Source organism: Ceratosolen solmsi, unplaced genomic scaffold, assembly GCF_000503995.2.
Source record: "Ceratosolen solmsi marchali unplaced genomic scaffold, CerSol_1.0 scaffold57, whole genome shotgun sequence".
Classification (NCBI taxonomy): Eukaryota; Metazoa; Arthropoda; class Insecta; order Hymenoptera; family Agaonidae; genus Ceratosolen; species Ceratosolen solmsi.
The window spans coordinates 1,394,946-1,521,500 of NW_011948427.1; the positions used below are offsets into that span (position 1 = coordinate 1,394,946).

The 126,555-nt window shown below is 22.2% G+C and overlaps 6 protein-coding genes across 9 annotated transcripts; 1 reads left to right on the plus strand and 5 right to left on the minus strand.

Moving 5' to 3' along the window:
• Window positions 1-1,376: 1,376 nt before the first annotated feature.
• Window positions 1,377-2,538, minus strand: LOC105363403 (protein mab-21-like). Its single transcript, XM_011501080.1, has one exon. The coding sequence runs from the start codon at window positions 2,507-2,509 to the stop codon at window positions 1,412-1,414; it is 1,098 nt and encodes a 365-aa protein (XP_011499382.1). The 5' UTR covers window positions 2,510-2,538; the 3' UTR covers window positions 1,377-1,411.
• An 11,656-nt stretch (window positions 2,539-14,194) lies between these two features.
• Window positions 14,195-41,025, plus strand: LOC105363404 (neurobeachin-like). The gene is made up of 16 exons (XM_011501081.1): window positions 14,195-14,308; window positions 16,651-16,753; window positions 20,232-20,347; window positions 32,480-32,592; window positions 32,729-32,869; window positions 34,637-34,756; window positions 34,840-34,992; window positions 35,147-35,219; window positions 37,240-37,424; window positions 37,632-37,809; window positions 37,894-37,974; window positions 38,166-38,333; window positions 38,971-39,234; window positions 40,179-40,375; window positions 40,497-40,648; window positions 40,899-41,025. Exons 3-16 carry the CDS (start codon window positions 20,242-20,244, stop codon window positions 40,987-40,989), a joined length of 2,022 nt encoding a protein of 673 aa, XP_011499383.1. The 5' UTR covers window positions 14,195-14,308; window positions 16,651-16,753; window positions 20,232-20,241; the 3' UTR covers window positions 40,990-41,025.
• Window positions 41,026-41,439: 414 nt separating this feature from the next.
• On the minus strand, window positions 41,440-51,251 carry LOC105363529 (uncharacterized). Its single transcript, XM_011501260.1, has 4 exons — window positions 50,899-51,251; window positions 50,488-50,751; window positions 49,428-49,503; window positions 41,440-41,450 (listed from the first exon to the last, which is right to left on the minus strand). Exons 1-4 carry the CDS (start codon window positions 50,980-50,982, stop codon window positions 41,440-41,442), a joined length of 435 nt encoding a protein of 144 aa, XP_011499562.1. The 5' UTR covers window positions 50,983-51,251.
• A 1,998-nt stretch (window positions 51,252-53,249) lies between these two features.
• On the minus strand, window positions 53,250-69,404 carry LOC105363405 (regucalcin). Of its 3 annotated transcripts, none has more exons than XM_011501082.1 (7): window positions 69,245-69,404; window positions 66,805-66,913; window positions 65,062-65,255; window positions 63,030-63,239; window positions 55,141-55,353; window positions 53,598-53,710; window positions 53,250-53,524 (listed from the first exon to the last, which is right to left on the minus strand). In XM_011501082.1, exons 2-7 carry the CDS (start codon window positions 66,882-66,884, stop codon window positions 53,279-53,281), a joined length of 1,056 nt encoding a protein of 351 aa, XP_011499384.1. In that variant the 5' UTR covers window positions 66,885-66,913; window positions 69,245-69,404; the 3' UTR covers window positions 53,250-53,278. The 3 variants fall into 3 exon arrangements, with proteins under 3 accessions (XP_011499384.1, XP_011499385.1, XP_011499386.1); XM_011501083.1 differs by having other exon boundaries at window positions 66,805-66,856; window positions 69,245-69,403; XM_011501084.1 differs by lacking the exon at window positions 63,030-63,239.
• A 3,359-nt stretch (window positions 69,405-72,763) lies between these two features.
• LOC105363406 (synaptotagmin-10) lies at window positions 72,764-93,603 on the minus strand. Of its 2 annotated transcripts, XM_011501086.1 has the most exons (11): window positions 86,407-86,478; window positions 84,975-85,127; window positions 82,454-82,719; window positions 80,796-80,942; window positions 77,858-77,989; window positions 75,340-75,494; window positions 75,089-75,257; window positions 74,680-74,800; window positions 74,381-74,552; window positions 72,863-73,057; window positions 72,764-72,781 (listed from the first exon to the last, which is right to left on the minus strand). In XM_011501086.1, exons 3-11 carry the CDS (start codon window positions 82,658-82,660, stop codon window positions 72,778-72,780), a joined length of 1,302 nt encoding a protein of 433 aa, XP_011499388.1. In that variant the 5' UTR covers window positions 82,661-82,719; window positions 84,975-85,127; window positions 86,407-86,478; the 3' UTR covers window positions 72,764-72,777. The 2 variants fall into 2 exon arrangements, with proteins under 2 accessions (XP_011499388.1, XP_011499387.1); XM_011501085.1 differs by lacking the exons at window positions 84,975-85,127; window positions 86,407-86,478 and adding an exon at window positions 93,443-93,603.
• Window positions 93,604-97,936: 4,333 nt separating this feature from the next.
• LOC105363530 (hybrid signal transduction histidine kinase M) lies at window positions 97,937-121,393 on the minus strand. The gene is made up of 4 exons (XM_011501262.1): window positions 119,579-121,393; window positions 101,730-101,963; window positions 99,013-99,078; window positions 97,937-98,345 (listed from the first exon to the last, which is right to left on the minus strand). The coding sequence occupies exons 1-4, from the start codon at window positions 121,391-121,393 to the stop codon at window positions 98,172-98,174; spliced, it is 2,289 nt and encodes a 762-aa protein (XP_011499564.1). The 3' UTR covers window positions 97,937-98,171.
• Between the last annotated feature and the right edge of the window lie 5,162 nt (window positions 121,394-126,555).

The following is a 126,555-nucleotide window of genomic DNA, read 5'->3' on the forward strand; positions in this document are numbered from 1 at the left end:
ATTTCCTGCAATTACGAAATACAATAACAAGACCTACGAAATGTATATAAGTACAATATTTTAATACGTAAACTTTATAATACATTACATTTAACTATTGATCATTTTGGTTTTATACTTATTTTATGCATATATAAACAAAAAATATATGTTAATAAATAATCACTTTTTAGTACCCATAAAATATAACTAAATTTCATTGAATAATTCTCAATTTTTCTTGAAGATTTTGCTTACTCTTTATCTTAAATCAATTAGATAATTAAGTTTTAATTGATACATCCTTAATAAGTATAAAACAAAGTATTTTATTATTATTTATTTTATTATTTATTATATATTAATATATAATAAATATGAAAAAATATTATATAGTTAAAATAACAACATTGAATAAACTGTAGTGTACAATCTTTTAAATGAATAATACAGTACAGTTTAGACTTACTCTGGATGATTAACTATCTTAAAAATAATTTACAATGAGATACTGTATGTTCACATATAATTGTTTTGTTTTTTTTTATAGAAAAAATATTATGTAAACAAAAATTTTGTAGATAACTATTTAAAACATAGATTTGTGACTAATCAAATATTCAATTATAATATTTAATAAATGTGTTTATTTTTATATACAATATAAATCTTAATGAAGAATTTAATGACATATAAATATAAATATATAATTTAAATAAAAATATAACAACGCTATGTATTTAAAATAATTAATAAATCAAAATAAAGATGAGAAGGCATATCTTCTTAAATAAGAAATAATGCAAATTGATTTAATAATAACAAATATTTATAATATGTAAATAATATAATCATCACAACTTCTATTATGTAATTAACATGTATAAATGAATAACAATTAATATTATTTATTCATAATTCATAAATTAATTATAAAGAGTTCATTTCATAACGTTTATGAACAAAAATAAATAAATGACCTTTATAAAATTCAAGTAATATATTTTTACGAAATTATGACCTCAAGATTTTTACAACAAATTATTTTTTGTATAAATTTAATGAAACTGAAATTCATAAGAACATGCTATTTTCTATTATTTTTATTGTATGCTACTTTGAATTTGAAAAAATATATGAAATTATTTCATTGTATAATGTATTGCAAATAATTTTCTAAAATTTAAAACGAAAAAAAAAATATATCGCGATTTCATTTATTTAGATTTAGTATTTTATTTATAGTTTTGAGTATATTTTTTTAATTATCAGTATTTATTTTTTAATTTCGGCTTTTTCAGTTTTTAAAAATTATTTCGGGTAACTATAAAATATAATGAAAATCAATCTATTTTAATAATAAAAATTTTCATTTTAAACTTGAAAAGACGAACGATTCAAATTCAATTCAAATAATTCAAATCGTGTAATGCTAAAGTTTCTCAAGAGCTCGACTATTCATTAATAGCTCCCTTGTCAATCTCCATACTTCTTTAGCCGCATTTTCTAATCCATTGGATGATTTCCCTTTGAATAAATCTAAATTAGGTATGAAATAATGTGGACATCTCCGACACTGTAAGCACGAAATGAGCTGTAAGAATATCCCATTAATACGATCACCCAAACTCGAGTCGTCCCATTCCACCTCTAATGGATGTTTTTCACATTCATAGAGTAACAATGTTTTCATGTGATAACTGGTAACTGGATTGCCTGGCAAGTCAAGATGTCGATCCCTTAATGTCTTTAAAATACTCAGACATCGTCTACGACAGCCTCCTTGAAGCAGCCTCGTTTCTGCCTCCGTAAATGACAATACCCACGCATCTCCTTCCATAGCTGATTGTTTACCTTGCATCGCTATACTCTCTTTTGATAACAAATCAAAACCTTCGGTCTTTACTTCGGCTACGAGATTTGGATACGGCCAGGGTATTTGAGGAATTGGCCAATGTGCAGCCGATCTTGGCCAAACGCCTGTGCATTTAAAAGCTGGCGTAATTTGAACAACATAACGTTCACGAATCCTTAGCTTTACTTCTGACGTATCTACAATCATTTTCACTGAATCTCTATAGGGACACTTATCACAAGCTTGAGCCACTAACGTTTGAAACCGAGAACGAATCTTACGGGCTGATAAATATCCCGAAGCCGTGATGAATTCAACCCAAAGGGACATCGACCTTTTACGACCATCGCTCAACTTAAGAACGGCACAGCCTGGCAGGGTTCCATCATCGACAAAATTGAAAACACCCATTTGGTTAAGGTAAAGTACTACCTCGAATTCGCATGGCGAAATTACTTCGAGTCCTTCAAACCGTCCGTTGCACTCAGTTAAAGAGGATATAAATCGAGGCTCTTGAATCTCTACCTCTTTGAGGACGTCCTGCACCACTTTACAGACTTCACGAATTGTCTTATGAATTTGATTCATGCGTACCTGTACCTTTTCTCCGTAGTATTTATTTATTTGATACAGCATCTTTGATTGTGCCATTGCAGATGGAGGCACGAGTAACATGTTTTAATTAAAGCTTAAAAAACACGACTTTCCAAATTATAAAAATCTGGAAATGAACATTATTAAACATTTGCTTATGAATATCAAAATATTATATATATATATAGAAGCTAAATATTGTATTTATTATAATCATCGTAGTTCCAATTTTTCTTGGATAAATGATTGCACTATAAGCAAATGCAACGTGTATGTATGAGGTTGAAATGTGCAACATTCGTTCTTGTCGAAAGGGAAAATCAGACTTGCGCAAGGTATAGAACATACAGTCACGTACTCGGTGTTTTCTCCAGTCGTGTCGCGCCACGACAGAGTTCTGCTGAGTGTAAGCACTGAGAGACGACCGGGTACACCGCTGCTGTTTCAACGGCTGTTAACGCTCTCTCTGTGTGTGTGTGTGTGTGTGTGTGTGTGTGTCTCTCTCTCTCTCTCTCTCTCTCTCTCTTGCTCTCTATGCGGTTCTAGTACTTTGATCAAGATGCCAAGTCCCGCCTTACTGAGCTTGTATATTTAGATTCATCTGCGCTTGCGCACGTTGACCACGCCCAGCTCGTAGTAGGTAAGAGAGGGAAACTAAGTCGAATATAGTGTCCACCTATATTAAGTTGTGATCATAGGGATAGATTATCTTTCCTATGTCCTATTCCTTTGTATAGGAAAATGTTTTTTTCTTCATAATATTTAAGCAACATATATTTAATTTGAGATATATATATTATAGTTGATAAAATATTACGTGTCTCGAAGCGAATTATTACAAAAATATTTATATTTTAATAAAAATTATATATGATACATTATATTAGGTCCAGAAGTATTGTAAATTTGATTGATATACAAGAATCGGCTAATTGAAGAACATATTCAATTAAATAAAGAATAAAACATGCTGCAGAAATATACAATTCATTTTCAAATAAATAGTTAAATATAGAATTTTTTTTTTATTCAGATAATAATTTTAAGTAATTGTAAATATATATTTTATCGTTTAATTGTATATAATAGGTTTCAAATCTTAAATACTAATAATATTTTATATTTAATAAATGTGATAATAATATTGTAAATTTCTCTTATTCTACGAATATCAAGCTTAACATACATTAATTGTTTGCATTTTTACATTTGAATAGTTTTATTCAGATTAATAAATTGAATATAGAACACATGTCTAAATTATAAATATACTTTATATTATTACAAATATTAATAAAGATTTATGCAATATTGTTTATCAAAAATGATTATCAGCTTATTATAGATATTAACTTCAGTATTGTTTTTATATATATTTAAACTATAATGCGTTAAATTTGTAAATCTTATTTGGAATTGATAAATCATTGAAAATATATTTTCTATTTCACATCTGTAATACATCGATCTTATAAATCTATTAATATCATTACTTTTTCACATTTAGCATATCCTGAATATTTATTAGTTCAAAGTTGTTTAATTTTGAATGATTAAATACGATGAAAATTTTAAGAATTGATTTCTTGTCTAAAAAACATGTTGATAATTATGGCATTGATAAATATTCTAATAATTTATTTATAATTTCGAAAATTAAATGGAAATGATAACCTTTTATATTAAATTTAAAATGATACTGTTTAAATTATTAAATATATGTATTACTAAAGTTATAAAATATTGCTTCTAATGAAATATATATATTATTTAAAATAATTGATATGATCATTATTATTACATTTTTATTAATATCATAATAATTAATTAGTCACTACGATTACATTAATTTTAGTAATAAATAATATTAAAATATTCTACAAAATTGCATTCTAAAAAGAATGCATAGCCCTATTTGTGATAATTTTTTTGTGATAATTTGTGATAATTAGTTTTTTTAAATGATAAAACCAAGATACAATTAAGATAATAAAATAAGTAAATTTTTATTTTTATTTTAATATTTGTATATTACATACCCGAAGTTTTATAATACAAAATAATTTACAGTTTTCCCTTACAAAGTATAAATTTTTATCACAACATTCATTTATTAAAGGACTTTTTGTTCATGGGTAATTGAATAAAGCTTGAAAATCCAATCTACTCGAAGTTCCAGCAGAAGATTGGTGCCCGAGCTTCCCCTTCTATTCCACTTTCCTTCCATCCTTTTGGCTATCTATGCTTTTACTATGTAATTTATATTTTTGTCTCATTCCCTCGTTCTAACTAATGTGACTTGATTCATGAGAGTAACACCCGTTACACTCGACGAGCTCTCCAAGGGGTCAAACACTGTGCTGCCGCGTCTACATTTCCATCCCTCTATTGGGATAAAGTAACGCCAGGACGCATTTTCTACGTTCCCAGCCCTAAACGTGCCTTTCATCATCCCATTTTGATGTAATTTGGTTAGCCCCTGAATTATTTGTACACTATCCCAACTACCAGGGAAAAGACTGCAAACTCACGTTGATTAGATAATAACATGTCGGCCTAGTCAAATTGAAAATTTATTTGATCTATATTATATTATAAAATATGTAATATTTTTTGTTTAGATTATAAAAAATTATTCTGGTATTATTAATGCAAGACATTTACTTTTATGTTCAATTTATTCAATTATATATCAAGTTAATGATCTATTATGAAATTAGTCATTGATTTATTGATTTTATTGATTTATGTATTTTTAAAATTACAATAAATAAATATAATGGATTTATTTATAAATGTTATTGAATACATTAAAATAAATTAAATATTATAGATATTTTATATTAACAATACTACGTAGTGGTTTTATGAAAGTTTGTCCTTAATATTTAGAGTTAAAAGATTTTAATCGCTTATATAATATTATTAGCTTTATTGATAATTAATTTTTGTTTAACAAACAGTTTATAACTATCATTAGTTCAAATTTTACGTGACAAGAAAGGCTTTCATATAAACTATTTATAAAACTGATTAATTTTTACTTTGTATAATTAAATAGATATAAACAAAATGGATAAATCAAAATTAGTAAATGTTTCATGTTGAACACATTTATATAGTAGGTAGTGACAAATCTTCCATTAAAATAGTTCAAATTTGATAAGAACACGACTACTCAGTTCTACTAATTTTATATTTTCATTTTTTAGCTTGATCGTTTCATTAATTTAAATTTATCATTAACCATTTGCATGGCTTTAAAGATTTTTTTACCTCTCCCACTTTCTTTTATTTTTATTCTCTCTTCACCTCCAGCGACTGATAACATCAGTAAACTTGTATGCACGGTTACGCGTGCGTGTTTTCACCGCTATTTCGTGGAACCGAAAGAAGATAGAGACTTCATGATACTCAGCAGGATGAACACCATTTCTTGGTACTCAAAATACTTTCAAGATTCGCATCATTTAATCTATGAAACATGAAAACTCATACGTCATTAATTGATTTCATAATCCTTTTGTTCTTGGCACAAGATATTAAAAACTTTGATAATATAATTCAAATAGCGTCAATAAAGTACTTAAAATGATTTTTGTAAAGATTTGAAATAATTTTTAACAGTAAACATTGAAATTATTATTATTACAGATTATATTGTATTATAACGATATTTACCATGAGTTATAAATTACGATTTTTAAATAATTAAGATAACATTTTATATTATATAATTATTTATTATATTAAACTATTGTATGAAATCTTATCTGACAGTAACATTCTTACATATTTAAAATGTGTGGAACATTTTTTTTTTAAGTGGCCACGAAATGAAATAATAAAAATGATAGGCCAATAGAATAAACAAATTGTTATTTTTAATTATTATATTATATAGTTATTTATTGTATTATATGAAATATTGAAAATCTTTTAATATTATATTAATTTTTGTAAAAGATTGTTTACTATTTATAAGTATAAATTTTAGTAATTACCTATTATAGATGTAAAATTTAAAAGAAACTAATTTAAAAGATGAAAAGATAACAAAATTTAAATTATTTTATGTTTTATTTTTATTTCTGATTAATGAATATAGTTATGAATTATGGTCATAAAGTAGAAAATTTAATATCAAAGTATTCGTAACTAATTAATAATTAATTTATCATCATTAATATTTTTATTATGCTTACTAAATATTAAAAATTGTATTTGTAAAGTTTCAATTGGTATAATTTGAAAAGCTTTATTAAAACGTAGACCTAATCAACAAAATTAGATGAGTACATATTGAAACATTTTCTATCTTAAAATATTATCTAGAACTTTTTGTAGCAAATAATATAATATTCTACCGAATTATTTATATTTATTATTTATTACTAATATTTAGTATCACGTAAAGTCATTGATCATTAACTAGTTTATTCATTGATAAACACTCATATTTATATCTTAAATTCAAAACGTTTCGGTAAAGAGGCTCCTTCTCTCTCTCCTTCTATTTCTCATGCTTTTTCACTATCTATCCTTGTATTATGTAAAGGGCCAAATGAACGACTGCACACAGACTCAGACTCAACAAGCACAGGCTTCTTCAAAAAGAGATGAGGGAACAGAAAAATGGAGCAATCCAGCTTTGTAAATCAAGCCCGCCGGAGCGTCGCCTAGGGTAATTCCCGGATAATCCGCATAGGGAGAATTTGGTTGCAGCCGGCGGAAAGGTTGCCGGTCTATTTCATGCACACACGCAAATGCTAGATCTGTCGAATTTAGTAAGTCGAGCGAACATGCGTCGAGTGAAAAAAAAATCGGAGCTAAAAAATATCGTCTTGATTTTAGGATAGCTAAAACTTTTATATTCTATTGTGTTATGCCGTTGTTACATTCATGTAATATTAGTGAAATGAAAAATCTTTTCTTGTTTCTTTTTAGGATCTTATACATGATCATACAAGCATTAACTAAACTATTCATCTATACTGTTCATCCGTTATGCATTTGTGTCTATGCGTGCGTGCGTGCGTGCGTTTAAATTAAAATATAATCTTTACGGTCATTAACATGAATGAAATCTGTTATATTCACCTAACATTTAACACACTGGTAATATGTAATAATTAGCTAATTTAACATGTATATTACATATATGGATGCGCGCGCGCGAGTGTGAGTTTGCATGTGTTTGTATGTGTATTTAATACATAGTACGTTAATTATATGGTCAATCATTAGTAAATTGTATGTATCATTACATAGAACCTTGTAATCAATGACTTTTAATTAAGAATTTTTAATAACTTATTTAATTCTTAATATTGTGATAATATTAAATATATAAATGACGATACATATTATATGATATTTGAATCGAGAAGGACAAATTATTTTAAATTAATTAAAATGTATTCTAATGTAAATAAGATAAATGTTATCAAAAGAAATTTGATGAATTTAAGTTATTCATAGACGATTCTAGCATCAAATCTATCTTCGTACAATACGCGTATATTCAGGCACTTTTTCTATTATATATGTTTGTAATATAGCAGTTCATTCAAGTAATAATATTACGTTGTAATAAGTGCACGTGGCGCACATAATTCATTTATTTCATGGTTGCATGTTTTCTCTTGCGTGCGCGTGTATTTATCATCTAGCAATGAGATTAATCGTTTCAATCTAGCATATAAGTGTAAATCGTACCTTTACAACAGTAAATGTTTTACTTATTAACTTATACGCCTTATACGTACACTCTGGTAAATGTGTACAATTATACAAAGAAGTCTAGGGAAATACAAGGGAAATTTTTCATAATAACAATTTGCAATTGATAAATTTATGTCTCTTTTTGAATATAAAAACTTATATTTCATATAGGAATTATGGTTAGTTATTTTTAATATTGTTAAAAATTTCTTTTCAATATATATATATAGAAACGATTTTAATTTAAAAATTTTTATTTAAAATTAAATATTTAAAATGTAAATAAATTAAACTTCAGTTTCAAACAAAATTTGATTACATTTATTTATTATTTATTCTTACAAAATAATTTTAAGTAAATCAATATTTAATAAAAAAATATGCCTACCAGTACATTGTTTCATTATCAAAAATATATATTTTTATTATGCTAATTATATTTGTATAATATAATCAGTAAAGATGTAGATGTAGATTTGTATAATATAATCGGTAATAATTGAAATGTTATATAAAATTTTTATCAATATAAACTTTAAAAATAAAAAAGAAATAGAGGATTACGATGTTATATGATACTAATAACTATCTAAAATTTATTCTGAAATTTAAAACAAATCCTAAAATAATCATCGACTGCCCCGTATTAGTGTTATATAAAAGCCCTTGTAACAAAAGAAATGCAGCGCTGTTCACTTTATATAAAAAAGGAACGTTGACAAACAACAAAAGGAGCAGTGTCATCGTTGCATCTACACCGGGGTGCATTGTCAAGGGACGAAACCCTGCTGTGCATTATGCATTGTGCTCCATTGCCTAATCTGCTGTCGTGATAGCTGTATATGTACAGCAGCCGCTAAGTGGTTTCTTTTGACACGCTCGAACTCTCACGGATATATAAGAGCTTTGAGTCCTATGTTGTAATAATGACAAGTGTAACACATGTTGTTTCATCACGTCGACTTGTTGATGTTCTTTAAACTGTACAGGGGGAATAATAATGCTATAAATTAACATCGAGGAATCTATTTTTAATTATTTAAAACAATTCGTATTTCGATAACTGAGCATTTACAAAATATATACTTATGCATTATAAAGTTATGCATCGAAAGTCAATTTTAATATCTAAATTTATATAATATTTATCGATTTTTTGTCAATTTTAATTTTCGTCCATATTTTTCATCTATGCTGATATATGCGTATATATATATATATATAGCCCATTAAAAATCTTGCTAATTTCTTTCATTTTATTATTGATAAAATTAACATGCTTTAATATTTAATATATTTATTTATTTGTATTTGAAATCAAATTATTTATTATAATTCTAAATATTTATAATTTATTACGAATTAAAAATTATTATAATTTATTTATGGTACAGAATATACAATATAATTGTTTATTATTTTATCATTTTACATACTTTCTTATATATTAAATATATTAAATAATTTTTTTCCTCATACTATTTAAACTTTAATGTCTTTAATTTCTTGAGTATATCTTTTTGATTAAATATCATTAAGAATGGAAGTCTCTTACAGTGCACATACTATTAATTTATTATTTAATGTTTTGTTGGCCTTGTTTGGAGTTATAAGTTGTTTTCATTAGAAAAACTTAGTTTCGAACTACTTATTTTCTTATTTTACATCTTCTAATGAAGTATAGCTAAACTAATGATTCATGGTATTTTCAATATGTCTTTTCCATTTAACTTTAATTTCTCTTTATTACTTAAATAATAACATAACTTGCTATTAACTTTAAATTATAAAATTCTTATAATTTTAGAACATTAAATTATAAAGTATTATAAAGTAAAAACACAAATTGATGTCAATTTCTCATTTATATCTGTAACTCTAATTTCTATATAGTTTGAGAATAAAATTCGATTAGCCAAGTATACGTGGTGTATCGCAATGATAAAACCACATGTGTGTACAATAGTCCACATTATCCTAACAAATGATTCAGTAGCACGACCTGTATATCTTATCACACCGATGGCGATATTTACTATTGTCAGACATACGCACAGGATTTTGGGGTTGATTTTTAAATTATCACCCATTTTTTTTCTCCACAAGTTGTGAACTTATGCAATAAGTTTTCATATAAATTAAATTTGAATCATATTATTAAATTATCCTTGATATTCAGTTGATATTTGTTTTTAAAAAAATGGCTGTTTCACGTACTAAATATATAGTAAAAAAATTAATTAATCTGTAAATATATGTATTATTACATATATATATATATATATATAAACTAAATATTATGAAATATGTAATTATTAATGTAGTATTTTTAATTATTAATACAAGCATATCGCTATACAATTTCCAATTATTAAAAAAAAACTATTTTGTTAAAAATTTCAAGTTAATTTAAGGATTACTAAGAATCTTACTAATTCTTACTATAGGTCTATTTTAAGAATATAAGAATATAATACTTGTGGATTAATAATCTGTGAACAATAGATAATTATAACATGCGACAATATTAATATATTAACAGTAATGCTTATTTTCTTAAATAATCATATTCACCATTTTAATATATTTTGCATTATAATAAGAGGACAAAAATCGTTGTATCAATAAAATAAAACATACAATCTCTTTCATACATTTCTATACAGAAAACATATTAATAAATAAAAGAAAGTTGTAATTACAGAATATTTTGTGAAAACCCTTGATTATAAAATATAATAGGTTTAGTAGATACATAACAATAATAGAATATAAAGCATAACCTTTAAGTAAAAGTAGTTTTTAGCTTAATGTATTCATGATAAATGAAAGTCTAGTACATTATAATTTTCAATCAGCAGCGCTTATTAATGGATTATTATAATACAGTGAAACTTACATCAGAAACATATTTAATCGATTTCAACATTTTGTCAACACATGTATGTCCAAATCAATAAAATAAATATCTTTTCAATATGTCAACGCTACTATACATAATATCTCATATGGTATTGTTTTCCGTAAAAATCATATTAAAATAATTTTATTATGATTTAAAAAAAAACATTTTTTTTTATAATTGCAAAACCATTTAAAATAATAGTAAACTAAGTTATAAATAAAAAACTTTATGTACATTTATTACATATACCATATGTCATATCAATATCTATGCTACTGGTAAACAATTATACTATATTTTGTGTAATTATACTTATTACACATACATTTAGTTAAACAGTTTATTAAAATAATAAAATTAAACAAATAGTTGTTACTGAAAATATGATTTAAAAGTAATTTTTATCGTATACATAGATTGTAAATTATTATATACATTTATTACCATGTATACATTTTAGCTTATACTCTTTTATATGAAATGATTAGTATTTTATTCATTTATTATTATAATCTTAATATTACATTTGTAACTTTATTGAAATTTTTTATATATAATTAATATTAGATACTAGTATAATTACTTTACAATATAATTTCAAAATAATATTGCGATGATATATTGAGTTTATATTATATACGTTTGATAATATTATAATTTGCTTTTTGTTTTTTAATTTTTTGTTACAATCATCTAAATATTTGTATCACACCAGCAGATTTTAGTAATTAATAATATCAATTGTACTAAAATTCAGAATTTAGAATTCAGCTGAAAATATTACCTATTAAATAAGAAAACTCATTAACAATTATTATTTTAATATATCATATGTTTAAGGTATTATGATATTAAGCTAAATATTATCATTGATAATAAGGTATTTAAAATATATTTTAATCTGTGAATATATTGTGAAATTAATATTCAATTTGGTTTAGTAAGTAACCAATATTTTAATTGTAAAAATGTTGTATTTGTTTTCTTATATTCTTATATTTTTATATTTTTAAATATAGATATAGATAAATGAAACGTACATCCAAATTATAGTCTTATTTAAAAAATCCATTTAAGTATATATATTTTATGTTATACCAAATAATATTTTTATTAAAAAATTGTATATATTGTTGGAATAAGAACATGTATCTATAGATTTGCAATATTTAGATAATTTTCAATATAATAATACTTGACTCATGCACATGATATAAGATCAATGTATAGAAATGGCACTGTATTTTAATGTTTTTATAAAATTTTAAATAAGAATTCCAATATATTAAATAGAACATTATATTCATAATTAATTATTTGAATAAGTATAGATTTTATAATAATAAAAAGATACATCAGACTTTATCAATCCAATAATTTAAAAGCATTTAACGTTAATCATTATTAATAACATAGATTATATAAAAAAAGTTCATTCTTCAGTCCAGTAGTAATTTCTTTATATATTTTATAATTTTTTCATATATTTCCATTATATATTTAAAAAAATTTATAGTTTTTTATAACGTTCTGAAAAATTTAAATGTATTTTATTATAATATATAATAATAACATGTAAACATGGTTGATTTGTTCGAACAAATTTCATAATTTTTTTACATAAATTTTCTTTACATATATCCTTCATTTTCTTGACATTAATATGTGATCATAGCCTATAATATATAGCCTATAATATATATGATTTTCATAGTACCATGGAAATTTGAAATAATTAGAGATGTTATGAATATATAAAAATAAACAAAAATTTTTTGTGTTTTCTATTTTTTTTTGCGTATAAAAAGGGTAAATACGATTAAAGAAAAAGAGAGGTACAAAAGCGCAAGTCCACAATATCCTCAGGATCGATTCTAGACACAGCAGGGAGGCTCCTCCCACCCGGTCGGCCATCTTGCTACCGGCCCTCAGGCTCACTATATCACATCACACTTGGTTGCATTCGAGATTCTTTCGTTTGTCTCCAAGGGTCTAAAACAAGCCTTAAGATTAGCAAATATCGAGATTCTCCAATCTGTTTTTTTTTTCTATATTATGCAGAAATAAAAACTATAAAAATTTGCTAATTTAATGAACTGCAATCTATACTTTTGAAATTAATAAACTCTTGATTTTTATATTATAAGTTAAACAAAATAAGTCAGGCCATTATAAAATACAATAGAATCAATTTTTTATTTTCATATATAATAACTTTAAGAATATATGGTTAATATATTATTGATTTTTTAAATTCCTCTCTAAAATAGTTAAAGAATAATTCAAATTCAGCTTAAATTGATCTTTCAAAAATAAATGAACATTTTATTTTGACTTCATATAGGTTAATCTAGTTTATGAATTATGTTGTAAAGAATTGCAATTTTAATTTAATGAATAAGAAATATCAAAATGCACATATAAAAAAATATACAATTTTAAATTGACAATAATGCGGATAATTAATATTATTGAATACTTCATATGGAACGAATTAATATTATAATAGAAGAGTAAATAGTATCTAAAGATTAATTAAATTGTGATATATTTCGTTACCGTTTAGTCTATGCTAGTTCTTTATAAAGATTGTATATTTATTTAAAATTAATATTCTTATAGAATTTAAGGAAAAAATACTAATGTAATTATAAATATCTAGGAACATTCGAATATTTAGTCATGTATCATTTGAAAATTTTCCTTGGATTGGTGATATTTTCAATAAAATAAGATTGATTACATAAAGGTTATCGATTAAAACTATATAATAAAAAATATTTTTTAATGGAATAAAATAGAATTTTTTAAAATGTTCTTTATTTTATATAATATTTTTTACAAATTGTATAATTTAAATGATAAATTATAAGATTAGACATTTAAACTTTTTTAGAAATTTTTAATAATTTGGTAAATAGAACTAGTGTATTTAAAAAGATAATTATTTAAATAATTAAAATATATTGTATATTATATATATATTATATATATATTATATATAATATTATATATATTATATATGTATATAACATATTGTATATATATTGTATATATATTTCATTATCTTTATGTGCATAAATTTTCAATTCTTATGTAAACAGTATTCAAAAGATTTTTACTTTGATTTCAGATTTTAAAGTATTGCGATCATCTGCACGGAAAATGGTATTTTTCGGAAATTCGAGCAATTTTTTCACGCCGATATTTGTTGCAGAATATTGCAATCGAAATTTTTTTAGCAAGTCGAAGTAAGTATTATTAAAATTTGTATTTTTTACAGAAATAATAAAATAATTGAAATAAATAAGAGTTATAGAATTTTAAAAACTTGTTTTAAAAAATTTCTTAGCAATCCGAAAACATTATCTTGTTTTAAATCTTGTTTTAAATCGTCTTACAAAACCCAAAGCTTATAATTAAATTGTGTATCTTCGTTATTATTTTTTTAACGATAAGTATTTGTATAACATGCAATCGGTTATTCTGAGGATTCCATAAATATTCACTTTAATTTAGAAATGATTATAATTCCATATTTCTATAATGTTTTAATTTAATACGAATGATTAAAAATATTTAATTATTTCAAACAAATTTAACCTTTAATAATAGTTAAAGCTATAAACAAATTTCGTTTTTATTTTGCGAATTAATTATTTAGTGAAAAGTCATATTATTTTGAATGGAGAATTCAGATAAAAATGTCTTAGACATTGTTAAATACTTACTATAATTATTGCATAATATTATTCTATTATAATTAATAGTACAACTTAAATAAGAACAGATAATTGCTATTTATTTGTTGCAATCGAATAAATAATAAATATAATTAATATCTTAAAATTCATATATTTAATGTGGAATACATGAAAAATTATAAATATTTTTAAGTTACATTAAACATTTAGTATACTATGTTTTTTTTTATACAATATTTTTTTTTAATAAAATTAATATTTTGCATTTAATATCTGTTAAAAGTTGCTACGTCATAATGAAAATCGATTAAAGATAATTTTATGATGACTAAATTAAAGCCATGAATTACCTACAAAAGATGTTTCAAGTGTAGTTTCAACTTCCTTCCATGTAAATTAGGTATATACCTGATCGACTCGTAAATTTCAGTTGATTTTAAAGATTCTAATCTATTTGGCTATGCAATAACTTCAAATATTGTTTGTTTGTTTGTTTGTTGTGTAGCTGGTGCGCGTGTGTGCATGCGGGTTGTGTAGGCTCATATAAGCATGTGTAAGATTTCGAGTTAGCGACAGTTTCACGACGCGTGGATATCATCAAGGGATCTCAATTTATTCTATTATACAATCTGTAATATTTTATTTTATACTACTAAAATTTAAAAAATCATTGTTTATATAATGTAATTTTTCTCAAGATTTAGTAAATAAAAATATATATTTTACCATTTATAATTTAGTTCTTTTTTGATGTTTTATTATGGTTTGATGAATATCACTCGAAATGAATGGATCAGATCGAACACTTGAATTAAAATTTAATTTTATGGGGGGAAGTTATCATAAACTGCTTTTGCACATGCAATCGACTAGTGCTTCAATTTTGTAAAAAAAATTGCTGTCTCTAATGCAGTTTGTTATATTTAAATAGTATTGCTTATACATTTATTTCTAAAACAAATATATTTAAAAAAATTAAATAATCATTTAATAATCAAAAGAACTATTTTGGTTTTTATGTCAATATAATTTTATTAATAAAAAAAATTTAATTAAATTGATGATGGTATGAAACTTGTCACCTTACTTATTCTAAGAATAAAATATAATATTTTATAATTATATTATCATTATAGTGATAAAATAATTTTAAATTTTAATTTTAATTTTAATTTTAATTTGTCAAAAGTAATTATAACATTATAATTTTATAAAATAAATAAGTGTAACATTTATGCAGCCATAATTTAATATATATATATGTATATATAATATTCAAAATATTTGATTTTGTAATTTATACTTATAAAGATATTTTTTTTTATAACTGAAGTGTTTGGTATTATTGGATTTAAAGTATAAATTTGAATTATTGGTAGGATTTGTATAATGATTTTTCATTATGAAATTTTATATTTGTAAATATTTTTTATATTTAAAAGTAAATTTTTTTTCAAATAAATTTGCTTAAATATGTTATTCATACGAATAGATAATAATAATTTTTAACTAAAAATTAAACTTGATTAAGTTTGTTTAATTGCTTGCAATTTTTAATAAATTGAAGTGAATATTAGAATTTTTTTAATAATAAATAATAAATACGGTACATAGCCATCTTCTAATATACATAATATACATTGTTTTTTATTTTTAGCTATGATCGATCATTATTCCTACATAAATATTTTGATTGTCCCTTAATTAAATAACGTATGTCTTTAATTTTTCTTTAGAAAAATTTACATTTAAAAGATATTTGTAAAATTGAAAAGAATACAATTATACTGTTTACTTTATTATTATTTTTTAAAGAACTAAAATTATGGTATCTCGTACACTCATTAGTTTAAATGTCTAATTTTATTAGCTGCTTTTTTATTTTTAAGCGTCGATCTTCTTCGTCTTTCCGGATCAGCCAACGGTGAAGAAGGTGATCAAGGCATTACCGCGAGTCGGCGTCGGCATCAAATACGGAATCCCACAGACAAGGTAGGTCCGCCAAGGAGAATTTACATTCGCTGAACTAAGGTGACTGCGATTGCCTTACTAACGCAGAAACCCTTGGCTCGTGAATCCGGTCTACTTTTAAAAATTCAAAGGGAAACGTGCTCCATACATTCCAACACTGCCCTGTTCTCTTTGTCCCTTTCCACTGGTTGGACAGACATAATCGTATGCTTTCTTCTTACTATTCCGCTCTAGCTGATTCTTATCTCTATTCTTACTTACCGCCTGCAAAATGAACCTTTTTGCCAAATTTTATTTAAAATTTTTCTTAGATTAGTTTTAGTTCCAATATTATTATTCATAACATTTGAATATTAATAAAAATATATTTACATTTAGAAATATTAATAATATGGAATAATACTCATTGCTCATAAACAATTTTTAATTAATATACTGTATATCTATATTTATATGGTTATATATAGTTGTTTAATTAAATTGAATGCCAGAATTTTTTACATAAAAATCTATCATTAATGTTGAGTACGATAATGATCGTAATTTATATTTTTATATTTTCGATAATTTCAATCAAATGTCATAAAATAGACAATCTTACAGATGTATTATGTATATAAATCTTTTTTTTTTTAATGAAAGTTATGCTTATATATTTTACATTTATTTACATTTAGTGATAATTGCCTTAATTTCATTAAACAATGCATAAATAACATATATTAATATTTTTATAGATAGATAAAAGAAGAAATAAGAAAAAACAAATTTTGTACATTTTTGGTAGAGAAGCATATATAAATTCCTTATCTTTATTAATATTATTTGAATCTTCATGAAAAGCATATATAAGTAATAAACATGCACAGTTTTTGATTTTCTTTTGCCCCTCCTCACATCGTTCGTCAACTTTTATCTACTTTAGATCTTTCTTATATTCATTTTCTTCCACCCCTTCTTGGTTCTCTCTCCCCCTTTTTATCTCTCTCTTCTTTCTGTTCCATCCTTTCCTACTTCTCAAGAAATATTCTGAGGAGAAGCGGCAAGAACAGACGCCCTGCGATTTCGCGTTACTCCTTTAGACCATCCATTAAATGCACGTGATGAGGGAGAGAAAGAGAGTGAACAAGATAAAGATAGAGGCAAACACAGATAGAGAAAGAGGGGGAGAGAGAGAGAGAGAGAGAGAGAGAAAGAGAGCAAACGAGCAAGAGAAAGTTCGCGAAAGATACGACGACCATAAATATGCGACCGCCAAGCTCGACATCTCTCGTCGCAGGGAGATTCCTAACCGACGAAAATAATAAAATATTATTTTTTTCATTTGTTTTTTCTTGGAAGGGGTGATTTTATGTTTGACTTTTTGTCTTGGTGTATTTTAAATTCTATGACGAAAGTCTCATAGTTTTATTATAATATTTTTTCACAAAGAATTTTGATTGATACTGAATATATAATTTATACCATAGTTAGATTTTAATAAGCATATTTTTATATATTTATAGCTTTATACTTGAGATTTCTATAAACGAATTATAAAAAAATATATAATAATTCAAAAATCCTTCGAATTACTTGTCTTAATATATTTTTATAAAACAGTACATTTTTATTTAAGTATTCACAACTTTCACTTTTATTAATTATTTTAAATCATTTTTAATAAAATTTTGTATTTTATAAATTAAATATAAAAACTATATACATTACAAAAAACAAATTGGTTCTATCTAATTAGAATAAACACTTTACTCTAAAATGTGATTTGTCAATATATATATATATATATATATATATATATTACTTTTAAATTTAACTCGTAAAGCGAATTATAAAAATAATATATATATATATAAAATTTACCTAGTGAAAATAAGCTATTAAAGCTAGAAAGAATGTTAAATATATCACAGTTTCTTAATCAGGTTATTGACACTACATGAAATTCGTCATAAGCCTATTGAAATCTACAGATCTACGAAACATAGCTGACATACTGTTATGAGAATGGATAATTCCGAAACAATTAGTGCATATTTGTTATACATCTTTATAAAATAATGTAAATACACATATTTCGTTTGTTTTTATATGAATTATATATGTCGCCATTAAAAGACGCACTTATAAATTCTAAATCGAAAATTTTATTTGCTCAAAGTTCATAAACCCATAACGCGAAAATTTATGGCGTTGAAGCTCTCTTCCTCCCTTTTCTCAAATGCTTTTTTTTAATAATTGAATCAGGAAAATAAGTATCAAATTATGTAAGTGTGTTTAATCAATTGCGATTTAATCAATCGTAATTTAACGATTAATTTAAAGACCCGTTTTCTCGATTAAAGAGAAATAATTATATTAATAGATATTTGACTTTATAAATTAGAAAAATTGACAATTATTAATTAGATAATTAGATAAATAGATAATTATTTTAATAATCATATAGATAGATAATACTTTTTCATTTTCGCAAGTAAGCAATGTAATACAAAAAATCAAATTTTGTCATTATAGTACGATATAATGTAATATAATGTAATAAAAAATTTTATTAAGCTATAGCTATAAATAAGTATACAGGTACATAAAAATAAAATAATTTCTTTTTTATCGATACATTTTTCAAGACAGAAAAGACAGAGGAAACATTATGAAAATTGATTATACAATAAAATTAAATAAATCGTCTTCTTTATAGATAACTAATTTATTAATATTCATATTAATATTAATTTAAGAACAGTCTCGCGTGAAAATTTAATGATATCATGAAGCATTTAAAGAGCTGTAATTTAAAACAACAGGTATTACCATAATCGTAATTATTGTACTATAGAGATGCTTAATTTTTTGTTTGTTAAAATTTACTTCATTTTTATTTATATAGTTAAATGCTATGAAAATATTATTGTACGTTATAACAATTATATATAAATGTTTTTATATATAAAAAAGTAATGAATAAAAATTATTTTAAGAATAGATTTAAAATGAACAATTAATTAAAAATAAAATTTTTAAAAAATTTAAATTAAATTAAAATGAAAATTTAAAATTGTACAATAAATCACTTTTATAAATAAATATTATTTTATTGTGAAATTTTGTATTTGAAGTATAAGGATTTCTTATTGCATAAGAAATTAAATATATCAGAAATGTAAAAATTTCTGCAATTATTTTATATACAAAATATAATTTTTACATTATATTAAAGTAATAATATTTTTATTCATATATAATATGGAAATACATACACATACGCGCGCGCCCACATACACACACACACATACATTTTTTTTAAGAAAGGATAATTTTAATTTTAATTCAAATATTATTTTGCATAAATAATAAATAATTACATTTTTAAATTCACTTGATAAAGCAAAAATATTTTTCCTAAAATTAATTTTTTCAATTTCTAAAAAGAACTTCAATTTATATATAATACATTTATAAATATGTTTATAAATATTTATCAATAATACATTTATAGACGAGCATCTATGATGTCACCTCGCCAATTGATGAGAAATTCAAATATGACGCAAAAATGGCAGCGTCGAGAGATCAACAATTTCGAATATATTATGTTCCTGAATACAATCGCCGGTAAGATTTTAATATATTTACATTATTATAACTCACATTTTCAATATTCATAATATTTATAAGCTAATTCAATAAATCTCTTATAATTTTAATTAATCTACACTAATGTGCATTAATTAATTGCAGTATTTAAATATAAGTGACGTTTAAAACCATCGATTTTGATTAAATTAAAATATAATTTATAATAAATTATTAAGCAATTATTACAATATATAATAACAGTTAGGTTTTTATATTTTATGGATTTATAAATTCAAATCTATTTGTAAAAATAAAAAAATTTAATTATTTTTGATAAATCTGTAGTAAATATTGGTATCATTTTTTAATTGTAAGCATTCATTGTATGTATTAAATAAGATCTTTGTAAGATAAATTTTTAAATATTTTCTAATAATCTAGTAACAAAATATATCTATTTTATAAAAAGTATTATTAAATATCATTAAATACTATACAATATATTAAAATAATAAATATTATTTCAAGAACACAGTATAGTTATAAAAAATATTAATTTAACGAAATAATTTTGTATGGATTTTTAAGGATATTAAGAAACAGAGTTGTATAATCATTTATATATATATACTACAAATAATTTAATTACGAGAGTAGAATATCAATAGCTTTTAATGGTTGTGTAAGTATAAAAAATAATTTACTCCTGTAGTTTAATATTCATAATGGATTAAAAATTATGTAAGGTACTATATTTTCGGAATTTAGTTTTTATTTATAAAATGTATATATAAGAATTTCAAAAAAGTTTTTAATAAATCAAGAAAATGCTAAAGAATCAAAGAAATCAAAGAAAGATCGAACAATCAAAGAAAGATATTTGATTAAATAAAATTTAACTAAAGTTTGGATAATGGAAATATAATTACCATTAAATAAGCCGAATGTAAATCGAACGTCATATAGTTCTTATATTAAATTAAACATTTTTTTTGGCAAATAGGTTAATATTATATTTTAATCAACAATTATCTATTAGCAATAACAAAAAATTAACTATTAAAAAACAAAAGAGATTAGGCTTAATATTTAAAACTATTGTACTAAATATATATATATATACATAAGCACATCTCGTTTCACGTTGAAAATAATGCGGGAGGCGACATTGGGCTTTTTGTAATGATGTGCAGTATGGTGCACGCGCGGATGGAGTCTGTCATGACGCATTAGGGATGTTCTCAATCAGACAGTGCTCTTACTCTCGTATCTTAACCGTTGCTTGATGTAGAATCGACCCCTAGTAATCCGTAGTATATAACCCGACTGGATCTATTCTCAATCCGCTCTGCCAGTAATCTTCTATCCCGTATGTCTCATCCCCTTACGTTCATTCCTCGACTTCTTTGTCTCTCCAATATTCGCTCTAATACGAGAGCTTCTACTTTCGTTCCTCTTTTATACGTAATGAAGTATTTTCAGTATAGTTCTTTTTTCTTGAGAACTCATCAAATAGTATAAATGGAAAAAATAGGGAGAAAAATAGATGAGAAACGAATGGTAAGAGGTCCAATCAGACTGTCTAATTACCCTTATTGTGTTACATTATCAGACGATGGAAATGTTACTAATATTATGATTATGAAAAATGACTAAATTTAAAATCAAATGCAAGATAAATCATTAATTTATCTTGAATTCCAAAATAATAATTATAGTTTTCATAAATTTAATATGGTAATGTGTACATTTTGTAGAATAATCGATAAATTCATGTTTATATATGAATATCCAGCTGCTTAATATATTAATTTGTAATTGTATTTTATATGGTTTTTTTTATTTAATATGTTTTATTATTATCAAACAGATTTTAATATGTTTTAATTTTTGCAATAATTTAAAAATAAATTAAATAACATTGAATGAAAACTATATTTATAGTACTTGAACTTCATTTTGAAACAGAATTACAATGCTATATATAATTTTTACTCTTTTATGTCAATGAAAACTTCAATTAATTTTCTTATCTATTTACTTTTACATCAATATCGTAAGTTTTAAAAATTATTATAAAAATGACTATAGAATAAAGTATTTAAAAATATACTACTATGATTTAACTTCATATTTTAGTACTTAAAAAGATTTTCAAATGTTTTCAAAATTTACATTTTAATAAATAAAGATTATAAACAAAATTAATAACATAAATATTATTCATTACATTGTATTTTAATTAATTAATTAATTAACAAGATACTAAAAATTTTATTTAATATATGTTAAGATGATTATATTAGAAATATTAAATTTGTACTTTTAGAAATATTTGTTCAATAAAAATTTCATACCTTTTATAAACAATAATTCTTCGATATTGCACTTTCTAATGTTGCTAATGTTGTCCAATGTAATGTTTATGTTTTACTCTTCTAAGATTCCATTTCATAAAAACATAATAACGCTAATGGGAAATTAGAAAGCAGAAAATTAGATTTTGTTAATTAATATATCCGAGGGTATTCTATTAAGCTAGATTTACAAATTGACGCTTTAAAGTTTTAATTTTACACTGAATGACTTAAACAAAGAACTAACAAAATTTTTTAAACTAACTTTTAATTACTTTGTGTTACTTAAATTATTTTTAAAAACTCACGACTTTGTTTAAACAAAGTTGTTTAGAATTTACATATTTATTTTTTATAAATATTCCTCTATATTTGTTGATGTGATTGACAAAAAATTTAAATATCTGAAAATTAAGCCCATAATAAGTATGCAGGTAATAAAAACTAATTTATAATAATCAATAAAGATAGTTTTAACACAACAGTGTATTCGTACATAATGATAATATTAATTATAGAAATGAAAAACATTATTGTAATAAATATAATATTTAAATATAAAATTTAAGCAAATCATGGTTCTAAATATTTTATATTATATTTTAATATATTTTAATCAACCAGTATACAAATAAGTTTATGATTCGTTATGAGGCTCATAAATTGACTAATTGAGTAAAGTAAAATCAATCGAAATAAAATAATATACTCGATTTTCGTCACAGAATTTGTCAACAAATATAATAAATTACAGTGCAGTAACATAGATTATCGTTATCAATTCGTATGTACACACTTAATAAATAATATATATATATATATATATATATATAACATAAACATTTAATAACAATAATAATTGTTTTTACAAAAATTTATTTCTCATATATAATTATACTACATTATTATGAAAATTTATAAGTTGCGAACTAAAAAATTAAAAATTATTTTGAAAAGGGCGGTTGATTTTTAATTATATATTTGTAAATTCTTATGCTTTAATTTCTGTTTGAATAGTATATCTCAAATATTTAAATTTATATCAATTTCAAAATAAATATTAATAGTATGATTTCTATTATTATTCGTAGTTTGAATGTTTTGAGTGTTTATTCTATATTGTTTTAAAAAGCGTTTAATAAATATTTTGAAACTTCGATAAATAAGTAAAAACATCAGACAAATATATCTTTAATATGTTTCTGTAATATTTTATACTTTAACTAATTTGCATTTTTGATTATATATTTCTGTACTTATTTTATACACAGAGGATACCCATACTAAAGTTTAAAATAATGAATATTTTTAATATACGTTCAAAGATTAAAAATGTAATGAAGTAGTATAGGGACAATGGGATCATTAAACATAAAAGAGGGTAAAAATATAAGAGCAAATACATAAGTTCTGATTTCCTGACAACTTACGAAGCACTTGCGTAAAAGACGTTAATGAGGCAATTGAAAGGAGATGTGTAATTACATAAATTTCAGTATGGGGCTACGATGTTGTGTAGTCATATATCTACACTGTAGTCCGGCATTTATTTTATTTATGAGCGTTATATATTAATTGCTGAAATAAATAGTGTACAGCAAGCAATTCGCAGATGAGCTCGGGTTTGCCAAATATACTGACATTCATCTAAATGAGCAAAGCAACAAGACGCTGTACGCCAACATTCATGAACCTGCGAATCATGGAAGAAAAGGATGAACTAACCGCAGGACTAACCGGTCTAATATTTTTTCAATCTTTTTTGAAACTCAATTTTGTTCTCAGTTCTAACTTTCAATTCAATATGATGTATTTAAATATTTTTACTCTTATTTCTTATTTTTTTTGGTCAAGTATAAAACACTGTATACATCTTTTTATTCGTAATTAGTATCTTCTATTTATTGAAACTTTAACAGTTTCAACGTGTGTTTATCGTAATTTCAAAATTATTAGTTTTTTAAAGTTAAGTTTATAACAATTAAGTTTTGTAAACAATTCATTATGTATATTTTCTATGATTTTTTAATTATTATTCATTATTATAATGTATGAATATTTATATTCATACATATTATTAAATACATCTATTCCAAATAATTTATGTCCTATATAAACATAAACTATTTAATGAGAATTTAATATTTATATAGCGTGTGCCTTTTCATTGATATCTTTATTGTAACAAGAAAAACTTATAACTAACATACCTATATTCTTCAAGTGTTTACACACATATAATTATAATTTAGTATATTTATGCGCACAGTACCATAAAATTATACAATATATATATATATATATATATATATATATATAAATAAATACATATACGTTCCATATATTTAGTATATATTTCATTTTTACATTATATTAGATTTAGTCAAATAAATAACAGGGGGAAAATATTTCAGAATTATTGGTGAAATTTTATTTTAAATATATAATATTGATGGATATTCTTCACTATATATTAAATCTGGATAGTTCTAATATTAATTTTTTATGTTTTATTAATTCTACAATGAAATAAAGTAAAATAAGAATAGTTGAACTTCGTTTAAAAAATCGAAAATATTACGAAAATTAATAACCGTGTTACTTTAATATTATTCATTAATTTCCACAATAAATATTAATAAAAATATTTGCTTTTACCGCACATACACTTAAGTGTAAAAATGACAATTGCACTTGATATAAAAGTTCAAAGTACATTATCTAACTGTAAAATAATAAAATCGTAATAATTCTAAACTATTAAGAGAATGACTGATTTATAATATAATATAGTCATAATAAGTATTTGGTATATTTTTTGTTTTTTTTTTTTAATTTATCAAAAAGCATTGTTAATAATTATATTTAAAAATAATTGTACATATATTTACAATTTGACTTACAATTATTTTTTATAAATTATAATTTGTATCTGTCAATTTTTATACATTTAATAAGAAAATATAACATTAAATTTACTATCAATTTTAAAGGTTAACAGTGTTAAACTGACTGCTCATTAGGCATATAATATCATTAAAGAGTATCAAATATCCCTATCTATTTTTTTAAATATATCTAGTATGTTGCATTATGATCTGTCATTACTTTAAGACAATTTGACTAAAGTTTGATATATAATAAAATATAAAATACAAATTTTGGAGATCAATATTAATTCATTTAAAGATAAATAAATATAAATAATATAATAAAAAAATAATTTTAATTCATATAAAATTAATGCATACTTGTAAATGATATTGTTACAAAATGTATTTAAATGTAATATAATTTAAATGCGTATTTCGAAAAAATTACGGAAATCCGAGTTTTCTTTATAAAAATGTAAACCTCATAATATTTATATATAATATTGAATAATGAATACTTCTATTATAAATAAATTTTATTATTTCTCATATAATATTTTTCCTTCGGATTTAAACGTTTTTATTTAATCGTTCATTTAATTTAATGATCTTTGCTATTTTCGCAACTATTTTACAGCAATTTTCGTTTATGTAGACATTGAGAGTAAAGAAACTATAGAGCCGTTTGCTAAATCTCCCCTTAATTTAAAGATGAATATAAGCATACAATTTATATTTGCCTCGCAGTATCGTTTTATTAAAAATTAATGACGGTAAATCCTATGTAAAATGATAGCCACCACAGCTGCCTTGTCGAGCTTTGCTCTGCCACAGCGCCAGAATGAAGAGCTACCAAGATAATGTGCATGGTATACATGTTTCTTTCTTTCTTCCCTTTATTCTGTATCTCATTCTTTCTTTTTCTTCTTGTCATTCTTACTCTTATTATCTTTTTTCTTCTTGTTGATGAAACGATTTACGTGTTCGTGAATAATAACAATAGATGTATTCTATACAGTGATTTTTTAAGTAATAGGTATTACTATGTTATGACTTTATTATAATAATTTGTGAATTCTCTTACTTTATAATATTTACTTTATGTATTATTAATGTATTAATAATTCATTTACTTTATAATATTTTAATTAATTAATTTGACTTTTAAAACTAATACAGTTAAATATTACACATATTTTGTACATTAAACATTTTAATGTTAGTTTAAATAAAAACGGTGAAAAATAAATAAAAATAAATAGTTTTGATAATCTAGAGATTTATTTAATAGTTTATCATTTTTATTTACTGTATCGACATTATTTTACAATCATTATAACGCTATTCTTAATTTTTTCTTTAATTTATGTTTTTGCCAATGTATACTAGAAGAATTATCTTGCAGTGAAAAAGTAATTATCTTTATAGTATCTTAATTCTCTCTTAGAACATCACATGCAAACGTGATTGATAAAAAATTTTTAAAAGACTAAAAGCATAAAATAAATTTAAAAATACGTCAGACTACTTATGATTTTTTGTTTTTTTTTTTCTATTACAAATTCTTTTAATTTGACATATTTTCCTATAATCCTTATATGAAATACGAATTCATAGTAATTCCTTTTTCGTAACACAGTTGATGAAAGTAATTATTAAATCAATTATCATTTATAAATTTAGAGAGATTCAATATATATTTTGAAATAATTAATTTTATGTTTTTATCTTATATTAACTATACAATTGATTCAACGATATATTTAACAATAATACGTAGTTATATATACACAAATGTTGCAATTTTACTAAATATCTTTTTTTAAATTTGCTTCGTAATAAAATTTTTTCATTGTAATTTTAAAAAAATAATAAGTATCATTAAACAAAAATAAAATATATACAATAAAATGTCATTAATATCACTATTATAATTTTGTTGTATCATTTTAATAAATGTTTTAATGTATGAGTTATTTCAAAAATTTTAAATTATTGTGTTCTTATATTTACAATGATATTCACCAATACTTAGAAACTTTATTGCATAGTAACTTTTTCTTGGTGTTTTGATTTAGATAATACAAAAATTGTTATTTTACGAACAAAGAATAGATTTGTAAACATAATTTCTGACATTATATTTAGAATATTTTTCGATTTCCTTATTAGAATAATTTTTATACTTTTTTATTTAAATTTAGACAGTCAATATTATCTATGATTATAAATATATATAATATCTTTTATATATATAATATTGAAAGATAGAAGTATGATAACGTAAGAATTATAATAGTGCTTCTAGCTTTCCAAGCACTACACTTTAAATATTAAAAAGAATAGCCATTATATTTTTATTTAAAACATAAATATACCAATAATTGAATTCATATAATAATTGCCAAGTCATTATTTAACACATTATATTAGTGTTTCATTAAAATTTTTTTACTCGATCAATTCCATAGGTAATGAAGCAACAGAAATTTTTCAAAGAAATTGATAGTTATGTATGACTTAAAGTAAAGATTAATTAATTATCAATTATTAATTGTTACGATCTTTTAAAATAGATTTAGAATTATTCAGATAAGTTGATTTATGATGCAAATGCTATTTTATTATGTAAATATTAAATATAAGTTATTTTTATAAAATTTATTAATTATTCATTTATTTTAGTATTGCTATTTTGATATGTAACTTGTATTTTTTTCCTAATATTGTCTATATAAATAATAAACGTGTTTTTCTATTACAAGAATATAAATTAATTCTAAATTTATTTTTATTTTAAAAATCAATATTTACAGTACTAGAGTATTTTAATATAATTATAATTTTTTATGTTTATGAGACATAATAGCACATTAATTTTAATCTTAAATTCATTAAATTCAGTACTATGGAATATATGTCATAATTTTAAAGTATTGCGTATTACATTCAATATTTTGAATTAAAAACATTACATTAATTATAAAAGATATTACGAATTTTCGACAACTGACTCTATAAAATATAAATGACAAATGATTCTATAAAAAATATTTTTAAATAAGATTTTATTTAAAGAATATATTCCTTTTTTCATTGATTGCATTATTAATTACTTAATTGATGTAATCCGGCAAACTATAAAAGAGTAAAATTATTTTTCCAGTCTATTTCAATTATTTCAAATTTCTAAATATTTTCAATTAATTTAATTACAATATTAGATATTTTATATATTTTATTATATGTATATATATTTTACAATATTGAATTATTTTTGTTTGTTATGAGATTAAATATTTAAAACATTTTTTACAGATGATCTAATGTAAATAAATGAATATTTTTATGAAAATTTTCACTACACCAACTGATTATTCATATTTTAATATATGTATATATATATAATATCGATAAGTTTTCAATCGTCGATTCTGTTGTTATGAATGTGTAAGCCAAACTAAGTATATACTTAAATATGGCTGTTGATAAAATCTAGAAGTTTACCAAGAGTCCGAAATGATTCGAGATTTTCAATAGAGGACATATATGCGTTCTTCGAAAAAAGGTTCCGCGGACAACAAGCGAACTCGGCACCTCATCCTTCTCTCGCGGATCCTTTCTCGTGCGCGCGTGGTCGCAAATCTCATAATGTGCAGCAGACGCAGCTGCCAACAGGTCCTTGTATTCATCTTCGATCGTATCAACGCCGGTGAATTATTATTCGGAACCTTATGCGTGATAGTAAAAGATAAAGCTCTCATGACGTCGTATCCGCAACAAACATGGATACTGGTTCCATTTTACTTAAGATACACACTCGCGGTCATCGCCTGTCCTCCACCAAATAATCTGGGCGTTCAGCTTTCCATGCTCGGATATGCAAGCTTGAGAAAATTTCGAATACTGATTTCTAAATATATAGCCTTAATCTTTATATTTTATTTACTTATATTTATTTTTCAGTTTATGTATATATCAGATATTCTATATTTATAATTTGTATATGGAATGTATTTAAATGAAAACATTTTAAATGTAAATTAAATTTCGGTACACTATCCAAAGATCTGTTTAACACTTCAAATATGTATAAATTAATTCCAAATTTAATAAAAACATATAATTATATTCTTTGTCTCATATTAGTTGAATATTATAAGTGGAAAATATTATAAGTTGCAAAATAAGTGAAGAGAAAGTAAGTACATCGCTAAAAAGGCAGGTATTTGCCCAATTAATTCTTAAATTTAAAAAATCTGACACTTAGTTAATAAGATCAAAACATTTAAGAAAACTTAAAGCAAAACCTTTTTTACTTTTTCTTATGCGCCAATTGAAACCGTGCGTTGCGCCGTGTCAGAAGGAGAGAGAGGACCACCGCGGCGAGAAATTATTAACAGTGAGGAAGAAGCAATTCCTCGTATATTCTCTTGTGCATGGATCATCTACAATTCTGTCTGCCTGTCTCTCTCTCTCTCTCTCTCTCTCGCTCTCTCCCTCCCTCTCTCTAATTCTAACTCACTCTTCCATTCCATACTCCTCCTGGATGTCTACTATTTAGTGTGAAATCATGCGTATGAACAAGTCAAACTTTTCTCCGACTCCCTTGATACGAAAAAAATTAACAATCGAATTGAAAATGAGCATGTAATTCTTATAGATGGTTATGCTCAAATTACAAAAGTCTATTCAGCTTATATATAATACGGATAATATAGATAATGCGTAAAAAATAAAACTAATTTGGGGAGGGGAGGGGGGAGAAGCAAGTGATGGATATTTGAATTGTATATGATTGCATGGCTACATATAAACATGTATGTATAGAAATATGCTGTCAGAATTCGTTGACCGAACTCTCCCTCACCGTAGAACTACCATTAATTATCGCTTTGATGCGCAACCGACCTTTTACTCTTGCCCATCTCAATTCACTCTCTCTTTTCTCTCTTTGTATTTGTTTCTCATCTATTATTTATAGTCAATGTTTCCATCTACAGCTGTTTAAGCTCCTTTGATTTAGCAATCCATTGTTGCTTTCATGCTTGAGTGAGATTTGTAAAAAATATTAGAATATATAACGATAAACAAATGCATTATCAATATATAGTATATAATTTGATTAAATTTTTGTTAAATAAACAATTTCAAAATAAATTTGCTATTATATTATAATACACATGTTATATACCATAATCTTTAGCGAAATAGCGTATTAAGAATTTTGTATTAAAAATTAAAAAGTCAGCAGGATTTATATTAAAAAAAATATTTTATAGTCTTTCGATAATACAACAGTTTTTAATTCTACTAAATGATTCTTTAATTACATTTATAGTCAAGAGAGTTGAAAAAAATTGATGGAATAATTTCTTGGATATAAGAAATTTACTATTCGCAATGATTATATTTTAAGAATAAGATAGATTTATTTTATAGGAATTTCTCATATTCAATATAAAATATAATATAAAATTTAAAAGAATTTTTCAATTTATTTTAAGTTAGAAATATTTATTCAAATATTATTTTAGTATATTCATCTACAAAAGTTTTGCATCAAAATACGTTGAAAAGTTAATATTTAATTTTATATAAGAAAAGAAAATACCCTGCAAATTTCAAGCTTATTAAATATTAGATAAGTAATAATAATTGTGAAAATTTATCTTTAAAACTAATACTTAAAATATATAAGGTAATTGAAATGTATTTTGTTTTCTATAACGAAGAATTTGTTATAAAATTAAATTATACTAAAACTAATTAGAAATTAAATCGAATACTTTTATTTTAATCTTAATATTATGAAAAGCAATAAGTACATTGAAATAAATGTACTAAAAATGTTTACACAATATATATTTATCATTCAGAAAGGTTTAATGATTCATAATAAAAAATCTTGTTAATAAAAATTTTTATCATTTTTTGAAGAAGTGAAAAAATTGAACGAAATTTAAATATAAATTATCGCAAAAATAATTACATTCATAGTTATTGGCTCAGCCAATGTATTATGAGTGAGAATTATAGATTATCACTAAATGAATAAATATATAGTTTATTTAATTTTAAGTTTATTCAATTTAAAAGTTGATTAATTATTAGAACCCAAAATTATATAGTGATCAGATAAATTACTAAACCATCGATGAAATACTAATTGAAAGAATTTATTTTAAACAGCATTAGCTGTTTGATCAAAATAGTTTCTAATATATGTTAAATTTAAATACTACATAACAAGTTTTCATTTCATTCAGTCATTTAAAAAAATTTCAAATTTTTTAATCATTCGATTTTAATGTTTAGAGCTAAAAATATAACGATAAATTACCAAAAGTTAGTATCAATGCCAATATAAACACCAAATTTACAAGAGTTTGAAATTATTTTAATACACAAAATATAATTTCAGGTCAGTTCCTTTATAAAATTAAAATTATTATATAACAGTATTTACTTTATTTTGTCATTCTTATAATCAAATTTGATGATAATGAATAAGTAAAAAATGTATTCGACCCGAGTAATATAGAGTATTACATTTCATAATTGAATATTACAATCTATTTAATATAAGTATATTTAATTGTATTGATAAGATATAGTATAAAAATTAATAAATATAATATAAAAATTAACAAAAATAGTATAAAAAATGTTTTGAAGTATGATATTGATGATTTAGATACAAAAATGTTAGGTCTGAAATTAAATAGCCTTGGTCCAATATCTATAATTTTAAACATTTTAAAAATAATATATTAGAATTATGCAAAGATAAATTAAATTTTATAAAAGTTTTTATTTTATTTTACAGAATATTAACAACAATAATGATAACAACAACAACAACAATATTAATAATAATAATAATAATAAAACTGCCTTTTTACTCATTATTTTATGTATTTATAATTATTGTTTAGGACGAACTTACAATGATCTTAATCAGTATCCCGTATTCCCATGGGTTTTAACCAATTATGAAACGAAAGAACTAGATTTGAGTTTACCAAGTAACTATCGTGATTTGTCAAAGGTAATATTATTTATATAAAAAATTGTTAGCATGATTATGTTGTATTATAATCACTATATAGTGGGTTAGATAAATATAATTTTACTGCATTTATACGAGAAAATTTTTATAATATAAGTATCAAATATATTTACAGCCTATAGGGGCCTTAAATCCAAGTAGAAGAGCTTATTTCGAAGAACGATTCCAGGGTTGGGAACATGACAGTATCGCGCCATTTCATTTTGGAACGCATTACTCTACTGCTGCATTCGTTCTAAATTGGCTTATTCGAGTGGTGAGTAGTAATAAATTGTTTAAAAATACTAAATCATACCTAGTAGTGCATTGTACTTTTGAATTCAGCAATTTTATACAACCTTAATATTTCATCAAGAGTACTATAAACAATCAACGTTATTAAAAATTTTTTTAGACACAATCAAAATATAAATAATATTATATCGTTTAAGAATTTTCTAAATTATAATTTTATCTAATGCTTAGAACATTTATTATGTATGAAAATATGAATACATTCTTCATAAAAAAAGTGCGTACAGTTTTTGATTAGGTCATTTATTACAAATTTCATTAATGGATGTACTTATATGTTAGCTTATCTTTAAATCATCAATTTATTGAAGTATTCACACTATTATTATTATTTTATCTAGAATAAACAAAACTTTTTTATTAAAAAAAATAGTTACAATAATATAATACAAAATTAGTTAGTCCTTTTATTTAAGTTATGTTTAATCTTCTGCCATAGAATAGTCATTTAATTTGCATTTAGTAGGTGAAAGATCATTACTTTAACAGTAACATCAGTAGCTGCTTCGATTTTCGACACATCGTGTCAAAATGAGCAGCATCGTTGTGTGTTGAAGTCGACCGTAAATCTGCTAGACGTATTTAGTAGGTTGTACGTTTGCACTAATTTGGGGGCGTGAGAGGGAGGAGACGACCATTTATTTTATTTTATTCTGCTGTCTGTCTATCTCTCTCTCTCTTTTATCTGCTTATTCTCTTACTCACTTTGTTTCTTTTTTCTTTGGGCTCGTGCCATTACGACATGCCCAACTTCCGTTTCGTCTCAAATAGACTTAGCTTGCGAGTAGTGTTGACGGGTCCGTTTTCTCGGGATCAGACTACTTTTACTTACTCTTTTGCTAACAGGTTACAAGTTTTATTTGAGTTGTTTAAAAATTATTCTCGTTTTCGTTCTTTACCGCACCCAAAACTTATCAATTTTTTTATTTTAAAAGTCACGGTAATCTTTCACTTTTAGAGAAGTAATTAGTTTTCCACGTTATTTTTTCAAATAAATGTATGGTATTAATTGTATCGTATTTTTTTCTTTTTATTTATAATATATATGTATTTAATACATTATTCGTTTGATAAATTAAAAAAAAATGTATATAAATATTACAGTACAAAATAGATAAATAGATACATTTGACTATTAATTTATTTCATTGACTTAAATTTTTATTATTCACTAATTATGTATTTATACAAAAGTTAAGGAAATTTCATAAAAAATATATTGAATGAAATTAAATCATTTGAAACTGCATTTTAATTTGAAAATTAATGTTACAAATAAAGAATTATGAAGATATAAACTAAATATTAAAAATTATTTTTAATTAAAAAACCTATGATGGTTAAAATGACTTTTTTAATATAGCGAATATACAATATAAAAAAATATAAGTATGATAAATTTCTTTTCAATTTATTACTTAAATAAAGGAAATATAACGAGTACTTTTCAATTGTCTATCAAATTTGAAATTTTTTATAGACTATTTTTATTAATTTTATGATTAATACAATTTTAAATTATATTTTTGTAATATTAATAATAAATAATTGTATTCATTTCAAATCTTGTTATTTCGAAGTGCACTATTTTTTACATAATAATAATTATTTTTATCAATTACTAACATTGATTTTTAAAAATGTTATTAAAGAAGTTATCAGGTTTATGCTTTATAGTAGACACTTGATCAGTATACATATATTTATATATATATGTCTTCTTTTACAGGAGCCAATGACGACGATGTTCTTAGCTCTTCAAGGAGGAAAATTTGATCATCCTAATAGATTATTTTCGTCTGTGGCATTATCTTGGAAAAATTGTCAGCGTGATACTTCGGATGTCAAAGTGAGCTTTTGTAAAATTAATTAATAATGAAACTCTTGATTTTACAATAATATATTATTGAATAAAATTATTTTTTTTTATAGGAATTGATTCCAGAATTTTTCTTCTTACCAGAAATGCTAATCAATTCAAATCGTTATCGATTTGGACGACAGGAGGATGGTAGTTCTGTTGGTGATGTTCAATTGCCACCTTGGGCTTCATCACCTGAAGAATTTATTCGTGTTAATCGAATGGTACATCAATCGTTTTTATAATGAAGAAAATTTTATCGTTCAATTTATCGAAATAATATTTAATGATGTTACAAAAAATAAATATAATAAAATTAATAAATTATATCCGTACATATATATGTATATATATTTAAAAATCCTTATATTTTTTTAGGCTTTAGAATCTGAATTTGTTTCGTGTCAATTACATCAATGGATTGATCTTATTTTTGGATATAAACAAAAAGGTTGGTGGCTTAATTTCTATATTATTATATTTTTTATTTTTCGTATTATGTATTTAGTTTTTTAACTTATTTCAATAAAAATGTTTAATCGTATAATCTCATATACTTTGAATTTTATTATTCAAAATAATATTCGAATATTATTATTAATTAATAATTATTTATCTTTTATTATAAATATAATTATTTATTTATAATTGATAATTAATTATTTATGTATAAAATATGTATTAAGTGTAGAACAACAAAATGATTTCTTAAAATAAAAATTAACTTTTCTACTAAATAAATATTTCTTTTAAATGTTAATTTTAATATAATCCAACTGAATATACACAAATATTATGAAATAATTTAATAATCTTTGCAAAATTTCAACATTTAACGTTTATTATGGCAAAAACTGGTCTTGTCTCGTCAAATGTAATTTATAGCGATACTAATTACAAACGGCGCCTCTATATCCGTTCGTCTTCTTCGAAGATATGTCTTGCTTTTTTTGTATGTAGAATATATTAAATACGTATGCAAGAAGTTAGCTTTTCAAAACTGTATGTGTACATGCAGAGTCGATCCAAACCAATTAGGCATATGAGCCCCGACGTGGCAATTTTACTCATTCTTAATGCAATACTTCGCAGATCTTCTTCCATTTTATCTTTTTATCCTTTTTCTTCTTTCACTGACAGTGTGTATAAAGACGAATGGCGTAGCGGTAAATCCGTAGAGCTGTTATATCTGTCAACTGCTGTCTATCTGGAAATAGAGTCACTTACCGGAATATTCTTTGGACTTTATATACAACTCTATTTGGAGTTAAAATGTCTTGTTTCGTATTTTTTTAATAATTTTTTTTTATTATTTTTGTTTACTGGGAATTTCTTTATTATTCATATATTTCATAATTTATTGATTTATTCTGTTTTCATCACGATTGGAATGAATTAGAAGAGGAAAAGTTATTTAATGGAGTTAAAAAGAAAATGATGATAAAAATTCAACTAATTAACTGTCTGAGTGTATATAGTCTGGAATCTAACTTCAAGCTAATTTTTTTTCCATTTTAACGGCTTGTTTTTCATAATTCATTCTTACTTCATATTCATTTTTACTTTAATATAAGGTATTTAATTTTAAATATAGACAATTATTATATATAATTAATATTGAATTTAATTTAATGTAATTTTCTATGACTTAACACCACTTTTACCAACTATCCTTTTACGTTGAGTAATAAGTATTTAATAATTTCTGATTGTTCTAGTAATAAAACGTATTCCCTGTTTCATTTTGTTTTATTAAAATTATTTATTTTATTATAATTAAAATTGATCCTTAAAATTGAATGATATTTTATTAATTTGTTGATAATTTGATTAAATGATTTACCAAATCTATCGTAATGCACTTTTTCATTTTATTATTTTATTTGATTAGTTTGATTGTCAAACAAAATATTATTAAAAATAAAACAAATAAAACTATACGTAGGAGATCAGTATCGAATACTTAATTTCATTTTTTAAGGAACAAAATTATTATGATATTAAATAATTAAAAATTGAAAAATATTTTCTGTGAATAAATAAAAAGTAGCTAAAAATATCCAATAGTATTTTATTAGTTAAGGAAATATATTTTAATATCTGCGTTTCATGTTTATATCGTAACGTTTATGTTTCTATAATATTCAATGCTTAATTATTTTTCACTCGTCATATTAAGATTTTTCTAGTATTATATCAAATATGATAAATTTTTAAAAATATTTCAACAATATTATTCATTAATTTTATTATTAATTTTTTTAAATATTTAACATAATTCTATTCAACATAATACTATTCATTATGAAATTAAATTATTGTATTTATTGTAATACATTATTACAACAGTAACTTAATTAATATTGAAAACTTTCAAATTTCTCAAATTAAATGAAGATCTTAAATGCATATACAAATTAACACATGTACGCATATTAAAAACAATATTTTTATATAATTATGATTATTAGGACCAGAAGCGATACGTGCAACTAACGTATTTTACTATCTAACATATGAGGGCAGTGTCGACTTAGATTCGATTACAGATTCTGTAATGAAAGAAGCTATAGAGAATCAGATACGTAATTTTGGTCAAACGCCTTCCCAACTTCTTATGGAGCCACATCCACCAAGAAGCTCTGCTATGCATTTGGTAATAATAGATGATCATTTAAAATAAAAAAATTGGTTTAAGTTATTGGTGTAATTTATACTATTAACTTTTTTTATCTAGGAATAAACGATACATAAATTAATCCAATAAAATTCATTATAATATAATATAATTGATTTATTAAAGTTATATGTATTTTATTTTATTGAATATTAGAGTTTTAAAGTTGTTTATTATGTTTTTTAGTCTCCAATGATGTTTTCAAGTATTCCTGATGATATTTGTATGACGTTAAAGTTTCCATCAAATTCACCAATTTGCCACATTTCTGCTAATACTTACCCTCAATTACCTCTACCTTCTGTTGTAACTGTTACAACTGGCCAACAATTTGCTGTGAATCGATGGAACACAAATTATGCAGGTAATCAATCGTAATAATTCAATTTCATTTATTAATTTTATTTTGAACTTCATTATTTATTAATTATTCATTTGTATTATATAGCAACGGTTCAATCTCCAAGTTATGCTGATATACCGCAAGCACAAGCTGCGAATCAACCATTATCAATGGATCCTATTCTATGTGTGTTAAAATTTTAAATACTTCAAACAATCATTTTTAAAATTTACATAATTTTTATTAATATCTACAAAGTAATATGAAACCATTTTATTTAAGGAATTATTTATATCATAAATTAATTAAAATCAAACAAAAATAATTTTTTTTTATAATAATGAATTTCATTATAATTACTAACTACTATTGTTTAGCTCAAACAGTAAACAACTCAAATATTACAATGCGTCGACATCTCGGTGACAATTTTAGTCAAAAATTAAAAATCCGAAGCAATTGCTTTGTTACTACTGTCGATAGCCGATTTTTAATTGCTTGCGGTTTTTGGGATAACAGTTTTCGTGTTTTCTCTACTGAAACTGGTAAGTGACGCTAAATTATTTGATTTTGCTGTGTATTATAACTTTTTTTTATGATTTATATTTAATAACTAAATTAATATTACATTAAAATATAAAATATTAAATATTAATGTATAAGATGTATAAAATTTTATTATACGCGAATATCATTTCAATTTATTTCAATGAATATTTTTTGTCCTTATTATTCTTCTAATATTAATACACGCCCATATATACAATGAATAATTTTTACTCTAAATATAGAAAATAATATGTAAAAATTTCATCAACAATAAACCATTATATATAATTTCAATGCAATATATCAATACATTGTTATCAATACATTCAATATTCTATTAAATTTCAAAGAAATATATTGATAAATTGTTATTTTTAAATTTACCTAATATTAAATAACTTTTATCTTTTTACAATAACATTTTCTAACTTAGAGATATATTAATAAATTGCATTCTTTATTAACTAGGTGTCAATCTCTACAGACAGTCACCTCAATTTTGATTAAATTACTTGTAAAATGAATAAACTGTCACTAATTTCAATTATTTATCATTTATCATCAATTTTCAATTATAAAAACATTTTATTCATTTATTTAGGCAATAATTGATATGTATGCATTATATTTTAGCTAAAATCGTTCAAATTGTATTTGGTCATTATGGTGTGGTGACATGTTTATCGAGAAGCGAGTGTAATATTACATCGGATTGTTATATTGCTTCTGGCAGTGCCGATTGTACTGTTTTGCTTTGGCACTGGAATGCTCGAACACAGATGATCGTTGGCGAGAGTGAAGCGCCCGCACCTCGGGCTACGCTCACCGGACACGAACAGCCCGTTACAGCTGTTGTTATATCCGCCGAGCTCGGTCTCGTTGTTTCTGGATCTTTTTGTAAGTATATTTCTTTATTATAATCATATTCATGATTATTGATTGCCTGAACAATAATAAACATTATACTACTATTATACTTCTGAATATTCAAAATTCGAAAAGACAGATTTTATATTAGTTTTCATTAACTTGCGTAATTATCAATTGTATAAATTTTTATATAATTATTCTAATTTATAATCTATATTTTTAAGTATTGCTATTTAAAATTGATTGAAAATTTGTATAATAAGATTAGTTGCAAACAATTCTTCAAACTACATTGTTTTTTTACAAAATATACAAATAGTAGAGTTACATTATGTAAAAGTATATTCGCATTGTAAGTAAAGGATTTATGAAGTATAAATGTATTGAAATATTTGAGAACATTAAAAGTAACAAATAATTACTCTGGCGTTCCCATAATATTTCGGAATGTTGAACACAAGATTAATGTTAGTAAATTAATTACAATTGGATCAGTATTTTATAATTAATTAATGGCTTGATATGTACTGATATCTTTATGATGAAATTAATAATAATTTTTACAAATTTTAAATTAGTTTTCAATGAATCAAAATAAAATTATATACTTTATTGTTTTACTATGATAAAAAAATATTAAAATCATGGCAATATTAAATATGATAATATCAATTATATATTCTCACTGTATTATGAATAAATTTCTATTAATTTAAATTTATTTAAAATTTTTAATTTTATTATTAATTTTATTTTAAAAAATTTTAATTTAAACGTAAACATTCAACTAAATTTATAATTCATTTACAATTAAGTTTTTTAATAATTTATAATTGTGGTTAATGATATAATACATTATTTTTTATTTTTATTATTATTTATTTTATGTATTTCTTGCAAATATTATAAGAAAATTTATAATAGCATCATGCATACCATTAAAAAAATTAGCTAAATTAATATTTTTTTAGGTGGACCGGTTTTGGTGCATACAACATTTGGTGACTTGTTGAGATCTTTGGAGCCTCCAAGTGGTTTTTCATCGCCAGAAAATATTGCCATGTCAAGAGAAGGGGTTATTGTTACCAATTATGAACGTGGACATATAGCCGCCTTTACAATTAATGGAAAACGTCTTCGTTATGAATCACATAATGATAATCTTCAGGTAACGATATTTAGGAAATATAATCATATAATTTTTGCAAATAAATAAACTTAATATATTAAAATTTCAATCGGTATGTCAAAATGTATATTTGTAAATAATATGAAATTAATAACTTTAGTGTCTATTATTGAGTCGAGATGGCGAGTACTTAATGACTGGAGGTGACAAAGGGATAGTTGAAGTCTGGCGCACCTTTAATTTGGCGCTTTTGTATGCATTTCCTACGTGCGAAAGTAGCGTGCGGTCTTTAGCTCTTTCTCATGATCAACGGTAAGTATATAATATTTCAGTAAATATCTGATCAATTATAACTAGAATTATATATCATGATTTTTGTTTGTTTGTTTATCTGATAATTATCTTAATATGTTTGCCATAAATAAAGTAATTAAAAAATTCATGACGTTTAATGCTTTTAAAGTAATGATTTGGCTTTATTGTATATTAAAACGAAAAAATAATAATATTCGATTATATAAATAGTTTAATATTTCTAATTATTATATATTATTAATTTCAGTTTTTTACTTGCCGGTCTTGCGAATGGTTCAATAGTTATTTTTCACATTGACTTCAATCGATGGCATCATGAATTTCAACAACGTTATTGAAATTTCATCTTTGAGTTTACAAAGAAAAGAAGTGTCAAAAAACGTAAAACTTTCAATGGATAAAGTTTTATTCACTAAAAGGAGTGTTCATCAATTTAAAGCATAAATTAAAAATAAGAACTTTTATTGCAATATACGTAGTTATTCATGTGTAAATTAGTACCTCAAAAATAAATAGGGAACCTTGACAGAAGCTTATTTTAATGGAAAAAATGCCAACATGTCAAAATCTGCATATTCTAGAAATATAAGTCCAAATAAGGCCAAATAATAAAAAATATATACAAAAATAAGATATCACAACTGTTACGAACATCACATCGAGAAGTAAAATCTTTTTCTCTGTTAAAATACACGAGTGGAAACAAAGCGCTAGTCAATTATAGAGATTTTTTATATCTCCTTATCTTACCAATAAAAATTGAAAAAATAAAACGTGAAAAAAGCTTACTACATACAATCTGGAATGAAAAAAAATACATATTATATTGTTAATTCACGAATACACCAAGAAGATGCCAAACTCGTAATGTAACATTATTTTTATGCTACGAGGTAGACGTGAGTTTGGTTTTAGCAAATTTTATGTAAATACTATATACTATAGATAGATAATATAAATAGTATATAATATATATCTTCATGTTATGCGTCGTAAAAATACTAAGGTAATAAGCACTAGATATTTCTGCGCTAACATGACAATGCCGACGATTATATTTGATCATTTACAGTGATCCATCAGACAGACGTAGATAATAAAAATAAATATTTTATAATGAATTAGTAAATCGCTAATGTTAAAAAACAAATACTATAAAAATAACTCTTCCGGCGTTAATTTATCTTCGCATAATATAATAATGGAAGTTAAATCATAGAACGAAAATGTTAAAAAGCGTAAATTTTTTAATGGTATTTAAAGAATTTTGTGCAATTTATTAAAAATTATACATATAATTTTTAAATGCAATACAAAGATTCTCATTACTTATTAGAATTTTGATACCTTTACTTTCTGATATAAAAATTAAAATAAATATTAACGTAGCTAATATCTGAAGAGCACTTTTATTGTAGTAATTGTAAAATTTTATAATTCACTAATTATAAAATTAACTAATTATCCATGGTAGCTGGTTATAAATCAGTGGTAATCGTATATAACAAATACCTTACATTCAAAAACACTTACATTTTTTATTAATGAAATTGTAATGTAAGGCATCGGATACAATATGCTCCTTTTCTCAACACAAATTGAAATTTGCGTCCCTCGTAAAGATCCTAATTTTATCAGTGCCGTCCATCTTAGCTTTGTGAGAATATTTTATATTTTCACATGAGGAAAGATAAGAAAAAAATAATAATCAAGATAATACGAAATTTAAATTTAAGATATTTTAAATGCAAGCTTATTAATGATATCAGTCTTTGACGATAATTTATTGTCTTATTGTGGGAAATAATAAAAAGTGAGTAACAAATAGTATATATAAATAAAACAAAAGATATGACGAAAAACAAATATAAATCATCTTATCGTATTTATTTTATTTTCAATACTAATAATAAATAATAAATTTCAAGTGTAATCAGATCTTTCATAGTTAAATAAATACATGTAAATTAGTCATTTTCAAAATGTTTACATTATGAAATTGTTTGATGTTTTATACATTTCAGTTTGTGTAGAATTTATCATAAATTACATTAAATTATTCTATTCAATTACTAGATATTATATTTAATTTAATATTTTTTCTTTGGTGATTTTATTTTGTAAATAAATGTAATTTTAATCGTAAAATAATATTCTTAAAAAAATTATGATTAAACAGATTTTATTAATAAATTAACAAAGTATTATACAAGTTTTATTACTTTTATTTATTAAAATAATTGTTATTTATCGGTATACAAACACTTTCTATGATTATAGTGTTTTCTAGAACTAATATTTGAAAAATAAAGATTGATTTTGCATTTGTTTACTTAATATAAAAAAAGAGAAATTACCTATACAGATTCGGTAACAATAAATGTGAAACACTAATAAAAATAACAATATTTATCAAATTTTAAAATAATATATATAATAATTTTGATAAATATAAATACGAAATCTATAATTTACCAGCGAAATATGGTAATTGTGATTGCAATACCATATAAAGCAGATTAACAAACAGATTGCAATAATATTATTTTATTCATTTGTAAACTGAGTAATATTACAAGCAACAAAATTTACAAACATATCTTTATAATGCATCTTTCTTAATGTGAAAAATTTGATTCCTTTACTTGGCAAATTTCTTCATGTAAATGTTAAAAAAAAATTATTCACACTATTTAATAATCTAATACTGCACCACTTTTATATGAGATGCAATAGTCTGTAATTCTCTCGATATAAGATATTATAAGTATATTGCAAGTAAAACTAAAAATAAGGTAGTATTCCAAAACTGTAAAGTGGAAGTGTATTACATTCATTCGCATTATGTGTATCTCATTATAATGTATACATTAACACATTAATTATATATGCACAGTGGCGATTTTTGCTTAATGAAAATATAAGTTATCGATTGATTTTGCATTTATTTATATATTTAAATAATACAAATTTTTTATTAAATACAATTGTTTATTAAAATGAATAAGATTAAAGGAGGAAGAAAAACAAATAATTATACAAAAACATTAAATTATGAAAAATTGAAAAGATATAATTACGTTCGACCCAATTTTTTTATATATATTTTTGGGTTTACTAATGGTTTCAATTTAAATGCTATAATTATTAAATTAATGAATTCAATTTAAATTAATCTTTATTTTAATGTCTGCAAAAAATATGTAATAAGATATAATTATTTATAAGTAGAAAAAATTATGAATAAGAAGGATAAAAAAATAAAAATTATCATAATATTGATTATTTCTTGATAAATAATTGAACTCTTAACTATTGTTAACAGTTACACCACACATATATAAATATTAGACAACTCTTGGACATAAAGCAACCATTTGTATAATTTTAGTGATTAAGCACATTTTTATGTTTACATGTAACTTAATTTTAGTTATTATTATTTGTTTTTACTTATTGAAAGCGTAATAGACAATTTGTATAAAGTTTGAACGAGTATGTTAAATATAATAAATTAAGATAATCCTGTAAATCCATGGGTAATCAAAAAGTTAACCAATAAAAAATCTTTAATGTTTTATAAGTGTGACTGTAACATTATAAAGACAAATTAACTAATTTCAAAATTTATATCAATTAATTCTGTGATGTTAAGTCAAACTAATTTTATCATAAATTAAATTGTGAAAAAAGGTAAAATTAGCTTTGAGAATCTTGAAATTTCAAATATCAAAAGATCACTTTTATATAAAATATATTAATGCAATATACATTATATTTATATTTATTATAATGATATTATTAAAACCAATATGCAATTGTTTAAAGCGTTACAAATTGAAAGGCCATTACATACTAAATGCTGTTATTTTATAATATAGCATAAATATATGTTGGTTTTTCTATCGTATTATTGTAAAAGAATATAAATAATCTTAAATTAAATTAAAAATCTAACTCCTACCAATTACGTTGAAGAAAAATGAAATTAAACAGACAGAGTAAACAGTTATTTCTGCCACTTTTACAGATTATCATTAATTAAGAAAACTATTTAAATCATTGTACATAATTAAACGCTATTGCTTATTTTATATTAAGAAATAGCATAAATTTATAATGAGCAAATAATATAATATAATGGAATAGATTCACAAACAAATATACAAACTCAAACTTTAATTCAGATTATAAGGTAGAATAATCTGTAAAAAGTAACTAATTGAATAAATCAAAAGTACATTTGATGTTGCAGCACAATATTGTGTTTCTTTTCTTTTTACCTTATTTTTATAAACAGATTAACATTTACGAATTTGTATAGTTGTTTTATTTCTTTAAAAATAAGGTAACTATTTAATAACACAAATAAAAAAGTTTTGAAGCAATTAAGTTAATTCTGATCAATGCTTTATTGGATAATAAAACTGAAAATGAAAACAAACAATATTTTTTATTAGCGCTTCAAACATAAATGTATAAACTATAAATATTAATAGAATTTTTTATAATGTCTATATATATTCTTGTGTGGGATAGGTATTCTTAAATTCTTTCCATCTCCAGTAAGTGTATCACCAGGAAAAACTTTTTGATAGCATAGCATACACAACAAAATATTGTTATCCTAGAAGAAGGAAAAAATAAATATACATAGAATTTGGTAAGTCTGGTGCACATCAAGGTGCTTTTGAAGTTCTTTTCATGACTGAAAAATAATTGTTTTTATTAATCCTCTTTTTACATTTCAAGTTACAAGGCCACAAGACAAATGTGTACATTCCTTATATACCTCATGTACATGAGTATGCTCATAAAAATTAAATTTTAAAAAGTTGTAAGAATTATAATAAAATATTGCAATTATAATTCTCTTACTTTTAGAATTTTTTAAATCAATGATCAATTTTTGTTTATCACATACATAACAAATATTTATTGTATTAGATATAAAATTCTATTTTTTCTAACCTTAATATTTAGTTTACTAGCAGATTATTATGATTCTTATAATGAATCTTTTTTTTTATTATTTATTTTATTATTTTTATATAAATACTATTAATTATTAATTAGATTCAAGGCTTTTTTTGTTCATTGAATTAAGTTTAAAATATGTTTCAATTAAAAAGTGTTTTTCCATAATTATGTAATTTATAAAAGTTTAAATTCAAATTAAGACATCAGAAGTGATTAAAAATGAATTTTCTTCTAATTCATTAATCAATATTACGTAGAAAATTAAAAAATTATTTTCATTAATTGAATGAAATGATATACATATTATCAGACGAAAATGCTCAGTTAGCGCTCTGAAAACAATTTTATAATATACTATTAATATCTTAAATAATTTTGACTATTTTCAAAGAATTTTGGCTGATGATTGAAAATTTCATATTAATGTACTTAAATACGACTGCAAATGACTAAAACATACAGTTTGACGTTTAAAAATGTTTCCATATTAGTTATGAGCATTTTAATAAAAATGTATTTCTAGTTTTACGAAAACAATGGAAAGTATAGCATAAATTATTTATTATTTCTGTTGCACCATTGGTCATTTCTATATATCCCATTTTCTTTGAATTATACAGCTTCATTTTTATTTACCAAAAATTTCATTCACATCATTAATGGTTATTAACCATCATGCATAATTAATACATCATTTATTTATAATGTTAAAAGATAATCAAATGAATTATAATAAGTCTAATAAGATACATTTCTTATTTGCATTTTATTAGAATCCGTTTTATTCTCATAATTTAAAATTTTATAATGCATTCAATACATTTCTTTTGTATCACAAATCATTTATCTACAAATCTTGTAGTAAAACGATAACAAAATCAAATACTATTATTTGTTGCTCTATATATATTAAGGCTAATTTTTTGTTTAACTTAAATTTGTTTTTTTCAATAGGATATTTCAGTTTGCTTATTTTATATGCATGTATACATATATATTTTAAGTTCAATTTTTATTTTATTATATACAATGTTTTAATATAAAGAATCATTGTATTTGTCAGAAGAAGAAAATAAATATTAAATACTCTTTTATTTAAGAAACATTGTTTAATCAGCAAACTAATCATAAAATTATAATTTATAATGCATTACAAATGGTTTTCAACCATTTTATATAGGTCTGATTATCTTTTGTAAACTATTAGTTTTATATTTATTTTATGAATTTTTTTTAATATTTCATATATTCAATATATATCATATATTTATTTCTGTCAATTCTTTAAAAATAATACCATCTAATTGTTAAATTGTATTAAAGTAAGCACGTAATGGTTGTATACTTTTCTTAACATTCTATATTCATATTTTCTTATACTTGTAAATTTTAAACTTCCATTACGCTTAATTTTCATACTATATTATTCTATAAAAAATTTATTTTCACAAATTTTAATAGAATTCTAACATTCTATAAATAATCTAAATACCTTTTTACTATTTTACTCATAATATTTTATTTTTAATCCAAATATTATTTTACATTATTATTTTATATTACATCATTAGTATTTATTTTATATAAAATTATTTTTTTATAAATAATATATTTTAAATAATATTTTGTATCATATTATCCCTTCTCCCCAGATTCTTCATTTAATTATTTAAATATTATTATAAGCTTGCTTTGAATTTCTATTTTTTTATCACAATTAATTTATTTTTATTGAATATTATCTAGAATTTTGATAATAATAAATTTAACGATCATAGAGAACATGATTTACTAATATATATGTATTTATTTTGTTTTTTTAGGATAGATTAAAATTAAATTCGTGAGATAAATTCAAATTATTACAATTAAGTGCTTGATCGTTGAATTAAATAAAATTCATATGTCAATTTATTAACTTTATATTTGGTTTTTCATGTTTTTTATATTTATTTTAAAATCAAAAAATTGTATATATAACACGTACGAAAATATTAACAAGAAAGAAAATTTTTAATAGTATTATTCGTAAGAAAAAAGTCACATGCAATAATGGCATTGGTAATTTAATAATTTTTTTAAAATTATTTTTCTTAATATTTAACATCACTTAATAAATATTTGTAGTTTATAGCATCATTAAAAGAGAACTTTTATAGGCAATAAATGAGAAATATTTTTAGGCTGCATTAATTGCGAAAATTCGTCTATCGTGTTTAACATGTTTAAGAATTTTAAGATTGTAAAATACTGAAATGATTTACTTTATTTAATATTGTGTTATCTAATATAAAAAGATTTAATCAAGGTACAATGAAATTACATTAAATCTTTTTACATCATTTACTCATATATTTTTTTAAGAATCTTTTCAGAATTATTATTTCAATTAATTTTTTGCAAGAGCTTAAATAGTCATCAATATTAAATTATGATAATAATAATTATTTTCTTTAAAGTTATATTTGTAAATCATTTTAATATCAGATATTTGTTTTGTTTAAAGATTTTAATTGATAGTTATCAATTTAGGTTTATTGTTGTATTTGTTAATTTGTTAGGTTAACAATAGATTTATATTCAAATTTATAAATCAGATATATGGTGAATTACAGAGAAGTAACTCCTCGAGGACTAATGTCATTACCTATTCTTATATCGTGGCTCTATGATACACTTTATATATCCGTTTTATTTTATTTCAATTTAATTTATTATAAATTAAATTATATTATAAATTATATATTATATATTATATATTATATATATATATATTATATTATTTTAAATTAAATATGATAAATTTATTACATTCTATCTTTGGATAGTAAATCCATCCGATCCGTACCTACCGATATCATAAAAAAAATTATGTTATGACAGAAGGTTCAGTAGAAATCATCTACAAATAGTACCCAAAATTGGTATAGTAGATATGTAACCTGACCTGTACATATATTATTTTACACGTTGTTTCAGCTTGAATTGTGTTCTAACTTGTAACAACGGCACATTACGATACGTTTGTATATTACATTTCACTACATATATCTATAACGATACGTTTGTATATTACATTTCACTACATATGTCTGTATTATGACATATGTAAGCCATATGTTAAAAAGATTATTTCATTAAAATGGTTCCAGCATTAATTAATAGCATTTATAATTCTAAAATTGTCAACTTAAGTAATTGAATGTGTTTGTCTAGTAAAAGATCGTATTGTGATGTCAATTTTAAATATACCAATGAAATATATTATTGTGCTAATCTCAGGTTAACACAGGAATATTCTTGCCTCCTTTTAATCGCTCACATCTTATTGAAAATGGTTTATATGATTATATAAAGATATTCATTTGAATATTAGAATACGATATAATTCGAAAAATTAAATAAGAAAAGCTGACTTTGATTTTATTTTTATATCTGATATTTTATTATAAATATTGTTATAATCTTAAATTAGTAATCAAATAAATTTTGGAATTAACGAATTTTAAATATTATGGATGTAATTTTATTAGCTTATCCATAAAATGAATAACAGGTTTTTTAATTAACAGATTATATAATATAAGCACAAAATCTATTAATTTTTAATAGATAAACTGAAGATAATTTACTAGTAGTACAATATGATAGAAATATATAAAGGTAGTTTATCATAAAATACTACATTAGTAAGTTTTATTACATATTTCATACTACATACTTAATGTATTTTCAATAAAATAAAGATAATAATTAACACTTATATGATAGTTTGCTTTATTTTCATTAAAACTACCATTTAAGCTTGGATAATTTCCCACATTAATACCTAAAATAATATTTCTATAAAAAAGCGGACCGCCACTATCACCCTGAAAAAAAAAGAATTTTTAAAACTTTATATTAGATATTTTTTTAATTTTTATTATAATCTTTTAAATTGATTGAAAATATCTTGACATTTCTTTTAGTGTATCTTCAGCAATTTTAATTTTTATTCAAAGATTTTATATTTCTGTGGATGCAAACACTAACAGATATGTAATGTCATTGTAGAGTGAATAAAGCCATGCATTCAATGTACAGGCAATCTATTAATCAAATAATTAAAAAATAAATAAATATATAATAATTTAAATTTCCTAATTATTTAGTAACTTATTTCAAATTTAACATCTACTATGCAGATATTTTAAGTGTTAAATAAAAATTTAATTAACAATAACAAACATTAGTGTTTTTTTATTAATTATTAATTATTTTATGGTTTTTTTAGGTAAGGTAACAAGACAATTATATTACAGAGAGTAATCAACTTAATAATGTTAATATTTGACAAGCTTGTAGACAATATTTTGAATGGAATAAATTAATGCTTTAAAATTTAAAAACTTCAGATACATACTTAACTTATACACTATCACTTTCTTAATAATTAATAATACCTAGTTATATTCGTAGTGTACATTCAGTACAATTCTAAAAAAAATTATCTGTTTATTTGAATCTAATTAGTATTAATGTGTGATAAGAAACAAAAAGTGGTAAATATAGTTTGAGTTGTATTTAAGAAAATTCTGAATTACTGTCACTTTATTTTCTTTTTATTTTTTAGATATTGACAAATCAATAAAGAGTTCAATTGATGAAATTAAAATTGCAATAAATTGAACAAAATCTTAATTTATATTGATTAAAAATAAATATAGAATAATTAATAAAAGAAAATTTTCAAAATTGACTTTTAATGGTTCATAATTAATAATAATTAATATATTTGTATTTTACTGTTTTTTTTATTGTATTTCAAAATAATTTATTCTAGAAAATAAAATATGTATAATATTATAACTTACACTACTTAAAAGTGTGTATGGATTTGCTATAGTACAGAGGTATCTTTCCTCAATAATCTCACGATGTCCTAAGAGTCTCATAGCTATTGCTTCACATTCTATTTTTTTTATGATTTTTAATTTAGCAGTTTGTATTATTTGCGGAGAAACATTATCATTAGATAAACCACAGCCTGCTACTTGAACTTTTAATCTATACATTCTAATATTTGGTGTGATTGAAAGAGTTGCCGGTATAATTTGATTACGTGTAGTTCGCAATAACTGAAAAATTTAGCTTTTTAGCTTTTTACATAAACTATAAAGTAAGACGCAGCCTTAACGAATATAAAAAATGTTTTTGTCTTATGTTACGGGTGCAAATAAATTACTTGACTTAGATATGAAAATAATTTTTAAAATAAAGTTTACTTTTGCTACTGCAATATCATTCGATGGAAATTCCATATGCAGTCTCATTTGCGTAGTCCATTGATTATATGTTATCCACCACATTATATAATATTTTGTTCCAGCTGATATAATAATAGATCCTAAAATTACATTAATACTCGATTGTTGAACATTATAAAAGCAATGGGCAGCTGTCAAAATGTGCTCGTTTGAAATGAGTGTTCCAGTACAAATAATATTTCTATCATCAAACAAAGTCTGATTACTTGTTATACAAGCGACGGATGAAAATTCTGGTTCTGTTGCATTTAGTATATTATGGCCGATTAATGCATTTAAGTTGACAAATTTATAGAAAATATCTAAATAATAAAATTTATTTTGCATATAATTAATATAATTAATATAAGTTTATAAGCTATTTTTAAAATTTACATAAAATAATACAACACATGTTGCCATTATTGATAATTTAACTTTATAATTACTTACAAAATATTATAACTTGAAAATTAGACAGTTTTACGTAACTGCGCATGTTAAAATGAAAAATAATATAAATTCTATCAGTTCATCGAACATACTAATTTTATTTTCTTTTTTGAAAATGTAAGGAATGAAAAATATTATTATAATGTAAAAAATTAATTGTTATTTATCACACTTTTATCTATAATAATAAAAAGATTATGAAATGTTTATGCAAATATTAATTACTTTGCAATGAACCTGTATAATGTATGTGTAATGTATGTATTTAACCCATGATATGGAAAAATGATGACATATGTTAAAATTGCTGTCAATTGTTATATTTTAAAGAAATACAATCAAAATATATTAATTCTTTGTATAAATTTTAAATATTCTCAATCAAAATTAATTATGTAAAAACTATTTACAGTGTAACTGAAATTTAAATTATAAGAAAAATAATTAAATTTCATTCACTTTAATAGAAATTGATATAGAAAATATGCAAAGTTATATTTTTAATTAGCTATGAAGTTCACATTACAAATTAAAAAAATCTACTTATAAAATACTTCAAAAATTATAACTGATTTAAATTACAAATTTAATTCGATGTAATTTAATTTAAGTTGTTTTAATTTTTAGTTTATAAAATTCGTATTTATTAAACATAAAAATCTTATTGCTATTAATGTTCTATTATTCTTGAGTAGTAATCAAATTACTAAAAAAATAATACTTGTTACAGTCCAATCTTAATTACATAATAAATATTCTAAAATATATTTGTCCACGTATTTGTTTTTGTATAAATTTTAAATCTTTAATTGCAATTGTAAATTCTATTAATATATTTTGTATTTTAAAAGCAGTAATTTTGAAAAATATTTACTTAATATAAAGATTCATATATATATATATATGTGTATTTGGTATACTATGTTATTAGACGAGCATATTTTATTTTTATGCCTATTGGTTATTTGGAATGTCGCATGAATTGTTATAAAAAATTATTCTTATTTATAGAAATTGAGAAATTTTTTTTCATTTATAGTTCAATATATGAAAAGTAATCAAAACATCAAATATATAAATTTGGTTACAGGCTGTGTTTACAATTATATATATTTCCTAATATCAAGCCGTATAAATTACAAAATGAATATATAAATTATTAATTTATTATTCTACTCTTGTTAATGATAAAACTACATCAATAACTTATAATAAATACTCAAACATTTTATTTCTTTATTTTCATTCTTTTTTAAAAAACGTATATAAGCATAGCAATATAAAATGGGTTATAAATGATATAAAGAATAATATATATGTATATTAATTTGTGAATGAATTAATTTTTATAGCAGTTTGAATTGGAAGAAATTTTATTTATGTATATCAATTTCGCCTATGTACTGATATATGTTCAATTTGCATAAGCAAATAGCAGATTTTCCATAGAATAGAATTATTTTTCACTTCATTTGCGTAGACAACAGTATTTTGTTTTTCGTTGTACTTTTCTAGATTCAATCGTTTACATTCCAAATTTATGATAATTATCGTAATCTAAAACTTTATTTCACCTTCATTTCTCATGGGATTTTTATAGTAGTTTTAATCATTTGTGATTATAAACAAACTTACCTTATTATTATTAATAAAATGCTTCCTACGTCCTAATCATCTCTCTAAACGACTACATTCATCAATTAATTTTAATGCATACATTATTTATGCATGTACGTATTTATTTATTTATATATTTATTATTTTTAATACAATTATATTTTAATTACAATTGTATCACATTGTAAATTAGCACATTATAAATTAACAATTGTAAATTTATAAAAATATTCTATTAAAAAACTCATGATAAAATATTTAATATTTTGAGATAAATTTAGTATAAATTTTATAATTCAGATTTATGTAACTTAAATTTATTCGGTGTAAATCCACATACTCCGAGTCCCCGTACAGCAAAAACACAGCCACTGAATGGTTTTGATTTTTTTTCTTCCAGGCTTATATCTGCGCTTGCTGTAGTTATATATAAAATATCTAGAAATAATCCACCAAAGGCTACGCTTGTTACTCGTTGTGATGGAATTTCAATTGTTCGTAGTAATTTTCCGTGTCTAGGATCTATATTTAATACCTAAAAAGTAGGTATTTTTATACATATATGTTTGTAGATCCTATATATATGAATTTTTTATGTAAATACTTACACGACCTGCTCCATAATTAGCTACCCAAAGATTATTATCTTTATCGATAGTCATTCCATCTGGTACACCAGTTAAATTGTAGGCATCAAAATCAAATACAATTCTTGGATTTGCTATATTATAATTTTAAATATAAAATATAATAATTATGAAATTTAAATTAAATATAGTATATATATATATATATATATATATATATATATATATATATATATATATATATTGTTAATTAATAATATAATTAAATATATGTAATAAATCATAAGATATCATATAGTATAAATAAATAATAAAGAAATTTAAAAATAATATTAAGTAAGAATTAATAATTTTCAAAATTATTAATTATTTTTTTTAATGAAATTAATAAATTAAATTTGATTATAAATATGTACAACATTTTATGCAAATTACTTTAAAACAATTCTTGGTACATTGTATTATCATATCAGTAAAATGAACAATTTTTCAGAGTGATGAATGGATGTAATGTATTTCTAGTTCTTAATATATTGACATTTAATAAATATTTATTCTTTTCTCGCTGTAAGCTTATATTTTTATTTCATATTAAGCATATTTTTGTACATTTCACACATCATTCTTGCTGATGTGTTATTTTCTGTTCAAAGGAATAATGAAGATTTGCAGAAGTAATAAAAAAAAATAATAAAAAATAATTTTAATTGTGTAAGAGTAGTCAAATATGAAAACTTCAAATGTAAACAAGAAAGATACTAGTGTCATAGTCATTTTATCTTTCAAAGATTATTATTACTATTATTATTACGACTAGTAACTCGAGATACGCAATATAATTATATGTTGCATATATATTGTAATTTTTTAGATTCTACAATTTTTGTGTCATTTTTCACTCATTCATTATATTATCAAATTTAATATCACTATGTGGCAACATATACCGTTTATAAGTTTATAAAAATATGTTATAATATGTGTATAATAATAATATGTGAAAATAGATACAATTTTTAGGAGTATGGATTATAAGTATTTTTTCCTAATCTGATAATAAATAATACGATAAGATTTTATACGTTATAATTTATTGGTGCAATTTCACTCATCATAAACGATACTGAATCGAATGAATTTTAATTTTAAAAGATTTAAAAATATTATCTCATAAATTTATTCTAAATAATGCTGAAGATATTTCAAATTATCTTATGACGAATTATTTAATTACCTGAAGAAAGTCCAGCTTAAAAGTATTTTTATATTATTTAAAAAATAAATTGAAATATATTACTAATTATTAAAATGGTATAATCATAAGAATTAAAACGCACATTTAAATTATTTCATATATAAACTTCGATTATTTAATAAAAATTATTCAAAAAATTTTGTAGTTTTAAGAAAATACCTAATAAATCAATAAGATTGTGTTGGGTGAAGAGTTAAAATAATATGGTAAATTAATTAATAATGAAAAGATTAAAAAAATACCATTAATATAAGTTAATATGATAAAGGTGTAAATAAAATATAACATATTTAATTAATTGAAACTTACATATAGTTCCATTATATATATCGTATTCAAATGCTGTTATTTTTCGTGTAGGTGAATCTATATAATACATTATATTGTACTCAATATTCCATGCTATTCCATTACTTATTGAAACTGGTGATAAATGTTTTTTTGGAACAAGGTGTTGATCGATACTATATAAAGATCCACGATTGGGCGTAACTTGAGAATTTATTTCCTTTCCCATTGTTCCTAGAAAATAAACACTTTGATTAAACTGGGTTTTATTCAATGTATTAAAATATTTTGTTCACAACTGAGAAAATATTAATTTGATCAATATAAATAGAAGAAATATTAATCTGTAAACAATTCTAAGGAATAATTTTTAAATTTATATAAATATTTTAATGGTAGTTACTACTGTGATTAGAATAATACACTCGCTTAAGGTATGGATTTTTAAAGAGAGCGAGAGTAGTAAATCCAATAATGAACAATACACAAATATTTGTCAAATTTATTTTTAATGACATAACATTAATGAGAGCCTAAATACCTGAAATAACATAAATACCTTTGGAAGCTTTTATTATATCCTAAATAGATCGAGATAGGCATACTACAAGCTATGATGGCTTAACCTTTTATGTTTTATTCTAGTTCTTGTGTAACATAGTTATTAAAACATTATTTGTTTACTAAATATTTTTTGGGCACATAAATGAAATCAATGTAAATCAAATATATTAATTACGATAATTTTATAAATTAGCAGCAGATTTAATATAATAAGAAATTGTATTAATTTGAGAGAATTTTATGGATAATATAATACTAATAGACTTATAAACTAGAAACTTTACAAATTTTTAATTTTAGCTTTGCTTTATATTTCGTTTAATAATACCACCCTTTATTTGTACTTCATTATTTTTATATTATTGTTCGATTATTAAGAGTTTGTTTTATGGCTCGGACTGCCAATTCAATAGTTCAGTGAATTAGTCTCTCGTCATGATGACTGATAAGGAAACAACGGGTGAAAGGGATGAAATTAAGTACAGTATATTATTATTGTGTTAAGATATTGTTTATTGTTGTTGTCATTTATTATAATATTGCAGTTTTGATTGCTCCAGGTGAGAGAAGGGAAATTATTCTATTACTGTGGTGAGGTTATTTCTTCACGGTGATGGTGATGTCGTTAATGCTATGGAGATTACTGTGGATCTTGAATGTCGGTTTCGTGCTGATGTCGTAAGGATCAGCACGTGTAGTCGATCATGCTCATGAATGAGCATGAGAAGATGGTGGTTGAAATCAAGTATGCTTGGTAGAAAGAATGATCATTCTCAGTAGAGTGTAAAAAAGTCTTGATGGAAATTGCTACGTAATCAATTATGCCTCTAGTTATGATGGGAGCAGTTGAAAAGTAGTCACACACAAGAATCATAAATGACAAGCCTTCGAGCTTTGAAGGAATTGATGAAAATGTATTTATAGTCGATTGTTCTATAAACTATTGTCTAGCCTTGAGAATGTAATTGACGTATTACGTCACTTGTGTCGACTGTTTGAGGGTCTGTACGGTGTTCGAGAGAGCGTACTCTTTGCCAATCGACTCATTCAAGAGAAGTTTTCTTAAAATAGATTTGCGCATGTGCCACTAGCTTAATTAAAGATAATATAAAGAGATATACCTTGTAAATTACCGACAAGGTATGTTAATTTGCTGCATGGCTGGTGTGCCCATTTTTTATTACGATTCCATTGGTTTTACTGTTAAATCACTAGCGGATCTTGCTAACTCTTTTTAATATGCACATGTATCTTTAGATTGGCTGCCGAACATGCGGCCACGTGTTGATGTCGCAGTATATACTAAATGACACCGAGTGGTAATTACACTTGAGTGAGCGCGAGGTAGAATTACAATGAGCCTATAAGCCTTTTGAATACGCGCGCGAAGCCGAAGGCTTGATCGTTCCGTGACGGCTCTGCTGAAGATACTGACCGATCCATGGCGGTTCTGCTGAGGGCAGACCGAGACCCGTGCCATGACTTCTACTGGTAGAGGGTTAGATCGGTTCACTATGGTCGGTTCACTGCGGTCAGGTTACGGCAAGATGTTAGCTGCAAGCGCAATTCAGCGAAAGTGGTTCGGCAAGAGATGTTTAGCAAGAGAGCTCTTTAGCAAGAAAGCCAGGCGCGCCGCGTGCCTGCCTTGCATATCCACGTGGTGACTCACTTATCTGGCAATAAGGCATCGTTGTTGCTGCACTGGAATATTACATGAGGCGCAGAAAGAAAAATCTAGATATTTCGAGAATTCGACGTAAGAAAAAATAAGGCGTAATAACTTTAGAGAATTCCGGGCGATGTTATTACCTGAAGACCATATAAACATTGCGGGTCATTTAAAACCAAAACATAACAAGAATTAAAAAATTCTCGTCCAGAGTATTTACACAAATCTGAGATCTAAAGGGCTGGCAATGCCGACAATCGGCGGTCTTGGAACTGGCTTCAACCTCGAACAATTATTTACTAACCTTTTTTTACCACGAATTAAGATTCTTTATATAATAAATTTTTGTTTTATTTATATTTGTTTGTAATTGGTTATTTATTGAAATAAAAAAAAAATTGTAAAAAATGTGTTATGTAATTATATTTGAAATATTTTAATGTTAGTTGAATATTATTCTTCCACTAAATTCGTATAAAAATTAAAGTTTGTAATAAATGCATATGTTATGTTTGTATATAAACGTGATCCAAAAAAATTACTGGAAAATATAAACATTTTAAAATATCAGAAAACTTTCAAACTTTTAGAATAGCTGAGAATACTAAATAGATCATTAAATAGGTAACCATTAAAGTATAATATAATAGTTATAAGAAAGATCCAACAATTTTGAAAATAATGAAAAAAAATTTGTATAATTAGAATTCTACATGACATTTTAAAGTATAAAACCAATATGTTAATGCCAGGAAGTCAGCAGAAGATTTATATAATCCATATATATAACGAGATACACAAGTTAAAATTCAAGCAATCTATTAACAGTATTGACGATCGTACAATGAAAGTATAAAACAAATAATTTACTATAACTACGAAGTATCTTATCTTATATGCAAGGGGAAAACAAAAATTTGTTCCTGTCATTCTGTTCGGAATTTAACCATTAATCAAGGTCGCTCTCAAGTTACGAGACCTCTGCATGGCGGGCGGTTTTCCCTTGGCAAAATGGTATGTAACGAACCAAGATGGTAACATCGCAATAAACACGGATCATAATCTGACCACCTCAATTACGTTCGACGATTGGTTTACCAAAATCCTTAGATTACGGTGGTCTCCTCAACAGGACACATTTACGTTCACGACAGGAAAGGCGTTGGTTCAAGTTGATAACCTTACGAAACGCCTCGTATTATCTGAAGTGGCCCAGATATTTTACCCATTAGGTTCTGTGTCACCTATCACAATCAAGGCAAAAAATATTCATGCAGGAGCTGTAGCTGCATAAGCTCCAATGGGAGGAGACACTGCCATCGTAGTTTTCTGCACGATGGCTGATTATTTGAAGAGATCTCGTCAACTTGACTGACATTACAATACCACGGTTGCTCAACATAAAGGGCACCTCACACTTAGAGCTGCATGGGTTTTCTGATGCATCCTAATTAGCAATGTCGGCAACCATATACATACCAGTGCATGAATTAAATAAAATTATGACTGCATTAGTGTGTTCCAATACTAAAGTAGCACCCCTCAAGCCAAGCGCAATACCAAGATTGAAGCTAGCTGCAGCACTATTCCTATCGAAACTCATAAGTACGTCCGAGCCGCGTTGAAAATGGGCGTCGAGACAATACATCTTTGGACAGACTCGCGAGTAACCGTCACATGGATAAAGTTCCATCCATCAAGATGGAAAAAATATGTAAGAAACAGGGTTTCCATCATTCAAGACCTTACTCCAAACGCACACTGGAGATATATCCCTGGAACATTGAATCCAGCAGACTGCGCCTCACGAGGCATAACTACATCACAGTTTTAAAAACATCCATTGTGGTGAACCGGACTACAATTGATGAAATCAGCAGAATCATTGACCATGCCAACTAACGCTAAATAAAAAAAAAATGTCAACAAGAGGCACGATCCGGTACATTATTAGTAATGGTACCCAAAACAAAATTCTGGGTATTATGGTCAGCTCATTATTTACACCAGCAACAGTCAATCTCTAAATGGCATCACTCGATGAATGACATCAATATTGGCTCGTTGGTACTTGTTACCGACCAACGTTTCTCACCGTGCAAGTGGCCTTTCGCTCGAGTTATCGACATATGTCCTGACAAGAATGGACTAACCAGAGAGGTCACATTAAAAACAGCTTCGACAGCCATGGTAAGACCAATATATAAACTGGCAGTGCTATCAATCCCTGACGAAGGAAACAATCGTAAAGAAAATTGATGGTGGCGGGCGGAATGTTCGAAATTGGAGCATTTTCCAAGATTTTGGCTCTCAGAAAGGTATAAGTTTTCTAACTCTCGAATTTTTTAAGCATTTGATTCCGAGAATTCTAAAGCCTTACTTTTGAATGTCGTACAATTTTTATCTGGTCTCAGTATAGCAACGACGGTTGGAATTCTTCAACCTTCTAAAGCTTTGCTTTTCTGGAGTTCTCGTAACTTCTAAAACTTTAGTCTTGCACATCATGCAAGATTTTCCGCACAGCAACACTTACGCATTGTTGCAAATTAAGTAAGCTGCCGCGTGGATATTTAAAAGAAGCACACCACGCTTAGGCGCTCATTGTAATTTAGTTAGTCAGCTTATCAGTCATTTAAGCTATTCAGCCAGAGACAACCATAAGAAAGTCACTCAGTTACGCTAACGCAGTGAAGCTATTACAAGTAACACACATTCAATTATCAAGTGCGCTACAATTTATAAGCAGTCATGGGTGCTGACTGCATTACAACAAAGTATACGACTACAAGAAGCACGGTATCAAGGTATTCTTCATTACAAAGGTATGTCAATAGTCTTTTTTTCCAAATAACTATTCATCACAGGATCAAGCAAGACCACACGTCCTTTACACGAGTGTACGCAATTCTCTGCTAATCCTTACAACATTAGCAAATTGCACATTATATACACAACGAGGGGCATACTCCTTATCAAGGAGCATGCACAATCCATTGCTGATCCTTACAAGATCAGCAACAACTTCGTCACCATCAAGAAGTAACCCCATCATTGCGAAAAGACTGAGCTTACACTATCCAATGAAAGGTGAATTCAGCTCATTCCTAATATAATTGTTAATAAGCCATATGTTAACGAAGTCTGCACGTAATACATATTTCTACAGCCGTTCCACTTGACCCAAGCATCCGCTAGGGCGGATGGCCATTTATTATAAAGCTATCGAAATATTGGCAGTTCGAGCCAAAAAATTAACCAGTTTCCAACACATTATAATCATTTTAATTTTTCAATTTAATAATTTTATTTTAGTGTTTTAATTAAATTTTAATTTTAATTGTAATTGCTTTTTAATTTACTCATTAAAAAAAAATTCAAACATATTTAAGTAATGTAAGGAAGCTTAAAATATCATAGCTCAGTCTTTTAATAAATTAAGTATTTAAATATATATTAATACTAATTTTAACTATTTTGCATTTAATCTTAAATTATTTTAGTTGATTTATTTACACAATTACTTATAGTATTTATTATAGTATAAGTAACTAAAGTTTATTATTAAAATTTTTTTTATTATTCTAGTTACATAAATGTATAATAAAAATTAAAATGAATATAGAGTACTTTTTAAAGCTAAATAGTTAATAAATTAGATATATGGCATTATTGGGATACTTTTCATTATAGATTTGATTAAACAAACATTTAATCAGGAATTAAAAATCATTTGTTAAAAAGTTAACTGTAGGTAATAATAATATACAAGATGTAAATATAATCGTAGTTTATAATAAAACTTGAAGAGTAAATATATCCACACTAATTTCTCTGAAGGATGAATTATACATTACATAAATGTAATTTACATTATACTTTAGTACAATGTTAATAGATTATAACATTTGTAACTAACATTTCTACATCGGTGTATGGCGAATAAAATCCTTTCCCCCATTCAGGAAATAATCTAATAAATTAAAATTTTATTCAAATAAATATTTCATCATAATTAAATTTGATTAACAATTTCATTTATTAATGAAGTAAGTTGTTGGTGGATACCAGCAACTAACCGGTGCATTTGTAAGTTTTATTCTCAATCATCGGATTCGTTAAATCTCTCCTTATATAAATAGAATAATATTTAATTTTCAGATAGCGAAGAAACATTTTTCTATCATCTAAATTTTCTAATTCCGAGGTAAATAGTAGAAAATTAAATGGTCTCAATGACATATTACATAGTGATTGAGTAATCTGGTAAAAAACGACTAGTAGGTAAACCAAATATTATTCAATATAATATTTATTACATACGTAGAGTTTGTATGAAATAAAATTTTTACATATTCATTCAAATTTTATACAAATTTAATAATTTTTTAATTATATATTTTAATTTCTTATTTTATTGCAGCTGTTATTATTATTTTACTATTTTGTTAATTTTGACTTTATTTAGCATTTTTATAGTCAATGAAATATATCTTTATTTATCTTTATTTTAGTTACACATTTTTTAACGATTTAAATATAATTATAAATATTTTGAATTGGATTTTTCATGCATATAAATTTTATATTTATTTCACTAAAAAGCTGAAACAATTAGAAGATTATTTAACTATGATTTAATTATTATTATTATTATTTAATTATAATTATTATTATTTAACTATATTTACGATAATTTTTCAACTTGAATTGATCTAGATGATATATCAAATATGATTACTGAAAGAGCATATTTTTGTAATGGGCGTTTAAGGACCGATTTAATCAATTACTTTTTGATCAATTACTAATTGAAATCTAAAATATTAAAGAACCAAGAAAACTATGTATTGACTACAAAAAATACAATAATAAAGGATAAGTCACAATGATATTACCTTTAAATGCAAAACATAGATCTATAAATGCAAAAATCGGATAAAACTGTCTCAAAAACTATCTTGAAACCATCTAGAGTTATAAAATTAAGCGCATATGTGTTTTTTGATGGAATAGAGTATATATATAATTGCCTTATTTAGACCCTTTAATAGTTAATTAATATTGTAGGAGGCTTTTTCAAATATAAATTCAAGAATGTATTGATTGTTAAAAAATATATATGTATGATGAATCTCCTCCCTCTTTATTTCTCTTTGCATTTTTTCCCCACTTATAAGGCAGATATTGAATATTTAATTTCTTTTTTATAGAATTATATATTTTCCTGTAGTATTAAGTTACGTGTATTCATTATATATGTGTATTATGTATAAAATTAAAATATATAATTAACTTTTACTATGTATGTCAAAGTAGATATATATTATACATAGAATAAGTTTAATGTTTTCAAATTATTTTAATATGCCAAAATCGTGTTATAAAACAATGAATATTAAAATAATTTTTAAAAATAATATGTAAGTATAAGTGTATAAAGGTGAATTAATGGGGTACCAACTTTTTTAGAATGTGTAAGCATATGTGTACAACATCTATCGCTTTCTTCGGAAGCGGCTATAAATACAATAAGATTTTCATTCCTATCTAAAAATCTATATTTTATACATTCTTACAAAAGAGAAAATTCTTCAAAATTCATAATTCAAATAATTATTACTAATATTAAAAATACCAAAATTTATTTTACTCTATTTATCGTTCTTAAAATACGTACCTCCCCAAAATCTACCATGTGAATCAATTTTTGCATCATTCAATCTGGTATCGGAGCGATCAATGTCAATTGTAGCTAATGTATTTATAATCGATGGAATTTTATCACTATTATCATTCCACTTGATAAGTGTTACATTTTTTCCAATTCCAATAATAAAATTATCGATGCTATTTTCAACACCAATTATAAAAGTGATAGGTCCATTACCTGTATTTTTAGATTATTAAACAAAGTAATTAGAAATATGATTAATATTATTATTATTAGATTATTAATTTAAGAATTCACTTGAATTAAACAATATAAATACTATATATAGTAATAACTCTGAATATAGGTAATAACATTCTTAAATTTTGGGTAACAAATAGAAAGAATAAAGGGTGAAAACTAGATTAGTGCTTAAAAATTTATATTGATATACAAAGTAAATTTTAAATTAATATTTTAAATTAAAATTCTAAATTAATATTCTAAAGTAATATTTATAAAGCATTGTAGTAAATATTAAAGTTAAAAGCCTTTTAAATAATATAGGCACTTCTTTTGTAGTAATACATTGTACGTATAAATAAAGATTGTTGGTAACTACAGTTCTCCAAGCAAATATATTATATACTATTAAAAATAATTATTTACAATAATGTATTAGAATAATTGCTTAATTATATAATAAAATTTTCACTTAAATTATACTGTATTAACTTAATAGAATCGAAAGTGTTTAAGTTTAGTTAAATTGTGAAGTTATATTTGAAAATATAACTCAAAATATAATTCATATATATCATCACTTCAATAGCTACGTATAATTTATTATAATAAATTCATGAAGTCATTAGATTTACGAAAATATCTTGAATTATTTTAATAGAAATATAAACTCTATAACTCTTTTCATTATGTTTTCAGGAAAAAAATTATACAGTAACATTTATGAAAACATTATAATACGAAATAAATTAATGAGATTGTGTTAAAAATTTTTCATTTTTAATCATTTACTGATATGTAATATATTGAAATATTTAATTACTTATTACTCATATTGTATAGTAAATGCAAATGTTGTATCTATTGTGTTTCTTCGTCACATTATTCTTACTTATATTTAATTATGGTTTTTTCATTTTGGAACTATTTTCAATTAATCGCGATTTCTATGTATGAATAAAGATGGTAATGTAATAAGTAACGTTTTTGAGCGTTGGAACTAATATCAATGAATTTTGATACTTGATCTAATGACACTTGGATATTTTGAGTGTATATGAAGTTTAAAAATTATGATTATTAAAATATCTTGTTTCGAAATTTTTATTTTTCACGATAATTACATGATTATAGATATTCAAATTAATCTTTAGAAATTCTATTTTCTTTCGATTAACGTTTAAAAAATTGACTGATTCGTGATTGATGGTTAGTCTTAATATAAATGCTCAAGTACCGGGGACTTCGTCACAGCAAGGTTTCATAACTTTTTGCACTTTTTTCGTTTAAAGAAAAGTAAGGAGCAAAAGGATATGTAACAAAATATAAGGTTTTTTATTTCATTATTCAATGTGACTAGTTTTTTTTATTAATATTTCTATAATACTATATAACCATAACATTAGTGTAATGATAAGTATCTACAGAAAATTTCAGTGAGTAAGAAAATAAATAAGGATAATAAATAAGGAATAGTTATAGTAGATCTACAAAAATCAATGTGGAGCTTCGATTTATTAGCTGAAACGTTGATATATGCAATAACCATTAAAAAAATTACTGTATAAAGTATATTTGAATAAAATCATAATCATGTTGGTTGAAAGCTAAACGCTGCATCTAAGCATTCATATAATGTTTTATTAAATAATAGATTTTTTTTTTTTGGAAATATTATATAAGTATTAAAAATTTTTCTTTAAAATGAAATGATAGTATTTTAACTATTTAAAAGTATAATGACAGACAAATTATTTAAAATTTAAAATATATAATTTATAGTTAGTTATCAATTGTGTATTATATTGATACATACCGACAGAAGCTGAAACAGTTTGTTCAGAATTTGGATCATAACTATATATTTTTTCGCCAATTATATCTACAAAATACAGTTTCTGCAACTCTGAACTCCAGAACGGACCTTCTCCTAAAAGAAGTGGTGGACTAACTACCGAAATAGTGAAATCTGATGTTGCATTCATTATTTCATTTGGATTTTCTTGAATTCTAAAAAATATATTTTATAAATATTTAATTATAACATATTAAATATTTATGTAAATAAAGATTATTTATTTATAAATTAGTATTGTTTCTCCTTCTTTTTATATTGACATTTTTATTATTTTGAAAATTCCTCAATAAGAATAAATAAATGTGAATTACTGTGGATTTATATACATTTTACTCCATGTATATCATAGATAAGTGTAGGGATTTATTTTTAATAAGAGTTAATAATAATAATATTTAAATTTTCAAAAGATTTGAGAATGCATTTGTGTAGAATAAGGTATCAATAAGTAATTAATTTTTATTTAATGTTCCGTCAAAGAAGTGAAACATAAACTTGCTGTTAAGGCTTCGCATAGAGAATAAACAAGAAAAAATTGATGTTCACTGATCCATAGCTCAAAACGTCTCTATATATATTTCAGAAGAATATATTTAACATTTTAAAATAATTTAAAAAATATTACATGTATAAATTATTTTAAAGCTTACAACTTTATACATTCAAGAAAAAAATATTTCTAATTATTAACAAATAAATAAACTTAAGGGAATAATACATGTATGTTTAAATTTCTTTTTTTTTAATATTAAAATATTAGAAATATTTGTATATATACTCTATTAATATGTATATTAAATGATAATAAAAATAATAAAATTTATAAATATAATTATCTTTAATGAAATTAAAAGTTTTATATGAAATAATAATTTTTATTCAAGGCAGATTGATATTATCATAAATATTTATTACTTTCATTTATTTTTTTTATTTTTGTTTTTTCTAAGCTTCAAATATTTTAAACAATGCAGATCTTAATATGCTTTGAGACTCTCGATAAAATTTAATATTTTAAGTATAATGAGTCAAAAATATATATATAATAGAAAATAATAGTAATATAAAAAGTATATATTTGTTTAAATACAAAATTGTGTATATAATATATTAAAAAAATAGATGAGATGAACAGATGTCAAAATTAATTTGGAATACCAAACGAAATTTCTCAAACGTCTTTAAAATATTTTCGAAATTTTTTGAGTTTTGCAGAATAGGCATAATTGTAATCGTTTAAATCGTATTTATCAAAGAATTTTGTTATTATTGCCTAAATTTTTAATTGGCGATTAATCTTTTAAATGAAAATATCCGAATGTAATATAAATTAAAACTGCTTTAATATATTTCATGGAAAATAAAAATTTATTTCACTTTATCTAATGAAAAAAAATACTATTATTCTTTCAAGAAAAATCTATTTATTATATTTTTTATTTGTTCTTTACTTTCTGTTCTTTTATCTAATCTAAAATTCAATATCAAATTTATATATTATGTAATTATTTTTTAATTGTAAATTATATTTGAAATAAAAAATTGAAATTTATACATTAATCATATTTATTAAAATTTTTTTACATAACATATACATCATTCTTAAATGTACATTGCTTTGATAAATTTTTATATAAAAATTATTATTTATATATATCTATACTTAGGTGTTTATATACACATGAAAAACAATTTATTTACCTTATCATGGATGCTGTGTCGAAAATTATAATAAGCGTAAAAATCCAGAATCCTAAAATTTTAACAGTAACAATATTCATATTGCTATAAGATCAAGACACCTTTACTTCTGCAATACAAAAATCAAACTGAGGGAAAACCTTCTTGAGAGTGTTTCCTGTTTTCTAATTTATATAATATCATTACTCAATCTCTACTATTATATTTTACAGAGTATTTAAAATTTTCAAGAATCGTACGAAAGATTATATTTTATTTTAAAGCTTCAATTTTTTAATTATTTGTAGATAGTATACTTTTCATTCTTTATATAAGCATATAATAAACAACAATTATAATTACATATTTATTGTAATTTAACATATTTAATATATTACAAATATATAATGAATCAAATAATCAGTAGATTTTTACAATCGATTTTATTAAAACCTTATGATACAATAACTATATTAAAAGTAATTTTAAAATGTGTATATTGGAACTATCCGAGTTTGCATTTGCAGGAGTATAATAAATATAAATACAAATTCGAAATTCAATTTTGATAAATATCGAAGTATGTATTTATTATTATAAGGACTCGTTTAGACACTTCGTGTCCGAGGATTATGTGAGAAACAAAATTAATGAATTTACTTGCGCTCGATTTTTTTTACTCATGCAATCATCGAAAAAGTAAAATTGAAAAATTGTCATATGTATATAAAACAATTATAGAAAGTTTCTGAAACTCAAAACAAGTTAATTAAATTATTTTATAATGTAGTTTTATATCAAAACTAATTGTATAAGTATATTTTTGTTAATATCTTGTATAATAAATTGAGGAAAAAATTTAATAATTTGAAATATTTATTTTCAAGTCATAGACAGAGATATTTAAATAATCTTTGTTATTAATTTTAGTAATATTTATGTGTAATTTAAATTATATTATTATATTATTATATTATTATATTAAACATAAATTACATATACGTAATTGCTTAATTTTTTAATTAAGGCAGTTTCAAATCTTTCATTTTTATAAATGCACTTGATTTCTAATGTTTCCATTCAAAGTTTTTCATGAAAATTTATATTTTTCACTATTTTATAATAATAAACAATCGATTTGTAAAAATTAAATTAACAAATGTCTCATAATTTTGTAAATCTTTTAATAGATTATAAATAATATATAAATTAAAAAACAAATAATTTTTCAGAAAATCGTTTCCAAAATAATATGCTTCATATTCAATTAATTTTCTTACTTGCGTGAAGATTTGTCAAATAATAAAAAGAAAAGTATTTGAATTAATTATCACTTGTTATTATTAATTCGTATTTTCCTAACTCTATAGTTAAAATAAACTTAAACGTATGGTTATTGCAAATAAAGTCGTTTTTTCTTTAATAAATATATTTAATTGAAATTTTTTGCTAATCATGAAAATTTTATAAGATCACTTTATAAAAACTAATAATTCGAATTTTCGTTATTGTTAAATTATCATGGTTTAATGCTTAATACGTAGAAAAATCCGCTTTAATAACGATGTAGAAAATTATTATACAAAATTATAAATAAATTCCTTAACTGAATATTAAATTATTTTGTAATTTATTGTAAAAATGAATAAATTTATTATTTTTTTATGAACAAAATTATTTAAAAAACTATAAAAAATATGTTAATGATTATTAAATTTCTGTAATAATATTATCATATATAATCAATAAAGAAATTTGTTTATTAAAATTTATTTACCTTTTCTCTTAACATCACACCAAAAATTGAATATACACTGAATACAATTCATATAATTTATACTATATATAAGTTGAATAAACACTCAAACGATATTTTTAAAGATAAAGAAGAATATGTGAGAATGTAGATCAAATTAATCATGCCCTTGAAAGAGTATTGTGTAAGTGAAAGTATGATTACGTTCGAACGTATTAATGCATTTGATTTTTCCAGAATTTGTAAAAACATTTTATTTAATTTAAAACGATTATTTTTAATTCTATTTCACAATTCAAATTAATACTTAATAACATATACAATTTCAAAATTATTTACGATGAATTATAAAAAGTAAATATTCAGAAAAATTGTATGTAAATCATAAATTGTATGTAATCATAGAAAATTAAAGAATACTTAAATATATTTTACTAACATACAAGAATAGTTAAAAACATTGAATAAAAATTAAAAAATTAAACTATTAAACACCTTCATATAACATTATTTTTACTTAATTAGAATCAAGAAATGAATATTTTGTTCTTATAATATTATAGTAATTTATTGTATACAATTTTATTTACATTACATACATACAATTTATTGTTACAATTTATTATATGTAACAATAGAAAATAAAAAAAATTTAATTTCTCTTTCAGATAATATTTTGATTTATATGTATTGTGCTTTGATTACCATGATTTCGATAGTGTTTACTTTATGTCAACGTGTGAAGCACAATAATAATTTATATTCCGCTTATTTAGATGGACTACTAGCAAACAGGTCGTTATTATAAATGTAGAAACAATAGTACAATATAACATCGATGTTAATTGTTTTATACTGTCCAGTAACGTATAATAGTCAAGAAATATAGAGAGTGTAATTACTTGCATATGTAAATTAAGGTCTATACATATGAACTCTTATTAGCGTGCCTGATATGAAATTCCAGTTTCAATAATGTTTTCAATAATAAAGCTATTAACATTAAAATAAAAATACATATACATGAAAATAACACTAATAAATTCTAATAATATAAAATTTTTTTAATTTCGTGAGAAATAAATATTCTTAATATATTTTTAAAATATAGATTAAAATAAAAATTTGAAATCGAGTTTAAAAATTATACTTTTTACTTTTAATTTTATTTTACAGACATTTAAGTTTTTAATAAATATTTTGAATATAATAAATATTTTGACCCCTAAATTATTTATTATATTATTTAATATTCTAATTGATATTGAATATAATATTTGATATTTTTATACTCTTTTTCGATAAATAATAAATTTTTAAAGTTAATGTTTATTGGTACAATCTACAAAAGTCCATATTTGAATTGTGTAAATTTTTAATAACCAATAAGCTTAGATCTCCATTATTAATTTAAACTTTATCACTATTTTTGTATTAAGAAAATCGTTTCATGTTTTAGGAACATTATTAAGAATTATTAATTTTAAATAGATGGTATATGTTTAACGTATAATTTTAGATAATTTAATTGCGGAAAAACATTTGAAATCTTCAAATAAATATATCCATTTTCGAGGTTAAAAAATCTATACATTATTCTATCTATATCTTATATAAATATAAATATCTATAAATAAGGACTAATTATTATTTTATATATTAATTGAAGTTGTATTACATTTTTAATAACTATACCCTTATATAACTATAGAATAAAAGTAAGTAATTAGAAAAAAGTTCCAATGATAAGAAAATGAAATACAATAATCATGTTGTTCATAGTAATTAAATACAAATAGTATGAAAAGAAATAAACTAGAATAATAATAATAATTTTATTAATTGTTCATTAGTATATTTTGGAGTAAATATAATTACACTAATTTTTCAATTTAAAAATATTAAAAATATTATATACGAGAATTTAATATTATGAATTATATAATTAAACATTTATTTTTAGGTACTTGAAAAATCTATATTTTAAATAGAAAACAATATAAATTAATATATTTTTAATTAGACAGAAATAATATAAACATATTTAACCAATTAGGTTAATTTTACGGCTTATTAAGTAGATAATAATTATATCATAATAACGTTAATGCTATATTAAATTTCTATAAAATCAATATTTTTAATCTAAAATCTATTTGGGGATTTTTGTAAATAGGTTTATGGATTTTTAAATATTATTTTATATTTTATAAATGGATCCTGCCGTGTTTTAAGCCTTACCAAAATTGTGAAACATATAATCTTCAATTTTTTCAATCTTCAATCTCTTCTTATTTTAAATAAAATTTTATTTCATTTTCCTTTGTACCTTAATTAATATTTTAAAATAAATTTCGATTTTATTATAAGTTAGATATGAATTACATTCATCTAAGTCTAAATGGGATTTTGAAAATACTTGTAGATTCTACAGAGTATTCCTATTTTTGATAAAAATTTTCATATATTTATATATATATTTTTATTTAGGATATATAAGATTATATATATATATATATATATATATATATATATATGTATATATAATAAATATTATGTAGGTCTTTCAAATTTGTTTTTGTTTGTGCTTTTGTATTAACGGTTTGTTAAATAATATTTCCTAAAATATATTAATTTCGTTATATTAAATTTAATAAATTTAGTTAATTTTGGGTTAAGTACATTAAAATATATAATAATATATTATATTCTTATAAATTATTAGATTTTTATGTATGTTACAATTATACATTTTTTCTGTAACATTAAAATTGTAATTTATTTTTTATTAATAATAATATAATTATATTACATAACAAATAATATATTTATATAAATAAAGTAAATGTATATAAAACATTATGAAGTAATTAGAATTAAAATAAATTTCAGTAGTTATACTTAGATTTTAATATAACCATACTATTTTTTATCTAATAAATTAATTTATACATTTTCTTTGTTTAAATTATTTTTAAACTTAAGATACAAATATAATAATTTTTTAAATTTTATTCTGTAAGAAATAAAATTATATATCTTTTATGATAACGTTCCATCATAAATTTGTTAATAGTCAATTTAATAGTTATTTTATTTAAAAATTTATTTTCCATTAAATGAGGACAGTTATAGTCGTGTATAATCTATTCGAAAATTATATATCATTACATCGTGTAATATAATATATATTTTGTATGTAATTTTTCTTTAATCAATTTTAGTATGTATATACTCTTATTTTTAAAATTCTTGAACTTAGGCCTTTCAAAATATCTGCACAACGTTTTTAATTTTTTTTTTATTAATGTATTAATTATCAAATTTAATATATTCATTACTAACCCATTTTTTAGTGAAATTCTTTTAACTTTAAAACTATTTCAATTAGTTTAAATTGTAAAATAATATTGAAAATATATTATATAGCTAAATACAACTATTGAAAAATATAGTAATAATAAACTCTACATATTTAAGTAATATACTTTGATATTATGTTTGATATATGTTATGCTTCTTTGGTACATTTATATTAGAGAGAGTGATATTAGATTCCTTGGAATGATGTTAGATTCCAGTAATTATTAGTCCATTTTTTTCACATTCTTTAATGACAAAAAAATTATTTTTCTTGTATCTTATTTTTAAATGTATTTAATTTTTAATGTTATTGTTAAACAAATTTTTCTAAGATATAAATAAAGAATTGGCCAAAAAGACTTCTCTATGTCAATATTAAAGGCTACTAAATGACTTATCCAATCTATACAGCAATGTCTTCATCTGCAAAAATAATTTATTATTTTATTTACAATAATATATTTTATTAATTATTTTCAATTTTTACGTAATATTTATTAAAATATAAATATTTATTAAGGTACTACTTATATAGTATATATAATAAACGCATATTTTATTAAATTTTATTAAAATTTATTATCTTAACCAAGTTTTAAAATGTTTATATTACTTTTATATATTTAAAATAAAGACCTTACGTAGGAATAGTATATATATGGTTATAAACTTAACGTCTATTTGTATATAAGTATATTATATTTTGTCTAAAAATAAAAATATCCATGCTTTATTCAATAATGCTTATTCATTGTTATAAAATAGAATAATAATTTACCCATGTAATTGTCATAATAGTTAAGCAAAATATTGTATCAACTATTAATTAATTAACATAATTAATTATTATTGAAATTTATAGTCGTAAATAGTCTTCATCTACATTAAAAATTAAAAATTTAACGTTATAATAATATAATAATATTTTGTCGCCTATATTTTTTTATTAACAAATAGTACCTTTGATTTAGACAGTTCAAACTGACTGGTAATTGATCAGCAGTTGAAATATGATCCATAACAGTTTCTGATAATGTATACCATTGTGCTACAGGTTTACGAGGATTGTCAAGCATTTCAAGCCAATGATTTTTTCCAATTCCAATAAAATTGGCTCCAATTGCAGTACAACCCATTAATTCATTTGATCCAATTCTTAAAATAATATATACATATATATTATTCAAATAATAATTATTAGTGAAAGTAATAAAAATAACAAATAATTAAACCAATTTAAAGATATATATTTTTTGATATTTATTTTATTTTATTTGCTTAGATGCATATAGATCCAGTAAAAGATGTTTCATTCGTAAATAAAAAAATGTATACGTTAATCGGCTAACTTGAACATATTTATACGTACATGGTAGAAAATTCACACTATTTCATTTTACATTTAAGTAATTCAGTGCGTGTTAAAGGAATTTGTGATAAATATCACTTTTTGAATTACATTTTTATATAAATAAATTACTATTTAAATCATAGTTTCATAGCTATTACTTACAAAATTAATAAATTCTCTCAAAACAATACTCGAGCAATTAATTCAGGATTTAAGTTTTTTTACAGATAGCTCAAATTAAGCACTTCTTCAAAATTTAATGATTAGACTTTAAACATTATAAATTCCTGAAATATACAACGAATACTAAAATAACGTATAAAATATTTATTTAAAATTTGTTGTAAATTAATTTAAAAATAATATTAATAGAAATTATATAAATAAAATTTTATTATATAATAAAAAATTTAGTAATTTGAGATACATTTATCAATTATGCTTTACAACAGAAAATTTTGAAATGAAAATTTTAACACTGTAAAGAATTGAAAGATAATGAATAATTAATTGCATGTAATACAGATTGCAATTCGTGGTAGTATTGCACTTTAAGTATGAGTTCCTCTTTATGGTTCATAAATATTATATTATTTATACATCCGTAAAAAGCTTTAAATTATGCCGTTAGTCAATATTTTTTATCGAACGATCGACGTTCTTTTCAAAAGTAGAATGGTTCAAAAATACGTCTAACAGTTTATTTATTTTTATTTATTTAAGCATAAATAATACTAAGCACACTGGATGTCGAAATAATATCATTTGTAAAGAAATATTCAATAATATCAATTGTACCATTTGGATATCCATTTAATATTAGTGAAATTATACTTGTGTCGATTAACTTGCAGTTCAGAATTTATACGAATATTTACGTATTAAAAAAAGTTGCGTTTAAGGTAAATAATACGGATTTTACTTTTACCATTTTTGTATTTACACAAATAAAATAATGTTTACAGAAGAATCAGTAAAGTTTAAGTAACTTTTAATAATGTTATATAAGAAAATTAATTATAAATGTAATAAGTTTTGATCATACAGAATAATTTTTATAGGATCGTTATATAATATAAATTTTATTAATATTGATTATTAATATTAATATTGATCTATTGCTTTACCTATCATAATCGATTACTTTAATTATGAGACTAACATCCATTATATTCGCAGCTGGAACATCGAAAACAAATGCTTCATTATAAATTGGACATAAGGATCCTTTCTTTACACTAGTCTTTTTCTTTTTAATTCGTTTTCCTTGGCATAATAAATAAATTTTCACGTAGGGATCTGCAGATGAATATACAGCATTAACATAATTTAGAAATGAATTATAATAACATAAAATTTATATTAAAATTTATATATAAATTTATATATAAATATTATATATAAATTTATATTATTTATATTATACCAGATAATCCAGTAATATCCATTTTCTTAAGATTTCTTGCTTTTATTATTGTAAGTGTCAATCGTCCAGCAGTCGGTAAATAGCATAGAGACATCATTAATTCGCCCAAATTAACTTTGTCCTAGTTAATTAAATTAATTACAAATGTATATATTTAAACATTTATTTATTTCCTTTAGTTAATGTTATAATGTTATATATAATTACTGGAATTATTGATAGATAGAAATTTTAATAAATTATATATAATGAAGTAAATGTAATAAATTTAAAAATTCATATTTTATGAAAAATTTGTTTAATAAATGCTTATATGTATTAGATATTAGTTTAATCGTAGTATAAAAGGTATTTAATGTAATGAGTTTTGTTATTATTGAATATACGTTAAAAAAAAAATTTAATATACCTGTATGGTACACATAATATCCATTGTATATTCTATTTCATGGTCGATTTCCGTACAATCACCAAGATCTTTTAACAATACTTGTCCGATTAAGTCATGTCGCGAAAATCGATCAAAGTCATAAACTGAAAATTGTAAATGTCTGTGATGCAAATCTTCATACAAGACACTAAAAAATTATAAATAGTATTAAAACCTTTGAATCAAATAATATCAGAATGATTTGTGTATGTTTTATTTGAAAAAATTACTTGAAAATGAATGTTTCATTAAAGATTGGATTCAAATTTTTTCGATGAACTTTTGTTTGGTATTTTTTTTTTCGATCAGGAAGAAGGTAAATTTTTACATATGGATCACTACTTCCAGAAACATCTTTAACAGGTAATTCTCGAGCTTCCAAAACCTGTACACAAATAAAAAGTGATATACATTTTTCAAAATTCTAATTACATAAAAAATATTAAACATTTTAGTTGATATTATTAACATTTTTAGATATTTTTCAATTAACAAAAATTATGAAGATAGATTTACAGTTTCGTTTTTTATTAAGGAAAATCAACAAATTGAAAGGGGGTATTTATATATAAATATATATCTAATTTATAAATAAATAAAGCAGGTACCGTATAATTATAGTTTCTTTGTATTAATAATAGAATTACATATTTATCTGGATATGATAATCATATATAATTAAACAAATAATTAGAATATTTTTATTCTGATAAATTAAATTTGGAATGGCGAATAATTGTTTTTATAATATTATAATGAGAATGAACTGGGAACATCAATATTGTTTAACATGCTTATGTCATTAAGATCAGGCTAGACCTGTGAACTATGTAAAAAAATTTAATTCATATAATGTCTTTCGATAAAGTAAAATCAAATACTTTCTTAAACATCTGTAAGAAAAGCAGAGAGAAAGAGAGAGAGAGAGAGGGAGAGAGAGAGAGAGAGAGCATTCGCTAAACGTATTTATTTTATGTTTATTCCTCTACTTTGTATTGTACTAGACATTTGTACAATGACTTTTTACCATAAATCTTCTCCTTCATATTTTAAATAAAATCGCTTTCTCTTCTTTCTATATATATTTATTTTCATGTTTGTTCGATTTAAATATTTTTTTCTTTCTTTTCATTTTCATTTTTATGTCTCGAATTCAGAATGTTAGACTTTGATATTAATTTTTTTGTTTTTTAATATGAAGTTCATGTATTTATCATACCTCTATTTGATTAATCTCATTTAATTAGTACCTCGTATTTCTTTTATTTTCTTGGGATTCCTGATGAAGTATTCTTTTTTCTTTATATACACTAGCTGATTTATTACTATTGGTTTTCATGATCATACAGCTAAAGATGCACATTGTTTATTATTTCTTAGTGTTCTTGGAGATCGGTATATGTCGAAAAGCTTATTCTATTTGATTTATTTCTAAAAATTCAACTTTCATTTTGTTAATATCGTTAAGACTTAAGATTATATATTTTGGTAATTTTTATTCATTTAAAACTTTATATTCGTGATCTTATTGAAAATATGAATTGCAGACATGAGATATTTTAAAAACGAAGCTTTCTATGCATTTACATGTTTCTGTAAAATAGTACACTATATGCATTTAATTTTGTAAAAACTTTATTATTTATACATTTTAATAATTTACTAGTTTTTATACAGTCTGATAGTTATTTTCGTTTATAATAGCAATACTATATTTGATGTTATTTAAAAATTAATGGGGAAATTGCAGAATTCTCAAATATGAAAATATTTTTGCATACATGGACAACTATGTTGTAATAAAAATTAGAAAATTATATATAATTACATTAAAAATTATAAACATTATATGGAAAAATTAATATAATATTAATATATAAACTAAATTTGTTTTAATTTTTATTATAAAATAGTCGTTGCCGCAATATTGTAGTAATATTTTTAAAAAATTTTTGATATTTGCTACAAAGTTTGGTGTAATTTTTATAAAAATAGCAATACTGTGAATTTTTCCATTACCAGACAATTATTTATTTTGTTATAAAAAATTACTGACATATTGAAAATTATATAAATTTTTGTTTAATCGAAAAAGAGACAAATACATAAATAGAAAAAGAATTATTTTCTTAAACAAAATATTAAATTAATATAATTTAATAATAAACAATCACTTATTAAATTTAAAGTATTATAAATATTTTGATTATATTAATGCCATATTTACTATTTTTATAATTTTATATTTTATGTAATAATTTGATAAATTTAAAAAAATTAAATATTTTTCTTCGGTTTTGGAAATTTTCAGTAATTTTTTATGTTGATATTTTTAGATTTTCGAAAATTTTATAATATCATAAGTGATTCTGTAAAAGAATAAAGAAAAATAATAATAAAACAATAAAATAGTATCTTAGGATTTTTTAAAAATAAACAGTTAAAGTAGTTATAAATCATTCATTATTTTTTATTAATTACTTAATTCTTTTTTTTTTTAATTTTTTAGTATATTTGTAATGTAAATGTTTCATATTTCGTATAGAATACCATGAGAATTATATAATTTAATTCTAAAACGTTTATTAATAAAATAAAAATATAATACTAATAATATAATACTACTATAATAAAATAATTTTGTAATCAATAACAATTTTGCTAAGCACTTTTCTTATAAATACCTATAATAATTATAAATAGTACAAATAAATAATTTAACAACAATATTCTAATATATTTATTTACCTTTACTACAAGACCTTCGATTTCTTTATCATACCGCAGAGCAAAGTGAAGTTTACCAGCACTGTCCATCTCTCCTGTACTGGAACTATCATTGCTTTCCTGACGTTTGAAATCTTTTTTATAAAGCTCAGGCTAAAATAAATATAAATTCATTATATGAATAACAATATCATACGTTATAAATATAAAGAAAATATTAAAAAATTTTTTTCTATTAATAAATTATACAGTAAAATGTGGTACAATTCAATTAAATAAATTATGTCGTGAAATCTGGTATTTCATAAGAATGTATTTCGTATAATCTAATGTACATTTGTAATAAAAGTCTATTATATATATTTCATGTATTACGAAATTCGAAATATATCGCCTGAATAAATACGAAAAAATTATGTTTAATATAATCGATTTTAATGATTAATAATATGCCCATATCAGCAGCTCAATGCGAAGAATATACAATTAAGTAAGGGGTATAAAAATTAAATGTACTTATAAATATCAAAACTAACTATTACTATATAATTGACATGATAATGAATATTTACGACCAGCTAGAGTTAACTAAATATATTAAAATGCTTATTGAATAAATGTTTATATTTCCTCTTAATATTTTTTATAATGCGCGTTTATGCAGAAAATAAAACTTGGATTTAAAAATATGTAGAAATATCATATTTCTTCAACTTTCATTTTGTTGAATAGAATGTCTTCTTTGCTGGTCGTACTGTTATTTTAATTACTATAAGCCCTAGTGAAATCGATGTTTATATTCATGGAAATTCGACTTTTATGGAAATTATCTTCGTAATTCAATAAAAAAACTAATATCCTTATATATTTACCGACTTTTATAGAAATAAGAATCGCATATTTAAGACATTATTCTGCATGCATTTCTGTATGTCAAATTTTGAGCGTAGCATTATATACACTGTTATCGTCAAAAAGTCTGAACTTACACATACACAAATAATTGTTATCAAAGAATAAGTTGACGTAATGGATAAAGAAATCTTGTGGTAGGAAACCAAATTCGATTATAGAATTTTTTTTTTAATTTAGCCATTTCGGATTTTTTTAATATTTCTACATTTTGTTATGTTAAATCATGTTAAATGAAAGTTGGTTTCCATTTTTTATGTTGGCAGTGTAATGCCAAGTTTCAATCAGTATTTACTTATCTAAAAAAGAATATCTCAAATGCACTTGAAACATGGATTCAAGTGATGATAACTATTCCATTTTTAGTGTTGTATTTACGACAAATAACACAGAGCTTGGAAGTAAAGTTTTTCCTATGACTGCTTCATAAAGCTCTCAATTGCCTCAAAAATAATAAAGTTTACTGTTAGATGAAAATCTCGTGAAAATATTATTTGAAGAGTAAACATTGTAAAGACGATGGCGGGTATTTTGTTGCTTATCTGAATATTACTGTCTAATTGCTGCTTTTGATATAAATAAAACAAAACATTTTTCAGTTTATTTCTAAATCGTGAAGAATAAGAGGAATATAGATTTTGATAATATAATAGAATGTTTAAATTATCTTTAAAAATATTGGTTTACAATAGTGCTATATTTTCTAGAAATTATATACACATTTAAAATAAAGTAAAAGCCCTCGTCATGAGAATAGAGGGATTTATGAATGACCAAAATAAATGCCTCGAATTGGATTAGGCATGTTTCCAGACTTTATACACATACCTCAATTATTATGAGCAGTTTGTTATAATTATTCTTAACATTTATTAAGAGCAATTCAGAGCAATTAATAGTAATAAAGTATTATTAAAAAATATATACCGTTTGTATACTACATAGGTGTAATTGTCATTCTACACCTAATCGCTTATAATATAAATTAAACACTGTGGAGTTATTATATTGTATATATTTATTTTTTATAATTTAATTACTTATCTCAATATGTTATAATGTTAGTGATACATTATTATAGGCGATAAATACATAGGTGGTTGTGGGAATGTCGGGAGAGAATTGAAAGACTACGACATGAATAACGGAGGTGAGAATTAGCTATAAATTTTATTATTTGAACGCGCATAAATTATAATATGAGAAACACGTGTATATAAAGTATGAAACTGTATGATTCAAATAAATAAATAAATACCTAATGTTTCGATACAAATTTAATTTTCATATCAGCAATCGTATAATTTTATAATTTAAAAAATGAAATTTAGTCTTTCAATATTCAAATAATGATTTTATTACTACCTTTTGAATTTCTCAGTCATATATTTCTATTATACGATTTATGATACTAGCAAGTTAAAATTAAGAGATTAAATTTTAATACTATTTGATGGTATCACAAAGTCGATAGTGTTTCCACAATAAAAGAGCAGTAGGGGGCTTCCGTGAATATAAAAAATTAAAAGCAATAAAGACAATAGATACAAAGATATAATAATCGAGAATAAAATTGAAATAAGTCGAGCCAATCTCTTGCGAACAAGACAGGCTAAAGCCAATAATCGTTGCTATTTCTCGGCCGCAATGTGTCGGTTGAGTGTCCGATAACGTCAGCTATCATTATTCTGGCAACATGAGTACCTCATTATAGATTTAGTAATTCAATATTTTTTAAAAAGTTTACATTTTTTTTTATTTATGATATCAAAAAACCATTCTAATTGTACTATCACTTGCTTAATTATATTAATTTATATTAAAAATTATAAAAATATTATTGACAAAATATTTATAATTTAACAACTATTAAATTCACAATTAAAACTCATACACATTGATATCGTTTTTTGCATATTCAATTCAGTTTAATTTTAATTCACGAAATAAATTGATATTATCATATAAATTTTAATATAAAATTTTATAATAATTGATAATATCAAAATATATAATATAAAAGGTTATAAAAAATTATCAAACTTACTTTAATAAGGCCAAGACGTGAATCTCTGCGATTTTCTAACCTACAAATACTAAATTTGATATTTGGTAAATCAAGTCGGTGTGGTAGCTGTCGTTGAAAGGTTTGATGTCTCATGGGAACAATAGGTAATGTTGTTTGCCGTAGCACCTTATTTGAATGTAAAATAATAATATATTTAAGTATGTTTAAAATAAAACAATAAAACAATAGTGGATCATTAGCGGTAAATAGCTTATAACATAAAACAGGAAAATTTGTGAACATAGATTTAAATAGGAACATATTTTTTAATTATATATTTTATTCACTATGGACAGTATATTATGCTATTATATATAGTTTTGGATAATATTTATTATATTTATTTAATTTTTTAAAACAGATATATTATTTTGTCATAAAAAGGAAAATAGAAATTCGAATAATCTGAAATTTCATGAAGGCAGAATTTCATATCATATATTACTGTGTAAAAATGTAAATAATTGGACATCTTTATGATAAATATATATTTTATTATGTATTTTATTTAAAATATGTATTTCAATCCTAGCGTTAATAAGCATTAGTAATTAAAATTATACCTACACACACACATATTTTGTATTAAAATATTTATTACATTTTCATTAAAATTAAAATTTATAATGGAAAGTATTTTCTAAATTAGATAGTCTAACAAGTCAAATTATTATTGTGTCGCAACATACATGGAATTTAAATGTTAATCATTACGTATTTTATTAATTGTCAGAAAATCTTATTAATTTTTTCCAAATCCGGATGAAATTTTGTAATTCACATATCATTTTTGCTCTGTTATAGTGTAGTTATTATCTTTCCATACTATAGTTTGATTATTAAATAGTTTTTAAATATTATTTAATGATATTCTTTAAGTATGCTTTAAATATGTAAATTAAATGTAAAAAAATTATTTTCAAATCAATTAACTGCAGAAAATACATTAATGAAATCATTCTTACTAAGTAATTATTGATATTAATATAAATAGAAAATGTAAATATTATACTGGATATGAATAGTATCAATATAATTACTCGTCGAATATATTATAGCTAATAATTATAGCTAATAAAAAAGAATACTTAATAAACATAAATTTATACATTTTATAAATCTTTTATAAAACATATATCAAGCTTTAAATTGAATTTTATATATAATAAATAACATTAATTCTAATGTATTAAATGAAAATTAGACATATTTTAGAGAGAACTTTTCTTCCATATATGAAAAAATGATAAAACTTTGACATATTATGAAATAATCGATGATATATTAATGTAATATATGTTCGAATGGATGTATTCAAATTTATTTATATGATATGATTATTATGATACGTAGTATTTCAAATATTTTTAAGTTCATTTTGCAAATTTTTTAGTAAATGTGCATTTAATTGATTTAAAAATATTTTTTACTGAATATATTACATCTTTCATTATTTTACAGGTGTTAGATAGGTAGCCATTAATAAACAACAGCTTATTTTATTAAAACTATAATCAGATTCATATAAATTCAAACTATTATTAAATAATAAATATTAAATTTACAAATATTTTATTCCTATAAAAAATAATAAAAAATAATCTATAAAATACCGAGATTTATCAAAAAAACTTTACCTTTTTAACATCCTTTTGTTCCTGGACATATTCATGAGTAACTGGCTCAGACTGAAGATCAGGTAATGAATGACTGATGCGTATAGCAGACTTCTGTGAAAATTCATGCTCAACATCATTTTGATCATTTTGACAGTATGTTCCCATAAGCCATCGCCATGTAGTTGAGCATTGGAAGCTCACAGCAGCAAGCAGTACAGCCGCCATAAGCACTACACTGACTCCAATTAATATTTGATATGAAAAATTTTTCGTGCCTTCCTCCACTATAATATTAAAAGAATATAATTAATTGAATAATGTTAAATTAAGAAATTTTCAGAAAATTAAACATAATACGCTTTTAAATGATTAAATTTTTTACTATAGTATATATTACTTTATGACTTTAAACCAATTTTATGACAATTTTATTTTGTAAAAAATTAATTACATAGGTAAAATAATATAATGAACAATATAAAATAATTTTTTTTTACATATTAATTATGGTTGTAAAATGGAAATTTCAAATTAAAAAAAAATAATTTCAAATTAAAAAAAAAATTTATAATATTGAAAAGCTATTACAAATTTCTACATTTTTAAAGAAGTTATACGATTACTAAATTTAAAACAATCGGTAAAATTTTCTGTCAAAAGATATATGAATATTAAAAAAATTATTTTTTAATAATGTTTAACATCTGAACGTCAACTTATATATTTTTATAAAAAAAATATATAACGAAATATAACGAAACTTAATATATTTCAGGAGCGTTATAAGATGTGCATTTAAATATGTAAATTACTTATGTAATAAACAACTAATTGATCATTTGTAGTGTTACATTTTTTATTTTTTCATTTTCTAACAATTATAAATAATTACATTGTATAAAATTCCATATAATATTCCATATAATATAATATAATACATTAATGTTGAATAAAACTTATAAAACCTTAAAATTTGGTGAGTGAATTAACGTGGTGATTGTTCAATTAATTTAAAACGAAATTAAATTTGGGTATTTAAGTACATTTTCAAAACAGGCTATATTTTATTAAATATTATTATATATTTATTAATTTTGTATGTATTATCAATAATATTTTTAAATAGTTGAATGTAGATATTAGAATATAGATGAAATTTTATTGAGTCGGAATCATTGGTTTTTAAATTATAATTATTATTTATTCGTAAAGTGAAAAGACTAATATAATATACATTTTTAATCCTTAGGCATATAGATAAACAGATTATTAAAAGAAACTTTTCTTGTTCTATGAATTTGTTTTCTATAATTTTATAATCTTCTATAGATTTTAGAATTCTATTTATTCTATAAATCTTCTATTCATTTTCTGTAAATGAGTTCCATACTTTCGTAATTGAGTTTAATATAAGATAATATATCATAAGTTACTTACTAAATAAAAATGTTTAAATTAATGAAAATTAACTAGAAAATTTTAATTAAAGTATCACATTATTTGCAGCAATAGTACTAACGATGTATGGCAGAAATGCTCATACTATATATATATATGTATATACACATATACTGGTATATCTATGAAGTGAGTTGTATTAAATCAAGTTGCAGAATCGCTAATAAGAAAGTATAATTAAGAAGGTATTTAGAGTATTAAAAAATCCGATATTCTATTGCATATGGAATGCATAGATAATAAATTTTATGTGTTTCACTTTACAAATAACTATAATAGAACTTTGAAATGTTATTTCGTAGGAATTTTCAGAAATATTTTTTTTTGGAAATGTATTATTATGAATTTTTAAATAAAGCTATTTGCTTTCCCAAATTAAAATATTGTATAAACTCAAAATTAATTCACGCAATTATTCACATATAAATTTTATGTATAAATAATATATTATGTGTAAACAATTATGTAAATACAATTATGTATAAAATGTTTAAATAATAAACTATCACAAATTTATTATAATTAATCATTTAATAATGATTTATAATGTAATTTTTTACAATATATCTCAAATTATTCATAAAAAACTATGATATTTTAATATACTTCTCTATTTCTTGAACATTATAGTATTATTTTAATTTAAGATAATTTAAAGAAAATAAAATCTTAATTTGAATAAATCCAATTATACAGTATTTTAATTGATACGGAATTACATTGATTGTTTAAATATTTTTTTTTTATATTAATAGAATTAAATATCCAATAAGTTACTGTAAGATGAAAATTTTAAACTGGCATTTACTAAACAGATATGATAAGGGCAAATTTTTATTTAAAAAAATGTCATTTAATAATTTTTATTTATAGTGATTGCTTACATTAAATTAAATTAATCATTAGAAATTTGTTCTCTTCTACGATATTTAATTTGAAAAATATTTTTATTCCGCTACTGTTAAAAATTTGAAGGGAAAGATATATTGGTCGTTTGAACTGAATAAGTGTTAAATATTGGTTAAATATAATTATTATCCAGCAAAATTATTAAAAAAATCTCAGTTTATTATATTTTTACCTTTGTAATGGTGACAGTTTCCCCAGACTGATCAGCATCAGGATTCGTTGGAAGGGAAAAGAAATAAATTTAATCAAAGTTTTATGATAAAAAAAACTATCCTTTATTGCCTTAAAACAGGTGTATGTGTTTCTCCGCATAGATGGCTTACTCCTAAAGCAAATACGTATAATAGAAAAAAATTAGTTCACAAAACAAAAGACTTTATCATATATAATTACATGATTAATTCATTTGGAAGTATAATAAAAAAAAGAAAGAAAATCCGTTAAGTATTGCATTTAATAATAAATAATTCTCTACATTTGAAACAAAATAAAAACTATTAACAATACTAGTGCTATAAAAGGAATATTTTGTTAATAAAATTATTTATTAACATAGTAGTAGAAAGATAATCATGGAAAATTATAAGAAATGTCTATTATATACAGTTATAAAAAATATTAACGTCTTTGATGATAACAAGACAAGTAAAATTAATAAAGTATAATGTTAAAAGAATTAATATATGTAACGATAAAAGTAAAGTAAGACTTTTTATATCAATAATATTCTTAACACAACAGAAATGGATATTATTCAGCTTATTTTTTATTACCAACCAAAAAAAAAATGAAGTGGTAGGAAGAGAAGTGTTTGGGCATCGCCAATTCTTCGCATAGCGGTAATAACAAAAAAAGTCAGCAAAATTATAAATTGAAGTACTACGTGGGATAAAAAATCTTGAGGTCACTAATGAAAAAAGTGCAATTATTTCGATATAGTTGAAAAATAGTGTACAAGCCTGTTTTTATTATTATTTATAAACTGATAAAATCACTGCTAAATTTGAATTATTTGTTTTGAATTTTAAAGGGAAACATAATGTCAATAAATATATTATTGGCGCGTAATGTTATTTTTACTCCTATTTCGACTATTTTAATCATTTCATAAATTTACAATTCACTATAATTTTCAGTAATTTATAATAAAAATACAATAGCATGCATTAATGTAAATTTGTTAATTATTAAATTTACGTAGATCAGTTAAATAGATTTAGATTTGAATAATATAAAAATTTTAGGAACAACGATCATAAATATTAATATTATAACATCAAATCTATTTTTTAACAATAAAATATTTAAGTAAAAATGAAAATGAATTTTTAAATTTCAAGTTTAGATAATTTTCTAAAAAATTATTAAAAGAATATTAATTATACAATTAATGATTTTAAACTACAAAATTTATGTAAAAAATATTAAAACTTAGAAACTGTAGTTATATACCATATGCAAGTGTAAAAAGATAACATCATTAGAAGAGATTTAATCTTTAGAAGTCTTCCTCGTTGTTAGTGTATTGCTAGCAAAATGTTATTATGTGTCACAGGGCCAGTGGGATTTTTATATTTATCAGTTACTGAACACAAGTTACTTACTTACTAACGTTAGCTGACTTCGACTGGAGGTAAAGATCATATACTGCTATATCTCAGGATATTCATGGGCCTCAAAAAAATGCAGGATGGCTAGCATCGATCGTATTTGGGAATTTTCTGAAACCTCTTGGTTGTTCATGTACAGCTTTAATATGTTGGTATTCGTTACAACTTACCTCGTAATTTGAAAGATTTCAGTTATTATACGAAAAAAATCAACACTGTTTCTGTACCTTCATAAGCAAGATTATTTATCCTCGTATTCATCGCAGAGTTTGCGCATTTCATCTATTCATTTTCTATTTATGCATTTTATACGAATAAGTACAATTTATTTAAAGCAAAAAACTTTATGTTAAATAGAATTTTAAAATGTACATGGTTATTATTTTAATTATATTTAACTGTATTGTAATGGTATTATTTGGATAAGACTTATTTGAGAATCATACTCAATAGCGAAATTTTATGTAATTACTGAATAGCTGATAAACATGGAACTTTTATGAAAACATATATACATATATATATTTATACTAGTTTTTTCAATACAATCTAGATTACCTTTAATTAGTAATTTTTATTTATTGAGTTTATGTATTAAAAGGTCTTTTATGCAATTATAAAATATCTTACCTATAAATTCTCTTGAAATAAAACAAGAAAAAGTCTTAATTTTTTATTGACAGTACTCAAGATATTTGTTTGCAGAAGTCCACAATAAAACGCTCGGTTGCCGATGTTAAAATCACCATGTAAGTGAGCAATTACGTACGTCTGGTCAGCTAACTAATGAGTATTTTTCTACACGCAATAAAATGCGCATCGAGGTGTAAGACTAAAAGCCTTATTGGGAGGCCCACAGTTCTTCGTATTGCTAGCGTTCTTAGATTCTATTTCTATGATCTTTTCTGTCTGTAGCAGAATTGTCTGTACATTAAATAATTTCGAATTTTAAAAACGATTTTAGACTGTTACTGGACCAATTTTTATTTGTGGTAAAATTACTTAAATAAGGCGTTAAATTTGCAAAAGGCAAAATAGGTACTATTAATTAAGTATTTGTATGTATAAAATGTTATGATATAATATAATGAAAGACATATAAAAATTTAAAGTACTTTATTTAGTAATAGTAATACTTTTATACAGAATTTGCATTAGTATAGAAATTCTATGAAATGTTATGTAATAATATTTAAAAAAATACTATTATATATTCTACTATAAAAGTAAAAATTTTAAATATTAATAAAGAGATTATAACATTTAAAAATAGTCTATAATACTTCAGTTGTCATATTAGAAACAGAAATATTAAGTATGGAATATTAATTATCTCAGATTCCATCTCACCAACTTCAAACTATATCATAATCAATATCATCAATACTAAATCAATTATCATTTGTATGGAATAATAATTTATATGCGTGAATACATGTGTAGATAAAGTAACAATTTGAATACCATTAGTCCTTTATATATGAACGAATGAATAAATAACGAACATTAAAATGTTGAATATGATGGATTAGGAAGAGTTGTAATCTAGTCCACGATATTAAAATTAAATTTGCAGACTTTGCTAAAATCATTTTCTTATTGTTTCAGAAAATATAAATTTATATTATATTAGTTTCAATTATATTATATTAATTTATTTATATTATTATTATATCAGAAAATATAAATATAAATTTTTCTAAGTCTTTATACATAAATACATTTTTAATTGTATACATTAAAATGTATAAAAATACAACAAAATTTTAACTTTTTTTTTATATATCTTAATTACAAGTTTAGATATTCTTTTTATAATAATAATCTATTTACCATTAATATCATTATTTACATAACTATATTTGATTTTAAAAAGTGTAAAAAATTGGTATTTCATAGAGAATGGAGTAAATTTTACTTTTTAAAGGCATAAAATGTTATATGAAAAGATATTGAGAAAATACAGAAGCAAGATGTGATTTCAAAAGGGATACAATATAAGGAAACCTACGTTATTTATACATTTATTAATGGTTACAATAGTTTTTTAAGTGTATTGAAATGATAAATATAATCTAATATGATAAATATAATAATATGATAAATATAATATAATATTCAAAAATAGTTTAACTATGAAAATATCAAGTAAACATACCGTTATTTATAAATCAAAAGTGTATTAATGATTTGATTGAACTTCCTATGCTTGATTTTGATTTGAAAATATTTTTTAGTTAACATAAAAATATATGAAAATAGTAGTTCAGTCCATAATAATGCATCTTATTTATTTTATACAATTGGTCACTGTAACACTATAGAAATCTTATATAAATAATTAAATTCAATTCATTTGCAACATGAAATAAAATCGCATTTAAATATATTTGAATATATTTTATATTTCAAGTATGCTAGATCACGTATGCAATACTTGTATGCTTGCGAGTACGCATGCGCACACGCGTGCATGCACAGAGTCAGAGAGCGACCGAGAGCGACTGATTGAAGGGGGGTATACGCAAAGGAATACACAGATACAAATTAAAGATATTAATGTTAACAAAAATTAATATTCTACAAATTTCCTGCTGCAAAAATATTAATATATTATCTAAAACAAAAATCTGCAATAACAATAGTCAGTTAAATACATATTAAACTGTATTAATAATATTATAGTATTATAATATTATAATAACATTTTAATCTAATTCTATATTTGGATAATAATCTTTCCCATAATAATCCATTAAATTGAAAAACATTTTTCTAGTATAATTATTGTGTTTCTTCGAAAAACTATCTGATAGCTATAGCTACTTAGCATTTTAAATAATATATAATATCTTTGAATAGTTATTATATAATAATATATCGTATTTCAGCCAAAAATGTCTAAAACAAAAAGAATATTCATTTTCTATTGATAAAATTCATATTAAATAATGGAATAAACAAAAATTTCATGAGAGTTTCTGCGCAGTAAAGTTTTACTCTGTATGAATGATGAAAGAGAAAGAGAAATAAATAGATAAATAGAAAAGCTATGATATTTCTATATGTATTAAAGTCACGGCCTAAAGAATCCTTGCCTCAAATATTATAAATATAATAAGTACAATGATAAATAAAATAATTAATTATTATTGTGCAAAAATCTACCTTATGCTATATGATTCAAAATAATATTTACTGTCGAATATATTAATTTATTAAAATTTTTATGACACTAATTCATTTATCAAATTTATAATTGATCTTATAAAAACTTAAAAATGGTTTTATACCTTCTATTCATCCATCGTTATTAATTATTAAATAAATATTTAAGGCTTAATTTTCTTTAAATTTTTTATTCCATTAAAAATTCAGAATAGAATAAATGCATATTTAAGACATTTTGAGTCATTAAAAGTAATAAATTTCCTTTTTATGCGATATATATGACTTATAATATTAATAACAAAAATTTATAAATGTTTAAATATGAACCTAAGGTTTTAGAAAAATAAAGTTTTTATAATTCTTCATATTAGATATTTTGGTTGCATATTTAAAAATTAATGTTTACATGTTTTCTTTTATAAAAAAATTGAAAAGACCAGTTATTTATTTCATTACTTTTTATATTTTTTATATAATTTTCTATTATTATTTAATTTAAATTTACTATCTACTATAATTAATATTAAAGTAATATGTTGAAAAAATGATAATAAGTAATTTAAATTAAACATTAGTTTTACATATCAAATAAATAATTTGATTTTTTGCTTTAAAAATTTATGTTTCTCTTATAATATATCTAATACAACAGTTACAAGGTTAAAATTATTTAGAATTATAATAAGTATTAACTTAAATAGTTGTCAAAGATAATTAATAAAGGTGTATCTAAACAATTGTATACATTATTTTCTTTAAAAAAAAATTTAAAAAATTTAACTGTTCTATAGACGGTTTAACTTAAATATTTCGGTTTTTAAAAAATAAAAATAAGAAACTTACATTGACGTATAATTGTAAATTGATATGAAACACTATAAACATCATTTTTTATTTTTAATTTGGCAAAAATATTAATTATGTATCATTTAAAATATCTTTTATTTACTAGCATGAATATAAGAAATATAAATAAATGAATAAGAAAAGTATTAATATATCATATTAATATGATCAAATTATATATTTTAATTTAAAATTATACACATATTGTATATAAAAATAATTGATATTTTTTTATTAAAATAAATTAATTTTTATTTATATTAATTATTATTTGTTTACTTATAATTATTTATTATAATTAGTAAGCTTTTATAATTTTATATACAACTTATTAAATTTTGACTGATAATTACAAGATTTATTAATATTTTTTAGAAATTCTAAGTAAACTTTAATACAGATAATTTTTTATATTTTTCTAATACCTTGGAAAAGTTAACTTACTTTTATAACTTTTTAACAACTTTTTCTCAATTAAATGATTAATTAATCGTTAATAATTAGGAAGACAAAAATTTGATTTTTTTAGGTAAAGAATTCTAATTAGCTAAAAAATATTTATATTTAAAAATTTATTGGGACTGGTGATTAATTTTTCAATTCTAATTCAATTCAAATTTTGTTATTAAATTAACAAAGAAATAAAATAAAGTATACAAGAACTGTAATATATCCATTATAAATACAATTAATTAATAATTATATAAATATCTTCTCTTTTACAAATTAAAAAGATGCATAATTATTAATTTATTATATCATTTTGATGAAAGTTTTCAAATAAGGTTTTTCAAGTGAATAATTTAAAAGTATTTTAATCAAAAATAAATTTTAATAATATACAAAGACTTATTAATTCTATTATAATATGGTTTCAATAATACTATTATTGACGTTCTTGGTATATACATAATGTTACCATCAGTATGTGTAAATTATTTAGAATCTGTTCAAATATCTTGGATGCAAATTGAAGCAAATTGAAGCAATTTGACATAAAGTTTATTGCTATTAGACTATGCGTTTTATGTGCATTTCTTTGACAAGATACAAATATTTTATAAAGTAATTATTATTTTCTTAAGAATATTAATTATAATATAGTAAGAAATTAATATTTTATTAAGTAAAATGTTTATATTTTATAAATAAACTTTTATTATTATTGTATTAATTTATCATATACTATATTGATTATTAAATTTTACTAATATATTCAATTTTATTTTAAAGAAAGCATTACAGTGTAAAAAAATATTTTTTTATCAAGATTAAATTAACCAAAATTTCCTATATTGTATATTTTTTATAAACTGTGTAAATATATCAGTTATATAGATTTATAGATATATAGATTTATATATATATATAGATGTACATATATATATATATATATATATATATATATATATATATATATATATACATATATATATAACACAATTTTGATACTATTTTTAATATAAAAACTTTTACTTATTGTAAATTAATATTATTTAATACAAGAAATTTATAAAATTTAATGGAATATGAGAGAGATATTTTAATTTAAAAATCAATAAAGTAGATTCAATTGAAATAACTCAATTAAATATCAAGTAGTTGCCTTGTTACATTCTGATACTTAAATTGGAGGAATTATTTGAATAGATAAATGAATAAATATAATTCTAGGAATATAAAATATATAAGTTATATTATTACAAAAGAAATATGAAAAGTATAATCAAAATGATAAAAGAACATTAAATGAAAACAAGTTTGTGCACTATTAATATGTTTTATAGCAACATCTACACTTACGTATAGTCATTAGAGAAAAGATGTCATTTTTTCGGTAATATTTAATATTCTTTTACAGTATGCTCATTAACGATATTAGAATTTTAAAATTATAAAAGATTATAATAAATAAAAAAAGTAGCTCATGATACTTTCTAATAGTCATGTTAAAAAATAAAAATTATACGTTTAATTTTTAATACATTTTAAATATATCCAAATAGATAAAAATATTTATTTGGTATATTCATGTTTTCAAACAGACATTACAAAATATTATTTATTGTAAAATTTATAAACAAATTGTAAGCTATCAAACGATTATTTTTGATTAGGAATTGAGAATTTATTATTCATTAAAAAACACTGCAAATGACAACCATTAAATATGAAGTTTATAGATAAATAATAAATTAAAATATAATCAAGAGAGATAAATACATAAATATTTAATTAATAATTTTTCCGTATTATTGAATGAAAGCAATTAATCATATATTTTTGAAGATTCGAAAGAATAATTTTAGATAAAAAATTAATTTTTTCAATAAATATATTGATTAAAAAATATTATTTAATATATTAAATAATGGAAATCTAATAGTAAATAATCTAAATATAAAAAATTGATAAAACCAAAAATTTTAAATGTATCAAGTAAATATTAAATTTCATAAGTATTGTTAATACAACTTAAAAGTTGAAAATATCGTAAAAAATGAACACTAAACGTAACATTAAAATCTATTCAGTTACAGAATGCAAAATTACATATAAGTCTAATTTCGAAATATGTATATGACATTAGTATTACATATTATATAAAATAGACGTATTATTTAATAAACAAATTATATTTTTAATATCTTTTTATACAGTTTTTATTAATTATTTTAAATTTCGTAATAATGTATATGACATTATTTACTAATTATGTATGCGTATGTATGCTTCCATCTATATTCATTTCTATATACGTATATGTACCCAGACACCTGTTAGCTACTAGCGTGGCTTACTATGTGCGTTTCACTGGGGGATTTTCCGAAGTGATGACGTATACCAATTACTTATAAATAATTATATACACATTTATATTTTATAATTTTGACAGTTATTTTGAAGGTATATTCCCATAAAAACTATTTTAGAAAATTCATTAAATACAAGAAAATATATCCGAAAAAATAAATTTAAGATCAAATTTAACATGCTTTAGATAACAACTTACCTGTATTAATTTGAAGTGAATTATTGGTTTCTTCATTTAATATAATTGTTTCCTTTAATATGTTATCCGGAACCAACTTTATAACTTCCATGTTCGTGCTTTTTTAACATTTATTTTGTCACTCTTGTAATCATTCACATATGCATATGTATACTCTATTTTTTGCACTCTTCCTTTCTTGAAATAAAAATATTGTTTGCAATAAATAGTTTAAATAATGATGACCATATTTCAAAGTTATTAACACGTACGAAATTAAACGGTGAATTTATAAAGAGATATAGCTACTCAAATTTTGTTAATAAATAGAAAATTAATGAGATTAATTTTAGAATTTTTCCCGCTTTGAAAGTAATGCTACTTTAGATATCAAATAACTACATGAGTAATAACAGAATAGAGATGAGGCTAGTCAACATCGAAGGGTACGTGCATTTTCACGTCACAAGTGTGTGCGCAGGCGCTTCGTTATGAAAATATATTGTTATACAGAAACAGAAGAAGTAAATAGAAAGAGATTGTAGCGTGGGAGGGCGGGAGGACGAGCGAGAGAGAGAGAGAGAGAGAGAGGGAGGAGTGAGAAATTGAAAGAGACGGTATGTATATAAGCTTAAACTGAAACAGGACAAATTTTCCAAGGATATAACGAAACGGAGGTCTCATGCCTTCCTAGTGTTAGTAATGTACATGCATGCACGCATGCGTGGGAAGCCAATAAACAAATAAGAGTAGGTATCGGCTTCCTTGCATAAGTTTTTACATTAACTATGTAAGCATAATTGCAAATAGATTTTATTGCATAAGTAAAAGCATTGAATTAAACACTGAACGAGGGTAGAATTAGTATTGAGTCGAAAAATTGGAAACGAAATGTGTATAAATGCAAGAAACTGGTGCGAGTGATACACAGGAACAACAGAGATAACGAGGATCAAGTGTTTCTCGGTGAAGGTCACAAACTTTAGTTTCCCAATGATTAACTCCATTTGGCCTTCCCCTCATATCTGATTCTCGTTTATTCATGGTCGCGTAGAGGCTTCTCTTTTCAAACTGTTGCGCACATGCTTATCATTCTTATCACTTTTTTGTAGTTCTACTGTTCATTTAAAGTAGCTACTATTAACTAATTTTATAATTTAATTTTTCTCTATCTCTATGCACAGACTAACTATTCTTTAATTTTATGATATTTTTAAAGAATTTTTATAATATTATTATACGACGATTTATTTTGTTTTTATTTTTAGATAATTTAAGAGGACTTAACTTACAAATTAACTATTTTGATATTATTTATGAATAAATAAATAATACAACATTATTTTATACGATTCTCTGCAAGTTAAAATTTTTATAAACTAAAATTAAAAAAAATACAAGTGTTTTCATATTATAAAAATTTATTTTGTAATTCGCAAATTTATTTCCTTTATTAAACTGTATTAATATATTAAAAGTACTTTGCATCGGATTTATAATTTAGATTTTAAATTTAGAATATATAAATTATTTCTAATAAACACTAAACAAAATTTCTAATTTAAAATATTTTAAAAATTATAATATGTGTGAGTTCATTTAGAAGTTATATTGTTAACTAATATTTTTATAAAAAAATTGGACAAAAAATTAACCAATTCATTTCTTGCAAATTATTTATATTTTATACAGTAAAAATCAGTTAATGTATTCAGCCTTCGGATTACGGATAGCAACTCGACAGGTTCCGTTAAATTTCCTAACTGTAACAGGATGTCAATATAAATAAAGAAATATTTTCTATTATTTTTATGCAGTTTGTGTTTATTTTTATATAATTTGAATTAATATTTTTCTAATATTAAGATCTTTAATATTATTTAGATATTTTAAAATAATATTATAGTATTCATACTGTTAATATGCATTAGTGAATCCAAAATTAAATGTTTCTTAATATTCTTATGCCTATATTCTTTCATTTTCTTATGTTTAATATCTATCAAATTTTTATATGAAATTTATCGAAATTTCCATTTTTTCTAGTAAAACAGAGATAAAATTTCGGACATTATAATGTAATAAATAAAAAAAAGAAATTTCAGAAATCTTTTACATTTCCATAAATTTTCTTTGTACTATAAAAATATTATTAAACTGCAGTTCATAGGAAAATTTAAAGAAAGCGTATAATCATAAATTTTATAATTGATATAAATATTTTTGGCATAGTTTCAGATTGCAGTATGATTATAGTTATAAAAGTACATTTTTAATTATTATGAGTCAGAAAGTACGTTTTTATAAGTATTAATAAAATTAACTTTTGTATTTTATAAACTTTTCCTCTAAACAGCCAATAATTTATATTTTTCAAATTATGTTATACAATATTATTTAATAAAATTGAATATAATTTTAATTATATATGTATTGTATGTATGTATTGTATTTGTATGTATGTATTGTATTTGTATGTATGTATTGTATTTATATAATTTTATTAATTTTTAAATTTAATTATTTAAAAAGAATTAGTACAATTACGTAATAAAACCTACGTACATATATATCTTTACATTTGCATATAATCAAATATAAATTCTCCTTTTCAACTTTTCATTTATAGCTTTGCATACAAATATAATTTCGTTTTTATTTAACATTTTTTTATAATTATATATTCTTATGCAGACTAAAGAGAATTTAGATTTTTTCAAATATACTGTGTTGAATGTATTTATTTTTCAAATGTAAGTTATTATTAGACCTTATTTTATTGTATGATTACTAGGGAGTAAATATTTTTCATATTTATAATAATAAAACTTAAAATTTTATATATACTGTTTCAGTAGAAAAAATAAAATGTATTCGAATAGGTTTTTATTCTTTATTTCTAATTGAAAAACTAAAATAAATAATTTTTAAGTAAAAAAAGCTATTAATAATATGTTACATATTTATTTTATTGATATTGTACAATAGAATTTATGTCGAAATAATAAATATAAAGAACCGCAGTAATGAAAACAAACTGTAATGACCAAATTATTACAAAATTATCGCACATGTTTCATCTTGAAAATCACAGAACTATGAAATTTTCCATATGTAAGATTTTTCCGATTAAGTATTAATACTAATTTAATAAATAAAAACATCGACATATTTTGTTTATATTTTGAATATTTCCTGCATATAAGTACATAAAAATTATATTTAAATAAGATTTTACATATATAATTTTATTTATTTTCACAAGTATCTCTCTAGAAACTTTACTATGTAGATCAAGTTTTTACGCGTAAAATATATGATTATTACTTCCAATAACTAAAATTTTGTACTTTAATATCGCTTAAAGTTTATGTATGAGTGTCCATTCTATTTCCATATAATTTATGAAATTTATAATGTATATATATTATATAAATATTTAATTCATATATTAATTTCCAAAAAGTTAATAACCAATATAATATATTATATTATTATTATTATTATTATATTATATTATTGATATTATATTGTGTTTTCATTAAATTAAAATATTGTTTCATTAATTATTTTTATTTTATTTGTATTGTAAAGATATGAACATTTTTTCTTATGCATGCTTTTATTCAGTATTTGTTTTATAATAATATTATCTAATACATGTTTCATTGAATAGATATACATTTCTTTTAATATTTTCATACGCAAACTTACGTATCTAATATATTTTAAATATGCATATATATTAATATATCATTTATTATTTGAATCTATTTTGTTCTTTTTACATCAATGCCAATTAAAAAAAATATTTAAAAGAAAAATAATGTAGATAATAAAATTATAAATTGCATTTTTAGATTCATCTTTTTAATTTAATATTGCTTGTGTTACAATTACTTGATCAACATATAGTTTTTAGTAGTGATTTACCAATATTTTATTGAAACCAAATTTATTACTTTTGTTAAATTTTAAAATTTAAATATTAATTTAATAATAATTTTAAATATTTTCATATTATCGTAGATTTCGTGCTAAAAAATTTGTGAAAAGTTCAAGTAAAAATTATATTCAATTCATATTTTTATGTAATATATTTATTTTCTTGATAATTTTATTACATGTGAATCAAATAATAGAATTTATCAGAATTATTATTTTAAATAATATCTCTCTAATAAAATTTAAAAAATATTTACAAATATTCATTTTCCACAAAGCACTTATTTATAAACATTAATTATATTAATTAATTAAATTTTTTTTCTGCAGGTGCAAACAATTATACAGCAAGTGATATCTTATTGCATCGATTTAGAAAGAAAATTTAAAGTAGCCAATATAAGAAAGTAGCAAAATCACTTAATTATTAACAAGTATTGTAGAAATATAATTTATTAACTACATATATGAAGCCAACAATATTATTAACAAAATGTTTTAGCATTTACAAATAGTTATAATAGTTTTCGATAAACAATCGATTAACAAAATTTAATAACCTTTTTTTAATAAGAGTTAACATTCATTTTGTGGTTTCTGAAGTTCTGTATTTTGGCAAAAACATTTTCTAATACGCACAAACGTGTATCTGATCTGCTTACTCGCACGATTACACGTCGTTAAAACACCGTGACCGAGAATTTATTGGATCATAAAGCGCTTAAAAAATGACTCTCCGCTCTCATTCTTCATTATTTCAGCATATTATAACAGTTGTTCCAGAATTATGCTTGCATTTATCCATTCAGCAGTGTTGACATCGAACGAGTCCTACTTCATCACAATTCATGCATTTCAAAGCTACGAATTCCGTTGTAAAATCGTTGCGGTGCATTGATTTCTTACTACCATTGCAAACAGGACAAGGCAGTAGACAATAACCTCCACATACTTTGCACGTATTGCAGGCATCTAAGCTCTGAAATAGAAAAATAACCTGAAGTTTAGAAAGTATATTTTTTAAGCTATTTTATATTTTTATTTTGTAAAGATATTAAAATATATTTATATCAATATTAATAGAATATATTAATTACTGTACAAATGTTAATTAATATTAATAATAATTAGATTCATTCACACAGACAAAATAATATGAATTTCATGAAATAATCAAACAATTTCATGATAATAATAATAATATAATAATAATAAAATAGTAATAAATAAATACATAGATATTATTATTATTATGAGAAACTTAATAATTCTGTTATTTTATTACGAAAGAAATCTTTTCAATTATATTTATAAACAAGTTTATTTACATATGGATAATTAAATATATGTGGATAAATAAAGGTAAACATTTATAAAATCAGATAAACTAATTATATTATTTACAAACATGGAGAGAGCGATTGAATAATGCTGTTTTTATAGTTAGAATTCTTAACTTTATTTACAATAAACTTATATTTTAAGTATTATACGATCCTGCATGGATCTATTAATTATATATAAGCTTATAAATAGAAATATGTATTTAGTAAAATATTCAAATGAAATTCAATAGTAACCAAAGAATTCTTCAGTACTCAACTATTGTCATATAATGAAATATAAAATATAAAATAGTAACTCACTTTGTAAGGTTTCAGCATTAAGCGTAATTCACCAGACTCGTTCAATTGTTCCACGATATCAGCATCCTAAAAATATAAAAAATAGAATGCATAAAAAAATAACAAAAATGTTAAGAAATTAAATATTAAGAAAAATAAAGCATGATATTTTTAAAATTAATTTATAAAAATATTTTTAATACAATATATTTTAATATAATTGTATGTTTATGCATGCATATAATTATAGTCAGTTCAAATTTTATAACAGAATCTGTTATTTTAATAATATTGCATAAAATATGGTCATTTAAATGCTTTATTAGTTTATCACATTTTAGAACTTCTTTATATTTATAATACTTAATTAATTTTTGGCAAAATTGTTTGCCCTCTGTCCTAGTACTTTATAAGAATAAAAATTAAAATAAAAGTATTACAAACTTTTTATTTTAATAATTTTATAAATAAAACAAGTATTTATTTAAATATACTATTTATTTAATTTGATCTATTATTTTTATTTTTTCCAATAATACTTGCGAAAGGAAAGGTTTTTAAATAATTAATTTATAAAATCCATATATTCAATGAATAACGTTTCAACATTAATAATGATACAGTGTAAGACTCATATATTATAAATTAATATGAAATATAAAATTACTTATTCGTATCTTATTGTTTTTTTATTATTCCTTTTAATTATTCTTCTATTAAATAATTAATACTTTTTGCTTATTTGTCTGTTATATTTTATGAAAAAATTTTATAAATTAAATATTTTATTTAATAAGTATTATTTACAAATGCAGGATGGTTATAAAAAGAGAAAGAGAAAGAGAGTGAGAAAAAGAGAGAGAGAGAGAGAGAGAGAGAGTCGTTCGGTGCACGAATTACGCCCTACGTTACGAACATACGTAAACACATCCAGATAGGGAGAGAAAGTGAAAAAAGGGGCTAAATTAATGTTGAATCAGCTTTGTGCGGATCTTCGTTCAATTTACCCGCGAAACATATGCGACCCCCCCCCCCCCCCCCCCCCATTACACCCCACCCAACAATATATGAACCCCCTCATTAAAAGTATACGAGGGCAGACGAATGTCAGTAGATTGAATGATCATCATCATTCAATGATTATGATCCTTCCTATTCGTTCTATATTTGAACCCGTAAATACGATAGTATATTGATCACAATTTTCGTCCAGCCATTACATTTTTATATTTTTTCTTACATAAATAAAGGTGAGATATTCAATCTTGTGATAGTTATTGTTCTAGATTCATTAGTTCATTAGTTCTTCATCGTGAAGAAGTCATAGTTTGTAACGCAGGTAATCTAACGTGACTGTTAGGGAAGAATCATAGATCACGCAGAGCCGGCATGAGTCTTTTTAATTAATATGCTCAGTTAAAGATATATGATCTAAGTTTTTCAATAGCTAAAAATTTATATTTCTTTTTTAGTATACTTAATTTTACATAATTAAGCATTCCAGTAATTATAATTTATATGTTTGTAAATTTTAAGAACATTCAAGAATATAGCTCATATTAACTATTCTAATAATATAAATCGTTTTTTATAATTTAAATATAAATAGGTAAAAATATATATTAGCTACATTTAAAGTATGCATTATTCCAGAATGAATTATTTATTATTAAAGGACTTTATCTACAACGGCATCTGTTATTTCGTCAAGTCATTACTCCTTTATAAAAAAAAATTTGTGGAGACAGTAGGAAAACAAATAACGAAAAAATGAAAACTTATAAATTTTCAATGTCCAAGAAGCATTACAACTACCAGATTTTAGTTTTTGTTCTTTTAAATACAAATTTTTATAATAAAATTTTTAGAAGAATGTTGTCAGTAAAATCTGTTTAATATATTTATAATAAAAATTGAGCAAATAAAATTATAAAGGTGTGTGAAAGTTTCTTTTCCTGATTTATTAATGAATTACTTTAAAAAAATTTTAAATTGAAAGTATAAGCATGGTTATGTAAACAATTGAATTAATATACCTTTACGAGTTTAAATATACCAAATAAAGTTTTGATATATCATTATTTTACAATTTTATTTCATATGCTTTATTAGTTTATTTAACTTTTTCTTCTTGACAATTTACTTTAATATGTAAAGCATATGTATTTTTTAATATTCAGAAATATCGACACACGATTTTATTCACTAATATTTTTATAAAATTCTTATATAGAAAATCCATAGATCCATATTGATAGTTATAGTTTCAAATGCAGTTTCTTTGTATTCCAGTGATATGTTTTTACCAATTTTTTCCAAATATTTATATACTTATAAATTTAAATAGTGTGAATTTGTATTACGAAGCATATATTCATATTCATATTTAATTTATTGGGGTTATCACATACTTGCATCTTTTTAATAAATAAATATATTCATGTCCATATTAATAAGTTACGTAGTCAGTAAAAATTACAAATAATTTAATTTTTTATATATTCAGTACATTTATAAGTGTATGTAATAACAAATTATATAATTTATATTATATATATTATATTATCGGATTTATCTATTGTTATTATATTTAAATATAAATGTATTATATTTATATATAAAATTATAAATTATAAAGGTAATATTAGAATTATGTTACAATCAAGTACATATTATTATTATATCTCTTAACTATAAATTGCAACAATAATCTTGCGTTATAAGCAATAATAACTTACCCCAATATATTGACCGTCAATAAAAAGTTGTGGCACTTGTATGGCTGAGCAGCCAATACGATCTCGAAGTTCGGTCTGTGACTCGGCTGACATATACAGATCCCGTTCCTCGTACTTCACCATGTGTGTCCTAAGGATCTGTTTGACTAACACGCAACGGTAATATGTCTCTCTTACAATACCCATAGTTGTTGTATATACAACTACTTTTCCAGCATCTTTTATTTTGTAATTCTACGAAACAGATTATTTTAAAATTAAATTATAATGTGAATAGAATTACATTAATAAAAATAGATTATAACTAATAAATTGAGATTTCTACTTTCATCATTTACAATTATAGATATTTTTTCAATAAAAATTATACTTATATGTAATTAAAAAAAAATTAAACACTATTGTCATACAAAATACTGTGGGAAATTAAATCTTAAATGATTTATTTTCTTTATTAATCTAAATAATAGAAATACCTGCAATCTAACTATTATTAAATGTTAAAAACAAAATAATAAATTCATTTATTTTGAGCAAAATGAAATTTTGTTAATTGAAAGATATCTTAATGCTTTTTTTAATTCAATAAACAATGAGTACTAAATTAAACTTTAATATACAAATATACATGTACGAAAGAAGTAAACTACATGTATGCTTATGAATTTTAGAAATACAAATTCGTCAAATGTATAAATTAAACTAATTATAATTATTATGATAAAAAATGAATATTTCATATTTATAAATATCTGTTTATTTATATTAAATGAAGAATACACGTTTTTATAACAATATGATTATAGTAATTTATTATAATTTCTACATGTTCAATTTATTATTGCATACTCGTCGTTATTACTTCTATATGTTGATATTATTTTGTTCTGTTAATGAAAAAAGATAATAATATAATATAAAATAATTTACGATTTATAAAGAATAAATTGTAATTTAAATTAACAATTTTTCCACGTATATATTTATCACATGTCAGCTACTTTAAATATTAATTAATTGTCTAATAATGTAATAAATGTGGTTTACTTGTATTAAAAAAATCATCTGCAAATTCTAACTAGTATTTTTTATTAATTAAGCGTATTATAGATAAAAAATAAATTAATGAAATAAAAATTATGTCTTTATAATTTCAAGATCAGTTAAATTACAAATAACTAAATAAAATAATAATTTTTACATTCACATTATTAATTTTATGAATTATTTTTGAAAGTATGTATATATTTAAAAGTTCTTATAGCTTCTTCTTATAATTGCAGATTTTACATCTATAATCGTTAATATTACACATAATACATTATACATGTGTTAATAATAAATACATATATCATTTAATTTAAAAATTATCGATTTTTAAAATAATTTTACGAATCAGCTCGATGAAATGTTCAATTATTGGTCGCATCTGTCTTACTATTCTGAATATTACTTACATATCGTGTTTTTGTGTTCTTATTTGATTGTAAATACGAGTCTTTAATTTATGCACATAAAAATACTTATATTACTTATATTAAAAAAACTTAAAAATATTGTATACGTTATTAAAATTGTCTAATTGATCATTGTTTATATTTCTGCCTATAAAAAATTTAAGTATATAATTATCTGTAATTATAACCAAAGAAAAATGTTATCATTCACGAAACTAATATAATTAAAAAGTTTTCATTATAAAAATTTTTAATTATAAAATCTTAAAAACATGTTCAGTTATTAAATATTATACTTATTGGTATTTTCTTCAGTTTCTAAGGTAATTGATCCAATTTTTTAGCTTATTATTTGAAAGGATCCTTAAAATATTTTCCAAAGCATTCCTAAAGCCAAAATAAGAGTTTCAAGATGGAAATACTAAAAGTCTATACAACATATTTTTATTTGTTTTTTTCTATCAGACTATTTCTGAAGCATGTACTTTTATTACGATTTAATGTTTATTTGTATTATATGTATTTTAACCTTTCAATCTCTTACTTATATATAATTATTATGTTTTTGAAACTGTGAGAATATTTTTGTCTTTGTTGAATTCTATTTAAATATTTACTTAGTTAAACTACTTATAATTTCAATTGTTCGTATCCTTTTTGCCTAATAGTTGTTCAATCTATAAAAATTTATATTTAATTGTTTTATTTAAAATTAATACAAATTATTAATTATTGTTTCTCAAAATCTAATAAAATCAATATTACTTTAATTTATTAAAAACTAAAAACTTCTATTACTTTTAATTATGAAATTTACATTTGAAGATATTATACTAATTAGGTTTTTTTATATTTCAGGCACAGTAAAAAAAAATTTTAGATTGTACTATTTCAAAAAGCACATTTTCAAAAATTTTATCGAAATAAAATTATTCAATGTATTTTATGTATATGAAATTATCCTCATTATAAAGTATAAATTATAAAATATATAACTAGTTATTATATTTATTTTCTTAAATTATGCTTTAGATATCCTTTTTTCCATACTTTTATTTTCTATTTTTAATTGTAAATTTGCAATACATATTTAATTTTGTCTTTGTATATATTATTAGTATTATTAGTAATATATATTATTAGTACAATAATATTTTTTAAATAATAGACAATTTGTCTATTAATATTATTGACGAACGTCTATATTTTTTTCAATTTAAACTGCATATTTTATTTTATTCTAAAATACCATAATTTTTATTTATTTTAAACAATTCAATTTTATTGAATAATTTATCATTTATAATTGTAAATTACTTATCTCGTATTATATATATTTATTATAATAATTCAAATATTGAATTATGTTTTTTGTATAATAGATTTTATTAATTTAAAAAATTTATCATTAGGTATTCGCTACTATAAATATATTGGAAACTAATAGAAAATATAGGATAAGTAGTACAAAAACATAATTTTGAATAATAATTTTTCATCTTACATTTAAAAACATTAGAAACTACGATATTAGATGTAATATTTAATTTGATGTAATTTAATTTAATTTAATGTAATTATTTAATTTTATAATAATTTTTTTTCATTTCGAATTTCATTCGTACTAAATATAACTTTATTCTATATCAATTTTAATCATACTTAGAAGTTATATACAACTATAGTAAATGAATAATTGTTCATAATTAAATGCACTTGCTATTCCATCACATACTTAATAGAAGTAAATATTTGCTCATTTTGGTTTGCTTATAAATATGCAATGAAATCACTAGCGGTATTAAAATAGGATAATGTTACAACTCATTAGGTCGTTCATTGGCAGTAAATTACCGCTATAATACTGTACCACACACCGTCAGTATCCACATCTAAGGGATTTACGCTATCATAAAATCTGTTTATTTATTGGATTTTGAATGGAAAACTCTTTAAAAATATTTATTATGCCTTCATGTTTATATTGATATTTTAAAAATTGTTAATTTTATATTTAAAAGAGAGCATCACTCTAATTACTTGTTTTCCGCCTATAACAACAAAAATTTTTTATTTGCTTTATTTACGTTTAATTATTTGTTTCGGCTCGTTCGATCAAATTTGATTCTGAATCAAAATTTCCAATGATTTCTTCTATCTTAATAAGGCATAAACAATTGTTTTCGTAATTGTAATCTGCAATTGTTTTTAGTATGTAATAGGTATCTATGTTTCCTTAGGTATTGCAATAAATCTATTCATTTTGGCCTATTCTGTTTGCTTTTATTACTATTCATAACTCTGTATTTCTTGCATGGATTTTTTAAAGCTTATATGTTCTTTAATATTATTACAGATATTCTAGTTTGATATTAATATTTAATATAAGTTTGTTTACAATAATTATATTTGCAAAGATGTAATACACAAAATCTCTGGAAATCAACTGTTGATGCTCAAATAAAATTAGAAAATTGTAATTAATTGTATTTGTAATTAATTCCATATAAACATATATTTTTCTTGAAGTAAAACCGATGGGAATATGTACATATTTCTTTAATTAAATTTTTATTTAAATTTTATTACCTATTCAAATGATAATGAATATTAAGAGAATTACTATTGTCAATTAAGTACAATTATATAATATCATTTGCGACAAATAAGGAATCAGCCAATCGGAGTTCCACATGTTTAAGACAAAAAAGAAATAAGTTTATTCGCAAAAATAAGAAAATGCTTTATTAAAAAATTTTCAAACGAGAAAGGACTAGAATAATTGTTAGTAAAAAGATTTAGAGATAAACTATGCTATTATGATTAACTTTATACGTTGCGTAAAAGTGAAATCATGAATAAATTTGTCACTATATCTATATTTACATATATTTAACAGAATTATAATCTATCTACAGATGAAGGCATAATAGAAATATTATTTTATATTTTGAAATTTTATAAATATACATTTTTACATTCTAACATTACAGCAATTATAAATAATATATAAAAATTATTTTTATAATTGATCAAAAGAAAATAATATACTTTTTTAAATTTTGAAAAAATATAGAAGAGTAAAAAATATTATTAAATACCGTTGCGTATTGAAATATACTAGAATTAAAAGTTAAGAAAAACTTTTATTTTTTCTTTCGAACCAAATAAAAAATATTTTAATGTGTTTTATTATGTTATAAACATGTTAATTAAATTAGTATATTATTATCGTTACTATTAGTAAAAAAAAATTGTATCCAATTTGAAAACAAAACAGTTTTTCAGGCCATATTTGTATATATTAATTACACTGAGAACTGTTCTTAAAAAATATAAAATTTTGTTTAAAGTCATTACGTATACTAAAAATATGACTGAGAAAAAATAGCACAGAGAAAATAGATCCGCTAGTTAGTTACAACCTGCGTATTTTATTTTACAGGCTTCAGACTAAAGATCGCAAAACTAAGGAGTAATATACAAGATTTTTCTATTTCCATAGAAGATAAGGCATAGATGCTCTGTAATAGCCTTATTAATAAGCTTAGTAGACCAACTAACATACCAAAATTTTTATACAATATTTTTATTATGATTATCTTTTATTAAATTTCATTTATTCAAATTTATTTTCTAAAATTTTAACAAACCTATGTAAAATTTTTTCATTTAAACTAGAAAATAAAACATTTTTTACAAATCCAATGGTAAAAATATATATATGAATAATACATTTTTAAATTCTTAGTTTATATTAATTTTAAGATCACTGTTGTTAATAAAACTTTATATTTTTTCGCTGCAAAAGACTTAAATAACTATTAAATTACTTTTACAGCATCAGCATTTATTGAATTTTGTCAAAATAAAAGTTTGTTTATACACGTATACTTACACACATATACGTACGCATACATAAAATTCAGCAAAGTCTAAGATAAATAATAAAATTTATTTAAATAAGCATAATAGTAAGAATTTATTATACATATATAGATGAATAATACACTCATCTATATGTATGTATTGAACTTATATATAAAGTTATACAGACGCGCGCGTGCGCGTACATTATTTAAATTTGTTTAAAAGAGCGACAAACCTTACTAGTGAATAAACCAATACCATACAACCAACAAATCTATTATATAAATTTTGAGTTTTATATTGAAAACTGATTCTATTATACTACAGATATTTAATAACATTTATTTATGAAGGTGCTAAAACTAATACAACAATCTTAATATTCTTAAAATTAATATATTAGTTACATATTTATGTATTAATAAATTATATAGTTACTTAAAATATATTTTGATATATATATATGTGGATGTATGTACTACAGTATCAATACTACAGTCGAGTTAAATATTTTATTTATTTGTAATATTCGTTATTTACTTTAATACTACATACTGTTCATATGAATAAAATAAGATATTAGTTATATGTTAATGTATTTCAGTATAATAGACAAATAATTTTTATACGAATTAAAAATCTAAAGTAATATATAAACAAATTTTATAAATTTAAAGTGTATTTCATTATAATTATTATGAATTAGAATTTTTAGATACTTAAAATATTTAAAATATTTTCAAATATTTCTATTTTAAAAGATATATCTTTAATGATAAGTATTTATCGGGTAAATAACAAAGAATTTATTAATATAAAAATTAAATATATAAAAACTAGAAATCATTTAATAATATCATTTATATTATAAATATTAAACATTTCTTCATTAATGAATTGATTGTTTTATCTTACTTCTACTTTTTTATATTGGTAATAGCATTATTTAAAACAAATATTAAAATATATCACTGAAGAAATAGTAGTAGTAATTATAATTTTAATATTGCTTAAGAACCTACATGTAATATATTTTATTTAAAGAAGTTATAGGATATTCATATAATTTTTAGGGCAGTTAATTGCACTGGTAAAAACCTAGGCAAAAATCATTGATTTAGCAGCTAATTTATCAATGTCAGCATTAGTAGAGAAATTTGGTACAATCAAATATATTCCTATAAAAGATATTTTAAAATGAGTTTATTAAATATTTATATACTGCATAAAAAAGCTTCAAGCGTATAATTTACTAATGATCTTAAATTATTTGAAAGTGTTTACTCAAGTAGGAATATTTTAATGAACTTAATGTAACGATCATCATTTACAGTAAGATTTGAGTATCTTTTAAAACAGAAAAATTCATTGTCGGTAATGCAAAACAAAATCCTAATTAATGAAGAATGAACATTGTTAAAAAAGAAAAAGTACTTAAGGTGCAGTGTGATTGGGTATTTTACTGAAATTATTTTTAATTCAATTAGGTTACTGTCCAATTTTAATGTTGAAAATGAAAACCATATTATACAATTGAAGATATTAGATAATTTTTTTTTAAACATCATTAACAGTGAAGTTTAAGTATAATTACAGAAATTTAATGATATGGTATCGAAATAATTAATATTTACACCTATATTGTATTATGTTTATAATTATGAATAATATTAATAATAACTGAATGATCATAAAGATCAGAAATAAAATTTATAAAAACTGATGAAATAAATTATACAGATAGATTATTGTAAAGAAAAGTACAAATGCCAAAAGAAAACAAATACCAAGAAACAGTTGGTAAAAAATTTAAATCAATTAATAATCCATAGAGGTAATTAATTAGGTATACCAGAGAAAAATGATAAATCCATCAATAGGAAGTTTTTAAATGGCATTGAGTTATTGAGAAAGTCTAATTATTATATTTCTAGAAAAAAAAGCATCTAACGGATTCTTAATGTTTAAAAACTTATTTCTCAAAAACAAAGATTAGCAGATAAAAAGAAAACCATTTGAAAAATAGTGTATCATTATCGACAGAGGACATCGTCCTACAATAAAAATATACAGCAAGTAATTATATAAATAAATGTAAAGATATTAATTTTCAGTAAATTATAGTTATTTAAAAGCTCCTTTTTATTATCTGATTAATACTTATACTTTGTATTAACTTCAGTAACTACAAATAAAATATATTTTTTACACAGTTTTGCATAAGTACAGTGTTCTACTATAGTGCATAGTATAGGGTTATACATATTACATTTTTTTTTATTAATAATGATATATTTATCATACTTAAATCGTATTTAATAATCGTATTTATATAGACCCTTACAAGAAATAAATAAATAAATCGTATTTAATAATCGTATTTATATAGACCCTTACAAGAACCTTAATTTAAGCAGATCATGTCGTTAAGGGTTACAGTTTTGGAAAAATATTTACAAAAGAGATAGTTCCATACATATAATTTAATTTGTAATATCCAATTGTTGATAAATTAAAAATATTATTGGCTAATATATTAAATTTTTTACTGTACAAATAAAAAATTATATATAATTTATATTTTGATTAATTTCTTTTACCGTAAATATTTAATAAAACGATAATTCAAACTAGTTTTAAAAGAAAATATCAAATATATGCAAAAGTGTTTTTAATTATCAATAAAATATAATATGATAAATAAAAGAAATTTGCAAGAAAATTAAAAATAATAAAAAGCTTGTCTTGAGCCACTAAGGACTATGCATTACGTTGTGGCACAACCTGACCCGCTTTCTCTTTTCCCACACATTTTACCTCGTAAACACGTTCTAATACTAGACATTCGCAGCATTTCTTACCAATTCGTTGGTTGTCGAAAATTCATTCAATCTAGATATATACATATTATTACTATTAATATTAATACATATTAATACAATTTATTTTTATAGAATTTTTATATAATATGTATTATGTATATAGAATATGTATCAACAAACTATCAATCCAAATTTTATTCTGCATTTTATTGTTAACTTACAAATGTTATTTCAATTATAAAAAATACGATTATCTATTGCAAATATATATTTTTATTACTTTTATAATTATTTTATTATTTCGAACACATGTACAGGGCAAGTTTATATAATTATTACTTATTATGTAGTTGAATGGAATTTATTTGTCAAATAATCTCTTGGAATTCCATATTTTCTAATTTTTACATAATTCTATGTAGCTACATTAATTACAATACTTTTATGACAAATTAAGATAAGACTACAAGATGTGTAGTTAATTGTTAAGAAATATTAATCTACTGATTTAATACGTTATTGAGGAAAAAAATTAAAATTAAAAACAAATTAAAGTAAAAACGGAAATTATTATAAATTTTCGAATTTTATTGTTCTAAAACTGTAATTTATTGAATTATTTATGCGACATTTTTATATTATATAAAATTTGTACTACATTTTTATACGCTATATTAATTTTGTTATAATAAACGTTGCAAATATTAGCATAATTATTATACTGATATATTTGATATTTTATAACAAAATTAAAGATTATTCTGTTCAATGATTATAATATATATTTTTAATTAATTATGGAGTTAATTCATAAAAATAAAAAAATCGTAGTTACTTTTATATGAAAATATGTTTTCTATATAAAAGGAAACAAGAATTACTATCAGTAATATAAATATTTCGTGTTATTACTATAAATCAATAATATTGATAAGATATATAATTATCATACTAAAATTAATTTTTAGTCAAACTAGACTTACTGTTATAATATCAAACAAATACTATTAGTATTAAAAAATGAATTTCCATGACATGAAAGAGTAAATTTTAAATATTTAATATAATTAGTATTGGGATATAGCTTGCATACTTTTTAATATTTATAATTTACTTTTGTTATGTTGTTCAAGATCTTTTTCTGAGGTTGAAGAAGAAAAATTCTTATTCCAGTTATGTGAAATAATAAACATTAATTCCGTTCTCATAAATACATCCAATTTACAATTAATTAACTCGAATTATGAATACAAATCAAATAACTATTTATTATAAATATTATTAAAATTAATAATATTTTAATTAAAATAAATGCATTGATATATATTCATTTTTTTTGGATTTAGAAATTTAACTAAATTGAAAATTAATCTTTTATAATTATTTATAATGTAAATAGTTATGAGTATTTTATTAGTATAGTATAATAGTAAAAATATATTTTAAATATATATATAACAACCATAAAAAATATGATCATCTACAATACTAATAAACTTAATAACAAATAATATAATATGAGTTTATACAATTTAGAGGGGGATGAGTTGCTTAAATACTTGATTGTAGTATCAAAACTTAGTATTTATTTTAAAAATTATAAATATACTATAACTATTTAAAACACATTGTCATAATCGACAAACTATCAATCCAAATTTTATTCTGCATTTTATTGTTAACTTACAAATTTGTTTCAATTATAAAAAATACGATAAACTATTTCAAATATATATTTTTTAGAATTTTGTAAAATTTATTAAAGAAAAATATGTTTACACAGTTTGCAATCTCGTTAATATCGCCAGAAATTAAATACCCCGTCTACTTTCTTTTCTAACTTTCTTTTAGAAAACCGAATACGTCATTTAGAATATTCGCGTCACCTGTCCATATATATATATATATATAACATAAACTAAAATTGTGACTATTAAAAAAAAAACACAATATATATATATATATATATTTGTTGTATGTCGACGTGTGTTTATGCATCTATGATGCATGCATTATATATGTAGTGTGTACTTTAATCAACGCTGCATACTACAAATATTATTAATTAATATATATATTTACAAATATAATACATAATTAGGCTTAGAAAATATTTAGAAATTGACTTCAAAAATATTCATTAAATCAACAAATTCTGAAACGAATTAAAAATCGTACTAGTTAATAGTATATAACAAGCGATTTTTTTGCAATATCTTTACTTGTAGCTAAGATGATAGCTTAATAAAAAATATGTGGTTATATTTGACTAATTATAAGACTTAAATAAAAGAATAAAGAAAAAATAATTTTTGTAAAATAATATATGTATTACATATTATATATTATAATCTTAAAATATCTCCGATATATTTATTATAAAAATATTTATTATAAAAAAATGTTACGCTTATTTCTGGATTACACTAAAACCATTTCTATTATAAATGAAATTTTTAAATTGAATTAAACTTTAAAATATTAAAATTAGAAAATATTAATTATTAAAACAAATTGCAGTGTAGTTTTTCTAAGTCTTTCAATTCCACATTAGAAAAAGCTATAACAAAAATAAAATATTTGTATTATTTGTAAAAAAATTACACATAAATTTTATTCCCATTATTCCTCGAAATATAGATTGTATAGAATCGTGTATAAAAGAATGTTCCAATGTTTTCTAAGAATTAATTTTAAAATACTTTTATACAATTATTGTACCAGTTGAAATAAATCATAAATATATCTCATTATCAACAGTATTTACAAAAAACAAGGTAGTTATAAATTTGTTTTATTATGATCAAATCAAATATGTTTATTCATTCTTAAAATATAACCTTATTTAGATTTGAACGAATATTTTAAATAGAAATACTTAAAGTTACTTTGAAACTAAAATTTTTAATAAATTCAAATTTGTATGACTGTGTTGAATACTCGGTTAAATACTGCAAGATGCGAATTATCTATTACAAACAATATATATTACCACCAGCGGACACTCAACTGAGTCGTTAATTTAGCTGATCTATAATTTTATTTGGATGAAAATGAATAATTTTTGCAAAAATTCAAGGGCTCATAATTAATTAATACGTTTCTTTTTAATTAAACCAATAATGATTCTATTTGTTATGTGAATAATTATTAATAAAATTATTTGTGTACATTCATTTATTAAATAGCATTATTTATGTAAACAATATTTATAGGTATTTAAAAAAATGTACGAAACTGAATTATCCTCAAAATAAGAAATGAAGTAGCGATTGTTACGAAGCTCTTTCACTATAAAAAAAAATAATCCAATTTTTGTACTATTCTAACTTCTATTAAATTGCATAAAATGAAATAGTTTAGTTTTTTTCAGAATATCAATAATTTTGTATTTCTTTAATTCTAATAAATAGGATTAGTTTTCATTATTAAATCTCTAAATACCGTTCTCACATAATCTTAAATGTTATATTGTTAAATAATATACATATTGTAATTAAGATTGAAAATTACTAATTACTTTGACTATATTTATATATTTGACCAAGCAATTAATAATATAGTTGTAATGTACTTAATATACGGTCGAATAAGACATCTTTTAATTTAACAGACTACAGTTAATTTTTAAAATTAAAAATACGAATAATAAATAAATGTTTAAAATTTGATTTTTCTTCTTTATGTTTATGAAAAACATGTCATCATTAATATATCACTTTTTAATTGTCTTTTATTCTTGTGTACAGAAAAATATATTAAAGAAAATATAAAATTTTCTAAATTATATAAATATAAAATGTTTCATTTTTTTACATATGAATTTAATAAAGATTCTTTTGTATTATTTATATCGCATTTAATCTTTATTTTATTAATATCATTTCTTTTTCACTTTCTAATTTTATATTTAAATTATTTATGCAGATTAATCATGAAATCTTATTAAAATTATAATGATATTATCTTTTTCATATTTAAAGAATTTCACACATGTTTTTGTTCGAGCATCTTTTTAAATTGGATAATCAAGTCTGTCACATGGTTGACATATTTTGCAAACTATAGAAAGTGGAATATATCTTGATCATAGAGTTAAGTCGTAACTACTATCTAATACCATATATAAGGGTTTCATAGCACAAAACTTCGTTTATGGTAGAAAGTAAAAAGTCGTTTTTATTGAAATGAATGGATGATGATTGGATGTCGATGATTGATATGCATATTGTTGTACCGTAATCATAAAATAATCGTATTATAAAAGCTGCAATAAAAAAAAACTTCTGCAGAAATGATATTTATATATAGAATATTTAGAAAGCTTAAACAAAAAATTTCAACTTTCAAACATTACTTGAATAACGAAATTGAAATATAAATAGAGTAGACAGAAAAATAACAAAACAGTCTGAACCCAACGATAAACGATAAATATATAACTTGAGAATACATAGTACTTAAAAATTTTTATATCAATTAGTAACACTTAAATTGTCTTAATAAGATTATATTTATAATTATATATATAATATAATTTTACGTATAATTTGATTATAAATATATTAACACCAAATGTATTGGTACAATCATACAATGGGTTATAACTTAATAATATATTATCACTTTATTATGTTTATCAATTTCAGTCAATCAGATATAATAATTTATAGTTCTTGAGGCATTTATAAATTATTTTCTCCTCTGTTATCATGAATTAAATATTAACTTGCTACTTACTAAATATTATATTAAGTATTAAAATAAAAACAATTAAATAAAATAGTTTCATCTATAAATGTAGAAACAATTGTTAATTGTTTTCTTAAATTTTAAAAATCAAAATGAAATTACATATAAAATATTGAATGGATTTCTTGAAAATACACCGTATAATATCAATTTTATAAATATATGTACATTGTAATTTTTAAATATTAAATTTAATTGACTTGTCAATTAAAATTTGTATTTGATTACATAACGAATAATTGACCGTAAGTATTACCTAATAATGTAATCATATAAGAAAAAAATTTACAATAAATATATTATATTATTCTGTCATAGCTTTTGCAAACAGTATTTATTATTAATTACAAAAATATACAATTTTAATAATTGCCAAAATATTTAATGGAATACAATACATTCAATATTTAAAATAATTGAAATTTATAAAATAATCCAATATGAAGAATGAGTAAGTTATTTCTGTAATAATTTATCAACGAATTAATTTTTAAAAGAGTCATTGATCTTCTTTAGGTTTTATATTCTTTCTACTATAGAGTATATATAATTTACTTAAAGAAACCAAAATATATAATGGATTATGCCATTGTATCTTAAACACAAGGAAAAATAAAACATTTTATTTAATTATATTCATTGTATAGTATATAAATTTATTAATTAGTAATTCTACATATGTATTTAATTTGTAATTATAAAACAAGATGAGTTCGCTCTATATATATAATTATTTATATTTGTTAAGTAATTTTAAAAGGATTTTTGTTATTAAGTATTTGTGTTGAAAAGTTTGGCGAATGAGTACTAAATCGAATGCCAATAGAAAAGCAAGTAGAAAAGGCAGAATAGGTAAGTAGGACATTCCGTAAGTGTCGTATATCGTTAATGTCCTCGGGGTATCAATCTCCAAGATCTACCGTTAACCGCACGACTCTCTTTCTTATCCATCACATTCTGTAAGTGCAAAACAACTACCAATACCAATATTGCATATTTAACATAAAATCTTATGCAATAATTTGTAAAATAAAAAATAAACTATAAAGACAAAAGAGGCAGAATTACGATTAACGTATATTAAATTAAAGTATTTAATACTATAATAAAATTATTTATTTTTCTGTATGTTAAATAGTTATTACTGATTGGTTAAATAAATGAAAATATTCAATAATAAATTCATTCGATATAACTAGAAAATTACACTTTATGCATAATATTAATTTGTACAAATTAAAAAAAAAATCATATACGATATGTAGTTATTGCAATCTACGCACGTGTAAAGTTTACAACAATATTTGAATGTTTATCATAATAGTAAATAAGTGAAAGAATACATTACAGAAAAGTTGAATTATTATTGCAAATTATATTTATTTGCAATGAGAAATATTTTATAAACTAAATTCATTGACAAAAAAATACAGAATGTTGATTGAAATATATTCATATTTATACTTTGATGATTTAAATTTAATAGCACATGAAAATTTTTAATATTTATGTGTAATATTAATCAATATTAAAAATTGTAAATTCACACAATTTTTGTTATATATACTTGTATATATTCACTAGAGATATTATCATATTATTTGACACAATTATTACATACAATTATTTTTAGCATTATTAACAATGTACGTTACTTCTTTCACTACTAACTTCTTTCAAATTCAATTATACGTATTATTAATAAAAAAAATTAATCAAAAATAATGACTAATATTTTCATTTGTTAAACATTATTTTATGTATTATGAAAAAATTCTTTCTATTATAAATAAATAATATATTAATTTTATATAATACAACTAATTTTTAATAGTATTGTAATTAAAAATATCAATTTAAAAACGTACACGTGTAAGTTGGATTTTATAAAAAGACGTCATAACAAATTGTTGGTAAAAAGAATAAAAATTAATGAAGCTCCCTAAAATAATGAGAAGATTTAACATTTGGGATGTAAGAATAATTTTTTTTAAAAATTCAGATTTCATTTTGCAATAAACTTTAAATCAGATTATATAAAATAACACATAAACATTTAATATCAAAGTAATCTAAACTTAATCTTAAAATATTAAAAAGTTATTAGTTAGAGTAGATAGTCTTTCTGTGTAAGTTTAAAAATTTAAAGTACTTTTTGAATACATTTATATTTCAAGACTAAACAAATATTGTTACATTCAAATTTAACAAATAGTTTTTATTTTAACTAATAAATTACTGATAAATGACTTCTTACTAATGCACTATCATATATATTTGTATTAAAATAGTTTCAATTGCATGAAATTCGATCAATATTCCATATGCGTATATTGCATCTAGAAACTTACTAGGTAAAAGTACAAAAATGTTTATTAATCGCAGTATAACCTTGCCTCTTTTAAGTTTTGTATTATTTTATCTATACCTAATATGATTACTTTAATGTATATCACTTAATTGTATATTGTAGTTTCCGACTGATATGACCAATAATTTATAACTTTATGCATATTATATGTTTTTAAACATTATTTATCATAAGTTAAAATTTTATATTGAATCATTTCATTTTAAATATTTAAATTATATTAATAACTTTTATTAAATATTAATATCCTTAATAACTTTTATCGTACCAATAAAAGAATAGTGTAAAAATAATTATTACATTTAAATTAACTAGTATAGTTCATAGATTATACATATAAATTATTTAAAGTATCCTCGTCCTAACTTCTCGTCAGTAGTTTGTAACTGTGGCACTCATACTACATTCATGTTGGTTTCTAAATTAATGTTTTATTTCCTTCTCATTTGATGCATATTTCGTACACGGTCTATTACTTTTATATACTTTTATTAATTTTTCAATAATAATTTTATAAGCAGACTTATTATTTTTAACTCTTCTTAATTTTATTCGACTACTTCCCTGTCGTAATTTGATACGTTATTTCGTTTAGTACTATTTGTACAGTTATCACGTATGCTTTGCATTATGAATTTTATCTCTAATTAAATAATTTAGAATAATTTTCTATACAATTTTTTAAAGTCTTGTATATCGATGTTTTTGACTACTTTCAATTTACCAACAATTTTTCATTCACAGTATTTAATTATTTCTATATCATTTTAATTAGTTTCTTTATTTGCTTTCTACGTATACCGTCTTCATGTGTGAAAATTGATTTGTTCTGAAACGATAAATTTCTTTGTATTCAATTAATTCTTCAAACTTTTAATTTTTCATATTATTTTTACTCTCAAATTGAAAATTTTTGTTATCATATTCACTCATTTCTTCTGATAAATTAAAAATATTTACTTTCTTTTATTTTTATTTTCTTTTAATGTTGTTATTATTATATTCTTGAGCAATACTTCTTATAATACTTATTAGTACGTTGATTATCAATTTTAAAATTCTTTTTATTTTCAGTATGAATTCCGGATAAAAATAACATCTAAGAATTTCTGTAATTTTGGTTAAAATATTTTTGGTCAAAATACTCACAAATTTTTTTCAAATGCTTACAATGAACAATAATGTATTATCTTTTTTATGTGTTAATTATGTTTCATTTTTTAATACATGTTTATCATGTATTTTTTTTCTACAAAACAAATGATTTTCGTTTGGTAATCAAAAAGATAAAATATTGGCATTAATACTACTTAATTAATAAATGATATCCTTAATTGATTACTATAAAAAGAAAGTATGCACATATTAGCAACTTTATCATTTTTAGTCTCAATAGAATGATCCTATTTGAAGTATGAATAAATATGAAGCAATATATGTCATTTTCTGTGTAAAAATTTAATCAGTTATGATATAGTTAAAAGTACGTTAACGGTATTACATTCTATAATACTTTTGAAAAAATAGATATTTAATATTTATCGGTGTTTTCTACGAGATCCAGATTTTAAGTCATTATTTATAATTTATAAGATGACGAAGTTTTTTTACATATTGATTTCGTATTAAATAATATGAATATACTGTTATTTGTTTAAAAATAGTCCATTAAATCTGTTAAATATCAGAACGTTTAATACGTTTTTAAATTTTATTAAACATTTTGAATAAAAAATTTATAAAAATAATCTGTTATTTATCTTTTTACTGTATTAAGCTGTTTTGCTTTGATTACACTGTAATAAAATTTTATTCTTAAATAAATTGTCAAATTTATTGATACAATTATAAATATATATGTAACACGAGATTGCTTATAAATGAACGTAAAACAAAATGTATAGTATACAAAATTCTTTTATAAATTAAATTCATCTGTATTGTTAATGATAAAATGATGCTGTATCAGTATTGTTTAAAATGTTTAGATCTTTAATAAAAGCAAATTTATTTCCAATTGTAAAAACAATTACTCTATATCGTGTATTTAAAACATTAACTTTATTATTTAGAAGTTTAATTCTACAATACGAAGATATATACTAAAACTACGTCTCTTAACTTCAATAAAAATAGAAATTGAGCAATATTTTATCACATTATAATCATGGCGAAGCGCACATGTCTTTTACATTTTATCATAAGCTGCCGATGATAGTTGATGATCTATCTACTTCAATTGCTATTAGATAACATATATATATATATATATATATATATATTCATTTAGACAAAATACAATTTTTAAACAAATTAATTAATTAAAACATTTATTTATATAATTCATATTGTAAGAAATTAATTTTTTTAACGAAGGGATACTATTTAAATGAATTAAATTTATATGTAATATAAAAGTATAAAAAAAAATTATTAGATCATTAATTACCATTACCATACCATTCCATTATATTTCGACTGATACAAGTTATCTAATTAACATGGCAAATAAAGTTGAACATAAATATTAACTTTATACAATATAAAATTTATAATTACACAATCTTTTTTACTAACCTTACTAGAAGGCTTCTGAAGAAATGTAGCTATACCCGCGCGCACGCGATTTTTGACACCGCGAACGGTCCCCTTGGCACTGCGAATGGCTTCCCTTTCAAGGATCTTGTAACCAGCGAAACATTCATCGTCATTCTCCATGATTTTTTCCTTATTACTATCTATGTTCTTAAGCGACTCTTCTCGCTCGTTTATGTGAAATTTATAATACCGATCATCCTCATACACATAATTAGCAATGGACGGATTATCATTAGGCAGCCCTTCAATCGTAACAATAACATTATTAATATTACTCTCTTGTTTACGTTGCCGATCTTCATAGGTACACTCATTTACCCTCCCTAATATTGAGTCAGTTGGATATGTAGAAGATGACTTCATATTTATAATGTCTGAGCTATTGATTATTGGCATTGTTGAAGTTTTCAGTAATTTTACCGTTCCTGAATTTAACGGAATTTTTTTTGAAGGCTTATTATAATTGAAAGATTCTTTCTTTGAATTATTTAACTCAGAATTATCTAAGTATTCATTAATGCTTGTAGCGTCATTTATAGATGTTACATTTTTAATGACATCCTTTTTATTCTTTATTGAATTTCCCTTATCTATACGATATTGTTTGACTGTCCCTAGCTCTAAGCTTCTTGAAGCACGAAATTTTACAGTACCACTTAATGGAACTTCGAGACTGTTTAATGAATCACAGCTAATACTACTTTCGTTATCATCACTATCTACTTCGGCTCCACTGCTTGTCAAACTTCCAGTCCTGTCGTGGCGTTGATGTAAATGATAGCTGTGACTAGCTAAAGTATTGCTAGTAGTAGTAGTTGATAACCTCGTAATACCTGTATTGGAAGCATTTTTTTTAGGTAAAGGTGGAGGTGTGCCATCTAAATCACTACAAGTGCCACTATCAAGGGTTTCAGAAGGTGAACTCTGACCGCTTGATATCACCATCATATTTAGTGGACTGTTATAATAGAAACATGAACCAGAAGAACGAGTAGTATTTAATGGTTCTGGTAGATTACTGCAGGACTTTTGATGAACTATTTCTCTATCCTTTGCATTTTCAGAAATAATATTTACGTTATTTTGAAGAAGTTTGTCAGAAATACATTCACTGCTCGAAGAATTAGAACTGTTACTTCCGATATTGATTTTTGTGTAAGGTTCGGTATTCATGGGTGTATTTTTATTATTATCATTTACAAAAATGTTGCTGTTGCTATTAGTGCGTTCATTGTCATCAGTTTCATTATCATTCATCCCATTGTTATTATTGGCATAAACTGTGTTGCTAGATTTGTCGTTACTGATGCTACTGGTTTGAAAATTGTATACTGATGAAACCTCATCATGATTAAGTGTTACAGCTGATATAACTTTACTAATATTGTTATCACACTTTGGATTAATTTTAATTTTAACTACGTGAGCCGGTTTTTTCATACTACAATTTTGTTGAGTGAGACATTCAGTACTACTAACAACGGATTTGACAATCGATTCATATCCGCTCTTCTCAGACTGAACTTCTGAAGCGATATTACTAACTTCTGTATGTATATCTACATCGGAAAAGTTATTTCCAACAAATACCGTTGCTTCACAAGCTGCAGTATTCGTATCTTCGTGAGAGAAGGCTTGTATTTTTGTTACGCTGTTAGTATAACTATCGTCGGTAGTTAGAGTTAAGATTGTTTGCTGCGCCTCAGATCCATGCTCTTTGCTATTGGGTATAAATTCGTGAGATTGATGACTGATGCCCGACTGATGGACCGTCAGTACCGGCGATACGCTCATCGTAACTAGTGCATCCATCAAATATCATTCGATCTAGATGTCCGGTATTTTTAATAAGCAAAAACAATTTTTCTGATAATAGTGATATTAAAATAAAATCCTAAAGAAAAGCGATAACCTGATGATGATGATGCTGATGCCGATAGGTATTTTCAATCTTTTATTGAAGAGAGCTGTTTAAAAAATCAATAGATCGAATAAAAACATGTATTATTTTTATTTTATAGAAAATAATATTACATTAATATATTAGTAACGTTTATTATAATAATACTTATATATATATATATATATATATATTAATCAATTATAACCATTTTTACAAAACGTAATTATTACATATTATTACAAGATAAAATCTCTCAGAAAATTATTTTTATATATATATTTATACATTAAATATTTAATGCGTACAGAAGAATAATATAAAAATAAATAATTCTACTTCAATTTATAGCTTTTCATATGAAAACTTAATCTGTACAATATACGTAAAGTTAAAATATTTGTATGTATAATTACGTATATATTATTTAAAAAATATATATATATAGATATTAACCATCTGTATATAAGAACTATAAGTGTAAATATTTTAAATGCTACTGTGGATTATACAAATGAAAAATGTGCATATTCATTACTATATTATTTTTTATTTAAATAAAATTATAGATATATAAATACATATGTTTGGCAATAGCATAGTAAAGCTATCTATACAATATTTGAAAACAGATTATATATGGTTAAAAGTGAATAATTTCATTTAAATACTGTTAATAATAAAATATGTACACTAAACTTGAAACATGAAAATTGTTTAAACTATAACGGTATTCTTAAAAATTCTGATTAAATGCATAAATATATTAATTTCAGACTTATTATAAAATCTGTAAATATTTTATCATAGTAATATGTAAGCAAATTCTATCAATTACAAAGTAATAGTTATTTCATTCACAATTCTAGCGTATGTCAACATAATTTATTTAATAAAATTAATACACATAATTTGATATTATAATTAATTTAATTGAATATGATGCAACAAACATAATTAAAATAAACAAATAAGAAGAGAAATTTGAATGAATTTATATATAAATAAATATTTTATATGGTATAATTTTTTTTAATTATTTTAACTAAATCGATATCGAAAATAAATTTCGTAAAAATATTTTGAAATATTTTAAGATTGCTTGTTAAATTTATTGAAAAATATTGAATTATCGATTATAAAAACATTACATTTTAATATAATTTCAAAAATTTTAAATCTTTATTGGAAAAAATTTTATTGAATGTAAACAAGATGCTCATATATACTAATAAAATATAAGAATTGCCTTTCAAAATAAACAAAAATGTGTGAAAATATAAATTATACTTTCGATTGTGATTTTTAGTCTATTTTGTGTAAAATCGAAATAAATGTTATAAGTTAATATATAAAGATAAATAAGAAAATTAATCTTATGCTACTATTACACATAATGAAATGAGTGAGGTTTTATTGCCCAACAAAAAGGGAGTTAAAATGTTTCTATTATTTCTAATATCAAGATAATTCATATAAGAATAGCAACAACTGTTTGCAATTAAATATAGCCATGATAATTAGTGGTTTAATCAATCCGAAGAACATTAAACACTTGATGCACTACAAAATAGATAACCCAACCAAGAGTAATATACTGTTCAAAGGACTGGGACAAGATCTTACAAGACAAATAGATAAATAATGATAACAAAGAGAAGAGATATCAAGAAGAGAGAAGGTAAAGAAAGATAGAGAGAGCAAAAGAAAAATATCACGTTCACCGATCACAAATGGAGCGTGAGAACAGTTAGAAAACTGAGCAAGTCATGTTTACTATAATTACCACCAGGTATGTGAGTATCATTATGCTTATTTACATCTATTCAGAAAGAGATAAAGTAAACTAAGGGAAAACTCGAAATAATTTTGAAATAATGATTCAATTTTTTAATTGCTAATTCTTTATAATAAAATTATATAAAATCGGAAATATATTAAATTATAAAATCAGGAAGATTACATAAATAATAACAAATTATTTTACATAAAAGTATTAACAAATTAACTTTTATGAAAATCAATAATTATTGGTTATATTTACCAATAATAGTTTTAATTGACAAATTTGTATAATTGAGTATCTTTAATATTAATTAAAAACTGTAAAATACTGTAAAATAAAATATAATAATTATCTTTTTCTAATCTAAATCTATATTATAATTTATTAAGGGGATTCATTATTTTATCTTTATTACAGTTAATATTAATTTTTTAAAGTTAAAATTCATATGTAACATCTATATTGTTTACAAAATTTCCCAAAAGCAACAAAATTTTTCTAAAATTAATTTGAATCGAAAGAATATATTACAAATATATTACATTCTAGGGAATAGTGAAAATTAAAAAAATACATAAATATGTCGATATTAAAAAATTTGCAGTACAATTTTCATAGTTAAAGTAATTTCATACATTAAAAAGAAATTTTAAAATAACACTAAATGCGTTGCCAACAAATAGTTATTATTGATTTTATATAATTTTTCTAAACGATAATAAAATCTAATACAAATATCATTATCATAAAATGTTCTAAAAATAATAAATGATTGTTAAGAACGTTAACATAAGACAATCTCCAAATAATTACACTTAAAACGTTTTAAAAACATAATATAATATTTAACAAATAATTTTTCTAGTAATTATAAAAACTGGCTTGTTTTTGTAAACAAATCATCGGGACTTTGGAATGTATAATTTTAATAGATACTATGATAGCAAATTCATTTATCACACACATTTAAACAATACAAATTAACCAATTTAAGAATAATTATAATTGTCATTTCTTTCATAAGTTTTTCTTATAAGATCTGATTTTTAGAGTCTATCAAAAAAACATTTTTAAATTAATTTATTTAATAAATTATGTATGGATTTACATAAATTATATTTTATTACAAAAAATATATATGCATAATTTTCTTAATTATCTTTTATAAAAATATATATATATATATTCTTGCAAAATAGTATAATGTGAATTATAAGATAAAGAATAAGATATATATAAAATACAACGTGAAGAATGCAGATTTCCTTATAATTTCTTAAAAACTAAAAGACTGTTAGAACTGTCAATGATTCATTACTTTTATGTATTTTGGATTCAATACGAATACAAAAATTACATACATTTCAATCAGATTTAATATTTTGGAAAGTATTATTGTATCTTTTTTACAAATTTATGAGAATCCATACACATTGTAAAAAGTATTTAATAATTGCTAAAGATATTGTTTAAAGTACATTTCAAGTATATATATAAAGAAAATTGTAAATTATTGTAGTAAATAAAGCATTAGTAAATTTTGATAATATGCATTGTGAAATTTTTTTTAACATAGTTAATCAATTTTTTCATTAGCCATGTATATGATATTCTTATGATAGACTTTTTATTAGCTATAATAAATAAAAATAATATAGGTTTCTTTTCAATGCAACATGAACAATATGAATTATTAAATAACAATTAAAGTCTACTAGAATCTTTCAAAAAGATTTTATTAGTCATCTATTTTTATAAATATATAAATGATTTTATAAGAAACAATAAAAAAGCTTTTATATTCTGAAAGCTACTTTTATTGTTGGCACTATAATTTTGAAAACTTAAAAAAGACTTTCACTACGACATAAATTAATTCGCCAATATTGATTACGCATTTTAGAAATTAGTACGTAACAATAAACTAAAAATTATTCAATTATATACAATTTTTTATTTCTAAAAGATTAAAATAATTTCTCAATTTTTAAATTTATGAAAACAAAATTATTTAAAAGTTAAATAATTAATTAAAAGTTATTTATTTTAAAATAAATAATATACATCTAATGTATAGGTAAACTTTTAAATATTTCTAATTCATTAAGAATAAAAATCTTTCTAAATTATTATATTGAGAAATACTTTTAATGTGTTTTTGAATGTTTCAATTCTCATTTAAAATATGAAATTCATTTTTCTACTAGATTTGTAATTATATTTTAAACATCTGTATTTATTTATGGCTAATGATTTTGAAACTTTTATTGTTTCTTTTTTTCAATAATTACGAATTAATACTTGATTCAAAAAATTATTACGATAATTCTTATGACAAATAAAGTTAAATATTTAAACCTATGTGTTTTTATATTACACAATTATTAATTAATAAATAGATTTCAGTATATATTAAGTTTTAATTTTAAAAAATTATTAGAAATCATAATAAAGAAATTCTAATTAAAAATAGTTATATGAATATCTTTTAAATAATGAGAAATATGAAATATAAAATTATTGGAAATATCAATTCTACCGAAAAATATTGTTTTTAAATAATTTAAATGCTAAATACAACATCTTTCACGAGATGATATTTCATGATTATTTATTTGAAATTATTATAATAAAATTAAAAGTAGATATTAGAGTATTAAGTATTCCTTTTTAACATTAATTAATTATAGTATTATATTTTTCTTAATAGACTCCTTCCATACAATATGGTAAGTTGTACATTCGAATTGAACAATGATTTTTTAATTTTTAAATCTTGAATTTAACATAAATTGGTAAATTATAAAATTTGAATAAAATTTTATAGAAATAGCTTTTTGATATTGAATGAATTTATGTATAGAATAATATGAATACATTATTTTGATTTCTAATTTTTTTGGTTTTATTTTTTTGTAAAGTTACTAAATGTATAAAACTGTATATTTAATTCGATAAATTTCAACGCAATAAATTCATTTTATTAAATAATTTTGAATTTAGTCTTCAAAAAATAAAAAGTAACTGTCAAAAAATAATGCCCTCCTTAATTTATAATAAAAGGGACTTATTTTATCTTTATAGTAGTCAAAAGTTGTTAAGGATATACTAAATTCATCTTAGTTTATACTTTTTAATACATTGTACTTTAATCTGATCTTAACTATATATAAATGAGAAATATAAAATTATGAGTCTAACATAGAAAAATTATTTAGAAATCATAAAGAAAGTACTACTAAAAAGGGACCTAGTAACTTATGAAGTAAC

Coding starts and splice junctions, on each gene's coding strand:
- LOC105363403 (XM_011501080.1), bottom strand. CDS start 2,509: ATGTTACTCGTGCCTCCATCTGCAATGGCACAATCAAAGATGCTGTAT.
- LOC105363404 (XM_011501081.1), top strand. CDS start 20,242: ATGATGTCACCTCGCCAATTGATGAGAAATTCAAATATGACGCAAAAA. Junction 37,425..37,631: donor GAAGCTCTGCTATGCATTTG/GTAATAATAGAT, acceptor TATGTTTTTTAG/TCTCCAATGATGTTTTCAAG. Junction 37,810..37,893: donor ATGGAACACAAATTATGCAG/GTAATCAATCGT, acceptor TGTATTATATAG/CAACGGTTCAATCTCCAAGT.
- LOC105363529 (XM_011501260.1), bottom strand. CDS start 50,982: ATGTGGTGGATAACATATAATCAATGGACTACGCAAATGAGACTGCAT. Junction 50,752..50,898: donor ATGATATTGCAGTAGCAAAA/GTAAACTTTATT, acceptor TAAATTTTTCAG/TTATTGCGAACTACACGTAA. Junction 49,504..50,487: donor CATACACACTTTTAAGTAGT/GTAAGTTATAAT, acceptor TTTTTTTTTCAG/GGTGATAGTGGCGGTCCGCT.
- LOC105363405 (XM_011501082.1), bottom strand. CDS start 66,884: ATGAATATTGTTACTGTTAAAATTTTAGGATTCTGGATTTTTACGCTT. Junction 65,256..66,804: donor GACACAGCATCCATGATAAG/GTAAATAAATTG, acceptor TATATTTTTTAG/AATTCAAGAAAATCCAAATG. Junction 53,711..55,140: donor TATATATAATGGAACTATAT/GTAAGTTTCAAT, acceptor ATTATAATATAG/CAAATCCAAGAATTGTATTT.
- LOC105363406 (XM_011501085.1), bottom strand. CDS start 93,533: ATGGAAGTTATAAAGTTGGTTCCGGATAACATATTAAAGGAAACAATT. Junction 75,258..75,339: donor AATGAAACATTCATTTTCAA/GTAATTTTTTCA, acceptor ATAATTTTTTAG/TGTCTTGTATGAAGATTTGC. Junction 74,553..74,679: donor GGATATTACTGGATTATCTG/GTATAATATAAA, acceptor ATTCATCTGCAG/ATCCCTACGTGAAAATTTAT.
- LOC105363530 (XM_011501262.1), bottom strand. CDS start 121,393: ATGAGCGTATCGCCGGTACTGACGGTCCATCAGTCGGGCATCAGTCAT. Junction 99,079..101,729: donor TTGACGGTCAATATATTGGG/GTAAGTTATTAT, acceptor TTATATTTTTAG/GATGCTGATATCGTGGAACA. Junction 98,346..99,012: donor TAATGCTGAAACCTTACAAA/GTGAGTTACTAT, acceptor TTTCTATTTCAG/AGCTTAGATGCCTGCAATAC.